The sequence below is a fragment of the Furipterus horrens genome, unplaced genomic scaffold (genome assembly GCF_987537825.1).
Source record: "Furipterus horrens unplaced genomic scaffold, mFurHor1.1.pri manual_scaffold_6, whole genome shotgun sequence".
In the NCBI taxonomy this organism is placed as follows: domain Eukaryota; kingdom Metazoa; phylum Chordata; class Mammalia; order Chiroptera; family Furipteridae; genus Furipterus; species Furipterus horrens.
The window spans coordinates 3008115-3110432 of NW_028327176.1; the positions used below are offsets into that span (position 1 = coordinate 3008115).

General features: G+C 53.6%; 2 protein-coding genes across 2 annotated transcripts; one reads left to right on the plus strand and one right to left on the minus strand.

The window, feature by feature from the left end:
- Positions 1–3152: 3152 nt before the first annotated feature.
- On the plus strand, positions 3153–5400 carry ID2 (inhibitor of DNA binding 2). The gene is made up of 3 exons (XM_090280156.1): positions 3153–3593; positions 3888–3951; positions 4659–5400. Exons 1-2 carry the CDS (start codon positions 3246–3248, stop codon positions 3942–3944), a joined length of 405 nt encoding a protein of 134 aa, XP_090136282.1. The 5' UTR covers positions 3153–3245; the 3' UTR covers positions 3945–3951; positions 4659–5400.
- Positions 5401–18804: 13404 nt separating this feature from the next.
- Positions 18805–88114, minus strand: KIDINS220 (kinase D interacting substrate 220). Its single transcript, XM_090280881.1, has 32 exons — positions 87971–88114; positions 82639–82782; positions 81330–81428; positions 80209–80307; positions 77359–77457; positions 76375–76476; positions 74104–74202; positions 72076–72273; positions 69919–70017; positions 69565–69663; positions 67962–68060; positions 66978–67155; positions 64406–64570; positions 63319–63498; positions 62368–62533; positions 61759–61910; positions 61231–61520; positions 59956–60096; positions 59023–59266; positions 58775–58863; positions 57404–57548; positions 56084–56246; positions 41156–41334; positions 39927–40153; positions 37264–37377; positions 36473–36529; positions 32757–32792; positions 31207–31239; positions 25499–25627; positions 24022–24120; positions 22987–23223; positions 18805–20799 (listed from the first exon to the last, which is right to left on the minus strand). Exons 2-32 carry the CDS (start codon positions 82744–82746, stop codon positions 19585–19587), a joined length of 5340 nt encoding a protein of 1779 aa, XP_090137007.1. The 5' UTR covers positions 82747–82782; positions 87971–88114; the 3' UTR covers positions 18805–19584.
- Positions 88115–102318: the final 14204 nt, after the last annotated feature.

Below are 102318 nucleotides of genomic sequence, written 5' to 3' on the forward strand. Positions count from 1 at the left end.
TTGGCACCCTCTGCGCCACATTATGCCCCTTCGGCAAGAGGAAGATTTCTTTCTTCTCCCTCTCCTGGCTCTGCTCTCCTCCTCGCCCCGGCCCCCCTTCCTTTTCCTGTGCGCTCTCCCGCCTTCCCCCGATCGCTGGAAACTTAAGCCGCGCGGCGGCTGCAGGTGCGCGCGGGCGGGCGGCCGGGCCGGGGCGCGCCTGGGACCGCCGGGCCTCGCAGGCATTGATCAGCTGGGCGCGCGCGCTGAGTGACGGCGCGGTTGCCATGGCAGCCGCCTGAGCGGCGCCGCGAGGACAAGGCTGCAGGGCGGCGTGAATGGGCGGCGTCACGCGCCTGGCGCCAGAGAGTCTGCTCCGGGGCTCCGGCTCCGGCCCCGCCGCGGCCTGGCCCGCGCGCCGCCGCCGCCAATTCATCACCTGTCAGGGATCACTCGGGGGGTCACGGGCGGAATGGACGCAGCTGTGAGAACAAAACCGGGGGGCGGGGGGGGGGGGTAGAAAGGCGAGCGCTCCCGATCGGGCCAGATGTGCGGGGAGGACCCGGAGACGCCCCCTCCCCCGCGGGCCCCTCCCGCCCCCCGCTGCATCACGCGCGCCGGGCCGGGGCTGCTTCTGATTAGTGCGTGGGGCTGGACGCGCCGCGGGCCGCCGGCCGGGCCCGGGCTGGGCCCCGCAGCCTGCTAGGCGGCCTTCCAGGGCCGCCGTGTTGCTTTAAAGGGGGGGAGGGGGACGGCGCCTGCACCCCCCCCCACCGGAAGCCCTTCACACCTTCCCACCACCCACGGATCTCGCAAACCCAGGGCCCTTCTGCAGCGGGGCCCATTTGAACTTTAGAGGCCTCGCGTGCAAATCCGCGGAGCCAGCCACGGACAGGTCCCCCGCTGCCTTGCCGCCCACCCCGACCTGCCGCAGCACCCCGCTCCCCACGAAGACGTAATTTTAAAGGTAATTCCGTGTTGGGCTTGCAGAGACAGACCAGGGACTCGGGCCTTTTTTAAATCATTAACTTATACAGCCTCCTAATCCCCTTAAAATGGTCTCTAAATGAACGCCGGGCCGGGTGGCGCGCCAGGGGAGTCGGATGCAGCCCAAGCAGGACGCCTGGCCTCTGGCAGGACAGCTAAAGAAGGAGGCGCCAGGGCCCTTCACCATATTTAGCGGTTTTACTACATCAGGGCGCAAAAACGGCCGCGGGAGAAGGCACCACCGTAAGCGGCTTGCGAGTGTGTCCGGCGTCCTGCACCCCCCCCCTCGCCCCGCAGCGGGCCTGGCCGTGGGGACGGCACGGGTGTCCGCGCTCGGCGTCCTCGGGAGGAGCTGCAGTGTCCAAGGATCACAAGTAATAACTCGAGAATCCCAAGGATGTTTGTTTACGTTGGCTATTGTTGTAAAATAGTCAAAGTATAACATCACGAACCAAAATAGTGTCAAAACAAAATCTGTTCCTGTGGCACGTCTGTGACAGAAACACATGCACACAACGTCCATCAAAGGCTGCCACTGTGGGGGGACTCGGGCGCTCAGTCCCTTCCAGACGCAGTATCGGAGGAGCGGTGGCTAACCGGCCACCGTCGGGACGAGACGCCGGCGGCCTGTGCAGGGCCGGGCCCTCCGCACAGTTCCCTGCTGGTCAGGAACCCACCGCCTCCGACACGAGGTGGCGGGGTCTGCGGGAAGTGGCACCCCCTCAGCCCACCCACTCTGCCTCCCCGGGGCTCCCCGGGGCTGGCCCACCAGCTGAGGAATTAATCATTAATTGAAGGGGAAATTACTGTTTCCCCATTATTAAGCTTTGCTTCTCCTCCTTTTAAATGCAAAGGAGGTGGCGAGCAGGACACAAAACCAAACAAGATGCTCTCGGATTTTCCAGCCGATTGTGCTCTGGGGCAGTGCGATTTTCAAAATACGCGACGCAGGGACTGTGGTCTTCAGTTCAGCTGGAGTTCTGTGTGGATTAACCGAAGAGTATTTGAATAAAGAGCTGCAAACTCTTATAAAAATGTAGACCGCAGGAATGAGTTTTTAAAGATTTACAGGAGAAAGAAAAACAACCACCTCAAGCTGCATTCATTACTAGCGCTGAAAAGATTCCAAACCTCACACATGACAGAATTTCTTTAAAGTGTGAAGACGTCGGTCAGTGGCTAGGGCCATCTACCTGTCACAAAGCTTTAAAAATACTGTAGGTGCTGGAATGTGACACCCGAAATCACTACTTGTGCATAATTAATTGCATTACTTTGCCACCTACCTACGCTGCAGGGCACAGACCCACAGCCTCAAGGGCGGGATATGTAAATACAGCTTCAATATGCAAATTATCCTAATGATTTCCGATTAGGATCATCATAATGGCTCTGCCCAGTTCTAGAATAGGCACCCCAGAGCGTCCTGCCTCTCAGAGCTCCGATTCCAATAAGTACGCACAAATTATCCTGAGTCTATCAATAACGCCTTCCGTGGCTCCGGGTGGCCAGACACCGCACCAAACCTGCCCCTGAATGCGCGCGTGGGCGATTTTTCTTTTTCCACAAAGCTTTCCCTTAGAAGACCGAAGTCAATGGCAAACTTATCTGCGTTTTTCCTTTGTGCAGAAATGCTTTCTATCTAGATGACATTCCCCGGGTCGCAGGGGACCCTGGCTTTGCCTCGGCTGCGCAGAACTTGCCCGGGGGCGCTGTGAATCCAGGGCTGCCGAGCGCTCCAAGGGGTCGAGGCACAGCCCGGGCGAGGGTCCTGCCTCGCCACTGGAATGGGAATTAAGATGCATCCTTAGGTTCCCGGGGGCCCGCCCTCCCCCCGCTCTTCCTGCGGACCCCAGTCTCTCCCCTCCTTCCCCGTCCCCCCGCGCAGATCCCCCCGGGTCCCCTCCGCCCCCCCTCGCCCCCGCCGCGCGCGTACTGTACTCTATTTACCACCGCAGCTGGGCTCGCGCCCGCCCCGCCCACCGCGCGAGGATTGGCTGCCAACGCGGAAGAAGCGAGCTCTCGCCCCGCGCCCGCGCCCGCCAATGGGCGCGCCCGCCCGGCCTGATGGACGCGCCTCCGCTCACCAATGGGGGCGTAGGGGAGCCGGAGCTTGGGGCCCCGGCTAATGCAGATAAAAGCCGCCGCGCAGCGCTCCTCGCTTCATTCTGCGCGGAGCCCGGTCCCCGACGCGGGAAGCTCTGCAGGCGGCGGCGGCTTGAGCTCCAGGGCAGCCCGGTCCCCTCCGGCCCGTCCTGCCTCCCTCCCCCGCGGTCAGCATGAAAGCCTTCAGCCCGGTGCGGTCCGGGAGGAAGAGCAGCCTCTCGGAGCACAGCCTGGGCATCTCGCGGAGCAAGGCGCCGGCGGACGACCCGCTGAGCCTGCTGTACAACATGAACGACTGCTACTCCAAGCTCAAGGAGCTGGTGCCCAGCATCCCGCAGAACAAGAAGGTGAGCAAGATGGAAATCCTGCAGCACGTCATCGACTACATCCTGGACCTGCAGATCGCCCTGGACGCGCACCCCGCGATCGTCAGCCTGCACCACCAGCGGCCGGCGCAGAGCCCGGCGTCCCGGACGCCGCTGACCACGCTGAACACGGACATCAGCATCCTGTCCTTGCAGGTGAGCCCCCGCGACCCCGCGCGCGGACCCCGTCCTGCAGGCGGCCGCAGTCGGCGCCGGGCAGACGCGCGAATTAACTTTTATTTCCTTACAAATCTGCCGCAGGCGGGGCCGTGCGGGAGATCGCTGTTAAGTTCTGCCATGTGAGCGTATCTGTCTCCGGTCCGAGTTACAGCCGGAGCGAATTTAACGGGACGTGGTGGTCTCTGGACCACTTTAGAGAGAGAAAGGGGGGGGGGGGGCTTTCTCCTTCGGGTCGCCTGACCCCGTGCCCCTGTCCGCTTTCCCCCGCAGGCCGCCGAGTTCCCTTCTGAGCTCATGTCAAACGACAGCAAAGCGCTCTGCGGCTGAAGAAACGGTGAGTGTTCGCCGGGGGCTCCCGCTGGGCACACTGCCTGCCCCCCGGGGCTCTCCGGGGTGCGGGTGCGGGCCCGTGGGCGTCTGCAAAGGCTCTGACTGAGCAGATGAAGGCGAGGGCATTGTCTGCGCGGAGGCTCCTCTAGCCCTGGTGGCTCCAGGTCACAGGCTATTTTCCCTAAAAATAAAATAAAATAAAACCGCCCAGTAACTTCCTACGAAGGTGGCGGAAGAAGGGTGCGTCGGCCTCGGTCTGGAATGTCGCGACCCGGCCGCGCCGGCACGACGCGGTACTGCCCCCCGCAGAATTAATCTTATCGCCTCGCATTCCGCGGGGACCCTCCTTCCGCGAACGGCGGCCCCGCCGCCCCGCGCCTTCGCCAGCCCCTGGGATGTGGGACCCGGCTTCCCTCTCGCCCCGGCCGCGCGGAAGGGCTGTTTTCAATCAAATAATTGTTCCAAGCAGCAGACTGGCGCCTGGGAGCGCCGCCGCTGGAGATCCAAACAGGAGGTGGCGTGGGGAAGTTTCTCCCTGGAGCCTCTGCTGTTTCGTGTTTAATTGGCGCGGTCGGGGCCGAGGGTGCGCGTCGCCTCTGGGCGCCAGGGTTTGCCCGTCTCGGAGCGTTTGGGTCCCTGTTCCGACCGCGGCCGCCCCTGTCTTCGGGCTGCCTCCTCCTAACCTGGCCTTCCTCTCGCAATCTCTTGCAGGTGTTCGGGACTTTCTTTCCCTCCTTTGCACAACAGCAAACCCGCAGGAACTTATTTTTCAACCATTTCACAAGAAGGACAGCCAAGTTGAATGGACCTTTTTTAAAAATGGAAGCAAAACTAAGACGGATCATCAGATCCCCCTCCCCTGGGGGTGTTTCTGACCTGGACTGTGATTTTAGTTATTTATGAAAAAGACTTTTAACGCCCTTTCTGCAGTTGGAAGGTTTTTTTCTTTTATATACTCTTCCCACCATGGGGAGCGAAAATGTTAAAATCACAAGGAATTGCCCAATTTAAACAGACTTTGCCTTTTCAAAGGTGGAGCGTGAATCCCAGAAGGATCCAGTATTCAGTTACTTAATTAAATGAAGTCTTTTGGTCAGAACTTACCTTTTGACGCAAGCCTACTGAATGCTGTGTATATGTTTATATATAAATATATATATATATAGTGAAACCTTGTGAACTCTTTAATCAGAGTTTTCTTGTATAGTGGCAGAGATGTCCATTTCTGCATACAAAGTGTAATGCTGTACTTATTCATGCTAAACTTTTTATAAAAGTTTAGTTGTAAACTTAACCTTTTATACAAAATAAATCACGTGTGTTTCTTGAATGGTGATGGCTTGCTTTATTTCAGAGGTTTTTATTATGCTGTGTTATTACTGAACCCAAATCAATACAAGTTCAAATTGATGTAGACTGTATAAGATTATAATAAAAACATGTCTGGAGTTAATATCTGAATTCTGAATGATTTTTCAGGTCTCCCCCTCCCCCCAAGCCTGTAGCTCTCCCGCAGCCAGTCTTACCCGTACGTGCACTGGGCAGGGAAGGTTAGACACACACAGGTTTCTTAGTGCCTCGGGGAAAATTAGCCCTGCCTTGCGGCTGCGTTTCAAACGAAGGAGCTGCTCATTAAAAATAAACCTGGAGCCTGGAAGGACTACCTGTCTGAGTAGGTGTTCAGACGAAACTGCTTGTTCAACTGAAGAGAAAAGGCTCCACACTTAACGCGACCTAAGGTTCAGGGGAAGGGCAGAAAGACCCCTGGGTGTCACCTGGCTCCCAGCGCCTGCCCCGGGGATGAAGCTGTACGGGCCCGGCACCTTCTCCCTCCGGGCCTTCTTCCCCCTGCGGCCCGCGGGGCTCCGGGAGGCCGCGCTGGGCCTGGCCCGCTTTCCAGCGCAGGTGGCTGTTAGCTCGCCCTTCACCCTTGACTGCGCCCCTGGACTCCCGGGGCAGGAAGGGGAGCGAGGGGAGAAAGCCACCCACGTGCTCCGGCCGCGGCGGCCCTCACGTGGCAACACTGGGACTCGGCTTTGAAATGCGCAGTTAGAACGACACGCCTTTAAAATTCGCACGCATTCGTGTTACATTCTCAAAGTGGAAGCCACCCCCCCGAGGCGTGCGAGGGTCGGGCAGTAGGTTCGGGGAGGCCTGGGCCTGGACGCGGAAAGGGGGCGGCGGCGGGGGGCGGCCGGCAGGGGTCGTGTCTCACCCGGGCCGCTCTCGGGCGCAGCCGCGCAGGGGTTTGGGGGGGCGGCGGCGAGCCGGGGACGGGTGGGGAGCGGCCCCGGGCAGCGGGGGGACCCCAGCCGCGCCCGCAGGGGAGCCCGTGCTTTGAACGCGCGCCGCGCCCGGGGCCGTCGGTGCTGTTGACAATCCGTCCCAGGGAGGCGGGTCGTCCCGACGCAGGTCGCCCTTCGGAGCTGTCACCTGAGGCCCGGCCACCTGACGTCAGCCCGCCCCGCGCCCCGCGCCGGAGACGCCCCCTGCCGCCCGGCGGGGGTCCCTGCGGGCGAGGGCGGGGAGCGCCAGGTCCAGTCGTTGCCCGCAGCCCCGTCCTTTCCTCCGGGGACAGCGGGCGGGGGCGCAGACACCAGCCCTGTCGCCGCCAGCCTGGGTGACCCGCGCGCGGCCGGCTCGGATGGGCGAGGGCACCGCCGGGGCCGAGGGGCTTCCGCGAGGGCTCCTCGGCTTTGCCGGGCCGCCGGGGGCCGCGGGCGGCGTTTGCACGGGGACGCAGAGCAGCAGCAGCGCCGAGGGAAGGCGGCCCCTTTCGGAGGGGACTCCTCGCGGCGGACGGGCCGGGCCGCCCCTGCGGCCGCCCGTGGGGGCCGAGCGCCACCTGCCGACGGGCGCGGCCCCCGGAAGGGAGCCACCTCTCCAGCGCGCGCGAGTCGGTTCCCCTGCGACCCCTGTTTCCTCTCCGCCGCTCCGCGGTCTCCTTACAGACTGTCCGCCACCAGCGCGGGCCGGGCGCGCCGTCCTGGGTTTTAATAAACGCGCCAGGCACGACCTCTGGCCTCAGAGCGGCTGCGCTGGGGTCGTGGAGAAAAGCGAAGTGTGAAGTCCCGCGGAAGCCAGGCCACGCCCTTCTTTTCTCTTAACGTTTTGTTTGTTATTTTTCCCTTTTCTCTGAGCCGCTTCACGAGGTTAACCAGGACTGCCAGGGCGGTGTTAAGGGCACAGTGACGTCCCGGTCTCATTCCAGATCTTAAGGAGAGCAGGTCGGCCTTCTCCCTTAGGCGGGACGCGGCTCCGGGGCTGGGGTGGAATGCAGTCTATCGATTTTAGGAGGGACTCTTCAGGTGTGAGGGTGGTTTTTTGAGAATTGAAAAACATAATTTGGGGTGAGTTTGGTAAAATACTTTTATTGCGTTGATATTTTCTCTAGCGTATTACACGCATTTTCTGTGCATGCCTGTGGTAAGTCCTCCTTGACGATCCTAACACCGTTGAGTTCTGTTAGCCCATTTTTACTAGAAATGGAGCTGTCGTTTCTTTTCTGTCCTCAACTGGTTTTGGATCAAGGTGACACCGACCTCCGACAATCAGTGTGCAGGGCATGTACATTTCATTTTAGTTCCCACCACCGCGGAGAGACGCTCCGAGGCAGGCAGACGTGTGCTCTCCCCACCCCAGTCATACGCAGGAGGGAACACAGATGCCCTACTCTTAGAGGGTGGTCTGAGATCTAAACACTTTCCTGCCTGGAGCCAATGCTGAACATCTTACGTGACAAATAGTCTTCTAAGTAAGTTTCATCAGTTCTGGAAGAAAGTTCTTAAACACTCACACATTCCTTCAAAGTTCTTATGTCCCCCCCCCCCCCAAAAAAAAATGAGAAGAAATCCCACGGAAGCCCTGCTGGCCACGGACAGGAAAGGCCACACTCACGGCTCTAATTTTACCAGATTTCGCCAAGGCCTCCCAGGGGAAAAAATACTCATAGAAATGTCAAGTGGAACTTCAGTCCCCTCAAGTGAAATATTTGAAGGCGTGAGAAATCTCAAATTTAAATTAAGAAGCCAAGCTGGTTGAGTCCCTCTGTTTTCAAAATGCCTGGACTGGGAAGGTTTTCTGGCCAAAGCCTGGGGGAGGCGCACCTGCCGGCGCCGTGTGAGAACCATCCCGGGGACCCTGCGAGCACTTGACACCTAGCGAGCAGTTTCACTGTCCCTGCCACAATTCTGACGCTTCCCACGCCAGGCCTGTCACCGCCACGCCCCCGCCTGTGTGATGGGAAGCCCGTACTGCTCAGGGGCAAAACTCCGAGGCTCACCGAGACGCCACCTGGAAACAGCATCACTGAGGTGCTGGTCCCGAATTGCTGTGTCCCCAAGTGCCCGATGCTAAGGAGCTTCAGACAGCGGCGTCGGTCACCTTGCCGTTCCTGAGGGCCAGGGAGGAGATGTGGCTTTGTTGGGAGGTTCAGGCTCAGGGTCTGTCACCTCGACGCTGGTCCCCACTGGAGGACCTGCTTCCAGCTCCCTCCTGTGGTGGGTGACAGGCCTCTGTCCCTCACGGCTGTTCCCCAAGGGCTCCCTTTCCTTGACATGTGGCCTCTCTGTCAGGCTGCTCACAATGTGACAGCCGGCTTCCCAGAGGGAGGGCAGAGAGATTGTCCAAGAAACCATGCTCTACACTCACCTGGAAGTGACATGCCACCACGATGGGTCCCAAAGGCCAACCCTGCTGCAGTGGGAGGGGCCCCAAGGGGGTGGGACGTGAACACCAGGGCCCTGGTGTGGGGTAGGGTCAGAGCCAGCTCAGGGGGCCCGAGTCCCCCACTGCTGGGCAAGGTCAGGAGAGCCCCCCCTCTGAGCAGGAGCTGGCACCCGTGGGCCGTCTCCGCGGGGTGGGCTGGCTTCCCGCCACGGCGGCCGTTTTAGAAGCCCCTTTGGAAACATTTGGTGGAAATGGCGGGGATAATTTTGGCTGCGCTAACTCCTCCGGGCACGTCTTGCTTTGTCATAAAACTCTCGATTTAGGAATTCTGCTGGCATTTCCTCCGGCTGCTGAGACTCTAGATGTCAGTGGTTTCTCGGGCGTCTTTAGTCGTAGCCAATATATTTCAGACTTATCAAGTGGACCACAATTCTCTTGTTTTTTTTAACCCCCCAAAAGTAGCATATTAAGTAACCACACATCCTAGAACATCATAACTCATTAGATTATTTTACCCTTCCCAGATTTTACCCCCAGCTGATTAAGTACCTGGCTATAAATGGAACCTTGAACTAAGGCAAATAATATTTCCGCTTCTACAATGTCAGGGATAATTTCAGCCTCTGTGAAAGATTAGATCCATAGAGAGCTAGATATAGATATAAAACCATACGATGAAATGTTTTGGACTTGAAATGATTATTCTAATAATAAATGGAATAACAAAGTATAATCGTCAAGGGTAAAACTCAGAACTTCTTCCCACCATCAGCCCTGCCTGGCTCGTCTGGGGGAAACAGCCTGGTTATTGGATGGGGACCCATATGCCGATGACATAAGGTTCTTCGCCCTCGCGACTGGAAGTGACACCCGTCCGTCCATGGGACCAGTGGAAGTAGACAGAAGGACTGTTTCCACACACTTGTAAATGGGGAGGTGGCCATAATGTCTAGGTGGGTGCAGGTGGGGAACTTGAATCCCAAAGCTCACGCTGACACGCGATCTGAAGGAAGCCCACATGGTGGGTTTTTACACGCTTCAGCGTTTCTGGGCCAGGCCCTTATGTTCTTAGCCACAGGCACGAGCCCAAGTGGTGTGGGGCTCCAAAGCCAAATCAGCAGTGAAATAGGAAAAAAAGAAGAAAAAAGCCCTTACTGGAAGCCATATGCAAGGGAGAGATTGTGACAGCGTCTGAAAAGAAAGCCATTTCTATTTTTTACATCTTTTTCGCTATAGTAAGGGCGTACATTTTAAGTGACATTTTCCAGCTCAGTGGAAATCATTCCCGGGGAGGGGGCCACGGAGGCCTTACAGACCGAAAGTACGTTGAAGGCTTCCATGTCGAGGGGAAATAGCTACTTGATCTCAAATATTTTCAGCCAGGACGGCTGGTTCCCTGCCCCCCTCAAGCCCCCCGGGGAGCCTCTGGGGGTGCAGAGCGCAGGTGAAGCACGGACAGAGGCTGCCCGTGGGGGGCCACACCCTCGCCCTCGGGGCTGCCTCTGGGGCAGCTCGCGGTCTCCCCAGGAGCAAAGCGGGGCCCTGCCGGCACCGCCATCACGTGTCCGCAGCCCCCACGCCCGGCCGAGGAGCAGGTCTCTGCAGCGGGGCTGGGATGCGTCCGCGCGCAGCCACGGTGTTAAATGCGTTCCCTGCCACAGCGGGGCGACAGCAAAGGGCTTTCTGTCCTGCTTATTCCCGCAGCGACGTGTGGCAGGCTGTCTGTTCCAGACGTGGCTGGAGACGGTACTCCTGGTCCCGCGCGCTCGCGACAACAGGTGGAGCCTGTCTCCCACCCTTGAACCTCGGCTGGCCCACGCGCGTGCCACCGAAGAGGCGCATGCGAATGCCAAGGCTGGGTCATAAGAGGTGGGACCCCTGGGGCCTGGCGCGCTCTCCCCGCTCCTCGGGACACGCGCCCTCGGCTCGGGGCGTCCATCCTCTGAGGAAGCGCAGGCTGCCGCGGGGGCCCGTGGGGGGCGGGTGCTGCCAGCAGGCGCCGTCCCCGTAACACCACGTCCCCCACCTGACACGTGGCGGAGGCAGCCTCAAAGAGGTCTCTGGCCCCTCCACCGTCAGACCGCAGCTGCACGAAGACCCCAGAACCGTCAGAAAAAAGCATAAAAAATACATAACATGATGTTTAATCGTGGTCCTTTCATGCCATTCAGTTTGGGGTGAGTCTGAGGCTGCAGCGGGCGACCCAGACACGGCCCGGAAGGTGAGACATGACGCAGCTTAAGACCTCTGTCTTCAAACATCACGTCTGCGCTCACTCCTTGAAGGGAGCTGGGGAGCCACATGCTCGCTCGGTCGTTTTTAGGGTGCCATCTGATTTCCTGTTATAACCTTGAATGGCTGCAGAACGAAGTTTCACGCAAAATTGCCGCACCATGCTCTTCAGGGGACCCGCTGGAATGTCACGTGGTCTGAGAGTCACGGTCGCCCACGTCGAAAGTGATAAGTAAAGCTGCTACAGACACCCATGTGCGGGCGCCGCAGGGAGGAAGGTCCCAGCCCCTCTGGGTGAGCACCGAGAGGCACAACGATCAGGCCCCCGAGCGGGCTCCCCAGGGTCTGACCAGACCAGCCCCTTCCTGCCCTGCAGACCCAGCCCCTGGTGTTCCAGCACCTCCGCCGGTGTTGTCCTGTGACACGTCACGCGGGCACCGGACAGGGAGGGGCGGTCACCGGGCACGGCTGGCGGGGGCCCAGGTCTCGTTCAGAGCTGAACGCCAGAGGTCACGTCAGAGAAGTACTGCTGGGAGTGTGCGGACTGGGCGTCCTTGTGTGTGTGACTGTGTGTGACTGTGTGTGACTGTGAGCATGTGTGTCTGTGTGTGAGTACGAGTATGTGTGCGAGCACGTGACCGTGAGCGTGAGCGTGCGGCACGTTGGTGGCGGTCCCCTCACCAAGAGCGAGTTAGAGCCGCGACCCCGGCACGACGGATCCAGGTCTTTGCGTGACGCACCTCTCGGCGCACAGGGCTCACTGCACGCGTGCTCACTGGTGGGGACGCGGGCTGGACAGGCAGCTGCTTGTCCCCGGGCTCTGCCTTCTGTCCCTCCCAAAGGCGAATGAGGTGGACTGAGGGTGTCAGCGTGAAGCCTGGGCTTCCCACGTGGCGGGCGGAGAACACCCCAGCGTTCTAACTGTGCCCAAGGAATGGAGCGGGTCTGTGATTATGATGTGAGGTCATCTTGATTAGAACGACATAAAATAACGTCTCATTAGGCCCTGTCCCGTCTTTCAGAGCCTTGTCGCAGATCCGCTTCTTGGGGGTGAGCTTTTCTGTTCTCAAGCGGTGTCCGCTCCCCGTCCCCCTCCACGGCTCTTGACAAGAGACAGAGCAGACCAGCACTGGCCTCCAGGGGTGCCCAGGCCTGTGGGGCCACCTGGCCCATCTGTCATGCAGCAGCAGCGGGGGAGGTGGCCCGAAGAGGAGCTGGAGAGATTTGGAGGGAGGGCCAGACCCCCTTGCTCACGGGGACCCTCTTCTTCATGGAGAGAGTGTCATAGATGACAGAAAACCCGCACTGGGGTCCAGGTCGTCTGGGCTTCAACCCTGGACAGCCTCCGAGAGCCAGGCCCACCAGTGACTGTCCCTGACCCTCAGTGTCCTCATCTGTGACATGGGGCTGGTCTGTGAGCAGAGGTCAAAGCGGGAGGCCAGAGCAGAACGATGGGTTCTGCCCGACGTTCCTGATGGAAGGGTGGCCGCTACAACCAGGCAACGTCTCCTCCTGGCCTGTGGATGGAGTGGCGTCAAAGGCTGCGGGAGGCACGTGACCCTAAGCTCCCCACTGCCCGGGGTGGGTCCGTTGTCCCGGTGTCCTGTCTCATGTGCCTGCAGGCAGCTCGGGCCCTTGCACGCAGGCTTCTCGGAGAGCTCTGGGCTGAGGGTCCCCGCATCCTGCTCCGCCCAGTCACCCGGCCAGGCTGCCACGGTCAGGCCTGCCCGTCAGGGGCCTCTGCCCACTGGTCCCAGTGTCCGTGGTCCTGCTCTCCCAGTGCTGCCCCTCCGGGGGGTCAGAGCCTCTGAGTTCAAGCCCCACCTGGCCTGGTGGCTACAGGCAGGGGCACGGGTGGGCGTTCCCTTTTGGGTTCTGAGAAGGGTAACTTGAAGGGGTCCCCCCGACCCCTGCCTCTCTCAGGAGACACTGTGCCAAGAAGCAGCGGCGTTCCAGCCCAGGTGCGAGGAAGGAGCCTGCTCCTGGGCTTGGGAGACGGTGAAGACCAACCCCCCAAAATAAAGGCCGGCTGGGACCTCCGTTCCCTGGGGCTGAGTGTCACGCTCAGGAAAAACGAGGTGAGTGCACAGCTTGGGCTTGGAAATTGACCTGCACAGGGGCACACGGGAGCCATGTTTTGAAGGTCCTTGAACATCCATCATAGGTGGCTAGAGTTGGTTACCTTGAGTGACGGGAGCGTCATCACCACCATTGAGGAGGAAATGATGAACTCGCGTTTTAGGAGGCTCCGCCGGCATTTGGGTGCAGGCTGGAATGAAGAGGGAAGAGGTGGGAGGCAGGGGTGGCTAGATTCAAGGTGGCAGACCCTAAAGGGACGCCCAGGAGAGACCCTACAGAGGAGAGCCAAGAGCTTGTGACCGGCGGGGTGAGGAGCTGGGCGGTAATGGCCTAACTGTGGCCCAGCAAGGAGGAGAACCCGGCCCACGGGGAGAGTCGGTTGGGTGCGGGAAGGTTGCAAGGTCTGCTTCGGGCCTGCTGCCGGTGGTCCCGGACGTCCGCCCTCCAGAACCGTGTGACACTGATGGCTGCTGTTTATGAGCCGCGGGTCTCTGGTTCTTTGTCACAGCAGCCGGAGCCCAGACGAAGAGAGACTGAAGCCTCAAGCGGCACGAGAGCCGAGAAACACGGGAACGACACGGCCGCTTTATAAACCCACACCTGCACGTGTGGGGGCCGCGCGGTGTGACCCGGGGTTTCCTTCTCAGCCCGTGAGCCCTGACACCCCTCCAGGCCGCCGGGTGCCTGCAAATGGCACTCACGTGTCTCGCGGGGCAGGCAGAGGGCAGCGTGCATTAGGCATCAATTCTGTTCAGAACATGAAGAAAAACACGCATAGTGGTATCTAGGGTTATAACCCAACACCGAGTATAGGCCAGTGACAGACGGAAGTGCGACACGTGAAAGCCACGTGGCAGTAAGACAGCAAAGAAGGCCAGGGCCCTCACCAGCACACAGAGTCCGGCGCGGCCGTCTAGTCCGGGAATAGTAATGGGATGAAGGATGTTCGAACAAAGTCAATAGATTCTTAACCAAAAATTGAATGTCGTTCCAAAATAATCAGTAGGAACAAATAAGTTTGCTGTTTAAAGCAAAAGGTTGTTTTCTCTATAAATATAATTCACATGGCTATAGATTTTTAAAAAGACTTTTAGTTTCCTTACATGGATAGCACGTTCAGAGACTCCAGCTCTGTCCTAGAACAGACAGACGATGCTTACACAGTAAATGAAGCTGAGATTCAAATGCATCATGGATGTAAGAAGCGACTCAAGACTAACTAAAGCACAAAGGTAATGTAACACATGGTGCATCCCACAGCTGCTGCACCTGAAAATACTTCTCATGTCCTAAAATAAAATGTAGAGTTGAGCCATTTTAACTGGGTTCCACAATTGTGCGACTTTGTAAGATGTGTCTCTCCACAAAGGGCCAAACGAAGGGCTTCCCGTGCACGGATGTGTGTGTGGTTTAAAATGCATCCATCCTGTAGGACACGTAGCCTCACACTTCAAATCACAGCACGCACTGAGACGGGCTCCGGGTGTCCTCCCCGGGAGCTTCTGACAAAGCGGGATGCCTCCAGAGATCCCCAGTCACACACAGAAAGCCTTACCGGGCCAGACCGGTGACCGGCGGGTACGGAGCCCCAGTGCGGGCGGGCAGGCGGGCTCTTCCCGGGCAGGCCTGCTGCGTTCCCTCGCGAGCGCGGCGGCCACCGCTGCCGGTCCCGCTGGCAGCCGGCAACCCGGGACTGGGCCTCGGTGCTGGCGTGAGGCTCTGCCTTCTGCTGCTCCACGGGATGCTTTCCGGTAAAGTTACTGCAGGGTGAACGCATGATACATGAAAGAACTTAAAGACACAAAAAGGGGGGAAAGAACCCAGGTAAAGATAGCGGAAGAAAAATGAACTCAAAAAGAAAATAATTTCTTTAAAAATAAAAGTTTAATTTGCATTAAGTATAACAAGAAGCGTCTACAGTTTCTCAGAAACACAGCCTTCAAAGGGCAATTGTCGGGAACTACAATCCTGAAAATAACAATCTAACTTTTTACTGAGCATCTGCCCACGGAGATGCTGTAAGGGAGGACTGCCAGGCTGCTGGAGTTTACTTACACGCCTTTTGCTCTACCTTTGGGCGTTTACCTAAAGTTCTATAAAAGGAACATTTCGTCAAAACAAATGCAAACTGAACCCCTGCTAAGAACAACGGGGAAGCGGCAGAGGGGAGCGAGTCCTCTTCTCCAGGCGGCAGGTGGGGGGCGGGGTCGCCGAGTGGCGAGGAGTGTCCTCCTTGTCCCCTGCGTTTGGTGAGCCAGCCACCTGCAGGAAGTTCGCCCAGTCGTCAGGGTGCTGAGATCTAGAGCCCTGCTGCCTTGGAAGAAAAAGCGGTGAACAAGCATAAAACATCCGTTAGAGTCAGAGAGTGACCGAGAGGACGCAAGGCGGGCTCTCTCCCTCCAAACAGCTTCTTCATTGAAATAACACGGAGCACGTAGTTCTATGTGTTTCTAAAGTAAAGTTTCACTTATTCGAGTTCTAATAAATCAGTTTGACATATTATTTCGTTTTGTGAAAATCCTGGAAAACTAAGAAAGGGCGCCTAATATAGGGCATGAGTGTAAGTAACCATGAAAAAGCATACTTATCGTCAGAAAATTAAAGACTTAGCATATTTATGAACAAATGACCGGCCCTGGCCAGGTGGCTCAGTTGGTTGGAACACTGTCGCCTGCACCACAAGGCTGTGGGTTCGACTCCCGGTCAGGGCACGAACCTAGGTTGCTGGTTCGGTCCCAGCTCGGGGCGCGTACAGAAGGCACAATTGGTGTTTCTCTCACATCGGTGTTTCTCTCCCTTCCTCTCTCTCTAAAATCAACAAACATATCCCAGGGTGAGAATTTAAGAAGAAAATATGGCTGCTGGTTATACTCCACAGACAGATTCAAAATACTGTGTGCGTTAGCAGTTGTCCTGCCTTTATTTTACAATATTATGAAATGCGTATTTTTGCCAATTTTGGTTGGTCTTCACTCACTCCAGTTAGGTCAAATCACTAACGTCTGTCTGGAAATAAGCCTTTATTCTGATAAATTCTTCCCTTTCTTCCTGCTTCACTGTACCTGGGAATTCAGGTGGCGCGGCCCCACGGCCGGCCTGGCCGCGTCCAGCAAGGTCTCTGGTCCGTGGGTGTACCCCGCACCCCGCCCGGGGGCTGCTGCTCCAAACCCCACCCCACTCGCAGCCTGGGCCCCGCGGACCGTTCACCAAGGCTGGGCCTCACCAGTCACTCACTGGAAACACTGGCCATGGCGGTGGCAGTGCCGGAGTTCTAGCCATTATTCTAGATGTTTCTTACTTAAGTCTATTTCTTAACACGGGCAGAATATAAATATTCTCATTGGCAAAAACTGTTTCCAGCAACTGGCTTAAAACTTGACTTTGAAAACTGATTTTTTACATACCTCAGCTTAAACTGGATCCTCCGAAGATCTATCTATCTGAAGGGCAGCATTTTTTTCCTAGGCATGAAAGGGTTTAGAATTATGTAAGATTTCAAACTCTCTCGGTAATCAGTCCCAGCCGAGGATTCTCAGCCTTTCTGAGGTGACGAGCCATTGGAAGTCCACGCAGTGCGGCTCACTGGTACACAGAAATGTCTTACAGTTTTTCAGCTCATTTGCATAATTACAGTCTATGCTTACAATTCTGAGGCTGGGAAGAGAAGGGCGCACCGCGGCCTGGAGGTGAAGAACCAAGCATGTCATCTAGCCTCCCCGACCCCAAGCAGAAACGTCCCCTGCCTGTCTGTCCCCTTCTGCCAAGTGCCAGCCTCAGCCTGGAAGCACAGGTGGGGAGGGAGGGGCCCGGCTGCCGGAGAGGCGGATGTTACTGCACTTTGCCTGCTGCCCGCGGGTTCCCTCAGCGACACTCATCCACGGAGTGAAGGAACGGGGCCCCGCGGCACCCCCTCTTCCTGGCAGTTACGTTGATTGACTCCAAATTAGCCAGGAATTCAGGGATGTTTCAGCGCTGGGACACTTCCAAGTACTGAGAATTCCTGGTATGACCAAAAATGAGGTAGTCTTGAAACTGCTTAAATTTAGTATTTTAGCCAGAATAAAGGATTTAGTTTCATCCCCCAAACATTTTCTAATGGTTAGTACTTGTAAGGAAAAGCATCACGATTACAGACACACGGAACTGCAGCGTCACAGCATGCGAATGGCCTGAGGAGTTCTTGACGCAAGACGAGAATTGTAGCAGCAAATCAAGTCCGAAAATTATCTGGCTAGGCAATTAAGATGACCCTGGCCACGACACAGGACTCACGTGAGTAAAATACACCCCCACCCAACAAACCCTCCCACTGACGATGAAAACGTGCGCTTGGTCACGGCCACGTCAGCGCCCAGAGTTGGAGCGCGGGCCCTTCACCATCCGGAGTCACAAACAGGTCAGTGGGGAGAAGCCCCGGCTCCCTCCCACTGCTCTCCCCCACGGAAGCGCACCATGGCACGCGCCCAGGGAGAACGGGTCTGGCTTCACGCGACATGCGTGGCCAGGACCATCTGGTCGTGGTGAGGCATGTGTGAAGTGGCACGTACAGTGTGAGAGTCTAAATGACACGTGGCCTGGAGGCCGGGCACGGTCCGAGCAGCCTCTCTCTTTGGCGGCACTTGTCACCCCGCGTCAGGCACCTGTGCCTCCGTGAGGGTCAGGCTGAGCTGTCGGCCACACACAGACACACACACGCATACACATTCAAGGGGACGACGGTGTGACCAAGTAACCGAAAAAGCAAACTTTTCCAGAACGTTTATATAACAATCGATACCCTCTCAGGACGTGGACAACCTACTTCGTGCAGCGACAGAGACGCACAGCCTGGAGCTGAGCGGTCGGGCGTCCCCCACCGGCTCCTGGGGTTGCTGGGAACAGCCGGGCCAGCTGCGTGACCGGCAGCCGGACCTGAATGTCCTTAACAAACTTGAGACACAGGGTGTAACACACACCCATTATTTTATTTTTAATCAAAACATGAATCATTACCACTGTAGTAAATAAAAATTCATGAGTCAGAATAGCATGCAATTTTTTATTTTTTTCTAGGTCTATTTGTACACTTATTATAGTTAACTTCACAAACAGCATAAATGTACTACAATGACATTAAGCTCCATCTACCCACCCGAAAAGAAACAAAATATTGCCTCTGAAATAATTACTAATTATACAATGTTGCAAATTAATAAACACTATGAATGCAAAAATGCCACCATTTCAATATATAATGTCAATAACATCCTGCCTTTTTTAATTGGTTGACACGTTTGTAAGGCCATGCTAAATAAACACTTCGTGCAAACGTTAGATTACGCTCACACACCAAGCCAATGAAACCCCAAACAGCAACTATGTAGTGCCAGGACTGGTCAAGGAAATAATTTTTCAGCGTATTAATAAAAACATCGCAATTGTAACACTAAATTTAAGGAATCAACATCTACACTCTCACCATCTAAAACCTTATCTGACCGACAACATGCTGCCAGAATTAACTCCACATAATTACGTGAAAAGGGTGAGCCGTCTCCGTGCGGGGTGACGGGGTGCGTTCCCAGCCCCCAGAAACTGAAACGGAACCCCCCTTCATCCTCTTACCCTCGCTTTGTTACAGGCTGTTAGACTAGGAAAGGACAGCTTTCCTCCCCACGGCCCCCCTGGAATTAACGCACTGGTTCAGGGGCAGCGGAGGCCGGGTCAGTTTCCCCTGATCCGTCACCGACCTTCGGACGCCAGCGCCTCTGCGGTCGCGCCCCCGGGACAGCGGGCCAGCACTCGCTGCCGCCCCGACCTCCGGCTTCTCCGCGGACAGTGAGGCGGGTCCTCTCCTCTCACCGCTGGGCCACTGAGAAACGCCCCACGATTTGGGGGGGGGAGCCAGGGCGGCCTCCCACCAGGCGGCGGGTGTCAGAAGGGGGCCCCATCTGAGGCTGGGGAGCAGCACCAGGTCGGGGGGTCACCCGCCTGCGGGGCTCCCTCCCTGTAGCTCACGGCGGCCCAGGCGCTCGGGGCTCCTCCGGGCGCTGCTGCCTCACTTTCCTATCAGCTTTGAAAGTCCTCTTCAGTCTCCACTTTTTACTTAAAAGTCCACAACCCCACGGTAAGCAGTCTGTGTCTGTAGCGCAGCCCGGTGCTCAGCGCCCGTCTCCGGCCTCGCCACGCGTGCCGGCTCCTCTCCGACCCGCACGGCCTGGCCGCCAACACGTGACGGGCGACCGTTCCACAGAGGGGGTCTCGAGCTGCTCTTATTTGGCAAATCAAACCCTTTATATCTGGTAAAGTATCCGACCCACCTTCACACTCGGGCCTCGTCTGAGACCTTTCTGTGGGGTGTGTCCCAATGAAAAGTACAAACAGTGAGTTTTAAAGCTTCTGATTACACAGGCCGGGAGGCGGGCGACCACCAGCCCCCCAGCGCTTTCCTGTCGTGTGTGTGTGTGCGCGTGTGTGTGCGGAGCCGGGCGACCACCAGCCTTCCCAGCCCTGCTCCATGGCGCGCGCAGGCGTGCGTGCGTGTGTGTGAGCGCGCGTGTGTGTGTGTCCCGTCGCCGAGCCTCTCCCGCGCTCACGGTGACCCAAACGTGGGCCGTCACCGCGCGCGGGGGCCGCTTCTGTCGCAGGCGTGCGGCGGCCCCGCCTGCCCCGCGTCCTTCTACAGGATGCTTTCTCTTTCCTCCCCGAAGCCCGTGCCGTCGGCGGAGGCGACCGCGAGGAGCACCGCGGGGTCTTGCGAGAGCCGCGTGTACGTGGCGCGCTGGCCCCGCTTCGGCGCCGCGCTCCGCAGGTTCTCGTTGTGCAGCGCGGCGGGGGCCCTCGGGGGTGCCTGCGGGCTGTCCCGGCCGCCCTCCCGGCCCTCGAAGGCCCGCGGCGCGCCCGTGGCCGGCACGCTGTTGTTGTTCAGGGTGGCGGTGCTGGGCGTGCGGTTCAGGTTGTAGGCTGGCGGGCAGGCGGGCCAGCCCTCCTCAGGGCTGCTGGCCATCGGGCTGCACTCGGAGGGGCTCCTGCGGTCCTCCGAGCAGATGGACATGCGCGCGGCGGCCGGGTCCGGGAGCCCGCGCGCCCCGCCGCCGCCGCCCTCCAGCTCGATCAGGTTGGCCTTCTCCAGCTGCGCGTCCTCCGCGGCCTCCGAGTGGTTGGGGGAGCTCTCGCTGGAGCGCACGCCCGAGTCGGACGAGTCCTTCTTGTCCAGCAGGGCGTCCGCCAGGTACTCCTTGGCTCGGATGAAGGTCCTGACGGGCTCGGCGCTGCGGTCCGGGGGCCGCGCGCCCCTCTCGGCCGGCCCCTCCGCCCGCTTCTCTTTGCCGTCCCTGAGCAGCGGGGTGTGATCCGACTCCTCGGGCCCAGACTCGTCCTCGTCGCTGGGGAGTTTCTGGTAGCGCAGCCCCCCTCCCTTGAGCTTCAGGTCCGTCTGGAAGAGACTGGGCCTTTCCGAGGACTTCTTGCCGGGCAGGAGCTTACTGCCCGACTGGTCGGACCTTTCGTCTTCCTCGGTGATCGGGTCCAGGGGCGAGGCGTCGCTCGTGGAGACCCCCGACGAGGAGTAATCCGCGACGTCGGCCCTCTTCATTAAAAACGGCTTCCGCCCGTCGTCCGGCTTCGGCTCGCCGTCCTTGCCTTTCTCCGGCTCCAGGCTGGAGTGGACGGAGCCGGCGGACGCGCTCTGGCCCATGCAGTAGGCGCTGTGCGGGGAGGACCTGCCGCTGACGGTGGCGGAGCCCGGGCCGCCCTCCAGCTGCGACATCTGAGCGATGTACTCCCTGTACGCGTCCCTGTACTCGGCCTGCACCTTGTCGGTCAGCTTCGAGATCTCGATGCTGGAGTCCTGCGAGTTGAGGCTCGAAAGGCTTGGCGTCCTGCGGGTCTGGGACTGCGGGGGCGGAAAGAACAAGGTCAGGGTTCAGGTGGGAAAAGAGACACAATGAGCATCGGCTCGGGGTCGGGTCCTCAGCGCGCTGGCGTCTCTCACAAGAACTCCGCACGACACGGCTGAAGGAGAGCTGCGAGCTGTAGAGCGTTTCACTGTAAATAGAGCTTCATACAAATTTTAGTAAAGTTAGTTTAATATTTAAGTATAATTAAAGGTTATCTTAACAAATAATCTTAGCATTTGTTTTTATAACTTCAAACTTTTAACTCTTATTTAAGGAAAAAGTAACCTCTATTGATAAAATGTAAAAAAATCCCCTTAGAAGGGAAGATTGTAGTTAAGCTAAATCTCAAAAACAAAACACTCCTATCTTCAATGTATATTAAAAAGAGCCTTTCTCAACTTGTAAAACAAAGTTTTGGTCAAATTTCAACTCAGAGTAAGAAAATGCGCTCAAAATGCCGAAAAGAAAGGGAACAGAAAAGGAACCGGGCAGGCAGCCTGGAGAAAAGAGAAACTAACGCAGGAGGCCAACCAGCGACCGCAGGGGAGGCCCTGAGGCCCCGAGGCCCCAGCGGACAGGCAGGGGCATTTTTAGGAGGCTGACTTCCGGTGTGAAGTGTTATGGTTAGAATTGCTTTCGATCCCAGAAAAGCTAACAAATGAGTAAAAAGTACAGATTAGGAAAAAGAAGAGGGAAATGGGAGAGGAAGAATCGGGGAGCAAAGGCTGAAACAAGGAGACGGGCTGAGTGTCCACCCACAGGCAGGGACGGGCCGGCTTCTGAGCGCCCCCGGGACCGACGGGGCCTGAGCACGGCGCCCCTCTGCTCTCCAAGGCAGGTGTTCACCCCTCTGGGAGGCCCACCAGGTCCAGACGTCACCTGCCTCCCCGGTCCGCAGGACGGGCCACGTCACAGGAGATTTAACGCAGAGGCAGGTACGGGCACCGAGCTGTCTACGGCTGAGTCAGGCATTAAAAAGACTTGGAAAACAACATCGCTGTCACTGAAGTTTGCTTTGTTTTGGAAATACTGTCATTTCTCATTAAAATGTTCATAAATAATAGGTTTATTTTTAAGTAAGTGAATAAACAAATATTTTAAGTTTCTCCGTTTTTATTTCTAATAATGTAACTACTGACAGATAAAACTTACATGAGCCAAAGCTCTCTAGGGTCTTCAATAATTTTTAAGAGTGCAAAAGGACTCTGAGGTTTCCTTTCCAGGGAAAAGGCTGAGAACTGCTGTGTGCATAGGAAGGCCGTGGGCTTCCAGGCCACAGGGGGAAATACCAGGTGCACAAGAGCACAGAACATTACAAAGAATCTCAGCAGGAAAAAAGGACCTCTTGTTGTGGAGACACAGAGCAACGGGCAGGAGTGGACTTGTCACAGTGTGACATGAGGGAATTTAAAATCTTCGTCAATGCCAACAATATAACGGCCTTCCAACCTGAATGAAGCAGGCAGTATGCGGGGAAAGATGGGAACGGGAAGAGTACTTCTGCTACCCAGCTAGACAGACGGCCGGCCCAGTGCCGCGTGTCCTGGAGACCGCTCCCTCTGATCGGCGTCTCTCTGCGGCTCCCTCTTCTTCCTCCCTCGCTCGCCTTCTCTCTTCTCTGTCCCCGCGCCTTCCCCTGGTGGCCCGCTCCCCTTGCTCTGCCCCTGTGCTTCCTCTCCCTGCTGTTCTCAGCCCTGACCCCACCTGCCCTCCCACTCTAAGAGCCTCCAAAGAAAGAACTCGCACGCCTAACGTCGGATAACAAAAAGGAAGTGAACACCCGTGAATGCTGTCTGCGTGCACTGAGCCAAATCATGGTGCTCAGAGGGGTAGCATGTGGCACGCTTTCTAGGCAAGATGTGTTTTAACCAACGATTAATGGATTTAACACGGAAACAGCAGGGCAGAGCCCGGCCTCTGCTGGCCGCCCGAGCGCAGGCAGCCCCGTCCCGGTTTGCGCGCGCTCCCTGCCACCACCTGTTTTACTGTGCGCACAGCTCTTCAGTTTCTAAAGTGATCTCATTTCTCCGCTCGGCTCCTCGCGGATCGGGGGTTCTCCGTCTCATGCCCTCAGTACCCACTCAGCATCGTTTCTAGACGACGGCACTACTGTGCCGACAGTCCTGGTCAGTTCACTCCTGCCCTTACACTCCGGGCCCGGGACAGGCGGCGCAGGTACGCACCTGCCAGCTGAGGTTGCTGTGACGCGGGGCGCCCTCGTCCAGGCCGAGCGTGTTCAGCTCCTCGAAGCTGAAGTTGAGGGTGTAGGGCGCCGGGCCGGCCAGCTCCGGGGGCGGCAGCTCGCTGTGCGAGGTCCGGCGGGCTGCGTCACCCGGGGGCGCAGGGCCGCTGCCACTCTCGCCGAGCAGCCGCGGGTCTTCGGGGACCAGCTGGCTCTCTGCGCTCCGCAGCTCCAGCACCTGGGCGGGGGAGGGAAACACCATTGATCTCCATGGCGACCAGCCACCCCCCGGAGGCTGTAGATGCTGCCTCACAAATACAGCGCCGCAAAGCTGTGTCACTGCACGGGGGACGTGCCCTTCCTGGGAGGGGTCTGCCACACCTGCTCACCGTTCATCTTGTACGGAAGGAAGCAACGGCGATAATCGTCACGTTCATAGAACACTCTCACCTGACCGCTACGCTATTAGTGTAGTTTAAAATTTAACTTAAGGACATAACGGAAGGCCACTGGAAGGCGTCGGAGAAAGCCAGGCTGGGCCGTGGCTAAAGCGGAGCAGCAGCCTGTCGTCAGGAACCACCCCGAAAGCCACAGGGACAGGCGCCCCTCGGAGGGCAGCGGGGTGGTCAGTGGGCAAGAAGCTGCAAAGAGGAACCCCAGGGTCAGGAGTGAGGCTGGTTCAGGGCTCCGGCAGGGTCCCTGCTGGAGGCGGCAGGGCGGTGGGGGCGGGGCGGCGGGGAGGGAGGAATTCGATCCCCTGCGGAGGCGATCGGACACTGAGTGGGATTCTTTCTAAACTGACCCAACAGGATTCTTGCCGTAACTGGGCAAGGCAGGCAGACAGGCCGACAGCGAGGCCAAGGACAAGAGCCTATCAGTGAAGCAGAAGAACCAGCGGAGCAAGAGAAGCGCCCAGAGGGCCCAGGGCAGGCGGGAGCGTACAGAGCAGCTTTCAGGTGACACAGACGTGTGTCAGCTCAGCCCAGTACTCGCTGGCACTTGTTTTACACAATGCTGTAAATTTAAAATATCTTACTGTGCTTCTAAAAAGATGCCAGTCTCCAAAATTCATGTTCATCTCTTTCTTCAGCTCGTCCATGCTGCACTGGGCCAGCACGCGGCCGTTGAGGTTTGCCTGCAGGAGACACAGACAGATGCACAGAGACACGGGACGCAGCCTGTCCTAAACTCCGAGGGACCCAGAAGTGCGCCTACACACTAGTATTGAGAGTCACTGCAGGGCCTGGAAAACTGACCCGAAGCCGTTACCACCAAGTAACGAACGTGCTGAAGCGAGCGCCGTAAGTGCGCGCACAGCAAACCCCTCTCAGGGAGCGGCAGAAGAGCCAGCCTCCCCACCCCAGGCCGTGAGCAGTAACAGAGCTGTCCGCTTTCCTCCCCGAACCTTGGAAACCTTGTCAATACAAACATGAGTGCCAGCTGCTGGGAAGGGGCAGAGCTGTCTCTCTGCCAGTGTGCCGGCCCCTGACTAAGTCTGAGTGAAGCAGGTGCTGTCACACCTGTCAGGCAGTGACAGGAGAGAGCTTCGCACATAAAGAACGTCCACTCACTCACCGCCCAGTCTATTAAACTCACAAGAATGGGCACAGCATGATCAGGTCCCTGCAATGCCAGCTTCCCCCAAATAAGAGACGATGACATTTCCCCTCCTGGTAACGGGTAGCTCACTGACGTTCACAACACAAAACCTTAACTGTGGTGTGCCTGCGTTCGGGACTGAAGAAGAGCGCGTGCGGAGCAGGCGCTGGGGCTCCTGCCGCGGGACCACAAGCCGGCAGCAGCGAGAAGCCAGCAGCAGGGCCCATGGCGAGGCGCCCAGTGGGGGAACCCCACCCTGATGGACACGAAGCCACCACGCAGGGCTCCTGGTGGGACCTCACCCCGTCCGGACACCGGCCCAGCTGCCGAGAGGCAGGTCAGGTCTGCGCCCCAGAGGGCAGAGCGTGAGGTCTGTGCAAACGGGCCAGCGGCAGCCAGACCCGCGGGGACCCTGACAGCAGCTGAGAGCTTCCGGACTGAGCGCAGGGGAGACGGCAAGGTGGTGCTGCCGCGCACTCGCCGACGGTCCCGCGGGGAGAACCGCCCCAGCGGGTGCTTGGTGGCCTCTGGGCCGGGAGCCTCCTGCTGCTCCAGTCCCTGGCAGCGGCTGCGGGGACAGAGTGAGACCTAGGACAGGGGACACTCCTTCCAATGCGTCAGCCTCGCCAACCCCAACCCATGACACTGTCGGGTGGAGCGCGACCAGAGGTCCTGTAAGACGCAAAAGTGAGCCTTGCGGGGTTTGTTGGTAAGTCACAAGTAAATGTCACAGTGAGAGGAAAGGGGCACACGTGGCCCTCAGTGCTCTGTGCTGCAGATCAGAAACAGGCGTTCTCATCTGTCCGAAAGTGACATCCCTTAGTGACGCCTCACCGCGGCAGTTCCTCCTTATGCCGGGCATGGGTACAGGGGGCCAGGGCCGGGCGGGGGGGGGGGGGGGGGGACACGCTCACCTTCCGGATGGTGGCGCAGTACTGCGGCAGCAGGCTCGGCTCCAGCCCCTCGATCTGCTTCAGCCTCTCGCACACGGCCTCCACGTTCAGGGAGCTCAGCGGCGCCAGCCCTGGTGCGGGGCCCGGCCCCTACGGCAGGCGTGGGAAACGCACGCATGAGCAGCATGTCAGGGCAGACGCAGGCAGCCGCGGGGCCCGCGACGCCCTGATGCACAAGCAAGTCCCCTGCAGCAGAGCCCACGGCGGTGGGCAGCGTGGGCAGGGGCAGATGGAGCTGCTCTTCTACCGCAATGGGTAGCTCTCATTACAGCAGGTACAGCCTGATCGAAAACCCTTCTTAAGGCAGAGCATGCCCTGCCGCAAGCCCAGGATACCTTAAATGTCCGCGGCCTGACCTCCGGAGAGACGGGTGCGGCCCTTAATAACGGGACTTTTTTTTTTTTAAAGAAAACAAAGGGAAAAATTGCCAATGCCTACCTATAAAAATACATAAGGTAAATCTATGAAGTAATTTTACAAGTACCTAAATGGCTTTAAATGTCTCTACAGACTATCTTAACGGTCTCCAGCAGCTGAAGGTTTCAGATCTTGCTCATATTTTCTATCTTAGGGAACTAAAACCTCATCCTGAGAATCTATACAATAACCACGTAAATATAAAACAACGGGATTACTTCCTAACATGTGCAAGTAAAAACAATCCATTAAAATCTGGTCTCACTCAAAAGAAAAGTCAAACTAATAAATAATGCTAGCACTGACTTAGAAGAAAACCCTTTCTGAACGTGTAACACACAGAAGAAGTAACTGCAGTCGGCCACGTGAGACCCTCCACAGTTACAGACAGGGGCCCTGAGGTCCCGGGGTCACACTCTGTCCTCCAGGCACAGAACGGACAGCCAGTGGGCGTGGGCTGGGACGAGACGCCTCGCCTCCTCATCTCCTTGCTCTGTCTTCTGCGCTGATAGACGACCACGATGAAGAGCAGACAAGCCCATCAGGGTGGAGGAGAGAGACAGTTTTCCACGTGGTCTGTCCTGTTTACTATTCAGTCCAATCGTAAAATGACAAGGATGTATCCTATCCTCGAGGATACGTGACTGTATATTTCCTACAGTCTCTTGTACCACGAGCAGGACAAAAGCAGACCACACCACGGCCCAAACGCCCCGTCACTAAACATGTTCAGCCAGCTGTTATGTGTTACTTGTCACGTGAGAGCATAACACCCTGTTCTGCTATGAGCCGATAAACTACACACCTATGGTACACACACAGCGTATCTCTAGATCACATGTAAATATAGAAATCGCTAGGGAATGAGGCCACACTGAACAGACAGTTGGGGTAGTGACGTTATGAGAGCCAGGGAGTCTTAGCAAGGTGACAAGTATGAGACAGGCCCATAAAAGTTTGGATATTAATGACTTGGAATATACTGTACCAAACACATTTATTCAGTTTGTTTTTATTAAATATAAATTTAGAATATGCCGTATATTATGTAGTCCGAGGTTAAACTGCTTCAAAAAAATACAGCAGAACACTAGTATTTCAGTAACTTAACAGTCTTCACACGGTTCCATTTTCAGCCTGGATGCACAGAGCCGATATCAATGTTAATTATGTGCTATCTACTATGAAAGTTTTAAATGCTATTAATTTGCAAACTCATCAGGGTAGCCCTGGTCAATACCATTATATAAGTCCCAGCTGCATTAACTGCATCACGTGACATCTGTGCACGCTGGTGTGTGCTCATCCCCCGAAGCTGGTCCCTTCCATCACCGGGTACTGACCCCTGCACGCTCTGGGCCCACCCTTCTCCTCCTCCGGTAACTGCCGTTACAGCATCTGTATCAATTAGCTTGTGGTTTGTTTTTTTTTAATACATCCCAAATGAGAGCGAACCACAGGGTTTGTGTCTCTCTGCACCTGAGACGACTACTCCCCAAGCCCGTCCCTGCTGTCACAGATGGAAAGGTCTCGTCGTTCTCAATGGTACCCCACCGGCCACACGTGCCACTCCCTTAACCCTGCACCAAAGGCCGCTCGGGCCGCTCCCACGTCCTGGCCACCGTGAATAATGCTGCAGTGAACACAGGGGTGCACTGATCTTCACAAGTTAAGTGTTTCCAAGTTTCAGGTAGATACCCAGAAGAGGAATTGCTGGGTCCTATGGTAGTTCTGCTCTTAATTTTCTGAGGAGCGTCCGTACTGTCTTCCGTAGTGGCTGTACCGTTTACACCCCCATGAAGTGTTCGGGGGTTCTTTGTTCTCCACCGCCTCCCCAACACCTGTCTTGTTGGTAACAGCCCTGCTAACAGGCGTGAGCTGGTACCTCACTGTGGTTCTGGTTTGCAGTTCCCTTCTCACTAGCGATGCTGAGCATCTTTGCATGATTCCGTTGGCTATTTGTATTTCTTTCTTGGAAAAGTATCTATTTAGGTCCTCTGCCCATTTTTTAATTGGAGTGTATTTTTGTTGTCAAGTTGAGTTTTTTATATACTTTGGATATTGTCCTTTATTGGAGGTATCATTTGCAAATTTCTCCTCCCATTCAGTTGGCTGCCTTTTTTAAAAAAACTGCGCAGAAGCTATTTATTTATTTATTCGCAGAGCTCAGCTTTTTCCTCAATGTCACAACAGCGTTTTGGTCAAAAAGACCAAAGTCCACGTCGCCATCCGGCTCCTCAGACTCCTCTTCCTTTGCCCCGCTGGGGCAGCGGCGGAGGGGGGCAGGGCCTCGCACTCACACCGCGCCCGCTGCTGCAGAGGTTCCCCAGGCCCCCGCCCCACAGACGAGGCTCCCGAAGGGGACAGTCGCCAGGGCCTTCGCCAACAAGCCTGGCCAGAAAGGCTCGGTGTTCACGCCCGCCGCAGGAAGGCCGGCGTGGATCTTACCCTCCGGCGCCGTCACCTCCGTGTGCAGGGGAAGGGCCAAGCTTAGTCTGAAGTTGCCCCATTCATTCTTTTACTCCCGTGCCTTTGGGGTCAAGGTCACAAAAACTCTCTCAGACCGAGGTCCGTGAGCTTAGCACCTATGTTCTCGTCTCTGCAGTTTATTGTGTCAGGTCTTACGTTGAGGCCTTTAACTCACGTTGTGCTGGTTTGTGTTTGGTGTCCGGTTTCCCGGCACCACTTACTGAAGAGACTTTCTCTTCTCTGTCGTACGTTCTTGGCTTCTCTGTCGGAATCAGTTGCCTGCGAATGTGTTTATTTCCGGGCTCTCCGTTCCGTTCTTCGTGTCCTGTTTTCCTGTTAAGGCCACGCTGTTTTGGTTACTGTAGCTTTGTAGAATGGCTTGAAGTCAAGGTTGGTTTGTTTCCCCTCAAGACTTCATTGGCTATTCAGGGTCTTTCGTGGTTCTGTGCAGATCTGAAGACTTTTTGCTCTACGTCTGTGAACAATGCCACAGGAATTCTGATGAGCAATGCATTCCATCTGTACATCGCTTGACGTAGCACGGCCATTTTAACTAGGCTGATTCTTCCAGCCCACGGACATGGGCTATCCTTCCATTTCTCGGTCTTCTTCAGTTTCTCTCAGTAACGTCTGGGGGCGGGTGAACAGGCCCTTCGCTGCCCTGGCTAAGGTTATTCCTCAGTCCTTTACCCTTTCTGCTGCAATTGGAGATGGGACTGTTTTCTTCATTTCTTTTTCTAAGATGTTCTTGTTGGTGGATAAAACACAGATTTTTGTATGTTGATCTTGTAACATGCAACTACTGTGTTTGTTGCTTCTAAAAGCCTTTCAGTGTAGGCTTTAGAGTTTTCTATATATGGAATCATGTCACCTGCAAATAGTGATGGTTTTACTTCTTCATTCCCAATTTAGATGTCTTTTCTTTCTTTTTCTTGTCTGACTGCTCTGGCTAGGACCGCCGGCACTATGTTGAGTAAGAGTGGCAAGGGTGGGCGTCCTTGTCTTGTTCCTGATATTAGCGGAAGTGCTTTCGGGTTTTCACTACTGAGTGTCTGTCATTACGGCCTTTCTTAGGTTTAGGTACCTTCCCTCCAACCCATTTCATTGACTGTTTTAATCATGAATGGGTGTTGTATCTGAGTAAATGCTTTTTTCTGTCTATTGTTATGATCATATAATTTTTAGCTTTTATTTTGCTACTGTGGTGCATCACACTGATTGATTTGCATATGTGAACCATCCTTGTACCTGTGGAATGAACCGCACTTAATCCTGATATATGATAATGTGTTATTCTTGGCTGGTGGTTTCTCTTTCAATATTACAAACATTTCACTCCATTCTCTATTCTGTTGAAAAACCTGATGCTATTCTAACAGGGTTTCCTTTGTAGGGTACAGTCTTTTTTCCCCTGGCTGCCTCGAACACCAAGACAGGGAAAGACTGAGGAACTGTCACAGATTAGGGAACGCTGAGGGGGGTAACAGAACACGACTGAACTGGGGCCTGGACAAGAAAAAGGGCATTAGTGGAAAAACTGGTGAAATGCAAATAAAATCTGTAGTTTAGTTACAGTATTGTATCAACTTTAATGTCTGCTCTTAAAAATACGCTCTAGTATGAAAAATGCTAACATTAAGTGGACACTATTTTTGTACCTTTTCCTTAAGTCTAAAATTATTTCAGAGTCCAAAGGGTTTTAGGTCACAGAAGAACGCCACTTCCCACTGTGCTAAGAAGGGCAGCCGGAGACCGGAAACACGGCCTCTCAGCCGAGGGCGGTACCGGTGTCAGAGGCCACCCTTCGCAGGAGTCCCAGGACTCAGCAACTAACTGTCTCTTTAAAACAAAAACCTCCGCAGACTTTCACAATCTCCTTTAAAGCTCACATTTTCTCAGTTATTTGAAAACATATTTTCTCCATCATCGAGGATTATGTTGAAAATACATGTTCTCTCTGAAGGACTTTCAGGAGCTTTATAAGAGAAGACAGACATGCATGAGGGTCCCTGTAATTCCATCAAAGCTGAAACCTGACTCAGCTACTTGTAAGCTGAGCTTTATCAAGATAAAGGGCAAACTATCAATAAATGAAAATGGCACAATGCGCTTCTTTGAACTAAGGAGAAATGTCCATTGCCTGCCAGGTCTTTTCTAAAATAACCATATATTATACAATTATTTTGGTACCAAATGAAAGTAACCAAAATAACCCATCTTGGGTGGAAATTTCATAAAAGGAAGGAGAAAGAGTACAAAAGTGATAAGGAAAAAGCATGAGCAATAATTCAACAGGTAAATACTTTCACAGAATGGTAACACTTTAAAGTTTATCATGCGTTCTCACTTGAAAATTACCTGTTACAAGTCAAGAACAGATAACTTCAGCATACGCCACAACTTACTTTAAAAAATTTTTCTAACACACAAAAAAATCGAGTGCAGAAGATGTTAGTTTGTTTAAACTGTTAAATAGAAATTCCAAAATGCAGGCAAATCAAAATCTCTCCAGGCAAAAGTAAAACTAACGAAGCAAACTAAGACTACCTTGATGAAATGATGTAACGTTACACTGTAAGTAGATTAAAACTGCCCTCTTGACACAGCATCTTCGGCAAAGCTATTAAGGAAGCTTCAACTGTTAGCCAGAAGCGAGCGCCAGGCGAAGGCTGCACGCGGCGCGGGTAACAAGCGCTCAGCACCGCAGCGAGCCGGCCCCGCGCGCAGCCGCCAGCGCCGGCCTCTAGGGCGCAGGCAGAGCAGAGGGCACGAAGTTTCTGTACCTGTCTCTGTTTGTGAGACCCCGAGTCACACGGCTTTAAGGAAGGAATAAAACAGAATGAAGGACACGAGCTTCAAGGAAAACGTCAGCTACAAATATGGACAATAAACAGAAGCAGCGCTCAGCCGGCCCTGCCACTCTCCCCCGGGCTGGACAAGCCGCCTCCGCAGCAACGCAAAGCGAGGAGCACCCGCTCGTGCCCCAGGGGCTGTGATGTCATTAGCGCGGGCCTGGTGATCTCAAAGCTGCACTCTCAAAGTTACGTTCTATCAAAGGAATAAAACACGGCCATGCATTCAGCAAGAAAGCCTGGCAAATCAGATTGGTTAGGGAAAGTCAATAATCCTACTACATACAAATTTAAAATTAATTGTCAAATATTCTGACTTAAAAATTGCAATGATTTATTGCAGACCAATTTCGTAAGGTCTAAATCCTTGGAATCCACATGCTCACTTCCTAAAATAAAACAATCTCTAGCCAAATGAGAGTGAATGTGCAAAGGCATACTTGTTAAATCCGGGGTTTGTTCCGTGACGCAGGAGGCACAGATATGCGCACTGGAAAGTACCACTGGGGACGAAAGGGCCTCCGAGCCCCCGGCCGCAGAAACCGGGCGGCAGCGGGGGGAACCCCTGCGCACCACGGCTGGCCTGCGTGTCCTGCTGCTGCGGAGCCCAGAGAGCCCTCATCCAGAGCCGAGCCCGGCCGCGAGCCGCCCTTCCTTACCCACCAGGCCGGCGGTAAAGGTGGTTAAAATGGTAAAAGCCATCTGGGGGTGACCAACAGTGCTGCCTCCAGGGCCGCCCGCAGCGCTGCTTCCGCCCAGGGCAGGGCAGGGCAGCGCTCCGCGGGCCCCCTCCTGCGGGTTCCCTTACCCGCCCCCCCCATCCTGCAGGGCTGCCTCGTTTTCTAGTTTACGTGTCAGCCTGTGAGAAGGGGGCTTTTGAGAAAGTTTTCTGTGTCTGTGGAGACTAGAAAACGTAGGCAAAAAGGTGCGCTAGTAAGGAAACGCAGCCCCCCACGGGAAACCCAAAACACAAAAGGAAGCTTCTGCTAACCTGGTTGGAAAATACAACTTACCCTCCAAATACATGAGAAATGGTAACGAGGGCGAAGGTGACGGATGAGGCTTGACGCCACATTTCAAGGGCAATGTTTAAAAAAACAAAAGGATTAAACACCTGCCGTGAATACGATTTTTTTGTTTTTTTTAACTTTTAACTGCCCTCCAGGACTTCAACAGTATCAGTACTACAATGTACTTCTGTGAAAATAGCTCAGTCAATGTAGTTGTGGTGTATTAATTGTTTAGGAAACAGTTTTCTTCCAGTTGAAGTCCGGCACAAGACTTCCCATGGGGAAGTGGATATTAATAAAGAAAAAATGAGCTAATTCTTTCCCACATTGAGAGAGAATAATAAAAATGCACCCCTAAGGTATTTAGAAAGGGCGAATGCACCCCTGCGAGGGGACGCTGATGGCCGGGTGGGGGTGGGGGGGCTGTCCCGAGCCTCAGTCTGCAGGGCACGGACCGCGCCCCCGCCTTACCTGCCGCGCCTTTGACCTTCTCGTCCAGGGCCGCTCCTGAACAAGGAGAGGCAGCTTAATCGGGACAGGACCTCGCCTGAGAACAGGTCTGAAGTTCTAAACCAGTGGTGGAAATGCCAGTGACCCGCAGCTGAGCCCCGTCTTTTTTCACTTTTTACTTGGTCACTTCACGGTCGGATCGTTGAATGGGAAACCAAGGCCTTCATTTTTAGTACCTTAATTCAGCAGTTTCCATAAATCCCTAAAAGTAACAGCCCACTGGAAATCGGGATACTGCCTTTGCAATTGTGAGGTTCTGGACAGCGAAACTTTGTGCTCCTTACTTCCATGCCTTTTCATAAGGTAAAAACGTGATCTAAATAAACCAAGCTGTGTACAGGCACTGCGTCAGCCCCATGGCGGAGAGGGCCGAGGAGCAGCCGAGGGCCAGCAGAGGGCAGGCGGCACCGCCCCCCCCCCATGGCCCCCGCAGGGCAGCCTCAGCCCCGCTGGCGGCCGCCCCTCCCACCCCTCCGGGCGCGTGGGCCCTGGCTGAGCTGTGGTACACGTGATGCTCAGCCAAGGCCTGCGACAGACACGGGCAGAGAAGGGCCCGCCTGCACCACACCCCCCGCCCGGGGGGACACAAGCCGCCCACTGTGAGTACACAGAGGCCGCAGGACTCGGGAGAGCGGCTCCGAAAGCCCGGGACAGAGGCCCAAGGCCCGGCTGGGGACAGGCCCTGCACAGCCGGTCCCTCCTGCCACGTCCCCACGCGAGCTGACGCCGCTGCTTCCCAGTGGGAGCCGGGCTGAAAGGACGCGCCCAGCACCGCGCCCCGCACCCGGAGCGCACGAGTAGCCCGGGGGCCTTCCGCGCCCTGAGAAAGCAGCGGTGCCTTTGCGGCCGCAGAGGCACGAACAGGCACAAGGCTGAGCTCGCCTAGGCTGACTGGGGTATGTGCGCTGGGACAAAGGCTTTTTAAACATGAAATCGTTTTCATTTCTGAGTCTTTAAAGCTCCAGGCAAAGAGTCTGGCCTCTGGGGTGGTAATGATAACACGACTAAGTACTTAAAGTAGCCAGGGCCGAGTACTCCTTAGACGAGACCCCGGAGGCAGGGTTGCTTCTCCAGGTGAGGATGCTGAGCATCAGAGGCTCAGGGGTTCGTCCAAGGCAAAGGGCCAGCCAGCAGGTCTATTCAACCCGGAAGACCAAGTGCTCGGCTAAGTCACGGCCAGTGCTGACAGGGCAGAGGCGCAGGGCGGGGGGCACACGTGGGACGCCCCGCGCCTCCCCCCGTGGGACTCGGGTCCTCTCTCAGTCTGAGTCCCGCAAGCTCCTCGCACTGTGGGGCTGGCCTCGACCCCCCAGGTACCGGGGGCTGAGGGGGGGAAGGGCAAGTCCTAGCAGGGGCCAGAGTTCTCTTTTCCCCGGTTTTATCAGCCGGAGCTCTGGCCAATGTTTCACTTCTGAAGAAGGCTCCTCTGCTTTAAAAATCTGAAAAGCACGGCTCCCTTCCAGCGCTAGTTCTGGGGAACACAGCCGGGGCCCAATGCTGTTTTTTCCTGGTTCTATAAGATTGGGCATGCATTTTCTCCATTATAAAGTTACAGGCAATAAAGCCAGCACAGGGGCTTATATTTTACATCTTCAGCTTTGTGAAACAGGTGGACGTGTCTGTAATTTACCTGAGAGGACTTGGCCTTCACAAGATACAATCTTACAACGTTCCTTAATGTGAGGAAACCCGATTATTTTCATGAGGACCTACTTTACAGAGGGGCATCAGAAAGGCCTCATGGTAAAAAAGATGAGGCCGCCTGTACTGAAAAGACTAGCGTTGGCTAATGCTTCATGGTCTGGCCTTCTTTTTTCTTTTTTAACTCATTATTCTGTGTCTGTAATGACAACTTGTCAAAAAAAGTCTGTAGCTCCTGACGTGTCACAAGCAGCACCGGCAAGCGTCCCGTTCCCGGGGCAGCTGGATGGGCAGAGCCGAGCTCAGTGTGCTGTCACCCCAGGAGCAGAGGGAGCTGCCTGCCGCAGGCCTGGGAAGCCCCCCGAGACGTGAAGGCGGAAGAACTGTTACATTAACCACGTCTGTCTCCACCGGTTCAGCTGCAAAGACAGATACTTCGCATTTCCACCACTGCTTCGGGTCTAAGTGTCTACTTTTACTAGTCTTCTACGAAACAGATCTTACAAGCTGCTGACATTGTTAATTTCTTAAAAGCAAAGAAAGCTCCGTCAGTGTCTGTTATTCACTAGGCAGACCACAAAACTACCTTTTAATACTAAAAGAAAGCAAACGGCAGGGCTATGCTACTAAACACAGGCGCTAACATGCTTAGAACGTGTTGCTCTGTGTTACGGGGCTTCTAAACGCGTCTTGGGAACTGCGTTCCTTCTCCTTCCCCCAAAGCTCATTTCAATCTTGCCTGATGCTCCCGCAGCGGGCCCTGCAGAGACCACGGCCGCCTTCCCGCGACAGGGGCTCAGTCACCTCCGGCATCCAGCGCGGCGGCAGACCCTGCCCCAGCGCGTCCGCATCGCTAGGCCGCCGCAGCCTTCGCAGAGTCTGCCTGTCATCGACAGCTTGCTCAGGAGTCGTAGCTCGGAGAGCTGCGTGCACAAGTCTGTCGAAGACTCTCTGACTCGACTAGAAGTCACTCCTGCACACAGTGGCCATGAGCCACCCATAGATTAAAGATCCCGCCACCACCCAGACAGGATTATTCTGGTTTGCGTGACTATCACTCGCAGATAACTGAATGCACTCAAATCTTCAGCTAAAATGGTGAGAATCATCAGCCCCTCAATGGAAACACCAAAATGGTTCTCTTTCTCTTTCTTACTGACATTAACTCAAAATTAAAAGTTAAAAAACTGCTGTCTATCCCATTCTGGGTAAACTCAGAGCGCAGCATTTTGGCCCACCAATCCCGACGGCTATGCCACAGTTCAGCACGGCTTCAGCTTAACTCGACTGTGTTTACGTGGGCGTAACACTCTGTCAATAAATCAGCAGAAGTTAAAATACAAACTGGGTTCTTAAATCCCACATGGAGTAAATGAGGATTTTAAAGTTCATCACGTTAAATGCACTTCTCATTAAGTATGACGTATAGAGTCTTGAATAATAAATATACAAAGTGCCCTCCTCCCTATTCAAGCGTGTTTGCTTGCCTTTTCTAACCCGCTTTAAGGTGTTCGGGGACAGGGGAGGTTTAAATAACTCCCTCCACACACTGCACTAGCGCTGCATCGATCTGGACATTTATTTTATCTGAACAAACGCGCGCTACGTGTACACCTGACGCTTCAAACCCGCCGGGCGCCCGGGGGAAGAACGGGTCCGCCCGCCGCACAAGGCCCTCCTGCGGGCTGCAGGGTCAGCTGCGGGCCTTTCAGAAGCGTTCTCCCTGCGGAGAGCTAACGCAGGTTCCCACAGAGGCCAAGGCGGAAAGGCTCCCCCTCCACCCGTGGAATGGTCCTGATGACGGCTGAACGAAGTCCTTCCCTGTCGCCCGGTTAGAACCCCGCCCCGCGCCCCTGAGTGCGGGGAAAGTAGAAGGAAAGGGCGAGCGCTGGGCTCTTGGTTAGTCCGGGAGCACGACGGTTAGTAGCCGCTGCGCGTGCAGCGCCGCCACACCACAGACGCGGTTAGTGCCGCGGCCACCGCACAGGCAGGTGCCCGCCGCCCCCCGCCGCCCCCCGGCCCCGTCTGCGCTTTACCCTCGCGGAGGCTGTGGGCGAGGACAGCCCCTCAGCGGCGTCCTCCTTGATAACCTCCTAGCAACACAAAAGGAGAGCGCGGTGAGAGGCGGGGGGCCGCCCGCATGGGGGATGGACGTGATGGGAAACTAATGACACAGGACAGACACCTGGCTGGGGGGGGGGGGGGTCGACTTTGCCTTCAGGGACGACGTTTAAAAATTTACATAGAAGGTTGGATCCTGCATCTTCTGCCTCCTAAGTTATAAAAATATATTAACAGGGACTTTCTTTTTTAAAATTATTAAACCAACTTTATCATCAGGAACACCTAATACATTATAAACAAATGTGTTTTGTTCTGGATTAGATTCAATAGTACATTTGAATAATTTCCTTATCCTATTTAATTTCTGCCGTCAGCTTAAAATGTTCTTTCAGTAGATGATCTAACTTTTATACACTAGGGCTGACATATATACAGACACCACATATGAATGTCCTTTAAAAAGAGCAGAAATGAGCAGGCGGGAAGGCTCAGTGCGGACAGGCCGGGACAAGCGCTGAGGCACACACCGCACACTGGTGGTGAGCGCTCAGCCTCTGCCCCCGAGGCTGCCGGCCGTTTCCTTCCGGAGAGAGTTAACAGGGATGAAGACAGAATACATTTTAAGTTAGTAAGAGCTTATGTTTCTTAAAACTATTTATAGGATACGTTGCATTCTTTTACTACAGAAAGGAAATACCCAAACTCTAATGCTCTAGGTGTTGCTTATGAGATTAATACTTCAGTTACCCTTTTTCATACTTACTAGGCCACTGCTTTGGTCCCTGGGCAAACTCGATTTTACGGGTGGACGTGAGATGAGGAGCGGGGAGCCGCCAGGGCAGTACCGTGGCGAGTAAAGGTACGGGGCAAAGAATGGCTATGGAGAAAACACGTAACAAAAGAATGGGATAAACAACCACAGAAACCAAAGCGTAATGAGAGTCACCAAATGACACTAACCAATACAACACAACTCCGTATTTGTAATGCAAATGACAAAACAAAAGAAAAAGGCCTTATACGTGTTCTATGAGACATCAAACGCAAACTTGACATGTTATTTAAATTTTTATCTTGTTGATATACTAAAAGTTCTTCTTTAAGGAACAAGTTTTACACCTTATAATTTGACACAAGAGTTTCTCTTATGGGGTTATTACCATGTGTCAGGTTCTAAGTGATTTACAAATAATAGCTCGTAATCTCTTTTTTTAAAAAAGCAGAATGGAATCTTAATAGAAAACTATTCTTTACAATAAAAAATTAGCTTAAGATTTTTTAAAAAGCCTTGATTACATGAAAACACCCTGCATGGATTCCAGGAATATTTGTTATCCTAAGTTCTTAGAGTTTACTTTCTCTCCCAAATAAGCAAGCGTATTTTAAAGTGGGGAATCCATTGTTTAGGTGAGATTTATAACTATAGCATTTGTTTGTACCAAGCTTCTTGTTGACAGGCACTATCAGATCATAGAAACTAAAAACAAAGATTAAAATTCCCCAAGTTTCATTCTACTGAAGTAACACCTTTATTATCTCTATGCTAAGAAAATTATTCTTTTACTTTCAGACTAAAAACCTCAAATAACTAAAGCAAAAAAATAACCAGCCCTAAAATCATAAGAAAAATTTAAATGTTTTAAAAATAATAAAATGCTATTAAAGTAACACACGATTGTTATTCATGTCAAATTAGCCAGGTCTCAGCCTAGACGGTTCATGGACTCAAAAGTCGAACTGTCATCTAAAGACCAGTAAAGGCATTTGAGGTGGAACTGCAGCCGGTTCTGAGGCTGGCAAACCAGACGTGCACTTCATGCCGCCTGCCGCGCAGTTCAGGCTGACACAGGGGACACACCGTGGAATGCTGTGTCTGCGCTGCCCTCCTGGCCAGGGTGAGAGAGTGCAGTGACATGCAGAGGGCCTCTTGGGATGGTATCGCTAATGACTTACAGGGCCAACGTTTTTCAAACCGAAAACTTAAACTCTGGAACTCCTTCTTTGCCACGTTTGTTCTACACTCCCCTCTCCTCCTAGCTCATGGGACCTTTATACAGGCGTGCGCTTGGCTTCTAGAATATTAGCCCCTACGTTTGCTCAGATTAGACTAAAGAGGGAGACAAAAAAAAAAAAAGAAAGAAACTGCAACGGACTGAAGAGCTGGTTCCAGAAGGTCTAACACTAGGGTTCACGCCCCCTTTTCCTGCAGGGGACACTGGTGTTAACAGTCATTACAGCGAGGGTAGCCTGGCCTGTGAGCTTGACGGGGTCCAAACGCCATGATAATTACCTGTGCGTCCAACTTTTTAAATGGGAAGCTTTCACACGTACGTTACATAAACAGCCACACATGACTGAGTAACCCTGAAATAAGACCCCGAAACGGGCCCTTGTGCTGTTACTTGGCAACAACATCTGAGCCCTACAAGCGAATTTTGTTATTATCTCATGTTTAAAAACTATAATATATATTAAATATAGGTTTACTGAGCTACGGCAGAAATTCATGTTTATCATTGTTTTAAATGCCAGTATAAATTATTAGACAAAATATAACAGGTCAAAAATCTGTCACCACAGGAGCACACAGGTCCCTCTGCAGTGGGGACCCTGCAGTGTCCTTTTTCTCATCAAGATAATAAAAACAAAAACGTGCTGACATTCAGGCTCAACTAATATCTAGAACCCATTCAAATTCAAAATTCTTTTGATTTTTAAAACATCAAGCATGAGGGGGAGACCCAATAAAACCCTGGAACTTACTTATAAAAACTGTGTATTTATTCTTACATGTTTTTAAACCTCAGCCACCTCCAAAGTGCTCCCCGTTTCATGCGGCACACCCACCGCAGCCCTGCTTCCCACGGCTGGGAACAGGGTTTGAACTCGTGGCTTTCGATGCCTGTTAGTGCTCCTGCCCTTTTGTTTCCCCTCTTCCACATGGGTAAACTGCTTCCCTTTGAGCACTTTTTATCCCGGGAAACAAACAACAACAAAAGGTCACCCAGGGCCAGATCGGGTGAACGGGGAGGTGGGGCATGGGGGTCATGCCGTTTTTGGTCAAAAACTGCTGAACACCCAGCACGGTGTGGGCAGGTGCGCTCGTAAATCACCCGTCACGAAACGGGTGAACGTGTTGAAAGATTCATAAAAAAAAACTCACTGAAGCCGAACGCAGCCTCTCACCACAGCGCCAGCTGGTGCACTGATGCAGACGGGCTCCTAGAACACTCACCCAGCAGGGGACGCCTGTACTACAAGGCGCCCGCCCTCCCGAAGATAATTCCAGTGTTTTTGGGTCCCCCCCCTTGTATATTAAATTCAAACTTAACTTTTTACCTACTTTAAAGCTAAAGTACAGTTTCAAAATAGTCCCAGACCCCGTAAGCAGAAACATGGCCGTGAAAGATTCCTACGCGTCCTCACCCGGTTATAGAATGGGTGCTGCGGCCCCGTCATCCCGCTGTAGTAGCTGCTGTGCGGCTGCGGGGACAGCACACCCCCTCCGAAGGGTCCATTGAAGGACGTGGAGGAGGAACAGACAGATGGAGCCTGGCTGTAGCCCGACGGCGGCCGAGGGGGAGCTTCGTGCAGAGGCAGCGGGGGGTAGGCAAGCCCCCCGATGTTCATCTGGTCTCTGGCGGCACGCACATCTGAAAGACAGAAGGACCCCCCAGCAGGCAGGGAACACAGGACGTTGGCATGAATCAGCCCCACTCCCACTGTCTCCATTGCTCACTGGGGAGAGATGGGGGGTGCCCATCTTGCCAGGGAGTCCCCGGACTAGAGGCTGACAGGCCTCTGGCCGACACAGAGCCCAGCGAGATGCCCGGCAACTCTGCAGGGAAGCTGCTCGCACCACGTGAAGGTGACGGTCCCCCACCTCTGGGCTGTGCTCTCCACTTACTGTGTGTGCTACTCTAACAGTTCTCAGGGTGCAGAACACTTCAGCAATGACTAGTCACCCCCACTGGTCTGGTGTTAGGAAGTGCCCGCTGGCGCCGTGGGCTGGCGAGGACACGCCCCGTCCACGCCGAGAGCAGAGGTGGCAGTGGCCGCCTCTGAGCACGTGTCTAAACAGAGGGCGTAGGGTGCGAGGCGCACCCTCCCTGAGCCCGGAGCGCCCCAGGGTGTGCCCGCAGGGCCAGAGCCAGGCCAGAGGCAGTGCGTTCCCGCACCGGCTGTGCGCAGGCCACGGTCCCAGGGCTGCCTCCGGCTCAGCTTGCGCTAGTCCCAGACCTCCCCGTCCCCGCCCTCAAGTTCCAGTCCACGGCTCGTTACAATGTAGCAAGTGGTGTCAGGACTGCCTCAGCTCTCTGGGTAAAGGTCCCCGTTAAGAACAGAAAATGGGCGACAGAAAAAGGACAATGGACTGACACCTTCCAGTGGTGACTAAGTGTTAATGGGACTCTAATTCCAAAGCACACATTCAGATTCGGAGAGTCAGGTGTGTGCGCAGGTAGGGAGGTGTAACACAGTGAGCTTAACAAGTAACATTTTCTTTACGTTTCTAACAGGACGCCCAGACACCCAAACACTAATCCTCCCTGCAGGCTTGTTCCACGGAGCCGGAGAACCTCACAGAGCTAAGTTAAAAACAGGGGAAGTGTTGAGAACTTTAGAGAAGAAAAATTAAATTTACAACCGACACCCACCTGCGATAATCTCCCGCAGTTTGGGGTCCAGGTTTACAGTGCAAGGCAAAAAAGTTTTTACATCTCGAGCCACGAGGACGGGGGTTCTCGAAGACAGAAACACCTCGAAGTTTCTTATATCGCCGTCGATTTCCAGCAGCGGCTCGACGTCCTTCGTTGTAGGAATATTCTTGGATATTCTTCAAACAAGAAGCGAATGAAAACGGTCATTCATGTCACGATGAGAAAGGCAAATTCTACACATAGCAAAATCTGTTATTTATAAGAATAAACATTACATTACATACTTTGCTGTCCTCTAAAGTTTTTTCAAAGGAAAAAGAAACCAAAATAAGTGGTATAGTGGTAACAAAATTACTAAGGTAAGAAGTGAGGCAGAATTATGCTGCCCTTAATGAAAGGCAGCACCTGGGCGAGGAAAACAGGAAGGGGAGCGACACGCCCACCAGGCGCTGCCACCTTCACCGCCACCTCGCAGTGAGCACTGGGTGAGCTGTCCTTTTCCACATGAGGACAGTGGGTCTCAGGCACCCAAACCGCCGCCTGAACTCACAAGAGAATCTGAACGGCTCTAATATCCATGTTTACTATAGCATACCATGTGTCTTGCCTTTACAAAAAAGAAATAAAGAATAATTTTTTAACAAATTGCACAAACTAGAAAAAAGCACAGGGTTTTCCTTGTTAAAAAAAAAAAGGTTTTGTTTTCTATTGCAAAAGTAATATATGCTTATTACATAAGCGTATTTGCAAGGCAGAGACATACAGAAAAAGAGGGGAATCCATAATCTTACCAAACAGACGTAACAACTGCTAATAATGTCGCACTTGGTACTTAAATGTAATAGTATAACTGCAGTGAGTAGCGGTGCGCAACGTCTCCCACAGCTGAGCTCACACACTCAAACACCCTGCGTCGGGCGCAAACGCTTGCACACAGCAGGGTGCTGCCTGCGTGGGGGGTGGGGGTGGAAGGGGGTATAGCAGCAATAAGTGCTGATGGAAAAAAATCTAAATACAGAAATTTAAAAATACTAGTAAACACTGCTGTTTGTCAAACTATAAAGCGGCCATTTTTACAGTCAAAATGGTCAAAGACTGGCAAATCCATACGGTTCAACCCCACGCAGGGCCACGTGCCCGCTGAGGCCATAAGCAGAAGCGCCTCACGGAGAGCTAGAGACGGAAAACACGAAACGCAGCTTCCAAGACAAGGAGGTGGGTGGGGAAACCGGAAAGGACCCGGTGCCACCAGCCAGTGAGGCGACAACCAGCTTGCGGCGCCCCCATGTAGCGGGCGTCACACAACGAGGGATGGGCTCCCCGATACACCAGCCTGAAGCAACGTCCTAGCAAATCACGCAGAGGGAAGGAACACGGTCACTAAAGAGGGCACAGCTGTGTGTCCTCGTCACATAAAACCAGAGAGGGGACGCCGAGCTGGGATGACAGGCCGCGGGGAAGGGCCCCCGTGAGTCGGCTGCAGGGAGTGCGGAGGCAGGAAGGGCGGCTTCCACGGTGGTGCGGGGACAGCTCTGTGCGTGAGGACATGCGTGTCACACCGTGGAGCTGCACGACTGCAGTCAGTGTGCCTGATGCCGCCTACGTCTCGTGAAGCGACTGAGAGACCCCTCTGTGCTCGCAGGGACCTTCCCAGTACTCAGCTTCCGGTCAGCGGGGAGCGGGGACTGCTAGAGGTCCTGGGGACAGTTTCCGAGGGGCAGTGACAGCAAGTGAGCTGGGCTCTCACCCTAATATCAGAGGTCCAGTCCCTCCTTGGGGCTGGTCGCTCACTGCTCAGGCCCCACGTCTGGCTGGCAGCCAAAGAGTCCAAGCCATCGGGGAAAACCCAGGGAACAGAATTACAAACGAGCAAAGACAGGGGCCCAGCGGGACACGAGGAGACCAGCTCGGCCTGACTAACCCTCGGGAAGGCCCGTCCACGGCCTCAGGCACGCGTGCACAAGGCAGGAAGGCCTCTGAGACGGGACGGCCTCTTACTGAAACGGCGCAGAAACCGAGTAGTAAATGCCTTCATAACGCGACGGGACGCTGGGACTGTGGTCGCACAGGGTCCCTTGTAGAAGCGGCAGAACTCGGAGCGTGAACAGTCACGGTACTGCATCTACTGCAGGGCTGCCCGTAAAGCACTGAGAGGAGGAGCCAGAAGGACTCGGGTGAACGCACGCACAGCGGCCAAGTCCCACGAAGCAGACGGACGGAGGGTCAGCGCCAGCCCCGCTCGAGCCTGCGTGGGAACAGCGCCGCCCAGCACAGCCCTGCCGCCCTCCGGACGGGGGCCTCTCTGCCCTCCTGGGCTCCGGGCACTAAACGCTTCTGCTGAGAGACAGCGTGTAAGTGGTCGTCTTTCGGCGGCGGGCCACCAAAATCACGCGTGCCTTTATTTTCTTCCTTTCAGATATTTTGCAAAGGTTAGTATTTAAAGGATTTAAGTAACTCCACTTTCCAATTAAGAGTGAATTTAAATTCCCAGGATTATGAGCCCCATGAATTCAAGTTGCCAGCAGTGACATGGCCCACGGAAAGCACCGTAAACCTCAGGCACGAGTGGGCTCTCAGCCCGTTTAGAAGCAACCCAGAGGCTCTTGTTCATGCCAACATCAGTGTAAACTAAAAGCATTTTGATTACAGATGACAGTGGTTTACAGAAAGGCCATATTGATGACTTGGCCGAAATTACATAAGCCATTCATATTACTTCCATTCAAAAGGAGGTTTTAAATTACGTCGGAAAAAATTCTGTTTAAAATAAAAGTTCAAGCAGGTTCTAAGAGCAAAATTTATGGAGCTGGCACTATTTATTAGGCTGTACCTAAAAGTAGCTGCCTAAGATGTCATTATTTAATCATAAGAGGTTAAAAATTAAGATAAATTTTCCTTAAAACTTTAAACAGGGAAAGCTCCTAACTGCCTTGGAACAAGCCTGACGTCTGAAGGCGGACTTTCAGACGCTTCCCACCAGCGCAGGCCGTGTATACGGACTCCACACACAGAGCCCTTGGACCGGACAGAACACAGCCACTGGGCGCTGCCGCCGCCGAGGGTTGGGAGCAAAAGCTAAGACGGCCTCCTGGTTAAGGCCCCAGCCCTCCATCCTAGCCCAGGCCCCGCGGCACCCACCCCTTGTAGCTCAGCTCCACCCCCTCGGGAGGCCCCGCCCCGCCCCAGTGGCTCCACCCCCTCAAGAGGCCCCGCCCCCCGCCCCTCGTGGCTCTCGCTCCTCTATTACAAGCGCTCCTAGGACAGGCGCCTTGTCGCATACCACGTACCGCGACTGGAACGCTGTATTCATTAGTGGAATTATTTCATTAATGCCTGCCCCCCCGCCCCCAAACTGTAAATTCCACTAATTCCACTGAAGTTGGGAAGCTCGGTTCTGTTCATCATTGTAGCTCCAGTGCCTGGCGCAGACCCCACTGCCTTATTACTTTTGCCGAATAAATACTTGTAAATTACATAAGAAAATGTATCGCTCCCAATGAACCCTATCCTTTTAAAGTGATTTTCACTTCCATTATCCCTTCTGATATTGAAAAACAAAAACGCTGCACTTGGGAAGGCATAGGATGACCCGTGTGGAGTTAATTTTGCACGTGATGTGAAATGGGGCCCAACCTCAGTCCTCTGCTTGTGACAGCCTAGTCGTCCCAGCACCACGGGTGGAAGAGGCTCCTCTTTCCCCCGCCGAAGCTCACCTGGCCAGCAGCAGGTGGGTGCACTCTGGGCTCAGTCTGTCCTGTCGGTCAGCCCCCTGGCCCCAGGGCCACGCTGCCTCGACTACTGTTGCTCCGTAGTGAGTCCCGAGGTTGAGAGCGCTCCCGCTCATTCTCTTCGGAGCTCGTTCAGCTGTGTGGGTTCCCCTCAGGTTTCTCTGACTTTAAAGATCAGGTCTCTGTTTCTGCCCAGACAGTCTCCTGGACGCTGGGCGGGACGGTTCTGAGCCCGCAGGTCGCTGTGGGTGAGACCGACACTGCCTACTTGGCCCTCCTTCCCTGAGCACCGGAGCTCTCCCCGCGCCTCCAGGCCTTTACCTTTACCCACTTCTGTCGTTGGCAGTGTACAAACATTTAACCTTGTTGGTTAAACTTTTCTTGTGGATTTTCAGGGTTTTCTATATGCAGGACTATTCGCTATTCGCTGTTAGAGGTAGTTTTAGTTTGTCCTTCCCAACGGGGATCCTTTCACCTGTCTCCTGGCTCCCTGCGCTGGCCAGAACTCCCAGCATAGTACTGAAAAGCTGTGGCGAAAGCGGGCGTCTGAGCCAACTCAGGCCGCCCCCGCGGCGGCTTCACAGGCACTCACTGTGCACGCGGCTTGGCGTCTGGGTGCCCAAAGCCGGGTGCCAGCCGGGTGGGCCCTGGTGAGCGCCCTCTCCCTCGTCTGCAGTTCACTCACAGCCCTTCTTCCCAGGATTAGAGCCCATGGGGGGCTCTGCCCTCTGACCTCATCTAAACCCACTCACCTCCAAACACCATCATAAGGGGGTTCAGTATATGAACCGGGGAGGGGGCACATTCAGGGAAGACGCGGCATCCTCGTCTGATCCCCGCCTTCAGGCGGAATGACGGCAGCTGCGCGTTGTTTGCAGACGCCCTGACCCCTGAGCGCGGTCGCTCCTAGTCCCCGAGCTCCGGAGCGCCGGCGTCAGGGCGGCGGCCGCGTTCTGCCGGACGCCTTCCCTGCGCTCGCCGAGCCTCCCCCGCAGCCCTTCTGTCTCTGCAGGAGTGACGGCAACGCCCGCCCTCTCTGACTGCAGTCAGTTGTGGCCTCCTCTCCCTTTTCTTAGCAAAGGTTTGGTCAGGTTTGCTGATCTTTGCAAAGAGACAACTGGGTTTCACTGGGTCTCACTATTGTTACTACTGTCTCCATGTTGATTATCTCTGCTCTAATCTCCATTCCCTTCCTTCTGCTGGCGCTGACACTTGAAACTTGTTCCTGGTCTAGCTCCTCACAGGTGGAAGGTTAGGCTACTGGCTGAGATGTCTTTTCCTTGTTACTGTGGGCACCCCGTCACCCGAGGTTCTGTAAACGCAGCGTGGTGACGACCCCCAAGTCACCTTTCCTGCTCCGCTGGGAAGGACGTAAGCCTGGGAGGTCGGAAAGACAGACGCTGTCGCCGCTGTAGCTGCAGGTACAGGCGTCCGTCCTCGGTAAGAACTGGCACCCCTGGCAGAGGCTGTGCTGCGTGCACAGCAGGCTCAGCGGGGCGGAGGGCCTGGCAGAGGAGAGAACAAAGGGGCTTCTTTCTGCCTGGGGGGTCAGGGCCGGTTCTCAAGGTGCCATGTGCACAGTGTAAGGTGTCCCCACTAACACCTACTTTCAAAGCCGACAAGAGTCAGGTTGCATTTTACAGGCGTCCTATTCAGGGAAGACACTGGGGAACCACAAAGCACGTGTGCACGCTGAGAACGTAATCATGCCAAACCTGCAGGTTTATCTGTTGCTGATTCAAGTATTTAACGTGTTTGACTTACGTGTTTACAGGTTGTCTAATGAGGGTTAAATAACGCAAACCATGAAACTACCTAAGTTGCCACAGAAATCACCTGGCAGAGCTAACCTGTTACAAAATACGGGGACAGGGACGTAAAGTACAGCGTAGGGACTTCAGTCAGTAACGTAATAATAACTATGTCTGATGCGGTGGGTACCAGACTTATTTGTAAATTACATAAATGTCTCATAACCACTATGCTGTACGCCTGAGACTAATACAATAATATTCAATGTCAACTGCAATTGAAAAATGAGAAATATACATATAATGAAGTAGAAAGTTACGACATTTTAAGACATTGAAGACCAACATACAATAAGCCTGTGTTACCAGGTCATTGGGTTTTTTTGTATCAGTTTTTTGCAGACTTAGAAATAAAGTTTCTCCTCCACATTCATGTGCAAATGTAAATCCCTTTACTGTTTTTCTTTTAATCCAGACCAACACTTTTCTGCTCACAGGCTACGTAAGCAAGCACACCACCCTGCCCTGCGTGCTGATTGCAGGCTGTAATAATGTTAGAAACCGCGTGATAATTAGTGACCCAGGGGCTGACCCTGGCAGAGAGGCAGACCCAACCCTTCAACTAATTAGAAGAAACGGGTGCATCTCTAAGATTATCCTGGTGATTCACCTGTGATGCAAAATCGCCTACTAATCTTCCGGGTTTCTGTATCAGACTAACTGCAAACTCCCGACCACGCAGACAAGCTTAAGCACTGGGAACACCTGCAGCTAGTCAGGATTTAGAACTTCCTTGGTATCATATCACCAAACGGAAGCAGGGAAACAAAGACATGCCTTCTAAACCCTTACAGGACTGCAAACCATACGCACGCTTTAATGTAAATACTTCAGCACAGCTCATTTTTCTCACTAACCGCACTTATTAGGAAATGTTATAATTTAAATCAGTTAATTTATATTCATTGCTTTAGGGAGAAGCCCAAACGACAGTGACCTACCAGCTAGCACGCCAGGGCCCGACGGCAGCAGTTCAGAGGACAGGCCGTCCCCTCCAGCTACAGGAACAGAGGAGACTCAGCCAAGAGGTCAGGAGGGGCAATAGAGCTCACAGCTGACTCACTATGAAAACACAGCCACCATAAAAGAACAAAGCCCGCGGTCTCACACCAAGAGTCCATACTACGGCCTGCTATTAGAAATTCCCCAGGGAAAGCCAATGACACCCCTTTCCCAGCCGTCTGAGACGCACTAACAGTACCCGGTGCTGCCGCGCGATCACGGACGTTCATGTTAGCGCTGCCTGTAACACCCCTTTAGGAGCGTTGATTGCCCACACAGAGAGCCAACGCTGCGCACGAACACCCGGCCTCCCAGGCACACAGGCGGAGGCCCCGCGCCCCCGCCCCGCCCACGAGCGCGACCCGGCTGGAAGCAAAACCTCTCGCCCACGCGCCGCAGACCGAACGCCCGGTGGGTGCAGAGCCCACGTTCTTCAACGATTAGGATTTAACATTCTCAAACGCAAATACTAACTTCTGAGATCAATTTTACAAACTCCTCTTTTTTCATATTCACCCTTTCCCCAAAACTTAAAAGACTTTTAGGAGGAAAAGGTGCTATTAAACTAAAAACTAAGCCATGGGACCAGATAATTAATTATTCATTTGCCTACAATCATGATTCTCAGTGCTTATAAATGTCCTGTGAAGCGATTAAAAAAACAGAAATGGAAACTGAACTTGAGAGTTTAAAATATTCGCTAAACTGGGTGTTTTCTTTGTTCTTCTACGGAAAAGGGAACGCGAAATGCAGTAGGTGACCGAGCGGGGACGTTCCTGGGGAAACGCTGCCCCCGCGTGGGCTTCTCGGGCATTCCGACAGCGGCCGTCCGCGGCGCGGCTGCACACAATACTCTTACTGTAGTATGAGATAAACCATAAACCTGCAAAGGTAATTATTTTTTACATATTAAAATATATATATTAGAGAAACTGATTTTGCCATTTCTGTTTCCAAATAGCCTTATAATATACTTGAGTCTTTTATGCTGAAGTTAGAAACACAGAACTCTGGAACATTTAAAATTCTTTCTTTGTTCTACATTAGCATAAAACACCAAAAATGGCATCATTCCAAGTTTAAATGAGAATATACTTTAAAAACCAATTTTATCCTACGAAAAGCTCCTGAAAGCCACCCAGGACAAAGCCACGGCCGCTTCGCCCCAGGAGAACGGCATAAGGGCTCAAACTAACGAAGGCACCGCTGGTTCAGTGCCAACGGTCACAACTGAGCGTCAGCTTTCCACACGAAACCTGCTGCGGTTCCTAGAAACAATCAGAACTCAACAAAGCATCCATTTGGGGTTTTTCACATGTTGGGAAGAGGTTTGCACTTTAGAAACAAGATAAATTCAATCTTCTGGAAACATTTCTATTTGCTCTTACATTCCCACTGATACATCATGATTCCAAAATTTCATTTGAAAATGAATAAAAATATCTGGAAATAAAGATAAGAGTAGTTTAGGTCTGCATTTGTAAAAGGTGTGTGTCTAGAGACGGTCCCCTGGGAGAAGCTCTGCCCGCCGCGCTGTGTGGTCTGGGCTGCCTCCCGTTCTTTGCCGCCGGGAACTATGGGATCACCTAGGTCGAGTGGAACCCAGTGAGGGCTCAAGTCATATTAGCCAGGACCCTTCTCAGCATGTGCCCGGCACATAATAAACTCTATAGACACCTGTTCAATGAACACAATCAAAATGCTTAACGTAACAAAAATGGAGTCCAGAGAAGTCACACAGCCTTTTAAACAATCCTGACATCCACCTATGAGCATAAACTGAAGGGGGGGGGGGGGCACCTGCCTACGTGTGCCCATAGGGAGCAACTCCAAACAACGGCACTCAGAAAAGGTGACACAGCAGGAAAGCTTAGGAAACTGCAGATTCCAGGGGACGCCCATGGAAACGCTGGTTTCAGCAGCACCTGACATGAGGCAGACACTTCTGGGTGTCCCTGAAACACGTCATCTCTGTTTGAGCCTGCGTCCTGAAGACGTGCTATGTGCCTGGCCCTGGGGGGTACTGGTATCACAACAAGGGACAGTTTACCCACATTCAGAGCCCAAGGACAAGTACCTGCATGAACAGAATTCTTTTCAAAGTAGAATGTGGCTTCTCCTTTACCACCTCCCCCAACCCATGCCTTTCTCTGCCCATCACGCCGCTTTCTCCTTCCCGAGACACCCACTACGGAGGACGCTGCCAAGAATGCCTAGAAGCAAGGGGCTCAGCAAGGCAAGGAAGTGCCAGTCCAGGAAGCGAACAGTCTGGTGCAGGAAACGAGTAGTAAAGGAACATCAACGCAAACACCTGTAACGGTGACCGTGGGGGCGCCAGAAAGGCACGCGCCGGTGTGGGAACGACGCCTCTAACAAGGGCCCGGAGAGGAGGGGACGCCTGGTTACAAAAGGCTTCCCGAGGCGGGGGCAGGTGAGACGAGACCAGAGGATCGGAGCGGGTGGGGGCCAGAGTCGAGCACGTGGGGAGGTGAAAACCGAGGGAGCAGGCGGGAGGCGGGTCGGAGCCACGCGGAGACCGTGTGGGGCCCCCATAACCCTGAGTCCTGCACGCGGAGTCCGGCCAACTGTTCCTCCTTGTGCTCCGAGCGCCGGCTGGAACGCAAAGGCCGCCCTTCCCATCTGGCTCTACTCAAGGGTCCGATGCACGGCTCCCTGGGCAAGCCTGAGGGAAGCCAAGGCAGTTTAAAAAGGGATCCAAAAAGCAGGCGTATAAAGCCGTCACCGTATGAGAAAATAAAGAATGAACGGATCTTAAGAAACAAGACACGTGACACAGGAGAGGCGCACCGCGAAACCAGCCCGGGTCCTTGCGGACGCGGGAGGGGCTCCACGGCGGGCCGCAGGGCCGGCCTCCGTCAGCCGCCCGCCCTCACGGCGCCCCCGCGCGCCCTCCTCCGTCACCCACGCCACCGGCCGACGCCCTGCGCAGCTCTCAGGCCCCGGAACTGTCCCCCCCGAGGCGTCCCATTCCCGCCCCAGCACGGGAGTCCCTCCATGGCCCCCTCAGGGCGGCAGCGTGCGCTAACGGGACGGCTACGTGACACGGCCACGGGACCCACGGGACGGAGCGCGCGTGCGAGTTTCCCCAGGCCCAGCAGGGGGTCTCCCCCGTTACTCAAGGTCAAAGCCCAAAGCTTGACAACGGCCCTCCAAGAGCCGTCCGCGCTCTAAGCCCCTGACCCCCCACCTCCCCTCCGAGCCCCGCGCGCCCCTCACTGCGTCCCCTCCGGGCCCCCAGAGCCCTGTGGGCAGACCGCCCCCACCGCGCAGGCACCCTCCGGCGTAGGACCTTTGTCTACACGTCCCCTCAGCCCCCCCCCGCCCCCCCCGCCTCTCCTGTGGGGCGGAGTCCGCACCCCGTCCCCCTGACCCGGCCCCTCTGCACGCTCCCGCAGCCCCCGTCCCCTCTGACACGCTGCCAGGTCCGTGCGCTGGGCAGCAGGCCCCCCGCGGGGCAGGGCCTGCACCTGTGGCCCGCGCGTAGCCGGCTCAGCAGCGTCCCGGCAAACGCACGCCCGCCGAGCCCCCGCCCAGGAACGCCCCCCACATCTGGGGGCGGCCGCCGGCCTGGCAGCGACGGCAGAACAGGGAAGTGGCCACGTACGGAGACGCGCGTCTAGTTTCACACGGTCCACTGTTTCCTCCAAAACAAAAGCACGTGATTTGTAGCTACATCGAAGTGAACTAAAAAATTCTGCCCTTCACCTTTACTTATCTTTAGGAACCTAGACTTTCCAATTACTTTCCACAAATACAATAAATAAAAATAAACAATGCACAACCAGAAATGCATGTTTTTAATTGTCAACATTAATCTAATTATAGGCATCTTTGTTCTTGATTTGAAGGCTCAATCTTCACATTAAACCTGACAAATATATGACTGTTATTTATGTCCATCCAAATAAAACGTGATCTCTATTTTAGATTTTTTTCCCACAAACCTGCTTACTTTTCCCCCATATGGAGAATTAGCTCATGATTTGCAAAGATCATGCCATCATTATAGGGACAAAGCTATTGGAAAGACACTGAACCCCTGAATAAAGTATTTACGTTACATATGCATCAGGGCAAGTGTGTTTTCGGGATAAAGACAAGACCAGTGAATACACACAAGACAGTAACTTAACAGAAGTGTGGACTGACGACAAGAACCCCTACGGAGAAGCCACATCACATCAAGAAGACAGAACTGCATTAAGATTCTAAACTAAAGATAAAAAACAAAATAGCATGCATGAAACAGTGCTTGGAGTAAATATTTAGAGTACCTCAAAACCTAAACTAAGAGAAAAATCATCCGCACAAAGGACATACTTTGGACTACAAAGGAGAAAACCTCATCACAGATCTAAACTAACTGGTACCCTATTTTCCATGTTATTCAAATTCACAATGTAAGTCCACATGCAAAGGAACTAACTCGTGCATGATCCGGGCCACATTACGGGGTTTGGGCGCCCCTGTACCATCACCCAGAACATGAAGGGACAGGAAGGTGGGTGGGGAGCACCGGGAGGCCTGTGGTCCCCCACAGGTGACCAAACAAAGCTGTGAAACCTCCGGCCGAAGGAGGAAGAAACAGCACGAGGTGAAGTCTCGCTGTAAGAATGCTTTAAGTGCAGGGGCACCACCTCTTGGACACTGTAAAGACGCCGAGTTCAGTCCAATGCTATCAACTAGGGACCTGCGGCGCCTGCCGAGCAGACAGCTGTCCCAGCGGCATGAGAGGCATCTGCCGCGCTCAGGCTCTCAACACGTACTCACTCCTTGCAAAACCAAAACGGAGAGCCAAAAGGGAGGCTGGCACTATCCTCATCCCAAAGCGATTCTGACCACATCATCCCAAGTAAGACTTCCTGAGCAGTGTCAAAACAAAAATTCTAAGCATTATCTTCCAGAAAACTCTTAAAATTGATCTTTTCAAAACTTGTATCGTTGCTTAAAATGCTTACTGAAAAATACGAGAAATAAAGCCACACAACTAAAATGTTTCCATGGTTGTCCAAAACGCTATAATAAAAAGTAGACAGAAAATCTTTACGATTTTTTACTCCTTTTCTTCTTACTAAATGTATGTTAACAAAAAAAAACCCCTCAAATGATCCAGACAAAAGCTTTTAACTCAACACATAATTGCAAGAAAATTACAATAATTGTACCAATTAAAATAATCTTGAGTGAACAGTATGTCATCTTAATGTTCCGATGGTTTATAGAGGGATCTACTAAATTAGCTGAAATTGCTTTCCAGTGTTAGTATCAAATGTCATTTGTTAAAAGTTGAACAATTCAGAAAAATAATTTAACAAAGCAATTCTACCAAACACCAAGAACCAACACTCTCTTTTCCAGCTGAATAAAGCAGGCAGCTGTGTCATCAAATTGCTATAAAAATAAATGAGGCTTTTTATGGATTAAAAGATTTTACTACTAGTGTTAAAAATGCTATTTTCTGATTGTGTTTACCAAATCACATTTCTTTAATAAAATAAATGAATATCAATTACACACTGCTGCTTTTGTCTGCTGTAAATAGAACTTTTTATTATTCAAATGACGAATAATAGCATTAAGGCACTCAACTACAGTTAACTAGAACCAGTCATCAATAGTACTTTTAACACATTCCAATACACGATTTTTCAATGTTGATCAAATTGGTTTTCACTCAAATCATCTTAAATGTAATTGTTTTGAGTCAATTTCTTCACGAATGCTCAAGGATTCTTACTACATTGGCTTTTTCTCTTCCTTAGAGCATCAACAGAACATTCTTTGTAAGCACTTGTAGGCATAGACGACATATTCATTTATCAAAAAAGAAAAAAAAAAGGCATCTCAAACTCACCCTGAATCCAGCCCATTCCCAGCTGGCAAGCACCCCCGCCCCCGCCCCGGGCTGACGTCAGTGGTGGGTTAATTAAGTGGCAAAGTCATCACCTCGTTATACCTCCCATATACAATAATCTGTAGTTACTTGAACTAAACACTCCCCTTACAAAAATTCACTCTAAGCTTTTTTATTTTTAAATCTTTTACTAAAATTTATTGGCCTCTTTAAAAAGAGGCAAGATTTCAGGAAGACGTTTTATATTCAAACAATAACTTCTAAAATGAGACCAAATCAGTCCTCATCCTCTTTTTGTCTGTCTTCCTGCCATCATCCCAGAAACAAACTTAACAGAGCCCTGGCCAGTGTGGCTCAGGGGCATGGGCGTCGTGCCAGTGCCGGTGGGATTCCCGATTCCTGGTCAGGCGTGTGCCTGGGCTGTGGGCTCAGTCCCTGGTCGGGACCCCTGTGAGAGGCAGCCGATCAGCGTGCCTCTCCCACTCCCACACCGATGTCGCTCTCCCTGCCCGGCCCCCTCAGACTGTCCGAGTGCCCGAGTTTACATGTGCCGGGCTCGGGCGGAGAAAGCTCTGCTGCCTGTGGGCTGAGCGGCTCTGCCTGTCCCTTCAACTTCCCGGGCCACAGATCCCTGGTCAACACCACGGAACCACTCCCGGCCTCGCTGGGGCCTCGCTGCTGGTTCCCAGCACAACCAAGGGGCCCTGCAGAGCGCCTGGGACTGTGGAAGGTGGAGCGCGGAGTGGGGGTGCGTACTGGGAAGGAGCCGTGTCTCCTGCTAGGCAGCCGCTCCCGCCCCCTCGGTAAGGACCCTGTTACCCTGTGAGTGACCAGCCCTCCTTCCCACGGCTGCAAATTTCTTGAAACCAAGCACAGGACTCTAGGGACAATACCAGCTCAGGCGAAATGAAATCTAAGCAGCCAGCTCACTGTTCCTAAATGAAGGCTTGCCCTTTTCTCTGACATGTTTGTATTTACCCAAAAATAACAATTTCTCAGGATAAAATAACTAACCTGACCATGCTAATGAGAAATTTATGTAAAAGTAACCCTGTGAAAAATAGATCCCATCATATTGGTATGAGTTATGATTAAGTTAAAACTTAAAAAGTTATTTTAACTGTTAGATGATACCTGTGCTCATCTAGCCAACGCTCATAATTACATGGTACCTGTGTTGTGATGCAAACGCCTAGCTGTGAAATAAAGTAGCATTCTACCCCACACCAGTCACTCTCGTAAGACTTCTGAACCCCCAAAGGGCAGCTGCCGTGGAGCGCCACCTCCCTCGAGGCCCGTGGCAGCCACGCGTCACCCCCTGGGACGCGGCGCTCGGCTCAAACAACTGGTTTAATTGAGCATAAGTAACAGCAAAATCGCCACGTCAGACCTGCAGACGGACCCTACAGCCATCCGCTATAATTCCAGACCTGGTTACCTACATGAAAAATATTAACTAAACCACGCACATTTACATGTACAAAACAGTGGTTCCACCTTTACTGAACTCATAAAATTATTTGTATAAGTTCCTTTGTATTATATTTTTTCTAAGATATGGCTTATTTAGAGTAGCAACTGAAAACTGTAGCTATTAAGTGTTCTGGTAAGCAAAAAGCATTATAATTTTAGTTCTGAATTTGATAATAAATTGGTAACTTTTAAAACTTACATACTTGACATTTCACTAAGCCTTAACTGTACGTCTTTCAAAAAATGTATTCAATTCCTTTATCAGAAGTAGAAATTTTAAAGTCCTTCAAACGCTGAATATAAAAAGACAACGCGTTCCTCTGTTATTTACTGCGAAGGACATTCTCAAACCAGTGTTCACAATTCCCGCGACGCCTCAGCTAGAAAGCGGAGAACACACACTCATGATCTGGGAAGTGTGCCCTCCGCAATAGTCTGTGAAGACACTTAGAATAAAAAGTCAAGTGGAAACAAACAGTAATGCTTTACGCACTGCGTTTCTTATGTGTAAATTCATAAAGCCAACAGGACTGTTACACATTTTATCACATAGGTTACACTGAGAAAGGAAAACTGCATCCAAATAAAGCTATAAATTTTATTTCTTTTTAAATATTTTATTTATTTATTTTGAGAGAGAGGGGAGGAAGGGAGAAAGAGAGGGAGAGAAACACCAGCGTGTGAGAGACACAGCAATCGGCTGCCTCTCCTATGTCCCCCAACTGGGCCCTGGCCCACAACCCAGGCCTGTGTCCTGAGTGGGAATCGAACCCGCGACCTTTTGGTCGGAGGCTGGCGCTCAATCCACTGAGCTCCACCAGCTGGGGCAAAGCTATAAATTTTATATGCTGTGATATGTACTTGTGGTAATACAACTCCAAAAGTATAATGAATTAGTGAGAATCATTAGTTGAAGCTGGAAGTGTCCATTAAATACACAACATTTTGTATTCATTTTGCTTTAAATGCACTAACTTTCTTCTGAAACGTCTACTCAACTAAGATAATTAAGTTAAATGGAAACAGATCGAAGTACCTTTCATAGATGGCTTTTAACGTCATCTGATCGGGAACGCCTTCCGTCTCTTCCAGGTACAGTATGAGCCACGAGGTTCGGTACGGCCACTGCTCGGTCAGGTTGATCCAGCTGGCAAGTCTGTCCCAGTTGAAACTAATCTGATTGGCTCTCAGTAACCGCCCTGGGAGGAGCACAAGAACAGTTTAAAATTGAGAGATGTGCAATGCTGTGCTAAGCAAAACATTTAGCATTTCACAAATAATTTAACTTTAAATCTTTAAAGCCTGCCCGTTTCCTTTACACAGCAACTTCAAGCCAACTGTCTACGTAGCGTCTGCAATCCAGAAGCCCCGCTGCAGAGCTGCCGGGGCTCAAGTCCAAGCCTGCGCCTTCTAACGTAATCCCGGACGTGATGCCCTGCAGGAGCCGCGCTGACCATGGGCGTGCAGCACCGTGTGTCAGGCAGTCGTCACGGCTGAGTGTGCAGTCCCCCACATTTTCAATTTTAGGTGAGTTACGTGTTTATAAACAAGTTTTAATATTTTTACTTTTATTTACTTTTAGAGAGAGGAGAAAGGAGGGAGAAAGAGGGAGAGAAACATCCATGTGCGAGAGATGCATCTATCGGCTGCCTCTCAAACGCCTCCCGGGGGGACCTGGCCTGCAACCCAGGCACGTGCCCTGCCCAGGACTTGAACCAGCGACCCTTTGGATCGAGGCCGGCACTCAATCCTCTGAGCCCCACCAGCCGGGCCCGTGGGAGTAAAGCTTCCTGAGGACCCCACGGCAGCACTCACAGGGGCCAGCTCGCATGCAGGCAGCCGCAGGCCCCAGACTCGGGACCTGACGTCTCGGTTTGCTGCCTACTCACATTATCCTTGATCTTGTCCGGGTTCTGAACTGCAGATGTTACTGCTTTTTAATTTGTGAAGGCGGCCTTCCTTGATCGCCCTCAGTTCAGTTCACACCTACCTTAAATCTAGCCATTCTGGCTCACACAAGAGCCCTCCCTTCCCCTGCTGCTGACAAACACACGCCCCCATCACCTCTTCCCGCCCCCCCAGCCCTGCACGCCCTCGGCCTCTCTGCTTATTCGTGCAAACCACACAGTCACTGCCAGGCCCACTTTTTTTTTTAATCATCACTTTAAAATAGCAGTGCACAACTGCTGGTTCATTTTGGTCGTCAGAACTAACACTGGTTTTACTAAATACGCTGAATGCAAATACAACTGGAATTCAGCCACGGAGACGCCTGAGCATGGCTCTGTTTCTGAAACGGGGCTGCTGTGTTAACGTGACAGCTTATTCTCCACGAGAAGACAGAGGAATGACTCACCTGTCACAGAAACAATGTTAAGCAACCGTCTCATGGTCTGCGGGCTTATGTCACTGAACCAGTCCTCCGTCACCAGCAGCTTCGTGAGGTCGAAGGACATCTGCCGGGTGATGGTCCGCTGCATCTGCCGTCGCCGGTACGTGTCCTGAAACAGCCGGGGTCGGAGAGAGTGAGCCCACCCCACACACCTGAAACGCCAGCGTCCCGGGCAGTGTGCGTGTGTTTGTGACAACAACAAAGGCTGGAGCCTGCGGCCGAGGAAGAGTGTGCACGACCAGAGGGCCCCCCCGACTCCCCGAGGAGAAGGAGAAGCTGCCCGGGGCGGCACTGGGGTGCAGCTGCAGCTGGAGTGGGACTCGCAGCGGCACAGCGAGCGGGAGCCCAGGGCCTTGCAGATCGTAGGTGGGCAGCATCACAGAGAGTGTTCAATTCACACTCTTGTGGGAGCTCGGGGCTCACGGGCACCCTAAAATAAGAAGGCAGTAACTCCCTTGCTTAGTTTTAAGGGGCCAGCATTTTTATTTTTATTTTGAACGTGTGACGGCGACCTAACAGACACAGCCGCTCTGCCCTCACATCTGCGTTAAATGCACTAAACTAAGTAACTACATGAATCAAAGGCACCCGACAGGGCAGGGCGGGGAATCCCACCTAACGCAGGAGGGACGGGCACAGCAACGGTGTCTGCTCGTCGAAGGCCACGGACTGAGGGAACAGTGGGGGCGGCTGCAGCGGCCCCGGAGTGCAAGCTCCCAGGGCAGAGACTGAACACGGCCAGTCCGGCCCCGCTCTGGAGTCAGGGTCATCAACTGTCACTCACAGCCTTAATCTGGCCCCCATACTGGCATGGGGTGGGCACGAAACCAGAATGTCAAACTATCACTGAAGACACATCTTTAAATGTAAAACACCCAAATTTAGGGATAACAAACCAACCGAACAAACAAAAAACAGTGCCAACCGCAGAGCGGGACTGGGCAGAACTAGTTCCAGAAGCAAACCAAGAGGTCGGAAGGGCCCCGCATCGCCGTGCGGGCACAGTGGACAGCCAGTCGCCCCTCACACACACGGGGGAAGAGGGAGGCTGGGGGGGGTCTTCCTGCCACGACCAGCTGCCCCCCTCTCCCTGCTGCGGTGGCAATGGCCCCGGAGCGCAGGCAGGCTCTCCCCACTGGGTGGCATCTCTGAGGGGCGGCGAAAGCCCCCTGAGGGACCCTGATGCCATCGGGCTGGGGCTGGGAGAGGGCAGGGCCGCTGTACAATTTACAGCGGTCGCAGCTTTAGGGGCGTAAGACTGAAAGGTGACATCACCATTGCTTTCCTCGAGCAACAGCAACATGAACATGTGGCTCAGAACAAAGAGCGTCTCACCCGGCGGTTGAGGGCCGTCCTGCTCCCGAGCTTCGTCATCTCGCCCAGGCTGTTCTGGGACACCCTCCTGTCAGCGTCGTCCTGCGTCCCTTAAAGAACCGACCAGAGCGCCATGGGGACACCATTCTGCTGCACGCGACCGTCCCAGAGACGTGAACTGCCCGCCGCAGCTTTCAGCGGAAAGGCGAGGCACCATCGGGGAGCGCAGACCCACTGCCCCCCGGGAGCCGGCAGAGCGGGACCTCTACCTGCGGCGTCCGCGCACGGAATGTCCCCATTCGCGGCTGGCGTGACGAGGAACTTGCGGGCGTTGCTCAGCCCGCGACTGTTCAGGAAGACGGGCAGGTGCACGATGTTGCGCATGTAGTCGTGGCCGTTGATGTTCGAGTCCCGCAGCACGCTGTTGAGGTTCTGGTTGATGGCCTTGATGATGATGTGCGGGTCGCTCGCGAAGATGGCGATGAACGGGCCCTTGGAGAACAGGATCCGCACCTGCGGGGGGGGACAGGGGTGTTCGTGACATGGATCTTAAATGACCCGACGTAATAAAAGTCTCTTCAAAATCCGTGTTATCCTTTGATGACTACTTATTTTAAAAACTATTTTTTGCCAAAATATTATTCTATATGAAAACAAGTTTTACTGAAGTCTCAGCCTGGTTTTTCACCCCGACAGCTTTTCACCACTGGGCAGCGGTTAAACCTCCAAGGAAAACGGTGAGCCCTGCCCTATTTGACGACACGTATGGTCCACGTGGCAGGTAAGACGGCCACACATGAGAGGCACCTGTGAGCACACAGGCGGCAGTGGGCATACCGCCTCCGCCCGGGCACACACTGGCGCCAACACCTGCAGAGCCCGGGGCGCCCGCCCTAAGAAAGACCTCGGTGGGCTCTGCGCGCTCCCTGCTCTCCTCTCACCCCTGAACGCTAGCCGTTGGCAAAGGAGAGCTGGCCCCACGCAGTGCACTCCGAGCTTCTGGACGCAGGCTTTTCCTCACTCTGCCATTAAGTTCAAATTATTTAAGTCGGGGATGGAATACTTACTCTTGCTATGTTTCAGCAGGAAAGTGGTTGTCATTACCAAAAAAAAGTACTGTTCCGACTCCACGTGAGCTACTCATGAGTCACCCCTCCCAGCGACCACGTGCGACAGTCACGTTTCAGGGCAGGAGGACGTACCGTGTCCAGCATCTGGAGCACCTTGTCCTGCTCGCAGGCATCCAGCCCGTCAATGATGACCACCAGCCTCGTCTGGTTCTGCGTGAAGCTGTCGATGGTCTTCGCCATCCTGGCCATCAGCTCCACCTCACACTTCAGGACCTGCACGGGACAGGACAGACAGCCCTGGGACAGGCGCGCTTCCCAGAAAGCCTGACCGCCGTCCTCACTGCCGTCACGCTGCCCCAACACCGTAGTGAGGCTTCTTCACAGTTTCCAAAGGGGCTTCACATAAATCAGAGTATTTCACCCCTACAACGAGGTAGGCCCTGTTGTATCCATTTAAAACAAAATTAAACTGGATTGAGTGGCTACCTTCCAAGATCACATGCTCTGCACGTCTGAAGTCTGAGATCTGAGTGCAAATCGAACTGGTCAAAGTACAGTTGGCTCCCTGATGGGCCAGGAGCCGGAGCACAGGAAGGCACTGCAGGTACTGTGCTCCATCCCTCGGTTCTAACAGTGTGACCCTGTGTCCCGTTTCGGCGGTTCCATCTGCTTACTCTGCCAGGCTCCAGGGCTGTGACCTTCAACCTTTTCCATCTCAGGGCACACAAACTAACTACTAAAGTTCTGTGGCACACCAAAATATATATACTTTTGGCCTATCTGACCAAAAAAAAGTATAATTTTGATTGATTTACAAAAAAAATAATAATTACCTACCCTTTTTGCTCCAAAGTGACTTAAAAAAAAAAAAAATCACGTACCTATAATTGTATATTAGGGTTTCTGGTATAAGAATTAACCAGTCAGACGCAGCCATATTATGCAACGCGACCAACAGGATGCAACTCTATTATGGGGCCCACACATTTACGGTTCAAGACAGGCCACTGCCATCGGACGGCTGCTGCTGCACCGGCTGCTGTCGTTCTTTTATCTGAAGATCTGAGGGAAAAGAGGGCAGTGCCCCGACTACACAGGCAGGTGCTGCAGGTTTTAGAGGTGCTTGCGGTGCACCCCCTGGAAACGGCCACTCCGGAGGAACTACGGTATTAGGCAGGCACTGCCGCTAGGAAGTAATCGACCTGCTGCCTCCTTGGACAGCCTATAAAAGTCTGTTTTATCAAAGCGTGTCCTTGCTCTGACTTTCCCACTTCAGATGCGCATTTCCACGGGAGGAACCTGGACTGACCCCCAAGGCCGCGCCCCGCACGTGGGGAGCACAAGCCCGTGGGCGGCGGGGGTGCACGCCCAGCGCACGGCCGTTCTCGGGGACCGCGGGGCGCTTACTTTCATGAACCCTTCGCTCTTCAGCTTGTGCAGCCGGGAGGCGGCGCTGTGGAGGCGCTTCCTCTGCGAGTTCAGGAGCGAGTCCAGCACCTGCCACCAGGTCCGGCAGTTCAGCACGAAGGCCAACCCCACGACCGCCGCCGTCGCTATGAGGATGGCGTTCACCGTCAGGTGCTTCGGGTCGACTCTGAACACGGCCAGGAGGGTGACCCCAGCAATCCCGCAGCCGAAGATGAACAGGAAGATGACGAATGACGGGAGGCAGCAGGTCCTCTTCCACTTCTTTTTACCTGCAATGCAGCCAACAGTCTCCACGCGCAGTGGCCCACGGGGGCCTGGGAAACCCAAACCCCTGCAGCGCCGGCGTGGGAAAACCTGAGGCTCACTTCCTGTTTTCAGCGCTCGAGCCCCTGCACACACCAAGGAGGGGAGGGAGGGGGAGGGGGAGGAGGGGAGGGAGGGGGAGGGGGAGGAGGGGAGGGAGGGGGAGGGGGAGGAGGGGAGGGAGGGGGAGGGAGGCAGCCCTACCCTGCGTGTCTTCAGTCTTGAACACTCGAAAAAGCCTGGTTGCCAGAAAGCCGAACTCCCTCTCGCAGGCGTCGGAGAGGGTGGCGACCATCTCGGCCATGGACGTCTCCCCGCCGACACTGGACAGCCGGCTGTAATCTGTGAACAGGAACCTGCGGCGGGGAAGAGGAGCACGTCATTTACCCTGAGCTTCACGTCACATCCCGAACACTGTGTGTAAAGCCCTAAGGAGGGAGAGGAACTTGAAACCAGGTATCTTCCACTTCTAATACCTTACACGTTTTCCTTTGAAAAGACAATAAAGAGTCATGTGTAGCAGACTTATGTGAAGAGACGTGACTGAAGGCAGAGCGGCGCGGGCTATGACAGGGTGCAGGCCGGGCCAGGCGGCCACAGGCCTCGGGAAACGGGGGCGGGGGCACCCGGGCCAGGCCAGGCGGCTGCGTCGGCCCCGCGCACCAAGAGGGTGCAGATTCGACCCCTGGTCGGGCCGCGCACAGGAGGCAACTGATCGATGTTCCTCCCCCGCCCCCCTCTAAAATCAATAAACATATCCCAGGGTAAGGATTTTTTCTAAAAAAGCTACTTCTGTGAAAGGGACCAGCTCACCTCACAGGCAGAGCTTTAGTGGTTTGCTCTGGCAACTCGGGCGGATTCACAAACATCAGTTTGAGGAGGAGTTCCAAATACCCGATGTGTCTGGCCAACGTCGTGCTGAGGACCCAGGCCCAGTTCCAACTCTCTCCTTCCCTTCGGCCACCAAAGTAGATGACAACTGAATGCACAGGTAAAGAGATAATTAGCCAAAGCAACCCCCGGGCAGCCGGGCAGCCTCTTTTCTCCAAACAAACGCCAAGTACGATGTGACCTCTCGCGCCCTGCGCTCGTTCCTGAGCACACCTGGAAGAGCGCCTCCAGCAGTCAAGCCCCACCGGTGTACAGACGGTGAGTGGGAACCGGGACGTTCACACACTGAAGTATGACTTCCACTGGTTCCGATTAAAATGGAAATAATTGGGGCGTTATCACTGTTTGCAACTGCTGACGTTACCAGTTCCCCTCCAACTGTAAATCTGTTTCCTTCACAACCGAAGACCCCCAAGGACAGGGATTATATATATACATGTATATATATATATGTGTGTGTGTGTGTATGTGTGTGTTTATATATATATATATATATTTTTTACTTTGCTTTTATATAAAATAAAAGTTACAAACATGATCAAAATGTTCAAGAGCATGCCAGTGATGGCTATGAAGACTTATTTTCAAGAAAGACTTAAATATAAATCATTAATTAACATATAAAAGGGTAAGATAAACTGGAGTTCTGCTTCAATATTAACAGATGGAACCCTCGTTTTTAAAGCTACTCCAGCCAGGCTGTGGGCAATGTTCCTCTAGGCCAACTTATAAAACAGCAAAAAGATCAAACTTCTAACCTAAGTATGAAAAGCACGTACAGGTTTTAGGAGACAGATCAGACCATCTTTTAAGTAAAACGACGAGTCCTGAAACACACCTCATTTCTCAAAAGCACGAAGAGCAAAGACTTACTAAAAAATATGTACAAGAGTGCCAAGCAGCTCAGGGCCATGGCGATGCCGAGGCTGGGGTCCACCGTGAAGGAGCACAGCAGCCCGAGCCCCCCGCAGAGCAGCAGCGTCAGGAACACGACCAGCCATGAGAACTGGAAGAGAGGCTCGATCTGCTGTCCCGCGAAGGTCTTCATTTCATCTGAGAGAGAGACGGTATCCGCCCGTGAGGCCCGTTGTCAGACACACAGCCCCCGCCGGAACCTGAAATCTCCCCGTGGGCACGCGGACATCTGTCGGGCCCGCGCTCGGTCCCTGGATGAAACGCTGCCACTCAGCCACTTCCCCACCCCCCGCTTAGGCCCGCATCAAAGTCCCACCCCCTCGGGCACCGACCCGTCTGGGCCCCCTCTCGCCTCCTGGGGAAGATGCCCCAACCCCTTTGCAGATGGCCCCCCATGGAGGCTCTGCTGGCGTGTGCTTCTGTGGGTTGTGGGACACAAGCACCCCGGCGCTGCGTCCGTACATAGAACCGGAAAGCACGACGTGGCCCTGTGCCTTCACCCGCGTCGCTGCCGTTCTCTCTGACCCTGCTCCTGACCCCTCCTCCCTCCAAGCACGTTTGTGGATCGCAGCTCCTAAAGGTGCGCTGAGCCCAGGGGAGCCTTAAACACGCCATTCTTCCGACAAAACCTGGTACACACTTTACAGGCGAGACTGAGCCCCGCCCTTGAAGAGTGAGTGAGGTTTTGCCAACAGCAGGCGTGGGTGCTGGGGGGCAGGACGGGGGCCGTCTAGGAAGCTCCCAGAACAGGGACCCCCCCAGGAGAAGCGCCTGGACGGCCTTGCCAGAGCCAGCAGCGGACGGGTGTGGCCACACACAGGGCACGGTGACCACGGACGGCACCCATGGGAGCCCTGCGGCCTCGGGGCTGACGTGCCACGGCCCACGGGCTCTTCGCTTCAGAAAGAGAACGCATGTGAGTGTGGAGGCCGCCTCGAGGGAGGGAGCCCTGGCGCCTGCACCCGCGTACGCCGTGCGGCACGTGCGCCCACACACAGAACCCCACTCCTCTCTACGACAGATGCACAGGCCCCGGGCCCCGTACCCTCCAGCTTCTTCAGGAGGAAGGACTTGCCGCTGCCCCACTGCGCGTATAGGCCCACGCAGATGGGCGGCTGCATGGTGGGCTCGCTGAGGATGTCGGCCAGGGCGCTGCTGTACAGGTCGTAGCCCAGCATGTCCCCGTCCGTTTCCGTGGGTGATAGGTGTCCTGGGGACACAGAGAGACAGCACTTCTCAACCTCTGAGCCTTTCCCTAGAGAAAAGGACTCATTTTAAATGGTTAGGCCTGCGTAGAAACTGGTCCAGGTGTTCTTAAATACCACTTTTTATAGAACTTAAGACAAATACTGATCGTAAGATGCGCCATGATTATGCACAACTAAAAAAGAAAAAATGGTGCCAAACTGTGACGCGACGCTTCTCATCCATCAACTGTAAGACAGATTCCAATTTCAGAGACGCTGAATGTGGAACAGAATCAATACCATACGAGCAGAACACAAAGCAGTCCCCAGGAAGAAATGTAACACGTGTAACAGCTACATAAACAAACCCACAAAACGTAACTGAAGAACATCACAGTGAATCAGAGAAAAAGAGACGCCCTATGGTTCCAGGCAGAAAAGGATCAAAGCCTTAAAGTGACCAATTCTCCCCAAATTAACCTATCACTTTAAGGCAATGCTAATCAAAAATTCATGAAAATGTCTTGAAACACTGAAAAGCAAGAAATGTAAGAGTTGCTAAGAAAAAAATTTAACTACCAAAAAGTCATTGTCCATAAAGATACAATAATTAAAACATCACAGAACGCACATAGGATGTTAACATAAGTGCGTTCCAAAAAAGTGGAAAAAGTATGAATTAGTAAGTGGTGTTGAGAAGTTAGACATCCATTTAAAAAAAATAAAATTATAACTCCATACATTTCATACCTTGTGTAATAAAAATAAGTTTCTGAAACATTAAAGAATTTAATGTAAAAAATACAACCATAACGATACTAGGAGAAAAAACTTCTAAAAGCTTTCCTTGGAAAAAGCCTTTCTCAACATAATACTAAAGCCAGAACCGCAGGAAGTGACCGACAAGCTAAAAAAAACATCTGCCTTTCGGGTGGGAATAAAAACTGCCTCAGCATAAGTAAGGAGTCAGCTGGGAGAGGGGAGCAACACGCAGGCTGGATCCAGGGTCAAAATCCTAACATACAAAACGCACTTAAAACCCATTTGTAAAAATATTAAAAGCTCAAGAAAAAAGTTGGCAAGGGACACAGAGAGGAAAACGGCAAGAATACAAACAGCCAGGAACATATTAAAGGGTTGCAAACTACAATAATTTTACAATGAAAACGGAAATGGGTGTCTTCCCTCTGGGCCCGATCAGCAGGGCTGCAGGGAACGGCACTTCGTAGGTGGCCGAGGACGGAGAAGCTGTTCCAGCCCCTGTGAAAGGTCTGCCAACGCTGTGAACACGCACGGACCCGCCACCTCTACTTTGGGGAGTTTATTTCAAAAAAAAAACCCTAAAGAAGATGTTCACTGCAGCACCAGCTTTCGGCAGCAAAACAAACCAAATATTCAACAATAGAGAACTAACTGTTCTATTAAAATACTACAAATGAAAGATTATGACAATTAAAATGATATAGTTCGTTATTAAAAGCTTTTATAATATGATACGACCTGAATTTTTTTAAAGCTCTGTATATGGTATGAAACATTTTTAGAAATGAAAAAAAAGTCCTGGGAGTGTCATTCAGACAGCTATGGATTCGGTGGCAGGGGACAGGGAAATCCGTACCATTGATACTCTACCTGTGTCTTCATTCTCGAAATTTAATGTGTGCATTATTACAATGAAAAACATTTAAAAACACAAGAATCCTACTGAGAAACAAAGGCAGGGAGAAGCTCGCGGGGAAGGCGGCAGGATCCTCCCACCCTGCCGGCTGCTTTGTGGACACGGCGCTAACACCGCCCTTTAATCCACGCAGACGCTGTTCTACCCGAGCCGCCCCGTGTCTCAGAAGGACCGCCTGTGCGCGCTTCCGCTCCCACGCGCACGCCTGCCAATCAAAGCCTGTCCAGCACAGCTCCTAAGGCGTCCGCTAGATGTTCCAGAGGACACAGCGATAAGAGACAGGCTGGCCCTGTGGAACCGGGAATCGGAAGAGAGAAAACTCTAAAAGAAACGAATAACGAGCCAGATGTAGTAAGTATTAAAAAGGAAAATATAAACTCAAAGGCCCAAGCGTTCCACAAGGCAAAACCGGTGTCTGGTCAGGCAGAGCCCGCTGAGGCGGCCACAGCGACAGGGGCCCGGGGGAAGGACGTCAACAAGGAGTGGGCGCCCTGGGACAGGGACGGGGACAGAACAACGGGGCACACACTGCAGGCCGGGCTTTCGGGCCCTCTGAGTGGACCCCGTTTAGGAAGCCACGACACACGCAAACGAGCGCAGACGGGGGGTGTCTGCCACAGCCGAGTGAGAACCTCCCCAGCCTCCGTGATCTCCAGCTGAGTGGCAGACGCAGAGCTGCTGCGGGCCCCTCAGGGCCCCCACGGAGCACTCAGTTTTCCAAGGCCCGGGCAGGACCGGAACCCGACACTTACGGGCCCCAAATATCTGAGTCAGGATGCTCTTCTGATGGCTGCAGTCGATGTTGTAGGGGGTCTCGCCCGCTTTGTTGGGCCTGTAGAGCAGCCGTCCGTCTTTGGGGTTCCTCAGGAGAAGCTCCGCCAGCTTCCGACTCCTCCCCCGAATGGCGATGTGCAGAGGCGTGTCTCCTTTCTGCGGGACAGGGGCCGGAACGTGAGCGCCCACGGTTCTCACACAGAATACACCGGGTCACCACCACCACGCTTGCTCTGTAACACCTCGGAAATCTGAACCTGCCTGCTTTCCACGGACGGCACGGACGTAACGTGGATTCGTATCTCAGATCCCCCGCGCTTTCCTCCTCCCGCTCCTTACCTCGCTTTCCCCGGGAAGTACGGACTGCTCCCACAGCCCCCGAAATGGAGGCCACGCTCCTCCTCTGCCCTGAAGTCACCGAGAGGGGACAGCAACAGGCCTTCTCCCCGCTCCCCCTCGGCCCTGGCCCCGCTCGCCCTGGGCCCCAGTGCTCACTGCCCAGGACGTCCCCGCCTTCCTCGGCGAGTTCACGCTCCAGCTCACAAACGTCCCCTCCCGTCCAGAAGCTTCGTGACCCACGCAGGGATGGGGACAGAGCACCTCCCCCTCCGGGAACAGCAGTGCCCCTGCCTGCGCATCTGTCTCCTGCGGCCCCTGGAGCCCTCCCTGCGGCGCGGAGGCAGGAAGCCCTACCCCGAGGGCGCCCCTGCGCAGTGAGGCGCTCAGCGCAGCTTCCCGAGCTGGTCCGGGCACCACGGCTCCGTCTGAAGCAGCTTCCTTCCCAGCACGCGGCCCGCCCACCGCTCAGGAAGGGGCCACTGCGCTGGGGCCCCACACGGAGGTCCCCAGCGAGTCATCGGTCCCTGCACCACTACAGGGCGGCCCCTTCCCAAGGCCACCGGGCGCACAGGGCAGCCTGCCGAGCACCACGCAGACAGGGGCCCCGCCCACGGGCGCCTCACCTTGTCCACGGCGGACACTTTAGCGCCTTTATCCAGCAGCAGCTCCACCACCTCAATGTTCCTCATCTTGGTGGCCTTTATAAGTGGGGTTTCCCCATCCTGTGGGCACACATGACAAAGTGCCAGACCGACAGCTTGTTTCAAGTCACATAAACACATGTGTAAGAACTCAATTATCTGACTCTGGTACCAGTCCATGTTAAAAACGCTCCCAAGGAAACATAGTTGTAAAAATTAACAAGAAGCCCTGGCTGGTGGCTCAGGGACTGAGCACTGGCCTGTGAACCAAAGGGTCGCCGGTTCGATTCCCAGTCAGGGCACAGGCCTGAGTTGCAGGCCAGGTCCCCCGTTGGGGGCACATGAGAGGCAACCACACATTGATGTTTCTCTCCCTCTCTTTCTCCCTTCCTGCCCCTCTCTCTAAAAATAAATAAAATCTTAAAAAAAAAAAAAACTAACAAGAAAACTGCTTTCCCTTTCACAATTAATATTTGTTATCAAAATAATCTGATGTCACTCAGCTGAGTATGGGATGTGACCTGCTGCCATGTCACCAATTCTGGCCCCTGTGCCCGGGCCCCCCTCACTGCCACTGCCATCCCCCAGTCCCCCACCGACTGCCTTCACCTCCCCACCCAGGCCGACCGCAGCCCAGCCGCCGTGACCAGGCAGGCCAGGGCCTAGACTTTCAGTCTATCCTGCGTCGCTGCCATCCTCTGCGCCCCTGAGCCTGCGTGCGGCGGGGAAAACAACGCGACGCAGCAGTACACCGCTGGGAAACCCCCAGAGGAGACCCAGGGAACTAAGAAGGGACCACAGTTCGTCACTGCGCGAGGAGAGAGACCTGGCCAGAAGCGGCAGGTGGTTGTGGCGGCCGACACGGGACCCAGAAAGAAAGAAAAACGATGATCGAGGAGCCACCTGCAAACCGGAAGGGGGCCCAGGACCCTTTCTGCTCTGGGCACCGAGTCACCACCCCTGGTTAGAAAGACACTCGTCCCGTCTCTAGCAGATCAGAGAGCCTTGTCTTATGGGTGGCCCCTTAAGTGTGTATTCTTAGCACTAAGAATTCCTCCCATTCACTCTGAAATTCCAACTACACCCTCCCACAGAAAACTATTGTACGTAAGACCACGTATAGCCACTCAGGCCTGACAGGGCTTCATGTTTCACACGGTCTGTGCAAACCAGACTACAGTGGCTGGCCGGGAAACCCACAGCCACGCGCAGTGGGTCTGTAAAGGGAACTGTTCTGCCTCCCACACGAGGGGGCACAGAAGACTCCTGGGGGAACGACCTGTCTACAGCGTGTGGACAGCCGGCACCGTGCCTTCTGACATAGTTAGCTGAAGTGATGAACTGGACACCGTGTTTTCCTGTGGATACGTATTCCTGAAGGGACACACTGCGGCGCCTGCTCTGAGGACATCACCGGTAGGGACGGTGTGACACCCCCGTGCCCGGCTGTGCCCCGCTCTGAGACAGCGCGTCACCCGTAGGGACGGTGTGACACCCCCGCGCCCAGCTGTGCCCTGCTCTGAGACAGCGCGTCACCCGCGGGGACGGTGTGACACCCCCGCGCCCGGCCCGCGCAGCGCCGCACCTTGGTGCCCGTCTCAGTGTCGGGGCTGCACTGCAGGATGTCCCGCACCATGGCCGCGTTGCCCTTCTCCACGGCCCAGTACAGCGCCGTTTTGTTGTCCTGTGGGAGGGAGGGAGTCACAGTTGCTTCACGTGAGAGCCCACGCTTAGCCACCGCTGTGCGCGCCTAGTAAGGGTCTAAGGACATTAATACAGGAAGCCTGCAGCAGCGGCAGTGACGTGCGGTAACAGGCGTTTACTAAACACATCGGGGTGGACCAGCCGGGCGCTATAGAACGCCGGCGAGTGACACTGAGCTCAGTGGGCGCCGCCGACCGCCACACGCGGAGGACACGGCGGCGCGACCATCACGCACCTGCCCCCGGATGTCTATGTCCGCGTATTTCTGGAGCAGCGCGCGGACGATCTCCACGTGGCCGCCTCTGACGGCTCCGATCAGCACGGTGTCCCCACTCTGAAACGACAGGAAACAAGGAGAGTGACGATGAGCAAGACCAAGCCGCTGTGAGGTCAAGGCGGGTCACGTGCGGATAGAACAGGGTTTCCCCTGCACACTTCTTGGGGTAAGGGTCTCTAAACACAGAGAAGCACTTTGGTGGGCGCCCTCAGAGTGAGAGACAGAAGGCGACAAGCCTCGCCATGAAATTCCAGGGCAGGAGTTCAGAGGGACTGGCCGCCCAGAACAAGAAGCCATTTTCCTTGGGTGTAACCTTCCATGACAAACACAATTTAAAGAAATGACACCGTGGCCGCCAGCAAACCAGATGACCATCTGCAAGTGACGCAGCACAGAGCCCATGGGACGAGGCCACGTGACAGCAGCCGCGGCGTCTGAGGACGGAGCTGCAAGGCCGGCACGGGCAGGCCTGGGGGCACCCTAATTAGGGAGAGGCGGGCCAGCGGCCACACCCCAGCCCGGCTGGCGCTGGAGGCCACGGGCAGAAGACCTCCCCCAGGACAGGCCCCGGCAGAGCCCACGACCGCAAAAGGACATGTGTGCCCTGAAGTCACTTTCACCGAGCGGCAGTCAGATTCCTGACCCCTTCCCACAGCTTCCGGGCACGGAAGGGCTCCTGCGGCCACGGGCGTCGCTTTGCCGCCCAGTCACACGCCAGCTGCGGGGCCCTGGTTGGCTACGCGGGAGCTGTGCCCGTCTCAGCCCTGTGTGTGCCCCCAGGGCCCCAGATCAGGACCAGGTCCTGGGGGACGATTACGTGCAGCACATGGGGCAGCCCCCTAACCGCCACAGCGGCCGCAGAAACAGCCCACGGCAGACACGGTCTAGGGCCGAATGCCAGCGTCACTCGGCTCCGGGGCCAGTCCACTACCAAGGGTTAGAGGCTTCGTTGCTGCCTATGGGCCGTGCGCTGGTCTGGGCACAGGGACACGAGAAAGACGAGTCCCATCTCCAGGCGCACGGACAGGCTAGAGCAGACAGACAGCACACAGTACACACAGACTAAGGGAAGACAGAAGCACAGACAGACTGAAATGCAGCGGTGTGGCGGGATGTGACGGTGGCCACGGTGGAAAGGGCCGCTGGAGACCTCTCTGAGGAGGGACGGCCAAGCCTCCGTGCACGGAGGAGCAGCCAGCCCGGGGGGCACGGCCGGGGGAGGCCCCAGGCGGCCGCGGGACCCGCGTGCTCGAGAACGTGGAAGGGTGTCCGCGTGGCCGTGCTGCCCAGGAGGAGCGCTGAAGAGGGCTAAGCGCGAGGGCGCAGAGCCAGCACGGCGACACCGCGGGCAGCATCCATGAGCTAAACACGCAGCAGCCTCCTCCCCGCAGCGGGGCCAGGAGTGTCCCAAGGAGGGGTGCGCAGGGGTCTGCGGCCTCCCGGGCCCCTCTGAGGGCCGCGTGGGGACCCCGGGCCAACAAGGGAACCCGGTCAGGAGGCAACGGGGACGGCGGCCCGGCCTGGGGAGGCGGACAAAGGCAGGGTGTTCTGGGGGCAGACCCGACGGAACCCGTTGAAGCAGCAGACGCCGTGGGAAGAGAAGTCAGGGCGGACGCGTGGGCCGTGGGGCTCCGACAGCAGGGCCGGCAGCGCCGCTAACGCGACAGGGACACCGAAGGAGAAGCAGGTCCGGGAAGAAACGGGCTAAGCGCCCGTTTCACAGCTGAGGTTAAGGAGCCCGTCCAAGCCGAGGTTCAGGCGGGGCCGCCCGTACAGGTGCGGGCTTCGGGGAAGGGTCAGAGCCAGAGGTCCGAGCTGAAAACCCTAGGTGGAAGGGCGGTGCTGGCGGCCCAGAGCCAGGCACAGCATCTGTGGTGACACCCATGGGGGACAGCTACAGACTAACAGCACCGAGTCTGAACAACAATAGCATCTGACAAAATTAGAAGGAACATCCTTCTCAATGACTGAAGCTTTTAACTTACTAGCTCTAAAGGTAGAACTAAAGCCTATCTGTAAACAAACGTGTGTCATGGGCGAAGGACCCTGAAAGGCGGTGAGCAGCCGAGTCATCTCCCAGCAACGTCACCACGGGAAGGCACGCAGGCAACCCACCCTGTCGGGGATGTTCACGTAGGTCCCCGCGTCCAGCAGGTCCTGCACGATCTCCGTGTGCCCCTCCTTGGACGCGATCATCAAGGCCGTGTTGCCGTCCTTATCCGTTAAATTCACGTTTGGGTTCCTCTTCAGGATCTCCTTCACTGACTGCGTGTAGCCTCCTTTCACAGCCACAATCAGCGCTGTCATGGAATTCTGCACACAGAGCAAGCCCGGAGTCAGAGCAGCCGGAACACACGCCCGACGCCACGGTAACAAGCCGTTTTCAGTTATTTCTGACAATGCAATGTCACCATAAGTAACCAGAAACACACCAGAAGTGGCCAGCAGGCATAGTTCCTAGTTCTGAAGATGGATGAACTCTCCTGAGTCCACAGGACTGCTACGACCTTCAGTCGCTTACATGGCGACCTGAAATGGGACTTGTTTACGATAAACAAACCCTCTCAGTCCTGTCATGGGGGGTCAGACGGCTGACAGGGTGGTTCAAAATACACATATTCCGAACTAAAGCATCCCAAGGATGGTCTTTCAGGCTCCAAACAAAGAACTGTTTACAATAAACTCTATGGAAAAGAAACTGAAGACAATGACTTAATGGCTACAGGACATTTTCATACAAGTATAACGTAGTCTTCTGCATTTATGGTGACCTAGAAACCTCATTTTCAGAAGCTCTTATTTTAGTGGTTCTTATAATGCGTGCCCTCCTAATTCATAGCAACGAACCCCCTGATAGAAGACCCTGACTCTTCACTGCGACTCCTAAAATCACCTCTTTGGGGGCGGGTCTGCTTTGAGACGTCGCTCAGCCCAGCCCCCAGGCTGAGCCCCCACCTCCCACGCATCACGCAGCACAGCCATTTCGCTTGCTGAGCCCCGACAGCCACGCAGCCCTGCCCCCCAGCCAACTGATAAACTGTCCAGAAGACAGTCAAAGGGATGACTTGCACGCTGCCTAGGAACCACGTGGTCCCCACCTAGCACTAAACAGCACATACCCCTCCAAGGTCAGCACCTGGCGGCTTCTGCCAATACGGACACGAGGGGGGCTGGCTGATGTTGCCCCGGTGAGCCAGGAGGGACTTCCCTGACGCTGCAACCACAGCCCTACTGGGCCTCCTCTCAGGGTCCTTCACAACCCACCTCACACGGTCCCAACCAGGCCAACAGCAGTCTGTACGACTTGTTCCGTGTGTATGAATGTCATCTCCTTTAACCACGGTCTACAATCTCAAAGGGACAGCAATGGGGGGGGGGCTTCTCCAGCCCCCCCGCACACCCCACAGCAGAGGCTCAGTAAGTAATTAGTAACTGGGAGTTGGTTGGAAGTTTGAACCAATTTTAAAGCTTTCTAGGTTTTGACCACTGATTTCTGATATTTTTAAATCTGTCTACTGAAGAACGAAAATGAGTCATAGTTAAAAATATACAAAAAATTACAATATTATTTTAAAATTTTAAATGAATTGTATTTTTTTAAAGATTTTATTTATTTTTAGAGAGAGGGGAAGGGAGGGAGGAAGACAGGGAGAGAAACATCACTGTGTGGGTGCCTCTTATGAGCCCTGCAACTGGGAACCTCACCCACAACCCAGGCCTGTGCCCTGACTGGGAATCGAACCAGTGACCCTTTGGTTCGCAGGCCATCACTCAATCCACTGAGCCACACTAGCCAAAGCATAAAAATTTAAATGAATTACAATAAGACAAAACTCTTTCCACAACTGATGTATTTCAAACTATGTGATTTGAGACTATTTTAATTTACACTAAGATCCCTGAACAATATTCATTCTAGTTTTACCCTCCCCAAAACTTATGTGCATTAGCATTAGATCCTTCAGAGCAGAAATTTATAATACGTAATATATTTATCAGGATAATAGCGAGAAAATGCTTGTTTTCCTAAGTATCATTTACAAACTGTAGGAAATTTCTCTAGGTATATACAAGAAAAATATTCTCTCTCAAAACCAGAAGCATGTCTCTACTGCCAGGGCTTAAAATAGGGGAGATACTTACAGCTCCTTCCTGATCGACATCAGCTCCCGAGGCCAGTAAGTGTTTCACGCATTCCAGGTGGCCCTTCCGCGCAGCCCAGACCAACGGGGTGGTCCCGTACTATGAGAGCAAACAGTCCGTTAACGTTACCACCGAAGCGTCCGACCAGAAACCGCTTCCAACGTGAGTGCTGACCAAAACCGCACTGCGGCTGTCCTCAGGTCCCCGCTCACACCAGCCACAGCCTGAGTCGTAGCTCAGCCCCGTTTCCCCATTTTCTTCCTCCGGAATAGATGATTAAGCACTGCACGAAATAGCTTCTAACCAATTTTACCTTTTATGAGCAGTGAGTGACAATTTTTCCACCATAAAAGTCACACACTCTAATTTTCAACAAGCTTTCGTTGCTTCCCGCCTCTTGTGAGAAACAACCTGAAGTTCAACAGCCTGACTACAGGCAAAACCAGTTCTAACCACCTTACACGGAAACTGGCACAACCCTTACCACAGAATAAGGCAAAGTGGCACTTCCGCGCATCCCCACGTCAGCCAGTGAGGCCCAGAGACGCCAGTTACAGGCTCAAGGTCACAGAGCTGGACGACGGGGAGCTAGGCCCAGGAGCCCCGCAGGCTAGCGTCCGCCAGCCAGCACGCTGGCCCACACCCCGAATCTGCTCTGTACCTGACAAAATAAACTGCGGCCCAGAAACTGCACTGGGAAGCTCCTTCTGCTGGAATACAATTCGAAAGGCATCAGAGGATATAAATCACACATAAAATAGCAATGATTTTCCCTGCGGGGAGTTGGGCAGGCAAGCACACGGGAGTGCCCACAGTGACCTTTAACTGCAGGGAGACGGCGGATGGGCATGGCACCCGAGGAAAGCCTCCTGCTGTGACCGCCCGGCCACGAGGACGTGAGTGTTGGTGGAAAAGCTCTATAACGTGCACAGGCCACAGCAGCAGCCACCAGTCACCTGTGGCTACTGAGCACCGGAATGTGGCGAGTCTGACTGGGACACTTATTTACTTTACTTCTTTTAATCGATTTAAGTCTGAATAGCTATATGCAGCTGGCGGCTCTTGTTCCAGGCTCACCGCTGCCCCGAGTAGTCACAGGAACCCCACCCCGGGGCTCTCCTCGACATGCAGGGCCTGAGGACAGCGGGGTCCCAGGTTGCGGATACGAAGGGGCGGGGCCTAGGAGAAGTGCCAGCGGTCAAGGCCACGGCCTTGGGGAAGGCTCAGACACAAGGAGGAATCCTTGAGGAGCGCCCCAGTTTCTCTCTTACATCTGTGTGCTCTCAGAAGTAAGTTCCTTTCTGGCCTCTTCCTTTGCGGGTAACTTTTTCTCTGGCTGAGACGCCTTCCCTCAGTCTACAAATCAAAAACCCCAGACATCTCCAGAGAGGCTGTGACTGAGCGTCCCACTGTCACCCTTCTCACGGGGCTAGTGGTACCAGCTCATTCGCTGCAGACCCTTCTCATCCTGCCCCCCAGCGCAGCTCACTCCCCCCACCACAGAGGGTCCTGACACGGGGCAAGCCCTTCCCATGGGGCCACCTGGCAGACACTTCTGCAGTCGGTGCTCAGAAAACCTCGAGACATCTCTCTGTTTCTTCTCAAACCCTGGCTTCTATCCCCAATAAATTCAATGCCTTTACATGTACTATGGGTCCCATTTCCTGGCTTCATCCAGAAACATACTGAGTGATTTCCTCCCACATCATCCGTCTTTTCCCCTTTATGCCATCTTCCCACAGCCTGGCCGAGGTCCCCCCTTTCCTAAGGAACTCTCCCAGCAAGCCAGCAAGCTATCCCCATCAGATACTGTTCACAGGTAGTTCCCGGGTACGGAGAGCAGGGGGAGGGGCCGAGAGGGAGGCAAGGCCCACCTTCCTACGTCACCCCACGGGCTGGTGTCTTCGGGATGCTAACCATGAGGGAGAGAGAACCTGTATTTTAGGAAGACCATTCAACAATGACACAGAGGGCAGACAGGGCTCCAGGCAGGAAGAAACGTGATGACAGAAAAACCCCAATAATGAAGAAAGGGAACTCTCCTATTTTCCTAAAATGGTGAATGTGGTATAAAAAACCACGGAAGGACCCTTAATACGTAACACATGTAAGGGACCACCTGGGACTTGTGTGCACCTGTATAAAATGCATTAATACACATAACCAGAAGACACGTCCAGCAGCCTCAGGAGGCGGCATGGAAACACCTGTGACGCAGACACACCAAGAGGACATAACACGGACAGGGACCCGAAAGGTCCTGGGACCTACCTTATCGGAGCAGTTGACTTTAGCACCATTTTGCAGCAGAAGATGCACTATCTCCGCGTGGCCCCTCCCCGCAGCCCAAATGATTGGGTAAACACTGTACTGCTGGGAGACCGGCGGGGGGATGGGCAGGTGCACGGAAACGGGAGGAGGGCAGACAGGGGGGAGGGGAAGGAAAAAACCTTTTAGGTGGACATTTATAGCATGCATTTACTAAGAAAAGTAAATAACTAACAGAATAATACAAAGTAATATTTTAAAAAGTAAGTTATAGACCATTCTCAACTTCAAAAACACACATGATATTCATAACACACAACTGACAGCTAAGCTGGACTCAACCTTAAATAAATACCATGAACACATTTATTTTACAGATTCAACACATCTAGTGTGATTATCTAGCCAATGGGCAAGAACAACAACAGAAATGTTAAATCTTTTCTTATATAATCCTTCTATTAATTTGTTTCTTTTTTCAGCTTTTTTAAGGTATGTTTGGTAAAACTGTGAGATATTTATGGTGTACAACATGATTTGAGAGATGTATATATTAAGAAAGGATTCCATCAGTAAGTCTCTCAATCCGCAGTCTGAGACCAAGCATCACACGAAGCAGTCACGCATGTATCACCATCTGTGAGAGCGCACGGAAAAATGTCTGTTTTCTTTTTTAAAAAGTTTAGATGAAGAACATGTGCCCACAGAAAACAGGTAAGGTGACTTCAGGCCTTAAAACTCCTTTTGAAGTGTTAGATGACTATAATTAACATTTAAGCTCTAAGAGTTGCCTTTTTGTTGATAAAAATTGAGAAATAAGCTGAGCTTGAGAAAAAATTCTCATTGTGCTTTAAAATCACATTCTTCGTTCTTCTCTGTAAGAAGGTTGGGTCCTTTCCATTCACTGTCAAGTCCACACAGTCAGCCTTCGGGATTCCCTGCGAGAATTACCACGTGCATTGCGGGTGACGCTGGGTCAATGCTTACCAGACCAGTGACACTGGGGTTGGCACCGTGAGAGAGCAGCGTCTCCACCACATCTGTGCGGCCTTTGTAACACGCCCACATGAGCGCCGTCCACCCTCCCTAAGAGAAAGTGGAAGGAATAACATTTTGGAGAGTTTCCAAGCACAAAAGTGCCATTAACGAAGTTCCTTCTGTGACCATTATTTATAAAATCAGTGCTTTATGAAGGTCCTACCATGTAGTTTAAAATTCCCAAGCTCCCCAGAGAAATATACAATAGTACCTAAAATAAAGCAAATCTCGTAAGTCCAGAAATAATTACTCCAAACGAAGTACCATAGTGTGAAAACTGAAATGTGGAACATTCATGCTGGAATACGGGAAGACAGAACACAGGCTGGGACAAATGAATCTAAGTGTATCGCAAATGCGACCCCTGATTACTTAAAAGCTGACCCTGGGTAACTTTGGAAAACAATACTTTGACTGAACACTATAATGCTAAAAACAAAAATAAGTACACAAACACTGTAGTTAGTAGGTAAATCTGTTTCCCCCCGCGTATGGATTAGAAATTCTGGAACTACTTTATTTGTATTCCAGAGTTGAACAAATTAGCAAATACACCGTGTAGATCCTGAGAGCCAGATTTCTCACCGTCAGAGAAGAGCCACAAATCAAGGAAGGGGAGAGGGCTACGAGGAACTGGTTTGGCGTCTCCTTTTCTCACACACACATACACACACACACACACACACACACACACACACAGATGCACACGTACGCACGCACTAGCGCACAGACACACTCCCCAGGCCAGCAGGAGTACATACGGCCAGCGCACCCCAGGAGCAGTAAGCACACCTACCACCTAAGCACTGATTCCTCAAAACCATTTCCCAATAGCAGGGACCACACGCCCTTGGAAAACCGATGCCAGGGCTGACGATCAGGGAGGTAAGCCAGGGAAATGCACCTCGTGGTGCAGAAAGTCAGGAGGCACTTAAGGAAAGTGGAGAACGACGAAGGACAGCGCAGCTTACAAGGGCGCAAAAGCTCCCCGCGGCCAAAGCAGGCCCAACCTAAGCAACAAGATAGGCAGAGAACTGGATTATAATTCACGGAATAAAACAGGCATTCATGGGTCCACATGTATTTTACATGAGCCACACACAGGGACCTCTTCTTATAGAAGATCTGCAACGACTAAGCGCAGAGGGAATGAGGGAAATAGAAACGTCACATTCTAACACCCCAGGAATAACTGCTGCGTGCAAGAAACACTGGTGGGCGCTAAAACCGATCTGTGACCTTTTAATCACAACCAGGATGGTACATGCAGTATGAAGGGTTCTTCCCCCAAACATTTAGTAACCACAAAGGGAAAGCCCTGGCAGGGAAGGGGCCTGGCAGACACCACTCTAGCCAGGCGACCGATGCCAGACGAGCAGTCTCTGAGTGTCAATGTCATGAAAGACACGGAGGCCGACATAAGGCAGGGCAGGTCAAATCTTACACACAGCGGCACTTTCATTTGCAAAGTTCCTGGGCAGAACTGTTCTGATCCCGCGCCCCGCTCTAATTTATGTAACGCCACGCTCCGCAAGACTCCATGAGATCAAATCCTGCCTCGAGAAAACCAGGTCCACACCCGCTAAGTGAGAGGAGGGCCGACTGTCTCAGCGGGAGCGGCAGCCTGGCGCCACCAGGGTCTTCCGAGAGAGAGAGCCCTCCCTGCCCGTCCTGACGCTGTCCCCTGGGGCGCTCAGGGCCCCACGCCCCGCCTGGCTCCCACGCCCAGGGGCCACGCCGCCTCCCAGCTCAGCGGCTGCTCCCGCCCTCTGACGTCAGGGCCCCTCAGCACTAACTGCTGAGCGAGACACAGCCCTCAGTTCCCCATTTTTTGGTGCTTTAAAGCCAACACAAAGACCCTTTAAATGTTACACTGGTTGTGATAACTATTTGGGGGAAATAAGAAACATGAAGAACTAACAAGTTTAAGAAACCCTCTTTACAAACCTGACTATGTTTTACACCTCATAATGCACAGCTGACCCTCCCCAGCTCCCCTGCACACAGGGTCCGGGGCTCAGCCCCCTGCGCCTCATGCTGAGAACGGAGCTACCCCCGCCCCACGGGGCTGGCCTGGGAACAGGGCACGGTCCGGCGCCACGTGCGGGGTGGGACGCTGCCCTCCCTGAACACGCGGACCCGCTATCCTTCCTGCGTCGGCAGGCTCATACGTGCCCTATACAGCAAGGCAGCTCCACCCTTTCTTTCCCCCACTGCTGAAAGCAGCTTTTGAGAAGACTAAACATTTTGCAGAATAAAAAGCCAGAAATAATCCCATTCTTTATTTTTGTGCTTGAAGCAGATGCCAAGGTCCAACGAGACCTAAGAATCGTATCATTAAGCACATAACGGGTATAGATAGCATGTCTGAACACAATTACAATTTAAAAATTTATGAATATTATACTGAAAACTATGACAAAAATATTTTTAAACTAGGCTATGTCCCTCTTAAAAGTTCCCCCTAAATGAAACAATTCTCTCATAAGTTCTAAAACACTGACGGATTGATTAAAGGGTAATGAGTATTTTTAACAATATTTCAGAATTTTAAACTCTAAACTAAAAATGATGATGAAGAATATTCTAGAAGAGGCATATTATACCATCTGGGTTTTAAAACATTCTTAATGGTCATTTCAATGCCCAACCCCACATCCTAAAAGCAACATGATACTCCTCACACCCAACAACACAGGCTCCCACTTCCCTGGGACAGCTAACAAGCGTCCGTAAAGAGCGCGCGCCCCACGCCGCGGTAAAGAACGCACCCCACGCCGCGGTAAAGGGCGCACGTACCATGTCGCGGTGCTCCAGGCCCGCCCCGCATCTCAGCAGCTCTTCCACGACGTGCAGGTGCCCTTCTTTGGAGGCCGATATAAGGGCTGTCCAGTTGTCCTTGAACACACAAACACAAATGTTCCCGTTTCAAAACCAAAACTCACATTTCAAACCGAGGAAGAAGGAAGTCGAATGCACCCGCCCAAGGATCAGACCAGACTGACAGGACGTGACCCCCCGACCCCCAGATAACCGGGGAGCAGACGCTCCCGTGAGGCCGCGGCTGGCTGCTGTATCCCCACAGCGCCGCGGGATCGCCTCCGCCTCCGCTTGCTCAGCCCTTTCCCCAGACTTCTAATCCCAACCGTGGGTTCGAAGAAGGAGGGGAGACACCCGGCAGAACCTCAAAGCTAATCCTGGTGGCCGGCGCGCGGCGCGACACTGAGACCTGAAGACAGTGACCGGACTGAGGAGCTCGCTCAGGGCTAGAGATCGAAAGTGACCCCAGGACGGCTTAAACACCGCGCGCTGGAGAGGGAGCGACTCCCCCCGTTTCTAAATGAAGGCTACAAGTCCTACCCTAACTTTTACTCGTGAGTGTAATTTAATCCAAATGACCATTCTATGTAAATCATCAGTTAAAAATAATAAATTAAGGAAAAACAGATGTAGCTGTGTGACCCTAAAAAATAATTCCTGGGCCACAGAGCAGTACAAGGAACTGGAAGGCCCTGAAGTGGGGTTCACCCCTGAGGAGCGCTATCAGGAGCCAGCAACCTCCCTGGCGACCCGCAGGTGATGGATGCAGTGACATCCATTACAAGAAGGTGCCCCTCCAGGGAGTCACGTGCCAGCCCGACTCCCAAGGGGGTATTTTTCAGGCAGGCATTTAATGAGGTGCACATGCTCCCCATCCGGCCAGTGCCATCTGTGTATAAAAACACACAGTGCTAAGAACCTTCATTCAAGGTAAAAATTCCTCTCCCTTTAAATAAAAAAATTAACAGCGTATTTTTAGACAAAGATGACATATAACTGATAGCATCATTTGTAACCTATTAGTTTTGAATCACTTCATAAAACAAACACCAAAGTTAAGAAAAAGAAAAGACAGACGAGCACATTATTTCGGCACACACCAAATCTTCCAGGTTGCAGTTCGCTCCGTTCCTAATTAACTCTTTCACGATTTCCAGATTGCCCTGTTCGGCAGCTATCATCAGCGGCGTCTGGCCACACTGGGAATGAAGAGACAGAAGGAGCTTGTCAAGACACCGTGAAATACTCATTAACTGACCACACCTCCATTTTCACACGCACACGTTAAGCACGGTCTACAGAACTCCTTTTATTCTGAAATATACCCTTGAAATCTCAAGTTCTCGGTTTACTAATAATGTAACAGTCAAAAAAATAAATAAAACGTTCTTTGTTACCACAGCATGAGTAATCTGTTTTTGGCAATGCAATTTCATACAAAATCAATAAATAAAGTATTACCAGGCTGTGAAAAGGAATGACAACTAGGCACATACAAATCTCAGGGCATGTATGGTAACCACATTCTCTCTAACAAGACAGATTACGATGCAGAACGTGGTTTTAATAGTATATGTAAGACAAGTCATCAGGACTAAAGGGAGAAAAGTTCACACAAACACACATACATAGACATGTAAAAACTAAAACCACTTCTCATTATCTTATCCACTGGCAAAAAAATTACACTACATTGAAAATACAGTTTTAAGAAACAAAATTACTTTTATTAAGTTTTATAAAACAAATAACATATTTTGCCATTAAAATTTCATACAGAAAGTTGTTTAGTCCATAGGACATTGCAGCTTGGCAGTTCAGGATGAAATAAGATCAACATTTTATTTACCTGTATTGTTGAATAAAAGTATCTAAGTTAATGAAAATGGTAACCATATATTACACTTCCCTGTCTACTAAACAGAACGCATGACCAATTTAACTCTCTCTTGGAGATGTAGGGTCTTTAAAATCCCAACATGTGTAGAATGAATTACTCAGAAAGGGAGTTGGGGCTCCATTAGAGAAAATATTTCAAAAAGCCCTAATTTTGTTTGGTTAGTCTGCCTACAGGAAAATTGGGTCAGAAGCTCTCTAAAGTTTCCTAGAAACACTTTAGATTTTAGTCATCAAACTTCCTGAATATTGATTATTCCATCTGCAAAAAGTCAATCATAAATCTAAATTCAATACATAATCACTGACATAAGTTCCAATGCATTCCGAAAACACGGAATTTGAAGTACTTTGTAAGAAATTATGTCCTAACTTTGTGCTGATTACAAGAGCGGGAACTACATATTTCTTACTAGCGTGCGTTTACCCTCGTCCGCTGCCCGCCTTACCCACAGTAGTAGGGGGCCCCCAGGTACTGGTGGAAAGAACTGAATTTTAGAAACTTGGCCTCACCTCATTCCTCTCGTCCACATCCTTGCATTTTTCTAGAAGAGCTTTCAGAGCAGGAATGTTTTCTTCTTCTACATAGTTTATTACACTCTGCGATATCAGGACCGACATTTTCACAGAAAGCTGTAGTTATCTTTATTCCAATACCTGTTAAAAGTAATTAGATAAAATACACCATTTGTGATTACCAAAAAGCCCCAAACCCCTGACCTTGACTTGTACAGGTGCGCCTCCCTGGCAGGGCTGAAAACAAGGCGCCCAGCTCGGCGGTCCACACGCCCACCCAGGACCACCTCACTCATGCGGTCCCTCTCTGAGCACACCCTTTCGGTGCTGCCTATAAAACGCACCGCACACCTCACCGCCTGCATCGGAGCCACGCCGGCCCTCCCGCGTCTGCCCTCCACGCGCAGGCCCAGTGGCCCCTGAAACCGGAAGCTGGCCCCGCTCCCTAACCCGCCACACGCATCAGAATCCCGCAGAGCCCGCGCACGCGGACGGCGGCCCGCCCCAGGGCTCGGGCAGGAGGTCAGGCCGCGGACCGGAGCCCGCGCCCTGAACAGGTGCCCAGGCTTGGGCAGCCCCGAGTCCGACCTCGCCCTCCAGCCTCCGACGGCTTCCCAAGGCTCCCAGGGAACAGGCCCACGCCTTCCCGCGGTCTGAGGGGCCTGGTGCTACACTGGGGACCTCCTGTCCCGCCACTCCTCACCCTGTCACTGCCTGACCCCGCCCGGCACTGCGCCACCCCGGGGCCTCCCCACTGGCCTTTGCTCCTCCGCCACCCCGGGGCCTCCCCACTGGCCTTTGCTCCTCCACCAGACAGGCTCGGCCTTCCGTCACCTTACCAGGGAGGTCTGCCCACGCCACGGAGAACAGTAACAGCCTCCCTTACTCCGCGGCGGTCCCCGCACTGCCCCCGACCCGTGCGCCCCGGCCCTGCTTTCTGGTGTCCATGGCACTTACCGCCGCCAGAAACGCAACCTGCGTGTGCTTCCTGCCCTCCTACCGCAGCCTGAACTTGGTTTTATTCAACGGGACACCCGAACGCAAACGGATAAACAAACCTCAACTCACACCTTGCACCAAATACATATATTAACACAAAAGGTGCCTAAATGGCATATTAAAATAAGCACAAAACTTCCAGAAGAAAGCAGACTATTGTGGAGTAAGCAGATGTTTCTTGATATAACCTTAAAAGCGTGGTTAAAAAAACAAAAAGATAAACCAAAGTTCACCAAAACTAAAAGCTTCTGGGGTGAAGAGAAGAAAAGTGCTCGGGGCTGCTGCCTCCCTCCGCCCTCCCACGCCCTCTCGGACAGGAGGGTCCGCACCCGGCTCCCCGCGCCTGCCCCGCCGCTCCGCATAGGGTGTAACTTCGGTCTGGCGTGTCCTGGGTTCGCAGTGGGACAGGAATCACGCCTGTCCCTGCAGGATGGCCTGCACTCCCAGGCCTCGCTCCTGGCTGGTTAGATGACGGGAGGTAGGGGTTTAAAGCTGACAAGATTCAGAGGAGAGTCTGGACGCTGAGCTGACCCTGCAATGCGCTGAGACGGTGGGAGGCCCGGGGGTGAGGCGAGTGTGGTCTGCGTGTGGGACGGAAGTCTGCCTTTGGGGACAGAACACAGAAACGGCTGCGCTGCAGGGTTCCTCCTACGTGACATTCTGGAAAAGGAAAGCCTGATGGACAGAAATGGGCCATGAGTTGTCAGGCTTAAAGGTGGGGACAGAGATGACTACGGCCGGGGGTCAGAGAATCTGGGGGGCTGACAGGCTGCTGCACGTCCTGACGGGGGTGGCAGTTACCCTACTCTGTGGCTTTGTCAAAACTCAGAGCTGAGCACTGAGAGGAGCAGATCGTATTACATGGAAACTGCACCTCAATAATACCTTCATTTTAAATAATCATCCAAAAAGGTTATGTTATTTGATCCAGTAACTTCATTCCAAGAATCAATTCTAAAAGCACAAGAAACATGGAGAAAGATTTTAAACACAACAGAATTCCAGTCATAAGTACAGGAGCCTTAGAGATGGAGGATTACATCAATTATGATACATTCACACAGTGGAAAAATGTACAGTCATCAAAATGCTTCCAAAACATGGACTGGCAGAAAAATGCCTATGTTAACAAGGAGAAAAACATTAACTAAAAAAGACTATATATGCAGCATCTCCACCATTTAAAATATACACATTTTTAAATACTGAAATGGCATTAATATAATTGTTAATTTTCTTTAGAACCTTTTTTTCTAGGATGAGGTACTTTTATCACTGGAGACCCGCCAGAGATTCCTGTTGACATCAACACCACCCAACGCCTTCATTTATTTTAGCCTCTTACAGGATCAAGCCTAATGCCTCAGGGAGGATCGGGATCAGCCCGCCTGCCACACCCCGACACCAGCCCCAGCCCCACCCGGCAGCGCCAGGCCCAGCGCACCGACCTCCCCTCTGTCCGACTGGCCTCCTAAGGGCCGACCCCAGCCGGCTCCGCTCCGCTCCGCGCCCGAGTTCGGGGCCTTCACCGTCTACACGAATTAAACTTCTAACAGAGGAAGAGGCAACCCCCCACTAGACTTAGCACACCAGAAAGCCGTCTTAAGGGCGCTGGCTTATTTCCCAGAGGCACGCTGTGGGGAGACGGGCGCCCCTGGGCCTCCCGGGCAGCAGAACCCTCCTCCTGCTGCCGAGTCTGCCTTCGATACATACCAGCCTCTGCACCGACGCGCAGACGGCACGTGGCTGCTGTCGGCCATGCAGCCCCAACCCAGCTGCGTTTGTGCCCAGGTCCGGGAGTCCCCACAAGGGCCCTGACTACCCAGACTGTGTCAGGTGCCACAGGGCTGGGAGGGCACTCCAGGTCACCTAGCACTGGCGCTGCTTCCGGAACAGAGGGACCGCTGTGGTCTAGGGACCTGTCCTAACCGTCTCCTGCAGCACCTCTCACCTGCGCCAGCACGACGGCCTCGGCGTGTTTCCTCCCTCCGTCGTCGTCCCTCCTCCAGCCCGGCCGCCACAGGAGGCAAGAGCCATCAAAGACACACTTCTCTTAAACCCTTCCTTAGTTCCCCCAAATTCACGCTGGGAGAGCGGGGGGGGGGGGGGGGGGGGGGGGGGGCGGGAGAGGATGACGGCTTCCTCACTCCCCAGGTATTCCCGGAGCGGAAGCCCTTAAGAGCCTTTTATTTCCTTTAAAGACTTATTTATTTATTCTTAGAGAGAGAAGGGAGTGGAGGGAGAAAGAGGGAGAAACATTGATGAGTGAGAGATACATCGATCGGTTGCCTCTCGCGCGCCCCCAACTGGGGACCCGGCCCGCAACCCAGGCCTGTGCCCCCGTGCCCCCGCTGGGAACTGAACCGGTGACCCTTTTGTTCCAGGTCGATGCTCAGTCCACTGAGCAACCAAGCTATTGAAGGGGCTGAAGCCCTTAAGAGCCTTTCCGGGCCGCTGAAAGGTCCGGCTGCGCGCCCCCCACCTAAGAACAGCGCGCCTCTGCGCGGAGCTGCGAGGACTCCCCAGCCCGAGTCCTCATCAGACGCGAGGGCGCGCGGAGCCCCCGCAGGCCGGCCCGCCCTGCCGCCCCGCCTCCCCGCTCTCCCCCCAAACCCCCTGCCCCCGCCTGCGGCCCCTCCCTGCCACACTCCTCTCCTAGCACTGCCTGGCTGCCCCACGCTAGCTTCTTTCCCAGGCCTTTGTGCGCGCCTACTGCCACCCTCCCCCGCAGGGCGCCCATCCCCCATGTGCGCCTGGACAGCTCCCGTTAGCTGCACGGAGTCCCCGCTCTGGGACGCCTCCGCCCTGGGGACACCTAAACTCAGGCTGCCCACGCCTCGCGCAGCTTCCCACCCTCTCGCCCCGGCCCACGTCTGCCACAGCCCCCCCTCCTGGGCCGGGACCCCGCTTCCATCACGCACGCCGCCTGCACCACGGGCCGAGAGTGAGAGAGAGAAGCAGCCCCCTGACGGCCAGGAAGGTGTTCCAAGGAAGCTCCCAGAACACCGGCCTCAGAGGGGGTCACTTTGTCCACGACGTCAGGTCAAAAACAAGGCACCGGGAAACGACATCTGAACCCAGAAAACGTGAGCACGGCCTTCAGGAAGGCCGCCTTCTCCGCGTGCAGCTCAGGGCCTCGCTGCAGGCACGGGCCCCGGGGACCCGCCGCCCTGCCGGCCTCTGGGCTGGAGGGTGGAACATCTTACCGCCGCGGCCGCTTCGGGACCTCGGGGCCTGGTTTTGCCACCTTTAAATGGCCGCGCAGGCGGGCGAAAGGGGACCCCGATGGCGCCCGGCCACTGCACGTAACCACAAATGTTACCATTTCTTCACTGCCCTGCCCAGCGGCGTCCCCGACCCCGGACCTCCGGTCTCCTTCCCGGGGCGTTTGTTTATTTCCTCCGCAGCATTTTCCAAACTTGTAATTTACAGACGTCGCAGTCGGCGGTTGTCCCCCCTCCCTGCGGCCGACGTTTAACAGGAGGAGGGGCTCCGGTCCTTTGTTCCCGGCCGAGCAGCCCGCTCCCGCGGCGACCCGGAGCGACCGCGCCAGGGACGCTGGAGAACAAAGAAGACGCCCCGGCCGCAGCGCTCGCCGACCGCGGCCCAGCGCCGGCCCCCGCGGGGCTCAGGAGCACTCGGGTGTCTGATCCCCCGTGCTGCCGAAGGGGGGGCGCCCACAGAACGTCCGCGAACCCCGCGTCGGGGCCGGAGGGGCGACGCCCGGCCACGCCCCGGGCCCGCGGAACGGGGCTCTCCCGGGACGAGGCTGCGCGCGAGGCAGCGCCCCTGGCGGCGCGCCGGGCGGGCTGCACCAACAGCTACTGGGGGAAAAGGGTCTCCGTCGGCCCGCACGTTTGTGTCACAACGATCGCAAAGAAAAAGGACCCGACGGGGGTGCTCGCCCAAGGAGCCGCTCAATAAACCCTGCCGGCGTGAGTCCGAGGGCCGGCCGCTCCGCTGCCAGGCGTCTGATGGCCGGCACCGAACAAAGGAGCCGCGGAACCCGGGGGCCAGCAGGGGGCCGGCCCAGGCCCCGCGCGCGCGCGCGCGCCCGGCCCTGCGCGGGTGCGGGGATGCGAAGCGGCGGAGCGGCGGGGCGGGCCTCCTCGCAGCGGCTCCGCACCACGAAAATAACTGTTCCACCCCCGCCCCCGCCGCGAGGCGCCTGTCGGCCCCGGAGAGACGGCCCTGAGGCTGCAAGTCCGAGGCCCCGCCAGCGCTCCAGCGCGCGCGCACTTGCGGGACCCTCGGCCCCCCGGCTCCTCGAGCTGCCCGGCCTCGCCCCCTCCCCGTCCGGCCACCCCGCGAAGCCGACCACGGCACTCACCGTCTCACCGCCGGCCGAGGGCAGCTCGGGCGGAACGAGCGCCCGTTGCCGCAGGCGCCGTTAGATCAACGGAAGCGGGGCCGCGGCCGCTTCCAGCGCGGCGCCCTCCACCCGCCCGGCGGCCATCTTCCCCCGTCTCTCCGAACTGACAGGTCACGTGGGCGCGGGAGGGGCGGTGGGAGGCCACGCCCCCGGAGGGCGGGGGCGGCAGGTGGGCGAGGCTGCAGGCGGGCGCGCGCGTCCCCGGGCCCGCAGCCCCCCGCACCCGCCCTCTGGCCCCCGAACGGGTGTGTTTTTGACCAGGGCCGCGGGCAATAGTCGCTTTACTGTGAACCCGCTCTTCTCGTCATGACTCATGTGTTTTCCCCGCCCTAATCCGAGCTCACGCAGACACCTAACCGCAGATGTAACCTTGGAAGCCATGGCAGACGCAGGCCGGCTCCAGCCCCTCCCTCGGAGACCCAGGCGAGTCTCTGCCCTCCCCGAGCGCGGTGGGATCGCCACTCCCGGCCCCGAGCGCGCGCCGGCCCGTGCTCCCCACGCCCCCTCCGCAGCCCCCGAGCTCTGGCTGCCGCCGCCATCTCCGCGGAGGGGACCCCGGCTTGCCCCACCCGCGGGCTGCCAGTATTCGCAGTTTCCAGAACGCTCGGCCGTGCTCTTCCTCCTCCTCTCCGCTCTTTTTTAAAGTGTCGCCCCCACGCGGGGACACTTTTCCCGCCTGCGTCCAGCCGGTCCCAACAGGTGACTTCTCTTTGTCCTCCAGGGTACAGTGTAAGCACTCCCCTCTTCCGCGTGGCTTCCTGGGTGACCTGGAGCAGCTTTGTCACTCCGCCTTCCACGGTGCCGAGGGCGCAGCAGGTGCTCAAAGGTACGTCTCCAAGCATATTTTAACCCGCGTACCTGTCTTTCCCCAGTTCCCCTCACACTGTTTAAAACAGCGACTGGCCTTGGCAAGCCTTTAAGGCAGAAGCCACACCATTTACCACCCCGTCGTGCCCTTTGGGGTGCTCTCCTTGCCCCGTGCGTGTCGCACTGACGTCTGATGGAGCCACGCTCTTGGCTGACTTTTTCCATGAGTTGCCCAATTGACCCACTGGGAGATGCTTTTCCATAGTTCCCAACGTTGCGCATCAAAAACCTCTGGGGACTTTCGTAAAAATCAACACTTGACACTTGTTGAGATTTTAAAATCTCTCCCCAGCTGCCCCCAATGAAACACCATCCTCAGACGTGGGTGTTGGTCCCACTGTGTCCAAAGCAGTGATTTCAGATATGACCACCCCTTTTTCATGTCAAACTGTTTCTGAGGCCCTCCACAGGGGTAGCAGGTGGCCTTCCAGTAACCACTGATGCTGAGAGCTACAAGGAATTGGAATTTGTGGTTCCAGAGGCATCGGTAGCCCAGGATGGAGACCTGTGCTCTAGATAAAGCAGACTGCGGTAGTTTTCCTTACCCACAGTTTCACCTTCCTGGGTTTCAGTTACTGGTGATCAGCCTTGGTCCAAAAATATTAAATGGAAAATTCCAGAAGTGAATAATTCATAAGTATTCAATTCTGTGCCATTCTGGGTAGCATGAGGAAATCTCAAACCATCCCGCTCCGTCCCACCCAGGACGTGAGTGTTCCCTTTGTCCAGCATGCCCACACTGTAGATGCTCCCTGCCTGCTACTCACTCTGCGGTCCTCCAGGTTATCAGATGGACTGTCACGCTACCCTGTGCGCCAGTAACCCTTATTTTATGTACTAACAGCTCTACAGCCATTCACATAACTTCTGTTACAACATACTGTTACAATTGTTCTATTTTATTATATTATTATTAATATCTTACTGTGCCTATTTTATAAATTAAACTTTATAAATATGTGCAGGAGAAAATAGCGTATATAAGGTTCGTTACCATCCAAGGTTTGAGGCATCTGGGGGGGAGGGGTCTTGGAATGTGTCCACCGCGGATAAGGGGGGCGGTGTCCTCTGCATCAGAATGGTCAGGAAGACATTTGGGGGGTTTTCTGGATGAGTGTGTTTGTAGACACAAAGGGAAAATGTGGATTGTATATCAGAGCTCAGCAGAAGACTGAGAGGTCGCACTGAAGTGTGTGGTTAGTAACGTGCTGACTCAGGGAGACGGGGTCTGAAATCCCTCCCCTGTGGAAACACTATGTGGGGAAGAGCAGGCCCCATGGAATTCCCCGCCTTTCCAACCCACCTCACCAACCCCACCTCCAGCCCCTTCACCCCATAATTGCTGTAACCCCAGTGGCATTGCCTCGTCTGTGAAACTGCCCTTCCACACCAGCCCAGGACGCTGGGGTTAGGCAAGTGTGAGCCACTGAGGGGCAGTGACCCTGCGTAAGCAGAACTCTCTCCTGGGGACACTGGGACACAAGAGTAAGCAAGGGAAAGGCGGGCAGGAAGGGGTGGTCCCCCAGCTTAGGTGGCCCCTGCATCACCACAGGGCAGGGGGTCCTCAGTCAAGAGCCTTGCAAATCCCAGTCCAGAAGCAGGACTCATTCAGCTCCAGGCCCTGGAGAGACATCTCCTGTCCACCTGAACCTCCTCCCTGCCTCTTCCCCCCAAATAAAACCCCTGAGGATGCTCACTGTATTGGACAAGCTGTTCTTCTAGAAATATCTTAAAGCAGTCCAGACAACAGCGAGGAAAGAAGCTACTAGAATTAGGCTTTCCTTTAGTCCACAGTTTTCATGGAGGACGGCAAGGTGGGAGCGAGGAGACGCGCTGGAGCAGAGAATGGATTTTTCCAGTAGGCCCCCCTTTGTTGCAGGTCTGAACTGGGGAACGGAGAAACCTTATGTCCAGGGGTTTTATTATTATGCCAGGCCAGGCATTTAAATACTAAAATGAGATTTTTAATGACCGAACATGACAAGGTAATATTTTCTGGCCTCTGTGTAATGAGAAGCATCATGAAAATGATGAGAGGTACTCAAACTCGCATCCAGGCCGGGGGAGCCGGAAGAGGACAGAGCAGGTGCAGCAGCAGATGGGGGGGAACACGGAGTGGCTCTGTAACCCTGCCCTGTCCTCTTCTCCTCCAGCAGCACAGTGGTTACACCCAGGAAGTCCTGTCTGTTTTGATAATAGTTCCTGACTCCTGCCAAACGCTGTCTACTCCTTTCGTACTTACGGACTCTAGACCGCCAGTCCCGCAATGATGGAAGTACTGTAGAGCTGAAACGTGTTCTCCGTTTGTCCCAAACGCGTCACCCGTCCACGCTCACCGGGCTTCTTGTGTCGGAGGCAGCCGGCCTGCGCTTTTCGGGCGAACGCCTCCTCGGGGTTTCTTGCTTCAGCAAATCCCTGAAATCACTTCAAGAGTCTGGCTTGTCCACTTGCCCCGCGGTTTTACAGAGAAGGAAAGCCAGGAGTGACCTTCCCAGCCCTCGCCACGCCGCCCCTGGGACTGTCATGGTAGCGTCGTTCTCAGCGGCGGCAGCAGCAGCGTCCCGCACGGGTGGCGGGGCGGGGGGTGTCACCGTCAGTCTGCACACGGTTGCGCTGTCACGGCACGCAGAGTTTCCCGTGGCAACCTTAGGGTGTTTCGCACACTGTCTCGCTTTAAACGTTTTTCTCTGACCAGCAAATGTGTTCGTTATGAAGAATTTGAAAAGCACAGGAGCATTTGAAGAAGAGATATCTCCATTACTCTCACCACTCCGAACTCCCTGACTTGAAACATTCTTATGAACCAAAGTCATTGTGTGAAACACCCATTACTGAAAGGGGGGGGGGGGGTCCCAGGGATGCCCCCGAGGTGTCCTTCTGTTGCCTCGGTTGGTGCTGGCTGCCACCATCATGTCTCCTGATGTCTTTGCCGGTCTCGTCCCTGACCCGAGTGACCAGCGTGTCCCTTCCTCATAAAAGACACGTAGAGGGGTGTTTCCTTGTCTCTGGGATGGCGCCAGGAAGGAGTGGGATGTACGACAGCACAGAGTTAGGGACAGACATGGAAGGCGACGGGGAGGGGACACGTAAAGCCCTGTGTCTGAGACAGGGTGGGCGGAGGGAGAGAGAAGCAGAGAGAGAGAGAGAGAGAGAGCTGGGGGGAACAGGAAGAGTTATAACTGACTTCACATTCGTTTATATGAAAAAGACCTCAGGTGTTTTTTAAAGATTTTATTTATTTATTATTAGAGAGGAGGGAAGGGAGGGAGAAAGCGAGGGAGAGAAATAGCGATCGGTGGCTTATGCCCCGCGACCAAGGATGGAACCTGCATGCCAGGCATGTGCCCTAACCAGGGCTCCAACCGCGACCTTTCATTTTGTGGGACAGCGTTCCTCCCACGGAGCACAGCAGTCAGGGCAAGACTTGGGTCTCAGCTGACCGCAAGCTCAGTGCAAGTCAAGCGGGGCTGCCAGCAGAGCACGTGCCTTGTCACGTGGCCCACCTTCTGTCACCGCCAGATTCTCCCTGTTTGCTGGCGGCTGAGGATGTGGAGCCCCTCTTTCCCAGAGGGCGACCTAGTTAGGGAGGTGGGTGATCAACAGAAAACACTGCCAGCTCCAGGTAGCACAGGCTGAGACCCGAGGGCCGGACGGCTCACAAGAGTGGTCTCGGGTTGGAGGTGAGCAGCGCCCTCAGGGACAGGAGGAGGTGAGCAGGGGTCATCTGGGGACAGGAGGGGGTGAGCAGGGGCATGTCCGGGGAATGATGTAAGAGGAGGGAATGGGCAGCGTGTGGTCAGGAGATTCTACTCGACAACCGCGCTTGTTCAGAGTTTTCCACCAAAAGTATTTTGGGCGCAATGTCAAGTTAGTAAGAGGTTCAGTTGTTTCTCCCCTTCTGGAAAAGTGGGACCCTTTCCGTTTCAGGCCTAGCTCGCTGCAGCTAAGTGAGCCCCTTGAATCCCCATTCGCCCACGAGCCGAAGGTCACTTATCAGCACAGATTCCCACAGAAGGGAAAAGAGCTGGAACAAGAGAGAGAGTTTGGCATTAGGGCCACTGTTGGCTGTTTAACCCTTCGATTCTAGGAGACTATGAATTAACGTTTAATTTCATTGTGCCATAAAAACTATGTAATTCCAATCTACTAGTTGGTGTATGTTTTTGAAACTTCACCAGTTTCGGATCTCAATCATGAAATTTGCTTTCATTTTATCAAATTTTAAATTATCAAGTAGTTTTTCCTCCCTAAAGATACATTAAAATTTTAGGTTAGCTCATCATTTAACATAGCACTAGATTCAACTACTTTTATTATTAATGCTTCTATTTTATCTCTGTAACTTTTTCCTCTTCCTCTAAATCCAGCGTTTGACCTAAAGATAGCTGCTTTCCTATTTCTTACAAAGAATTAAATCTTTACTCCTCCACTTCCAGACTGCCTGCTGAGTGGGTCTTCCCTGAATTAAATGGCCTTCAGCTTGACTTATTTATGCATTTGGATATCCTAGAACCACTACCACACTTTAAATTACTGTCACTTTATAATCGGCTGTAACATTTTCTAGAATAAGTTCTCCAAGATCATCCCTCCTGGCCCTTGGGAATTCCCCTGCTTGTCCTTCTCGGAGCTCGTGGTCATGGAGGTCCTTCATCACCATCGTCATTTCTCTGACGCCCTCTCCTCTGCCCTCTGGAGCCCGGTCGCTATATGTCCTCTTACCCATGTCCTCTGAGTCTCCTCTCTTCTTCATCTTTCCTGTCTTTTATATTCTCTTCATGCTTTGCTCTCGAGATTCTGATATAGGCTTTGAAGAGGAAGAGATGGATCAATTGCATCTGGAGGAAGCTGGAAGGACTTCTTAGTCAACATAAGATTTGAGCTGGTTCTTAAAGATTGTCTAGAACTTTCTGGGGGCAGAAGCACTTTATTTGAGCAGGCGTGTGAGTGACGGACAGTCAAAACAGGACGAGTGCAATTGTAGCACCATACTGCGGGAGGAGAGGGGGTGTGAGCAAAGTAGGTAACACTGGTCAGACCCCAGCACATCCAGGTGTCCGAGAAGGAAGGCCGCGGCCAAGTGCCGCCAGCACAGAACGTGGCGTGGGCAAGCCCAGCACACGGGGTCCACCAGGGTCCCTCCTGGGAGGCTGCTCCCACGGAACCCCCGGGGAGGCTGTGGGTGTCCCAGCACAGGCTTCAGGTGCGGGATCGGCCTCCCATCACTCACTCGTTTCTCATGTTCCCATCAACGAGGCCTCCCAGTGCCTCTCGAATAAGGGAAGGAGCCCCTCGTCCCACCAGCATTGGCTGAGAGCTTCCTACGCGCTCAGTGCTCTCCTAGGCACCGGAGCGGAGCGAGGGCCCACACGGGGGGAGGGCACACCCCTGCCGTCTGCCCCGTGGAGCCTGTATCCCAGTGGGAGGCACACAGCCCGACAATACGCTGAGCAGGCTGCAGGCGCTCCTCTGTGCTAGCGAGAGAGGGAGCGTGGAGGTGCCAAGGCGGGGAGCCCGGGGGCCAAGGCCAGGGCTGAGGGAGGAGAGGTTGAAGCAGGTGGCCCAGCAGGTACGAAGTCCCTCAGCAGGGACAGAGTCTGCCTGCTCAGAGAACAGCAGGTCAGGGAGGCGGAGCAGCGCTGTCCCAGGCAAGGGAAGGAGGGGTGAGACCAGAGAGGCCGCAGGGAAGACAGTGACTGTCACTGCAGGTGAGACGGGGGCCACAGGACAGAGAAGGACACAGCTGACCCGCTTCAGAAGAGCCATCCACTACCTGCCGGGATAGCCACGGTAGAAGCGGGGAGGTTTTGAAATGCTACAAGCAAAAGGCGACAGAGGCCCAAGCTGGGGTGACAGTGGCGCAGATGCAATGTCAGGTTCTGGGCGTAGTTGGGAGCAGATGCCTCAGAAGCGAAGACTAGCGGGCCGGTCCCCGCCATGTTCTCTCGGTCACAGACGGGTCAAGCTGGAGGATGTAAACCCAGTCAGAATGGAAGCTCTCTCCTGTCAAGACGCATCCAGGAGAGAAAGCCGCGGCCCTGCCCGGGCCTCCTCCCCGCTGTCGCTCACGAGAAGAAACAAGGGAGGCAGAGGCATCGTCCCAGCCGGGGCAGCGTGATGACCGAGTGTGAAGTGTCCTTCCTGGGGTCCTGGGGCGGGGAAGGGCCCTGGGGAAAACCAAGGCCAAAGAGATCTGAATAAAGTGGACTCTACCCTCTAGACAGAAAAGCAGCTCCCATGCAGCCGCTGGGGCCGTGTGAAGCCTGACTGTTCAGCTGTTTACGCAGAAATTTCCACCCAAGAGCAACACCACTGTCTACTAAAAATACCTCCTGACACCGTGGTTTCCAGGCCCACGTTCCGAATGGAATAAAAAATCAGGAGCACATGATTACAGGCATGAAAGTCCCGAGGTCTCCCTTCGCGGCTTCTCCCCGAGCACAGTGACTCAGAAAGTCAGCTGCCAGCCACCCGGGCTGCTGTTCCCCACATGGGTGTGCCTGGACCACCTCGCCGTCCCCTCCTGTCACCCTTGATGGACATTAAGGAGTTTCAGTTATAACTGTATCTGTTTATGGCCTAACTGCGCCCCAGACGGACACTGTTCAGGAAAAAACCGGGCGCTGGTATAAAGGAAGAGGCCAGAGAGCTTGGTTTCCCTGAAGCCGAGGAAAGAATCTCAGGAAGAGAGTGGTCAGCACAGCCACACGCCGTGCAAAGCAAGTGAGAGGAGACTGGGAAACTGACCGCTGCGTCCAGCCACGAGGGCCCTGCAGAGCGAGGCAGCGGGCTGGGGACAGTGAGGACCCTGCAGAGCGAGGCAGCGGGCTGGGGACAGTGAGGGCCCTGCAGAGCGAGGCAGCGGGCTGGGGACAGTGAGGGCCCTGCAGAGCGAGGCAGCGGGCTGGGGACAGTGAGGGCCCTGCAGAGCGAGGCAGCGGGCTGGGGACAGTGGGTTGGGGACAGTGAGGAACAGAGGGACTGTGCTGGCAGCTCTCTTAAGCAGCTCCATCGTACACTCTGAGGGAGAGAGTAGGACGGGTTTCCATTACTTGTCAGTCTTTGGTTTGGGACGGGAGCGTCTCGCTCCCAAGGCAAAGCACACACAACGCTCTTCTCGAGGCTAATGGCTCACACACTGAAAAAATGCCCAGCGACCAACAGGAAATCAACTTTTGGAGGGACTCTCCCCCTCCCCTGCGGGTGGGAGGGCTCGGGCAGCTCACTCCTCAGCGGTGGCTGGAAACAGCTGGGAGCCAAGCTCGGGTCTGGGGCCAGTGTTTTGGAGGCTGTCCTCGTGCTGACCTGCAAAACGGGGTGGCAGCCAGCACCTGGCACCCACGCTGCGCACAGTGCAGCTGGTTCTGCTCAGGGAGGTCGCCAGACGTGACAGAACAGGGCTCAAACACAACACAGGGCACACGTGGAAAGTGAAAGACGCAGCATGGCAAAGGAGGAGACTTCCCAGTAAGGAGAAATGCAGACTCTCAGCGACGTTGGAGACCTGCGCCGGCACCTGGCTCTCCCGCCAAGAGGACCCATCTTGCCACAATCCCCTAGAATAGCTACAGGGCACGGAACACGAGTCTTTTAAAATCACAGAGATGGGCTTACAAGAACGAACCACCAAATGAAGAGGCTCAGATGGACAGTTATCACATCTAAGGGGGGTGGGGGGGAGAAGCCTGGGGCAGGTGTGCTGGCCTCACGTGCAACGTTCTTTTTATGAAAAGGCAGATCTTGAACTCATGGCAAAGCAAAAGCGTCTCTTCGATCTGAGCGGTGGGCAGAGCGTCTGTTCCATTGCTCTCTACTGACCTATATGCTTGAATTATTTCAGTCTTATTTTTAAAAAACTGGCCGAACTCAATTTCTTCCTATTATTCCTTTTGCTAATCGGGGGAAGAGAAGTCAGGGTTAGGGACTTGGCACATAGATCTAATCTTGCGTAACTCCCGTTATTTTTATTCTGTGTGTGTGTGGCACCATAAAATCCTTGGCATGTCTCTTTATTCCTCTAATTAACTCCCCTGGCACGTCTTTTTCAGCCCCGTAAACACTTCCTCCCAAGCCCAGTGCCAGCTGCTCTGTGCCACCACCAGCTCTGGCCCCGCTCCCCGCCCTTCCTCGCCCAGAGGCTCCTTGTTCCTGCTCGAATAAAGCCCTTCCTGTATTATCTGGGGATCATGTATTAGCCCCTTGAAGGTGAGGGCAGTGATTCTTTAGTTACCCCGACATGGGTAGGAACTCGTTAAGCTTGTGGAATGAATAATTGAGAGAAAAGAAAATACAGCGTTCCCCTGTATAAAACAGGAGGTTTGATACGATCTGGCCTTCCGGGCCTTCCGTACTCTGCCGTCGGGCAAGCCGACCTCGGCCGCCCTGTGCGTCGGAACAGACACTTGTGAGGGCTGTGCTGGCCCGCAGCTTGGGCACGGCCCTGCAGCTCCGGGCAGGGCCATTAAATCCGCCGCCACGGTCCAAGGCCCTCCCGAGAGAAGGCGCCACCAGCGGACTGACTAGGACATGGCACACCTGGCGTCCCTGCACCACGGCCCAGCTCCGTGTAAGATGGTCTCCAACCTGGCTGCTGTGGCTCAGTGCATTGAGCATCGGCCTGCGAGCCAAGTGTCGCTGGTTCGATTCCCACTCAGGGCACATGACTAGGTTGCACGTCAGGTCCCCAGTTGGGGGCACGAGTGAGAGGCAACCACATAGTGATGCTTCCCTCCCTCTCTTTCTCCTTTCCCCTCTCTCTAAAAATAAAATAAACAAATTATTTTAAAAAAAATTTTTTAAAAAGATCGTCTCCAACAGCAGTCAACACGCGCGCACCCGTGCCCGCCGGCATGTGAGTGTCGGACAGAAACCTGGTGCGCCTCCCAGAGCTCTGCGTCCCGGGCCACCCAGACACCCCCATCCACGCAGGGAAAGGCCCACGGGGTAGGAACACCAGCTCTCCCTCTTTAGTTGAGGAATGCCAGCATCTTCTACATGTATGCCTTTCAAGAGAGAACACAAGATACTATATACTAATTTAAGGTTGTTTAAGCTACCTTCCAAAGTGTTTACCATGTGATAACAGTTTCTTTTAAATAATTTTTAATCAGTTAGAGTCAATGACTCCTTAGACTTTTATCACCATGTTAAGAATCCTGCAAAAAAAAAAAAAAATTATTTCTCATGGCAGGCCTGGTCTTCAGTTCTACACATGAACCTTAAGGCTCTGAAATCATCAAACACACACACCCATTTTTAAACTACTGTTTAATCAGTTTTAAAGACACACAGATTAGAAAAAAACATTCACATGTAAGTCAGAAACATCGCTGAAGCCCAGCAACAAGCCAGCGGCGTGGCTCTGGGGACAGACTAGAAACCAGCGGCCACGAAATCACATCACCGTGGACCCAGCCCGCGGCAGGTTCAATGGACCACACAAGGAGAACTATTAATGGGTCTGTTGAAAAATAACACTTCTTAAAAAATATACTTTGGAATCATAAAAACAAAGGGCACAGAACCCCATGGTCTGTTCTCCCCCCGGGAGGGCCAAGGAGTCCTGCAGAGCTGGCCGCGGCGTTAGGGCCCCTGCTCCCGGGAGGAGGAGGAGTGGGAGGCAGGAGTGAAGCTGTACACTGTCTCCTGACAGCTTTCACGCTTGTCCCTCCTGCTTCGTCTCAGACCCCTCTGCTCCGGAGAGGAGACTAGTTTGGAGCATGTTTGTGCTGGATGTTTGAGTCCTTCCTCCAAGTGACAAAGTCAGGAGCAAGTGTACTTCGTGGACAAATCCGCGTAACACAGAACCAAAAATACTTACAATGGGGACAGAGGCATACTTTAGAAGTCTGTTACACTCTTCACGGGTTTGTCCTTTAATGGGACGAACACATTGATTTCTCCAAGGACTTACGCCAAAGAGACTGGGCAGGACACTGCCACCTAGGATCCCAGGAGAAGACGGCCAGTCACTGTTTCTGTCTCCAACAGGTTATGAAGAAAGTGCTTTGTCACTCCGCGGCTATTGCTCTGTAGCTTCTGGGTTTTCATTACGTCCCACGTCTATTTCAAGTGGCAAAAGCTGATAAAATGCGACAGAGAGACGGTGACGGGTCACCGAGGGAGCTGGAGACAGTGCCTTTGCATGGATCTGTATACTAGTCTTTAGAGAACACAGTCTTAGAGTTCATTTTGTTTGCTTTATAAAACGTGTACAAAAAGAAGACCGTTATCATCAGTTTTAAAGGCAAGGCAAATTAGCATGAAAATGTGTCTTGAGGGTGTGTCTTAGAAAGTCTTCCCAATGAAGGACCTGCAGAGAGTGCCCCTTCTTACTACTGGGGTTTGCATAATAGGAAACACTAATTAAAATAAACATTATTTGAAAACATAAAAACCTTATTAAGCAGCACACCCATCAGAATGGACTTGGCTGCACCCGCTGCACGAGGGCCCCACGTGCAGCGCCGTCGCTGGACAGAAGAGTGTTCTCACAAACGTCGTCACGGAAATTGAATTTCTTCCGTCATGAGAGCTGCTATAAATAGATTTGAGTGCCAGGTGCTGCAGAAAAATGTGGGAGACACCCCGGCACGCTAATCTTTCAAACCCAGACCCGAGTGGCATTTCTTCCTTGAAATGCGAACCTTTTTCTTCAGCATCAGGACCACGCATGGATACAAACCCCCCTTTCCAAGAAAGGCTGCAGAAAGCACAGCCTTCTGCCCCTGAGCTCAGAGCACAGCGACCGGCTGCACCAGGCACTGGAGGGCAGGGAGGTGACGCTTCAGTGTTACTTAAGAGTTCCGCACCTACGTTCGATCACATAGACCGTTAACGGCTAAATGAAACGCCACAAAATACTAGTTTATGTCTAAAACTCTGGAGAAACCATTTGTTGACCGCGGGAACAGAAGCTATTCTGAAACAATTATTCTTACAAGTAATTTTTTCTCCCAGTTATAATGTATGACTCTTATAACCAAATAACTAATAATTCTGAACAGTTTGTCATAAGGAAACAGAAAAGTATGCATGTCGAGTTATTCATGAGTATTACATTTTTTACATAGGGAAGACTTTTGTCTTAAGTGTAAGCAAGCCCTTGAATTAAAGTATAAATTTTATAATTATTTTAATGGCAAAAATTTTAATTTTCCTGTAGTTTAAGTAAAGTGTAACTAACTTAAATGTTTTCAACATCTTTGACTGAAATGATATTTGAGAAGCCTTATGGTGGTAAACCATGTCCATTGAAGTTGGTAATTTGTATAAAATGTTTTTAGCGTACATCTTTTCCAGGTTTACAAGCACAAACAGAAACCAACAAAAAAGGAAACAGAAAGCTGAAGGAAGATGTTCCCTTCAACACAGACTATTTCATGATGAAAGACTCATTGTAAAGGCTACGTTCACTAAAAACGGGATCCCTTCCGATTTAATGGACTGAAAGGTTTTCCTCTGTTGACAACAAAACCTTTTGAAAAGTCAGGGCTCTGAACACACGTGTTAAAAGTAAACGACCATGACATTCACTCTGCCTGTGCGCCCGCCCCTGTCCGGGCCTCTTACAGACCCTGCCCACGGCTTCCATTCGCTGCACACACAGCTGGTCACAGACTTTGAGAAGCGACCCTTCCGGCTTATTAGCAACTCTGGTCAAGAGCACAGGAGACGTGTGCGAGCCACAGGCCCACGAACGACCTCACTGCGCACAGGCAGGCCCAGGCCCGCCCCCACGACCATGCGTGCTTCTGCGTGAGCTCCCTTCGCTTTGTGGAGCCGGCCTCTGTACTGCGAGTTCTTCCCCAAACTGGAACCTAGAAATCCGGTGTGTGCACGGCACAGGGCAGGGGGCCGTAACAAAAATGCTTCCCCCCTGAAGTATGGTGGCTGCGTAAGAGGTGGCGGGCGTTTTTGAAAACAAGGAAACTTCTGTTACGCGGGACATTTTGCAAGCTAAATGCATCTCCCCAATTCCCCCGGGCTCCAATAACAACACCTGTAAAACGGAGACCCCTGAGGTACATCGTTCCTGTTCTGAGAAAATGAAAGTGGGAAGAAGAATTACTTTTCTTCATTTTTTTTCCCTGAGTAGTAGAATAATTAACCAAAAGTATACGTATAAAATTGATTGACCATCTCTGCGGGGTCTCATGACAACTGGGAAGTGGGGGAATCACACACACAGGCACCGAGCTCTGTTCTGTGCTCCAGAAGAAGCGCACACACAGCAGTGCAGCAAACGCCTCCTGCCTCGCTCACAGGGAAGAGCAACGGCGACAGAGACACCAGTCTGCACCTCTCCTGTAAAGGCAGCGCTGCAGCAGACGGCACTCTATAGACCTAGCACGAGAAGTTTCTTTTTGAGGAGCAAACTCAACTTGAGAATTCGAATTATTCCTGTAGCTTTTCTTCCAGATTGCATACTCGTGATTATAATTTCTCCAAAATTAAAGAGAAAAGCTCTCCAAAAACCATTCCATACAAAAATTAAAATTAAAAAAGAGCTGATCCAGGGAAATGAAAATCAGTCTGTTTATCTTCCAAGTAATCGGGAAATCCATTGATTACCTTCTCTCCTCGACGACCGTGCTGCGCCTGCCCTCGCTGAGCAGGAGGTGACAGGGGTCCACGGTCATAGGCTGAGAAGTAAAACTCCAGTCCAGTAATAAAACAAATGGTGATTATTTGTAAATGGCTAAACGGGCTGAACAAAAAACGTTCCATTAAGTTTCCTTGGTTTTCGTGACGACATGCCTAGACTTGCCGTTTAAACTCTAAACTTATTTACTTTTTCTTAAAAGTGACCAGATTCTCTGCAGCATTAATTAAACCGAGGAGAGATTTTGGGGGCAGATATTTTCCACGATTATCCTTGTCTGTCCCCTCACATCACTCGGCCAGCTTCATTTCAAGCATGGAAAAACAGAGAAAATGCACTCAGCTACCCGCTCTTTCCCAGGAGGTAACGGGATATGGCTGACCTCGTCAGATGTGAGAAAAGTCACCTTTAGAAAAATAAACACATTTCATACAAACACGCGGGTATTTCCAAGGTTCTAAGAAGACACAGTGACACCATTTCATACAAACACGCGGGTATTTCCGAGGTTCTAAGAAGACACAGTGACACTTTTGCTGATTGGGAACTCCGAAGTCCCAAGGGAGTCTGCCCCCCCTTTCCCCTTGAGGGAAAGAAACCCTACATCACGTAAGCCGGAGGGTCTTCTGTTCTTAACTCCGTTGGAAAACTTACTAGTGACAAAAATAAAAAGAGAGACTTACCACAGACAGACAGTTTGCGCTTCAGTAAATAATGAAGGCAAAAAGAAACTAAATTCCACAAGAGGCTGGGCAAACACAGGTGCGTCGGAAGGCCGCGCCCGCCCGTCCCCCCCGCAGCCCTGGGGTGGGGTCCGTGGCCGAGGCCTCGAGGC

What these genes read in the sequence shown, in the direction of transcription:
- ID2 (XM_090280156.1), top strand. Translation starts at nt 3,246, where the DNA reads ATGAAAGCCTTCAGCCCGGTGCGGTCCGGGAGGAAGAGCAGCCTCTCG. An exon ending in TCAGCATCCTGTCCTTGCAG is followed by an intron (nt 3,594 to 3,887) that starts GTGAGCCCCCGC and finishes TTTCCCCCGCAG; the next exon opens with GCCGCCGAGTTCCCTTCTGA.
- KIDINS220 (XM_090280881.1), bottom strand. Translation starts at nt 82,746, where the DNA reads ATGTCGGTCCTGATATCGCAGAGTGTAATAAACTATGTAGAAGAAGAA. An exon ending in GACTCAGATATTTGGGGCCC is followed by an intron (nt 64,571 to 66,977) that starts GTAAGTGTCGGG and finishes CTGTGTCCCCAG; the next exon opens with GACACCTATCACCCACGGAA. An exon ending in ACTGCGGGAGATTATCGCAG is followed by an intron (nt 40,154 to 41,155) that starts GTGGGTGTCGGT and finishes TCTGTCTTTCAG; the next exon opens with ATGTGCGTGCCGCCAGAGAC.